The sequence below is a fragment of the Lepidochelys kempii genome, chromosome 6 (assembly GCF_965140265.1).
Source record: "Lepidochelys kempii isolate rLepKem1 chromosome 6, rLepKem1.hap2, whole genome shotgun sequence".
In the NCBI taxonomy this organism is placed as follows: Eukaryota; Metazoa; Chordata; order Testudines; family Cheloniidae; genus Lepidochelys; species Lepidochelys kempii.
The window spans coordinates 68,756,798-68,866,169 of record NC_133261.1 but is presented as its reverse complement, the minus strand read 5'-3'; the positions used below and the strand labels follow the sequence as shown (position 1 = coordinate 68,866,169).

Sequence of the window (109,372 nt, the reverse complement as noted above, 5' to 3'; positions counted from 1 at the left end):
CTCCTGATGCATCCCAAGACCGCGTTAGCTTTTTTCACGGCCACATCACATTGGCGGCTCATAGTCATCCTATGATCAACCAATACTCCAAGGTCCTTTTCCTCCTCCATTACTTCTAATTGATGTGTCCCTAGTTTATAACTAAAATTCTTGTTATTAATCCCTAAATGCATGACCTTACACTTCTCACTATTAAATTTCATCCTATTAGTATTACTCCAGTTTACAAGGTCACCCAGATCCTCCTGTAGGATATCCCTGTCCTTCTCTAAATTGGCAATACCGCCCAGCTTTGTATCATCCGCAAACTTCATTAGCACACTCCCACTTTTTGTGCCGAGGTCAGTAATAAAAAGATTAAATAAGATTGGTCCCAAAACCGATCCTTGAGGAACTCCACTGGTAACCTCCTTCCAGCCTGACAGTTCACCTTTCAGTAGGACCCGTTGTAGTCTCCCCTTTAACCAATTCCTTATCCACCTTTCAATTTTTCTATTGATCCCCATCTTATCCAATTTAACTAATAATTCCCCATGTGGCACGGTATCAAACGCCTTACTGAAATCTAGGTAAATTAGATCCACTGTGTTTCCTTTGTCTAAAAAATCTGTTACTTTCTCAAAGAAGGAGATCAGGTTGGTTTGGCACGATCTACCTTTTGTAAAACCATGTTGTATTTTGTCCCATTTACCATTGACTTCAATGTCCTTAACTACCTTCTCCTTCAAAATTTTTTCCAAGACCTTGCATACTACAGATGTCAAACTAACAGGCCTATAATTACCCAGATCACTTTTTTTCTCTTTCTTAAAAATAGGAACTATGTTAGCAATTCTCCAATCATACAGTACAACCCCTGAGTTTACAGATACATTAAAAATTCTTGCTAATGGGCTTGCAATTTCGGGTGCCAATTCCTTTAATATTCTTGGATGAAGATTATCTGGGCCCCCCAATTTAGTCCCATTAAGCTGTTTGAGTTTTGCTTCTACTTCAAATATGGTAATGTCTACCTCCATATCCTCATTCCCATTTGTCATGCTACCATTCTCCCTAAGATCCTCTTTAGTCTTATTAAAGACTGAGGCAAAGTAATCGTTTAGATATTGGGCCATGCCTAGATTATCCTTGACCTCCACTCCATCCTCAGTGTTTAGCGGTCCCACTTCTTCTTTCTTTGTTTTCTTCTTATTTATATGGCTATAGAACCTTTTACTATTGGTTTTAGTTCCCTTTGCAAGGTCATCAAGTGATCCACCTGTCGCCCATTCCCAGTTTCTGACAAACAGTTTGTGGTATTGTCCACAAACTTTAGGAGTGTACTCTCTGTGCCATATTATCTATATCATTGATGAAGATATTGAAGAGAACTGGACCCAGAACTGATCCCTGTACTTGATATGCCTTTCCAGCTTGACTGTGTAGCACTGATAAGTACTCTCTGGGAACAGTTTTCCAACCAGTTATGCACTCACCTTATAGTAGCTCCATTTAGGTTGTATTTCCCTAGTTTGTTTGTGAGGTCATGTGAAACAGTATCAAAAGCCTTACTAAAGTCAAGATATATCACATCTACTGCTTCCCCCCTATCCACAAGGCTTGTTACCCTGTCAAAGAAAGCTATTAGGTTGGTTTGACACAATTTGTTCTTTACAAATCCATGCTGACTGTTACTTATCACCTTATTATCTTCTGGTTGTCTGCAAATTGATTACTTAATTATTTGCTCCATTATCTTTCACAGTACTGAAGTTATGCTGACTAGTCTGTAATTCTCCGGGTTGTTCTTATTCTACTTTTTATATATTTACCCTTTTCCAGTCCTCTGGAAGCGCACCTATCTTCCATGACTTTTCAAAGATAATCGATAATGGCTCAGATATCTCCTCAGTCAGCTTCTTGAGTATTCTAGAATGTATTTCATCAGGCCTTAGCGACTTGAAGACATCTAACTTGTCTAAGTATTTTTTAACTTGTTCTTTCCCTATTTTAGCCTCTTATCCTACCTCATTTTCACTGGCATTATATGTCCAAGCGCTACTAAACTTTTTGGTGAAAATTGAAACAAAAAAGTAATTTAGCACTTCTACCATTTCCATATTTTCTGTTATTGTTTCCTGCCACCCATGAGTAATGGTCCTACCCTGTTCTTGGTCTTCCTCTTGCTTCTAATGTATTTGTAGAATTTGTTTTGTTATCTTTATGTCTCTAGTTAGTTTAATCTCGTTTTGTGCGTTGGCCTTTCTAATTTTTTCCTGCATGCTTGCGTTGTTTGTTTATATGCATCCTTTGTAATTTGACCTAGTTTCCACTTTTTGTAGGACTCCTTTTTGAGTTTCGGATAATTGAAGATCTCCTAGTTAAGCCAGGGTGATCTCTTGCCGGACATCCTATCTTTCCTACACAGTGGAATACTTTGCTCTTGTACCCTAAATGATTTCTCTTTGAAAAACTGCCAACTGTCTTGAACTCTTTTCTCCCTTAGACTTGCTTCCCATGGCATCTTACCTACCAACTCCCTGAGTTTGCTGAACTCTGCCTTCTTGAAATCCATTATCTTTATTGTGCTGTTTTCCCTCCTACCATTCCTTAGAATCATGAACTCTATCATTTTAAGAAAAGGAGTACTTTTGGCACCTTAGAGACTAACAAATTTATTTGAGCATAAGCTTTTGTGAGCTACAGCTCACTTCATTGGATGCAAACTCACGAAAGCTTATGCTCAAATAAATTTGTTAGTCTCTAAGGTGCCACAAGTACTCCTTTTCTTTTTGCGAATACAGACGAACAGGGCTGCTACTCTGAAATCTATCATTTTATGATCACTTTCACCCAAGCTGCCTTCCACTTTCAAATTCTCAAGCAGTTCCTCCCTCTTTGTCAAAATCAAATCTAGAAAAGTCTCTCCACCTTCTAGAGGACCTAATTATTTGCAAGAGCTCAAGATACTTGAGATGGTGGTGGAAAATGAGCTATAAGTTGCTTTCCCCCCCTCCCAGTCAGTCCTGGAAATGAAAAGAAGGCAAGGCGAACTGTCAGTTTTCTCCACCTCTTGACCTGCCATGAGTGATAGGGTCGGATCTGAACTGGTGCCAATTTCCACTCCAGTTTTGCTGCTAGAGTGGGAGAGGAGGCTTTTGTGTGTGTTACTGAGTCATCAGTGAGGATCCTGAAGGTATGTGCAATGCTCCACCTGCCATGGCATCATGCTTGTGCCCAAGACAGTGCATCAGCAGAAGAGGCTGTATCCTCCTGGCTCTGAGAGAGATGTGGGAGAAGCACCCAAGCCCCAGGGGCTTGTAAAAAGCCCAGCAGCAGCACACAGACTTCTGGGTGTAACTCCCACGTGAAAACTGTGGTAACCCAACCTGAGAAGCGGGGGGAGGGACTCTTTCAGTGAAAAGGAGTACTTGTGGCACCTTAGAGACTAACCAATTTATTTGAGCATAAGCTTTCGTGAGCTACAGCTCACTTCATCGGATGCATACTGTGGAAACTGCAGAAGACATTATATACACAGAGACCATGAAACAATACCTCCTCCCACCCCACTCTCCTGCTGGTAATAGCATATCTAAAGTGATCACTCTCCTTACAATGTGTATGATAATCAAGATATGCAAGGTAGCCTATTCCCCCTTGTTTTTTCCTACCCCCCACCCCGACTTTCTGGTAAAACTTGGATTTATGCTGGAAATGGCCCACCTTGATTATCATACACATTGTAAGGAGAGTGGTCAGTTTGGATGAGCTATTACCAGCAGGAGAGTGAGTTTGTGTGTGTATGGGGGTGGGGGGGGGGGTGAGAAAACCTGGATTTGTGCTGGAAATGGCCCACCTTGATTATCATGCACATTGTAGGGAGAGTGGTCACTTTGGATGAACTATTACCAGCAGGAGAGTGAGTTTGTGTGTGTATGGGGGTGGGGAGTGAGAAAACCTGGATTTGTGCTGGAAATGGCCCACCTTGATTATCATGCACATTGTAGGGAGAGTGGTCACTTTGGATAAGCTATTAACAGCAGGAGAGTGAGTGTGTGTGTGTGTGTGTTTTGGGGGGGGGGTGAGAAAACCTGGATCTGTGCTGGAAATGGCCCACCTTGATTATCATACACATTGTAAAGAGAGTGGTTACTTTGGATGGGCTATTACTAACAGGAGAGTGAGTTTGTGTGTGTATGGAGGGGGTGGGGTGGGGGGGCGGAGGGTGAGAAAACCTGGATTTGTGCTGGAGATGGCCCAACTTGATCATCATACACATTGTAAGGAGAGTGATCACTTTAGATAAGCTGTTACCAGCAGGAGAGTGGGGTGGGAGGAGGTATTGTTTCATGGTCTCTGTGTACATAATGTCTTCTGCAGTTTCCACAGTATGCATCCGATGAAGTGAGCTGTAGCTCACGAAAGCTCATGCTCAAATAAATTGGTTAGTCTCTAAGGTGCCACAAGTACTTCTTTTCTTTTTGCGAATACAGACTAACACGGCTGTTACTCTGAAATCTTTCAGTGAGTGATTACAAGAATAGGAGCAGGGAAATCACTAGTAGCATGAGAATAGGGTGGTGGCAAACCATCCCCCCTCAACAAAACGTCAGCACAGTCCCTACGATAAAGCTCCCCTCTCCCTAAGTCACCAATCCACACGCTCAGCCCTGCGCAAGTCACCCTCCCACCCCGGCTTCACCCCACCGCCCCCAGCCACCTTCTGTGGGCTGCGCGGAGCCGGCCTTGGAAACCACAACTCCCGGCCGCCTGTGCGCGCCGGCGGCGCCTCGTTCCGCAGTGCTCACCCTGGGACGTGCAGTCCGCCCGCGCCTCCCCAGGCATGAGGGCGCGGCGCGGCCGTACTACAACTCCCGGCGTGCCTCGGCGCCTTTCTCCGCTCTCACCTTCCTGTCTTCGCGGCGAGAAAATAAGCCTGAAGTTCCCTGCGATCAGCTGATCCCCCCTGACAAGAAGGGGAGACGGAGGCGAGGAGCTGGGGAACTGGCACAAGCACCCCGCGGGGGCAGCCAGCCTGCCTGGTGGGGCTAACACAGCCATCCCGGGGGCTACACCTCAACGTGGTGGGGGAGCAGGAGAGAGGCAGACTCCCCCCAGGCTGCTGAGAGGAGGAGGAGGAAGAGGCGGCCGAGATCTGACTCCTTAGTCACTAAGTACTGGAGGGAGGAAGAGGAGGAGGAGGAGGAAGGTGCCTGCTGTTTTGTAAACAATAGACAGGGTGGTGGAGTCCCCTTCGGGGGGCCTTCTTTGTTTCTAGGCGCAGTATACACCATCCCCTTCGCAAACCCGCCTGCCCGGTGATAGTGTTGCTGTTGTTTAACAGAAGGAATTACTGCTTTTTTTAAAAAACTGTTAAAATGACAAAATGTTGTTTAGTCTGGTTTAAGGTAGGTGAATGGTGAAAGCATGAGCAGGCAAGCAGCCGATACTAAGGTTATTTAGTAAATGTAGAATTGTTTCAAGAAATGTGAAGTGACTAAAGAAAACATTTGTTTTAGCTCCAGGCAGAGTCTGTATTTGGAGTGATCAAGACACAAGTGTAAACAGCGCATAGGTGCAGTTTAACTCTCCTTGGCACCTCTCCCCCTGCCCTATCATTGATGATATTTTTTAATAAGTTATTGCTTTAAACAAGTGTTTAAAATGACCAAGAAAAAAATTGTTGGTTGTTTTGATTTAAAGTTGGTTGATTTGATTTATATTGCTTTACAAATATAATCAATCAGCTTCAATTTTTAAAAAGTTGTTTGTTTTTTACATACATTTTAAATGACAGGTTAGCTGACTTTAGTCAAGATAGGCTTTGTGTATGGGGTGGCAACTGTAAACAAGTTTGGTCAGACAAAGACTAGTTGATCTGCAATGTACATGTAGCAGCTATTGGTTTTAGTAGCCTTATTTTGGAAATACTGTGTGTGTGAGGGATGCAAACAAACATCAGTGTGGTTATAATAACTTAGATTTTGTATCCAGAATCACAGGGCTGAGCATACAAGGAGAATTTCTTCTTTGGGAAAGCAGATCAGGAAAGTCCCTGGAGTGCTGTGAACTCTGAGGAAGGAGCTTAACTGTGGGGTGAGACTGGTGAATTTTCTAGGGAGCCAATGCTGGACACTGTGCATTTCTAAGGTTATCTACTTTCTTCATAAGATCATATGTTACTAATTAAAAGAAATCTTTTTTCCCCCCTCGGCTCTAGGTGTTCCAGGGAAACGTTTGAACCTGTCTGTTGAAATACCCCAGTCTGATTTCTCTACATCACTGAAACTACAGCTTCAAGTTAAGCAGAAAACCCTGTGTGTCAGCAATTGAAACAACCAACCTTGTTTAAGGTTATTTTAGAGAAAGAACACTTCATCTGCACTTTACTTATCATTAAACCTTTTGGGGGGGGTAGAGGGAAAGAGAGATTCAATGTTCAGGCGGGTACAAATCTTTACAGCAGCAGTCGTTACATTGTTTATAAAGTTAAGAATCCAAAGTCTTTTTTTGCAGCTTTTTGTCCTTGTGAAGACAGATTAATTTTACAACTGAAAGCTCTTGAAAACCTGTATATGTTTCCATTAAAAAAAACAAAAACCCTGGTCAGATAAATACAACTTCAAAAAGCTGAAGATGAGTGCTCACGCTCCAACAGCCGAGAAGGGACTGAACACAGCGCTCCTGTGTCAGGAAAGCTATGATTGCAGTGGGAACGATGAAGCAGTCTTTGAGTGCGATGAGTGTGGGACCCTGCAATGCCAGTGCTGTGAAAAAGAGTTGCACAAGCAGGAAAGGCTGCGAAACCATGAACGTACCCGTATAAGACCTGGCCACATCCCTTACTGCGACAACTGCAAGGGTGCCAATGGGAATATAATGCACAACAATGCCACAGGATCCAGGCAGAGGGCAGCAATGAGGTGCCAGATGTGCAAAACAAACCTATGCGTGGAGTGTCAGAAGAGGATGCATGCTGGGGGAAACAAAAGAAAACACCCAATTACCATGTACCATGGTAGCAAATCCCAAGAGGAAGAGGAGGAAGGGATGGATGAGGAGACCAAAAGAAGGAGGATGGCAGAAAAGGTTGCTAGTTTCCTCCTGGTGGATGAAACAGAAGAGATTCAGGTAAGAACTATTGTATCTTTTGAACAGACAAGATATTTTAGTTTCTGTGTTACCCACACTTCTTGATAGTTCTGTTAGACTAAAGAATTCTTCAAGTGGAGTCTAAGTAGTCAGACACTTGAATCATAAAACAGCAGTAATGATGAAATTTGGATAATCTGCTCTTGGTGCTAAATTAGCATCCTTGGCCAAAGTGGACTCCTCGTTTTTGCTGATAGTGCTCAGGAATTTTCTTACATACCTAGCATATGAAAATAGTTATCATCCAAGAAGGGAATCCTCTCCTGCTGAGGTTGTCAAAAGATAAGCCCTTTGCACAGCAGAAGTCTTCTCTGGGAGAGATCATGTGATAATGAGCAGAGCTGTGAGAAGAACTGGGTGGACTAATGGAGAACAGATCAAGATAAGCTCTTAGCTCAGAATGACCACTGCAGGAGACCCTATTTTACCATCACCCTGATTAGTGTATAATAAATACTACTACCAGGCATGAGGGGCAGCATGGGAGAAAGCACAAAGGTACTGTTTTGAAAATTATCAGAGAGGTAGCTGTGTTAGTCTGGATCTGTAAAAGCGGCAAAGAGTCCTGTGGCTCCTTATAGACTAGACTAACAGACATATTGGAGCATAAGCTTTCGTGGGTGAATACCCACTTCGTCGGATGCATGGGTATTCACCCACGAAAGCTTATGCTCCAATACGTCTCTTAGTCTACAGGACTCTTTGCCTGTTTTGAAAATGTAACCAGTGGATGGTGGAGGCTGGCATCAGAGGTGGGTGACGGACTGATTGGCAAGAGGAGTCAACATCATCTCTCACTATGTAGAAATACTCTGAAAGGCCTTGAAAGTGGCTTATATGTGATGCAATAGAGAAGTGAGAGCCAGTGGAAGGGTTCAAAGGCAGGGGGTGACCTAGACAGAGTGATGAGCTAGGAAAATGACCTATCCAGTAGCATTCAACATGGATAGGAGTGGGGCAAAACTGAGTTTGTTAAGGCTAAAGAAAAGGATGTTGCAGTCGTTGAGACATGAGATGAGAGTTTTAGTTGTACGGATGGTTACAAGAGGCCATATCTTTGAGATGTTCTGCAGAAAGAATCTGAAAGATTTAGATGTAGCCTGAATGTGAGGACTTAGAGAGAGGTCTGAGTCAAAAATCATTTCCAGGTTACAGGTCTGAGTGACCGGCAGGGTGGTGGGGGTATCCACAGGGATCAAGAAAGGAGGTAGTCTCCCTTCCCCACAAGCCCTTCCCACTAAGCGCTCTCTTTTAGCCACAGTGAGGTTGAGCTGACTGCTAGATATCCATGATGGCACGTAAGAGACAGGCTGAGATTTTATTTTTAACAGGTGCTCCCTGTAAACATCCTCAGAACTTGCTCATTATCTTCAAAACTCTCCTTTGTCATGAAACCTACAAAAAACTTAGCAATGGTTATGCTGCTGGTGTGCTGAGTCCACTGCTTATCATGCTGACCAATGCTGTCTTATTGTTTCTTCCCTATCTGTATCCATCTGTTGTATCTTGTCTTATACTTAGATTATAAGCCCCTTTGGGCAGGGACCATCTTTTTGTTCTGTGTTTATACAGCGGTTAGCACAATGGGGTTCTGGGCTCTAAGTACGGTTCCTAGGCACTATGGTACTACAAATAATAGGTTAGCTTTACTAAACTATTCATCTTACCTCTTATAGTAGCTTTGGCCTAAGAATCACAGAGAACTGATATAATGGGTGGTTCTTACCACAGAGTGTGAATTCAATCCTTTGGTGTAATCTCACCATCAGTAGCAGGTGGGATAATATCAGTTTGTCCAAGTCTATAATTATGTAATGTACACGCTTAGGTAGAGTAAGTAGCCTCCTGGGCTCCAGCTGATCATGGAGATGGATCATGCAAGTGCTGGAGGAACCAACTAGGGGCAGAGCTCTTCTTGACCTGCTGCTCACAAACCGGGAAGAATTAGTAGGGGAAGCAAAAGTGTATGGGAACCTGGGAGGCAGTGACCATGAGATGGTAGAGTTTAGGATCCTGACACAGGGAAGAAAGGAGAGCAGCAGAATATGGACCCTGGACTTCAGAAAAGCAGACTTTGACTACCTCAGGGAACTGATGGGCAGGATCCCCTGGGAGAATAACATGAGAGGGAAAGAAGTCCAGGAGAGCTGGCTGCATTTTAAAGAATCTTTATTGAGGTTACAGGGACAAACCATCCCGATGTGTAGAAAGAATAGTAAATATGGCAGGCAAGCAGCTTGGTTTAACAGTGAAATCCTTGCTGATCTTAAACACAAAAAGGAAGCTTACAAGAAGTGGAAGATTGGACAAATGACCAGGGAAGAGTATAAAAATATTGCTCGGGCATGCAGGAGTGAAATCAGGAAGGCCAAATCACACCTGGAGTTGCAGCTAGCAAGAGATGTTAAGAGTAACAAGAAGGGTTTCTTCAGGTATGTTGGCAACAAGAAGAAAGTCAAGGAAAGTGTGGGCCCCTTACTGAATGAGGGAGGCAACCTAGTGACAGAGGATGTGGAAAAAGCTAATGTACTCAATGCTTTTTGCCTCTGTCTTCATGAACAAGGTCAGCTCCCAGACTACTGCACTGGGCAGCATAGCATGGGGAGGAGGTGACCAGCCCTCTGTGGAGAAAGAAGTGGTTCGGGACTATTTAGAAAAGCTGGACGAGCACAAGTCCATGGGGCCGGATGCGCTGCATCCGAGAGTGCTAAAGGAATTGGCGGATGTGATTGCAGAGCCATTGGCCATTATCTTTGAAAATTCATGGCAATCGGGGGAAGTCCCGGATGACTGGAAAAAGGCTAATGTAGTGCCCATTTTTAAAAAAGGGAAGAAAGAGGATCTTGGGAACTACAGGCCAGTCAGCCTCACCTCAGTCCCTGGAAAAATCATGGAGCAGGTCCTCAAGGAATCAATTCTGAAGCACTTAGAGGAGAGGATAGTGATCAGGAACAGTCAGCATGGATTCACCAAGGGCAAGTCATGCCTGACTAATCTAATTGCCTTCTATGATGAGATAACTGGCTCTGTGGATGAGGGGAAAGCAGTGGACGTGTTTTTCCTTGACTTTAGCAAAGCTTTTGACATGGTCTCCCACAGTATTCTTGTCAGCAAGTTAAAGAAGTATGGGATGGATGAATGGACTATAAGGTGGATAGAAAGTTGGCGAGATTGTCGGGCTCAACGGGTAGTGATCAATGGCTCTATGTCTAGTTGGCAGCCGGTATCAAGTGGAGTGCCCCAAGGGTCGGTCCTGGGGCTGGTTTTGTTCAATATCTTCATAAATGATCTGGAGGACGGTGTGGATTGCACCCTCAGCAAGTTTGCAGATAACACTAAACTGGGAGGAGAGGAAGATACCCTGGAGGGTAGGGATAGGATACAGAGGGACCTAGACAAATTGGAGGATTGGGCCAAAAGAAATCTGATGAGGTTCAACAAGGACAAGTGCAGAGTCCGCACTTAGGACGGAAGAATCCCATGCATCGCTATGGACTAGGGATTGAATGGCTAGGCAGCAGTTCTGCAGAACAGGACCTAGGGGTTACAGTGGACGAGAAGCTAGATATGAGTCAACAGTGTGCCCTTGTTACCAAGAAGGCCAGTGGCATTTTGGGATATATAAGTAGGGGCATTGCCAGCAGATCGAGGGACGTGATCGTTCCCCTCTATTTAACTGGGAATTGGTCCTGCTTTGAGCAGGGGGTTGGACTAGATGACCTTCTGGGGTCCCTTCCAACCCTGATATTCTATGATTCTATGACACTGGTGAGGCCTCATCTGGAGTACTGTGTCCAGTTTTGGGCCCCACATTACAAGAAGGATGTGGAAAAATTGGAAAGAGTCCAGCAGAGGGCAATAAAAATGATTAGGGTACTGGAACACATGATTTATGAGGAGAGGCTGGGGGAACTGGGATTGTTTAGTCTGCGGAAGAGAAGAATGAGGGGGGATTTGATAGCTGCTTTCAACTACCTGAAAGGGGGTTCCAAAGAGGATGGATCTAGACTGTTCTCAGTGGTAGCAGATGACAGAACAAGGAGTAATGGTCTCAAGTTGCAGTGAGGGAGGTTTAGGTTGGATATTAGGAAAAACTTTTTCACTAGGAGGGTGGTGAAACACTGGAATGCATTACCTAGGGAGGTGGTGGAATCTCCTTCCTTAGAAGTTTTTAAGGTCAGGCTTGACAAAGCCCTGGCTGGGATGATTTAGTTGGGGATTGGTCCTGCTTTGAGCAGGGGGTTGGACTAGATGGCCTTGTGAGGTCCCTTCCAACCCTGATATTCTATGATTCTATGGTTGATCATGTGCATTCTGCCTTCTGTAGCATGAGGTGACTGACTTATGAACCTAGAGCAGTAGTCATAAGAGACAGCTAGGCCTCTTGTTTTCAGTCAAAGTGGGGCAAGGAAAAAAGCTTTGTTGCTAGAGTTTCTTAACAAAGAGAGGAAGAAAGCTTCCTGCAGCGAGTTACAAGGGCCTAGGTTCCTGGAAGCCACAATATTAAATGGAGAAAGGTTGGTCCACTTATTGTTGATTCTCTCAGCTGAAACTCCTACAGCAACCAACATCTCCCTCTCCAATGTAAGAATTTTACTTTCCTTGTTAACAGAGCAACCCTTTCCACCTCCTGAGTTCAGCCCCATGCTTGAGTTTCTCTGTAACCCCTGTAGTGAGAGACCTTTTGTCAACTGTTGCTCAAGGGTATGGAATTGAGCTTCTTCCTCTAAACACTGCACAGGATATATATACTGCTCCATGGAAACACTAAAGACAGTTTAGATGCCCTGGATGACTGCTGAACATAGAAGATGGAAAGGAAACTACATCCTGTACTTGACCCAAGGATGGCCCATTAAAGATGATCTGGTTGGTCATTTTATGCAACTGTTGGGCAATAGGTTGCTCTGCTGTTGGGGTCTACTGTTCCCTCTAATTTAAAAGTTACATGCACTATTGATGGAAAGCTGCTTTAAGGAGCATTGCTGAGCTGCTTCACTCCCTGAATAGTCCTGAAAATACTTTATTACTTGCTGGATTGAGCCAGGTCAGAGTCCAGAGGTGAAAGGATAGAAAGTCATGGGACACATTTTCCTAAAGAGGAAATCCTTAGCAATCAAAACAAACTAACAAAATGACTTCTGTCTTTGGAGAAGATCTCATCTCTGTGTTTTACTGCTTGCCTCTGTGTGTGGAGAAGCATTTGTGTGGCAAATGCTCCCAGTTTCTGTAACATCTTCCCCCTGCATCTGCTGATGTGGGAATATTTTGATGACGCTGTCAGCCTGAGCTTTTTCCCCAGGACTTTTCCCTGCTTTCCTGCAGCCTTAAGTGCCACAGTGGGGCCTTTGCAGCAGACTTCTAAAAGGAGGCAGAGTTGTGGCACCAATCAGATGCAGGGCTTGCACAGAGGTTCCCAACTCTTAGGGGTGGGGCCTCTTGTTTGTATGGTCTGAAACTGGGGCTTCCATGTCCCTGGCATCCGTTTCACCTGTTTCCCCCCCCCTCCCCTCCCCCCATTCGATTTAGGAAGCTTTTCTTTCCTATGTATCTTTGTGAATTTGTTTCTCCCCAGCTTCTATGAATGTCTCAGCTCTCAGTCCCTGTCATTCCCTCCCCAGCACTTCCTCATCTTTCTCCTACTCCTTTTCCAGTTCCCTCTCCCCCACTTGGTTGGCTTTCTGTTCTCCCAGTGCAAAGAATGGTAGCAACTGAAAAGTGTTGACAGATGCAGTGCTCCTACAAAAAGAAAAGGAGTACGTGTGGCACCTTAGAGACTAACCAATTTATTTGAGCATAAGCTTTCGTGAGCTACAGCTCAAGTGAGCTACAGCTGTAGTTGTAGCTCAGCTGTAGCTCACGAAAGCTCATGCTCAAATAAATTGGTTAGTCTCTAAGGTGCCACAAGTACTCCTTTTCTTTTTGCGAATACAGACTAACACGGCTGTTACTCTGAAACCTGCTCCTACAAAGCAGCTCTTCACTCTCTACCTCCCGGGTCTGTAAGCATTTTGGAGAACATTAGGATACTTTTTTCTTAGAAGTGCAAGAGGAGTCATACAAAACTCAGCAGAATACGTAACTCTGACAGTGGTCCCCAGCCTGACTCCTGGCTGATTTGAAAAATAATTCTTGGAATGCATTGTATCATCACTTTTCTCCCTATGGCTTGCTTGTTCTACCTTCCCCCTGAGCAACTGGCTTCTTCTTGCCTGCAGTGAGAGTGCAGGTTCCCTTTCCTGCTTCTTGCCGTTCACCACTGCATGTGTGGTCACACTTCTGCCCTCTTGCTGAACTAGGCACAGATCTGAAAATAGGGTGTAGGCTACTTAGTATTTGCTTGTCCCTTAGTCTCAGGATGGTTTTTCAAAACCTAGCTAAACTAGGATTATTGGCAGATATGCTGATGCCTTCCCGATGCTTACCAAAGGGCTCTTTGTAGGGTTCCAGTGGAAGCAGAAGACAGGCAGACAGAACAAGTAGAGGTTTGAAGAGAAGCCATGGGAGGCAGTCTGGTAATCTCCTGACCGCTTTTCTCCTCTCATGCAGTCTCTCTTGGCCTTTCCCACAGCTGTACTCCCCTGTTCCAGCCGGGGCCAGTCAGGGTATGTCTACACAGCAATGTAAACCTAGACCCCTTTGTGTCCACACAACAGTTGTGCTAACCTAGGGTCCCAGGACCCTGCAAGGCTGGAAAGTCTGAGCCTGTGTTAAGCTGGGATCTAAGGTCTGAGCTCTATTGCTTTCATATGTGCACACAGCTCCGGTTTGATTCGGGTCACAGATGTATCCCAGAGTTCCTTGGGCAATTTACTTAATCCTCTCTATGCTGACAATCTGTGGTACAGTCTCTTGCACTGTATTGCAAAATGAAACCACACATCTCTTTGCAAATGGCAGCAGCTTAGGTCAGCGTTAGCCCATTGTCTGCTGAGCACTGGTCTGGAAGTGCCTTATCAGAGAGCCTACAGGGTTTTCAGTGGAGACTGCAAAAAGCTTCTGATCGAAGAGAGCTGCTTTCTGGTCACAAGAGCACAGCCCGGGTGCCTCAGTGCATACAGCCCCTGGGAGGGCCTGGGAGCAAGGGCCAGAGAGCGGAGGGGGGACTAAGCAGCTGCCCTGCAGGAAGAAGGAGCAGCACCACTGGGGGAGGATGACCCCCAATACCTTGGCTGCTCCCCTTCCCTGCACATCCCCACTCTGCTCTTTGCCCCTGCCCCTGCTCTCCCTGGGGCTGCATGTGCAGAGGTGCCTGGGACACGTGCACTATCAGGGAGGCGAGTGGGAGTCAGCCCCAAAACCTCCCCGCAGCCTCCTGTTGCAGCTGCTCCGTTTCCTCCTCGCTGCTGAGCAGAGCTTGCCTGGAGCAGGGAGCAAAGCTGATGGGTGGGAGACAGCTCCCGGCTGCCAGAATGTTGGGGGTCACCCCTCCCACAGCTTTGAGTCAGGAACTCTGCTGCTCTCCCTGCCTGCAGGGCAGCTGCTGGTTCCCCACTCCACTCTGTGGCCTTTGCTCCTGGGCCTTCCTTGCCCGCCCTGGGGCTGCGTGTGAAGGGGCACACGGGCACTGTGAGGGTGGTGAGTTGGAGCCAGGCCCACAGGTTCTGGGGTGTAGTGGGGGCAGGGATAAAGGATCCTGGGAGAGTGCTGGAATACACTGTATCCCAAGCCCTAGGGATGCACTTCACTGCTCTAGAGCTGGCAGGGGCCAGGCTGAGGCGGGTGTGTGTGGTTTTTTTCCTCTGAAACCTACCTTTTATGTCAAACTTCAACACACACGCACACAAATAAATAAAAAAACAACCAACTAAAACCACCTTCATGGAACATCCCATTTTAAAAATTAAGAATGGCCAAGCTCCATTTGAATAGTCTGACAGCCCTGGAGCCTGATGGCCTAATTATCCTCAGGACAGGAGCACGTGGGCATTTTCCTGCCAGTGTGACTCAGCCTAGAGGTGAAGAGCCCAATTCTCATATTAGATGGGTTTCAGAGTAACAGCCGTGTTAGTCTGTATTCACGAAAAGAAAAGGAATACTTGTGGCACCTTAGAGACTAACCAATTTATTTGAGCATGAGCTTTCGTGAGCTACAGCTCACTTCATCGGATGCATACTGTGGAAAGTTTAGAAGATATTATTATATACACACAAAGCATGAAAAAATACCTCCTCCTACCCCACTCTTATCCTGGTAATAGCTTATCTAAAGTGATCACTCTCCTTACAATGTGTATGATAATCAAGGTGGGCCATTTCCAACACAAATCCAGGTTTTCTTCTACTGACAGCCACGAGAGGAGCTAATTATGCAGTCCATGAGCTCCATATGGATACCTGTGTCCCATCAATAGCACCCATCACGGTTAGGAAAAAGGGGGGCAGCAGAGTTTTCCCACGGTACAACACATTTGTAAGTCTGGTGTGTCGACATGGGAAGGGGTGTGCTAGATGCTCTGGGCTAGGGTTACTTTGATTCAGGTCTGTGCACTGCAGTGTGGATGCCAGAGCCCTTGATTTGAGCACGCGTCAGAAAATCATAGATTCATAGATACTAAGGTCAGAAGGGACCATTACGATCATCTAATCTGACCTCCTGCACAACGCGGGCCACAGAATCTCACCTACCCACTCCTGCGAAAAACCTCACCTATGTCTGAGCTACTGAAGTCCTCAAATCATGGTTTAAAGACTTCAAGGAGCAGAGAATCCTCCAGTCAGTGACCCGTACCCCATGCTACAGAAGAAGGCGAAAAACCTCCAGGGCCTCTTCCAATCTGCCCTGGAGGAAAATTCCTTCCCGACGCCAAATATGGCAATCAGCTAAACCCTGAGCATATGGGCAAGATTCACCAGCCAGATACTACAGAAAATTCTTTCCTGGGTAACTCAGATCCCACCCCATCTAACACCCCTTATCTTAGGGTTAAAATGCAGTGTGGGTCAGCTGACGTGAGTCCCACTAACCCTAGGCTTACATTGCTGTGTAGACGTACCCTCAGAGGCAGGTACAGGAGCAGCCCTTGGAGCTCAGTGCCTCCCACTGCTTTTTTCTCACTGTTGGCTGAGTAGCTTGGTGGTCATATGAAACTGGAACTGTCATATTCCTCCTAGTGAGATCTTGACTCCCTGCCTTCCCCCTCCCCCATCCTATTTCACACTTTCCCATTGGGCTCAAAGGGGATTAGATTAAGAGAGAGTTTATGATGCAGCATGTAGAAAATATTCTTTAAATACAACCCCATCAAAGGCCCTTGCATAAGATGTTTCTGCGCCACAATGAAGTTAAACTTTGTTAGTATGGAGGGAGTGTTGTCTAGTAATTAGAAAAGATGTCTAGGAGTCAGGATCACTGGATGCTATTCTTGGCTCTGTTACTGACTTACTGTCCATTGGGCAAATCACTTCAGTTGCCTGTGACTCCCTGTCTGTATTAGTAAAATGGGGGTGATAATACCTGTTTTCCTCACAGCACATTGGGAGGCCAAATTAATGTCTGAGAAGGACTCTGAATACTACGAGCAAAAAGAATGAGACACCTTGTGGCACCTTAGAGACTAACAAATTTATTTGGGCATAAGCTTTCATGGGCTAAAACCCACTTCATCGGATGCATGCAGTGGAAAATACAGTAGGAAGATATATATATATATATATATACACACACAGAGAATATGAAAAAATGGGTGTTGCCATACCAACTATAATGAGAGTAATCCGTTAAGGTGAGCTATTATCAGCAGGAGAAAAAAAAACTTTTTGTAGTGATAATCAGGATGGCCCATTTCCAACAGTTGACAAGAAGGTGTGAGTAACAGTAGGGGGGAAAATAAGCATGGGGAAATAGTTTTACTTTGTGTAATGACCCATCGACTCCCAGTCTTTATTCAAGCCTAATTTAATAGTATCCAGTTTGCAAATTAATTCCAATTCAGCAGTTTCTCATTGGAGTCTGTTTTTGAAGTTTTTTTGTTGTAGTATTGCGACTTTTAGATCTGTAATCGAGTGATTGGGGAGATTGAAGTGTTTTCGAACTAACCCAGGAACCTATCCTTGCAACAAAGCCTGTTGCCAACTCTGTCCACATATCTATTCATGGGGCACCATCATAGGATCTAATCACATCAGCCACGCTATCAGAGGCTCGCTCACCTGCACATCTACCAATGTGATATATGCCATCATGTGCCAGCAATGCCCCTCTGCCATGTACATTGGCCAAACTGGACAGTCTCTATGTAAAAGAATAAATGGATACAAATCAGATGTCAAGAATGATAACATTCAAAAACCAGTCGGAGAACCCTTCAACATGAAAGCTTATGCTCAAATAAATTTGTTAGTCTCTAAGGTGCCAGAAGTACTCCTCGTTCTTTTTGCTGATACAGAGTAACATGGCTACCACTCTGAAATCTGAATACTGTGAGTACAAAGTATTATTAACATTCCTGCTCCATTCTTGTCAGCTGTTCTGAAAAATAAATAATCTGGTTGGATTCCTCACAGAGCAGAGGAAGTATTCATTGTTCTCAGATTAGCACAAAAATAAAAAAGAGTACTCCACCTAGGGGATCAGTTACAAGGGGATCTATCTACCTTGCTTTCAGAAGTTGTTAGAAAGCTCGTTAGCTGTTTTGTACCACCCAGCTGCCCCTTATGGATGTAACCTCCCCGGTAATTGCTTGGTTCCCAATTACTATCCTGTCTCAGGGTAACGGGTCCTCTTTACAGTTTTTCCCCACAATATGCCTGGTGTGCCTCAAGACCTTTGAAATTGGATTCATAGTCTCCATTGCTTGCCCAAAGTTTGTAAAAAAGGTTTTGTCACTCCTGCCTTCTTGCCTTTCATGGGCAAGAGCCCAACAGTCTCATGTTCCATGCGTGGGCAGCCTGTACTTTTCAATAATAACGTTATGTTATTTTTTTAAATGCCCAGCTGCGCCAATCAGGATTACATTATGCTAGGAGCTGTACAAACACACATGAAGCTACTGCCTCCACCCTGAACAATTTTCATTCTAAGAATAAAGATGGTCCTGATTCTCTCCCATTCTCTCTTTACACCATTCCATAGGCAAAAAGAGGGTACAGTGGCCTCCCCTTAGGGAATACTCTCAGCGTAAAGGGGCTTCCCTGGTGGAACAGTCCTATGCAACTCCTTGCAGCCCCTAGCACAAGGGGAGAGTTAATGGTGGGAAGGGGCATGGCTGGAGTGAGCTGTGTGTTAAGGGGCTTATTCCTTCACCCATTTACTTCCCTGGTCCTTCTCACATGAACAGAGAGCAACAATACCCGAAGTCCAAAGGTGCAAACAATTCTATGTTTATTGGGGTGAAATTCCAGCAAGCATGATTCCAGTTTCCTTCCTTAGTATCCTCCTTCCCAGCTCTGACATCACAGAGCTTTACACCTGTGTCCCTGTTCCCATTCCTGCCCTTAGCAAAACATTATTCCAATTTCCTTACCCCCATTCCCTGTTCCTATTTCCCCAGTTAGCAAAACATGATTCCAGTTTCCTTACCCCCATTCCCTGTTCCCATCTCCCCCACCCGCATGCCCACACCCACCCACTCACTTCCTGATTGACTGCAGACTATATAGTAAAACTTGACTTCTGCTTTGCTATACCTTAACCAGTCATGTTCCTGAAATTTAACTAACCAATCCTAACGTTGTAACATGACTATGTACGCATTTATATCCCACCACCTTAATTAGTTTACACCCAGCAAAATTAATTATACAGCAGACAGAAACAATCACAGAACCAGACAGAGATTATACAGACAAACAATAGCAAAGTGGGAACTATAATGACAAAACAATACAGAAGTGAGGATTTCACATCCCAACTATTGATAAGTGAGTTCTTGCCAGACAGGATGCTATCAAACTAAGTTTCCTTTTACATTTTCTAGGCACTTCCCTTTCTCTGGAGGTGATAGGCACTATCAGGACGGGATTGTATCCTAACAGCCCAATAGCACCTTATTTCAATGTGACTAGTTTGGAATGTGAGGATGTGACCGTTCGCTTCCCAGCTTATGGCTGCATCTGTTGCTTAGCCAAAGGCCTTAGCCTAAGAACAGGGCCTCAGACTGTCACAGTAAGAGAAGGCCCTTACATTGGCAGGCAGTGATTTTGATTCTCTTTTGTACCTCTATAACTAGCCAAGTGGTAAGAATACACCTAAATTCTTAGACGATAGGCCTTTACAGACAGGCCTGAATATCTATATCCTAAGACTGTGCTTTGACTATTCTGGGCTGACAGTGGCCCATAGGCAGCTGTGGGGGCCACATATAGAATTCTAGAGGCACAAAGTTGATTTAAAGCCTCTTTTGTTCCCTTCCCTCCCCACTGCCTGGGCTCTCTCTCAGAATTAGGGCCTATGATGGTATAAGGCCTTGTTCCTGCAAACACTTGTGCCCATGGTTACCTATCTTTGTTAGTCCTATTGAAGTCTATGAGACTACTTAGGGTACTATAAAATTAAATGTGCAGAAGTGTTTTCAGTATCAGGGCGTAATTCACTATGAAAAATTAGATTTTAATTGTAAGTAAGGAATACTTGATTTTATAAATTAACTACTTTGCATAACCCTTTTGGAAAGACTTTTCACACTAGCAAAAATCTCATGACAAGAAAGAAGAAATATTAGATAAAGTGAGTAGGAAACCAAATCTACAGGTTACCTTTTAGACTAAACGCTCAGCTTTGATCCTTCTGGCCCACTTGTCACACTGCCTGCTAAGAATGGAATCTCTGGTCTCTGAGGCATTTGAAAGCTGGAAAGGAGTGGTGGAAACAGGGTTGAATTAAGGCAGTCTGAGTCCCTAGGCGCACCATAACATAGAGGCCCCACTGTGGCCCCATCCGCATTCCATGGTCCTGCATTCCACTTGGAGTTGCATGGCAGAGGGAGGGCTCCCTCCCCTTGTAGAGAATCCCTTTCTCCTGGAGTGACAACAGGGACTTTCCCCTGCTCCCCTCCACTGAGGGGCAGTGAGGACACCAACAGGAGTCCCCTCTGGAGGTGTAGGGGCAGGAGCATGGGGTCCCCCAGTAACTATCCCAACAGCTGAGGTGCATTGGGGTTGGTGGGTGGGCTTACTGTGCTTGTCTCATGGCACAGTTTCCTCCGTTGGGTGGTACTGGTGGGGCTTCCCAAAGCACTGAGATGCATGGAGTAGTTCACACCTCTCAGAGCCATTCTTTCAATTTGCAGAACCAGACAGATATCATTCCGTCTGTTATGCTCTGTTCATATTTTCAGACTTTAATTCACAACCATATGGCCTAGATTTTGGGGGGTTTTTTTCCCCAAGGAAAGCTGAGATTCTGATTTCATTGCCTGATTCCAGGAGCTGGCATTTTAGGCCTGGGTCTGTAGTGCTTCAGCCTTAATCCAGCCCTGGATGGAGCCCCATAGTTTGAATAATTTAAAACTGAAATGGCCAAAACATTAGTATCACAGCGAGCCATGTTGCCTTGGGAGAGATGGACTGGATTTCTTTGATTTCCAACTTCTATGATTTAAATGCTAACCCTTTCTGAGATTCGCTGCTTAAAAATTCCTGACTTCTGCATTTCAGAAGTTCAGTGCTGTCTGTTATGGAGGCACTGGTTGAGACCACACAATTAAAGTTGCAACTGCTGTTCCATTATAAAGCTTAATTTGACTCTTTCCCACTCTGACTTTAGTTGAAAGAGCCATTGGTCTGAATTTATGTAGGTATTACCAGTTTTAAAAATGATTTTTAGACGTGTAGAAATAGAATGTTTTGTATTGCATAACTTTAAAAAAAACCCAGTAATTTTCAGAATGAAAGAAGTCCTTTTGTGATTCATTTATTTTTGCTCTTTTTTTTCTAGACATTGATTTATTGCAGATATTTGAAAACTGATATATATGACACATATTTGAACATATCAGGAATCTTGTCATTTATTTTTCCATTGATTTCTGGGGGTTTTTTTGTTTTGTTTTTTAAATATACACTTTTAAGCGATGTAGTGGTTGTATGTTGGGGGATTTTGTGGTATATTGGTTGTCAAACAAGTCTGTTGAATGATACATATGATGATTTATAAGTTTGGCATCTAAAACTATAGATTGCCAACACTTTTAAGTTTTAGTCACCAGAAATGCTGGGCCAAAATGAACCCAGTCCAAGAGTAGGATTTAAAAAGCAACAGTCAATACAATTCAAACTAATAGAATTCCAAACTTCAGTTCAAGACTATCAATACAACACTACCTGAATATCATATGAAGCATTGTTGATTTTTTGAATTGTGTATGGCTTATGAACAGGAAGGCTTTGTACAACCTTTGCATGAATAAGAGTAAGACATAAAAGGTCCTATGCACAGTTCTGAGAGGAGAAAGTTCTGTGAAAAATGGATAAGACTAATTTAGATGTAGTAGTCATTGTGAGTGTTTTGTCTGTGGGTCAGAGTTGAGGTTGTTTGGGTGCCAGTCATTGAGAATGTTTTCATTTTATGGGTTTTGTACATGAATTTTAACATGTATTGTTAATGAATGAGATTGGTTTCAAGAAATTCATGGATAGGAGGTTCATCTTAGGAGTCTTGGGCTATCTTTTTACCTTCTCCCTGATCCCATCAGTTCATATGGCCCATAAATCTGTGAAAAGATATATGTTGACTTCAGTGGGCTTTGGATCAGGCCCTTTATTGGGTAAAGTTCAAAACAGTGTACTTAACTTCCAGACAAGTTAACCTCCAAGTTTTTTGACAGTCTATGTTTCGTGCCCTGAGGATGATCAAGAGAAGTTATGTTAATAGTTCTCTTGCCTTTTTGATGGCTTTGCTTTTATTATTGCTCAAGTCTCATGTTATTAGATTAGGTGTTATAAATTTCTGAGTATATAATTCCCTCTACAAGTGACAAGTGAGCCAAACATGAACCACATTAGCACTATGGATCTTTGTCCCAGTCTGATGGCTGATCCACACAGAAGGATAAGAGTCTACTGATCCTATCAGCTACAGAAGTGATCCCTTTAACTGTAGTGGTAGAGTTTCATGCTTTTAGTGCTGAAGGTTCCACATTCAAACCCATTAACAACCCACTCAGGGGATGTCATCAAAAGTGCATGTTAGAGAGGGGCTTTTATGTAAGTATATGACAATTATTAACACAAATGCAAATAATCATAAATATCTATACCGAAAATAAGACTAAACGTGGTTATAACCTGTGATATGGGGAATAAGATAAGATTTCTTTTTATTAGAGGTAGAAGAGTGTGTTTATCAGTTATGATCTCTAAGTATAATAAAGCTGTAAATTAATCTCCAATGGCAAAAGGGAAGAAAGAGCACTATGGGCAGGGGGACTAGGGCTAAGGAAAAGGCCACACTTTTTAGACAGGCTTGTGCAGTTCTTTCTCTGAAATCAGATGTTGCAGTGTCATTTATGGGTGTGGTTTTGTTCCCCCCGCCCCGTGTCCCCTGATATTGTCACTTTAGAGGTGTGGTGTTATGCAGCATGAGAAATTTACACAGCTGTGTTTGTGGTAGATGGGCTGCTACCACCTAGGCCTTAGCATCAACACCAGGAGATGCTGTTGCTCACCCTGGCAGATCTGTGCCTCTTTAGGACTTTCCCTCACCCCCCCAAAAAAGGGGAGCAAGCAAGCATTTGAGTTCTAGATCTTCATTGCTTTCAGTTGGGATGAAGCTTAACAATTGTCATTGGCTGGCATAAATGGACCAAATCTGGGAGGGGAAATTGGTGAGCCAGTTGCTGTGGCTGGATTTTACACAGTTGTGTTGTATTCTCTAGGGATGCCCAGGTGTATTCAGTGCATTGGAAAGAGGTGAAACAGTTCAGTGTTCAGGTCACTAGCATGGTGTAATTTTAGAAGAGTGTGTGCTGAACAGTAACATTGGAGCTATGCAGATTCATATCACATTAATGCCCCTGCCCAGTGCTTAATTTGTTAGGAAAGAGGTGCTGGGGCTCACTGCCCCTACCCAGTGAGGGCCTGGTCCAGGATCAGGCCCCTAATGAATTACAAACCTGTTGCTGGGAATTCTGTATGGAGCTGGCCTCCTCTTCCTCTCTCTATTGCCTTCATGCTGCCAACATTGCTGATCCTCCCCCAGACCCAGACATCCCAGACCAGACATCTTGACCCCATGTAACCAAAGACACTGAAATATCCCCACTTGGTTGCCCAGCCAATAGTTAAGCAATTGTTTTAACAAAGCTGTTGCCCATCTGGCCTCCAGAGAGTGCTGAGGCCGTAATAGTCAGGCACTATGGTTAGTGCTAGCTTCTGGGGCAGAGGGAGGGAGGGGTTAAGGACAGATTATTTTTTCTTTAAAGACTGGCGTCCTCGGAAAAGGGCTGGAGTAGGAAACCTAGCAGATGTTTTTAAAGAGCGAGGCTTCTGCATTGAGCCTTACAGAGGCAATTGTCTTAATCAGTCACAATATACTTGAGCATTTGAAGCTGTCCCTTAAACACACAGCTGTCAAAAACAGGCACACTCCTGCCCCCAGCTAAAACCCGGGTGTGCCTTCGTCCTTCCCACTGTGTCCCTGGAAAGCCTGATAACTCCATGTAAAGGCGTGGATGAGAAGGAGAGGCGCTTCTGGATGGTTTCCTTCCTTCCCTCATGTTGTGAGGCTGCCTGTAACTAACCTGGCCCCATACTCTATAATTTCTCCTTCTGAATGCTGTTCCAAGCCTTTCCCTCGAACACAGACTCTCTTTATTTTAATGTACAGTCTACATCTTGCTCACAGATTTCACCATAGCAGGGTGGGGCTTTAGAACCTGAATCAGTGATCTAAGAATAAACCTATTCAAAGAAATCCATTGACTGCCTCCTGACCTCTGTGGATCTTGTGTTCTGAGATGTTCCAACCATACTGGCCTGCAGGGGTGGGGAGTTTTGGGACACACTTGTGAGAGAAGTAGCATATGGGAAGAAATCTTTTCTATTCCTTTTCCTTGGAGATGACCCAGGCCTCCAGAAGTTAGTGGCCAGTAGAAGGGAAATCCGGCCCTTCGCTATTGAAGGGAACTCCATGGGAGGAGTGAAGGGGGGAATGAACTGAATTTAATCCCACTCAGTAAGTGTTTTTATTTTGCTCTTCTTGTGACACAAATTGTCTTGAGCAAACACCTATTGAAGGAAGGATGCCTTGTCCCTATGTGAACACACATGGTAAACTACAATAATCAGACCTTCAGCAGGACAAAAACTTTGAACTCTAAAGCACTGTTATTTTCCAATTAAAATTAGGATTTAAGGTGAGCCTGCCTTGTCTATCTGATCGTCTCTTTTATCTGAGCCCCATTGTTGTGCTATCTGAACAGAAGTGTCTCACAATCTGCCATTAAATAGTATGACAAGTCTCACTTATCCTAAGTAAAAGCCCCGGAAACCAGATGTATTGTATGCATTGAAGGTGATGTGTTTTTTGTTTTGTTTTGTTTTTCAAACTTTTGTGGCTTAAAAAAAAAAAAGGCCTAATCAAGTATATTACAAGATGGAATATCCTGTCTGTCTTGCAGTTTTGAAAAGCCTGCTTTAAAAATTGCTTTAATCCACTTCAGAAGTGTGGATCTAAATCTCTGGCTTTTTTTTTTTTTCCTTTCTACTCATCCCATAAGATGTATTGCTCCGGGGGGGTGAGAAATTGCTCTGGGGGGCTTGGAGAATTGGTGATAGGATATGGAGGAGCTGTCATTTGGCCACTGATGATGGAGGGCAAGAGCACCTACATGACTTAGAAGCCTGGGTCCCATTAAAAGTCAATGGGACTTAAGCTCCTACAACACTTTGGTGTTTTTGAAAATTTTGCCTGGGACTCCTATATGTTTGTAAGGTTTATAAAGGACCTAAATGGAAGTTGCTCGACCTCACGAAGCCTGTGAGCCCTGAAGCCAGCTCTGTTTTTAGTGTTGTCTTCTCTAGTTTCCCATCTATAATGTTGTAATTTTCTTATTTTGGAAGGTGATGAATGAAGAAGACTTTATTAAGAAACTGGACTGCAAGCCTGACCAACACTTGAAGGTGGTGTCCATCTTTGGGAACACTGGGGATGGCAAGTCACACACCCTTAACCACACTTTCTTCTATGGTCATGAGGTCTTTAAGACATCGCCAGCTCAAGAATCCTGCACGGTCGGTGTATGGGCAGCCTATGACCCAGTCTGCAAAGTGGTGGTGATTGACACAGAAGGTCTGCTTGGGGCCACAGTAAACGTGAGCCAGAGAACGCGGCTGCTTCTGAAGGTCCTGGCCATTTCTGACCTTGTCATCTACCGTACGCATGCTGACAGACTCCACAATGACCTCTTCAAATTCCTTGGGGATGCTTCAGAGGCCTACCTGAAACATTTCACTAAGGAGCTGAAGGCAACCACAGCCCGCTGTGGCTTGGATGTTCCTTTGTCCACTCTGGGTCCTGCAGTCATTATCTTCCATGAGACTGTGCACACCAAGCTATTGGGCTCCGGTGAGTAGAGAGAAAGAAACAGTGAATCAAAATATAGCTAAATGTTATTTGTTAATTGGACTGCCATGTGGAAGATCTGGGTGAAAGTCTGGTCTTGCTCATGTTTCAGGCTGGCAGAGGGTCTGCAGAGGCAGCATGCTATGCTCTGATGGTGGAGTGAGGGATTTAAGTCACAGGGTAGCAACCCAGTTAGCCAGTTAATGATCAACACTGATTAGTCCTGAAGGGAGACTTCTGTGATCCTCCTCAACATAGGACAGTGACTGTGGCATTGGACCATGAGGATGGGTAATAGAGCAAGGCAAGGTGAAAGTGGGGACCCTAACATTATAATAGGGATGTAGAGGACCCTGTCACAAAAATAAATAAAACAGATCATACTTACAGAACTAAATGGGTAAGAGGTATGAAATGGACTTGTTTATAAACCTGCACCCTTCCCTGGGCACTGGGATTTCTGGGGATTGGTACCATTCCTAGGCAGGCATTAATTCTAGGAAACAGACTGAGTGTGTGGTCGCCAATGGCTGGTGGGTTGTCCTGCTTCTTCCTATGGGAGTCGCTCAAAATATGCAATATTGCCAGTAGGTTTTCCTTCAATGCCTTACACGATGTCAGCACCACTATGTTGTCATTTCTCACCACTGTCTATTTCCTTCTTCAGCATTTTAACTTGGTTCATTGCATGCCAGACTAAGCATATTTAAGTCATAGTGCTTGTTTACACATCTATGAGTGAAATCCTAGCTCCATTGAAGTCAGTGGGCGTTTTGTGATTGACTTCAAAGGGACCAGGAGTTTACCTACTCTTTCAAAGTGTACACTAAAGCCTCTTTTGGCTTTGTCCACCCCTACCACGCTCTAATATGTTGTGGGGAGCCCTGATCAGTACACCTGGCTACATCAGTGCAGATGGGGTTTAGCTTCCTTCTGTTTGTGTACATCCAGAAGTGCCCTGCTGTGCAAGACCACAGCAACTCCCTGCAGGCCCACAACATTGTTGCTGGCTTCTTCAGGGTGGGTGTTTGCTGACCACAAGGCACTCAGCAAAATAGAAAAAACAAGGAACTCAGCCCAGCATCTCCCTACAGTTATTTTTCAGAATGTATTTTTAAGCAACAAAGTGGCTATACAAAAATGGCATCACCTTCTCACCTTGGTAGGTAAATGTAGAATAAATAAGGAAGCAGGATTTCACACAGCATGTAATTAGCTGCTGGAATTTACTGCCTCAGGAGGTCAGAGTCAAATGCTGTAGCTGGTTAATTTTATGACCAATAATGTCAGTTGTAGTTATATGCACAATGGCAGGGTAATAAAAACATATACTTCAGAGCATCAGCTGATCTCTGTGGAAGCCAGAAGGGAATCCACCTCCCTAACACACACTGTATGCAGCAACGCACAGTTGTCCAGCTTGACGGACAATGTTGGGATGTCTGAGTTGTGTTTTTTTAAAAGGGGTGGGGATTTGCCTTCTTATGAAGCATACACCATATGCCATTGCTGGAAGCATGTTCTAGGAGTTGGTAGACTGTTGGTCTGACCTGAAATTGCTAATTCTGTGTTGCTTGTTTTTTCTGGGTGAGAGTAGACCTAGACACTCCCTTTCCTGCCATAGGGTCTGCATGTAGAAAGAACATATAAGGAGTGGTGGGAATGAAGGCACTAACACTAAACCTTTCATGGTATGGCCTAGTGGCCCCGAGCCAGGAACTGCTGAGTTCTATCACACTTTAGCATAAAGTTTGTTTTTTTATGTCAGATATGTCAAATTGGCCTCTAATTTTGGGTGCCCAGTTTTAAGACCAGTAAGCCCAGATTTTCAGAGATACTGACCACCCACAGTTCCCACTGATTTCAGTTTTAGCTGTGCTAAGCTGCTCTCAACTTCGGTTGTAGGGGGCTAACACTGTATCCAAAACAGAGGCGACTTTTGAAAATGTTTCATTCTGCCCATGTGTCAAATGGGGAATACTTGTTTATCTGCATCACAGAAGAGTGGTGAGGAGTAGTTAGGAATGTGAGTATAGCACTTTGCATTGTTAAAGCACTTTCTGGTTGTTAAATAGTGTTATGCTAAACCAGCAGTTGTTAATACACCTGTTACTGCTTTTGAATGGGTTTAGATCACCCCTCTGAGGCACCTGAAAAACTCATCCAGGATCGCTTCCGGAAACTGAGCCGCTTTCCCGAAGCCTTCAGCTCAATCCACTACAAGGGAACGAGGACTTACAATCCCCCCACAGACTTCTCGGGACTTAGGAGAGCTGTGGAGTACCAGCTGGAGAACAATACCACCCGTTCCCCACGACAACCTGGGGTTATCTTCAAAGCACTGAAAGTAAGTCATTTGCTGAAATGATCACTTGATGATCACTTTAGATAAGCTATTACCAGCAGGACAGTGGGGTGGGAGGAGGTATTGTTTCATGGTCTCTGTGTATATATAAAGTCTGCTGCAGTTTCCACGGCGTGCATCCGATGAAGTGAGCTGTAGCTCACGAAAGCTCACGCTCAGATAAATTGGTTAGTCTCTAAGGTGCCACAAGTCCTCCTGTTCTTTGTGCTGAAGAGTGTGGCTCACCAGCGGTTGGGGAAGAGTCTCCGGGGGTTACTCATTCATGCCTGTCGCACCATTCCCAAGTATCATGTACCCTAATAAAGTTCACACAAAGCTCTAATGCAGAATTGCAGATATCCGGAGAAAAGGAAAGTCTTCCATGTATCTCGTATAGACGGTTGAATGGGCTGGGTGGATCTATCCTGGGGGAAGACAGCAGGACGGGGGGAAATAAAGAAGAACAGAGGGAGACCCGCTGAGGAATCAGACGGAAAGGTTAAAGGAGAACCAGAAAAGCAAAATCTCAAACCCACACCTGGGAGAAAGCTGATTGGGGGAGGAAAGCGTGATACACTTTATTGCAAGTGACAAACAGTTCATGGAGGATATTTATAAAGATGCTCATGGATCTGGCCAGGAGGAGGTTATCAGTAACTTTCTTAAGAGCAGCATCAGTACTGTAATAAGGGTAGAAACTGAATTCAGCTCGAAAAGAGATGACTAATGGGGATATGATAGAGGTCTATAAAATCATGAATGGTGTGGAGAAAGTGAATAAGGGAGTAGGTTTTTTTTATTCCTTCAAATAACATAAGAACCGGGGTCATCCAATGAAATTAATAGGCAGCAGGTTTAAAACAAATGAAAGGAAGTATTTCTTCATGCAACACACACAACCTATGAAACTTCTTGACAGGGAATGCTGTGAAGGCCACAACTATAGCGTGGTTCAAAAGAGAAAAGTTCATGGAGGATAGGTCCATCAGTGGCCATTAGCCAAGATAGTCAGGGATACAACCCCATGTTCTAGGTGTCCCTAGTCTCTGATTGTCAGAAGCTGGGAGTGGACAACAGGGGGTGGATCACTTGCTGATTGTCTGTTCTGTTCATTCCCTCTGGAGCACCTGGCATTGACCACTGTCAGAAGACAGGATACTGAGCTAGATGGACCATTGGTCTAACCCAGTTCCTAGGTTCTGATTGCCAGGGATCTGAGAGGTGAGGAAGTAAAGGCACTGGGTACAGACAGTATACTGAAGGAGCTGGGAGGCAAAGGGAAGGAGGGAGATGTGGCAGTATCTGGAGAAGCAAGTGAGATCAAGGGAGAGATTGTTAGGATTAGAGATACAGTAGCATACTTGAGGGCTGATGGAAAGGAGCTGGAGGGGTGGAAGAGAGGCTGAAGACCTCTCTAATATATCTATTATATTATCACCATAATATCAGTGGGCTTCCTAAGTATTTAAAAATAAGAATAACAATCACTCTCTCTCTGTAGGAGAAAGAGCATGATTATTTTCTATGTATGTATGCTTGTGATGAACTTGGTTCTCCCTCAAAAAGTTGAAGAAAAGAGTTTTTTGCATCTGGTTCTGAAAATGGTTATTCCTGTGTCCACTATTATTTCCTGAGGGAGGAAGTTCCCTGATCTGGATCTGGCTTCTGTGAAAGTTCTGTCCCCTGCACTCATATGCTGCCTCCTGTTGGTGGGCATTTTAATTGCTCCAGGGGAATGTAGCTGTCATGGGAGGTCATGGTTGGGAAGGGAAAGGTTAGTTGTCAGGTGGTTAGGGCCAGCCTCAGAGAGGGCTGTGAATATCAGAACACGTGACTTGAACTGGACTCTGTATTCAGTGGATAGTCACTGCAGATAGCGGAATGCTGGGATGATGTGTTCACAATGATCTGTGTTACTAAGCAGACTGACTGCTGTATTTTGAGCCAGTTGGAGCTTTTTCAGGGTATGTCGCTTTGTTTCTAGATATGAGTTGCAATAATCAACTCTGGAGGTCACCAATGTGGGAGTCACTGTCCAGGTTTGTATCCGATAGGGTGTAGAGCAGTCTATGAGCCACTAAAATGGGTATTTTTTGGCACCGTAGCTATGTGACCATCCAGTAGCTTCGAGGAGTCCAAAAGAACCCCAAGGCTGTGATCTGACTGAACAATCTGAGAGCAGATGTTCACAATTGAGGGAGTTGTTACCGCTATAACCCAGTCACCCAGTCTTGAGAGATCCTTTTGTAGCTCTTTGCAGTCTGCCTGTGCCTTAACTATCTTTAGTAATTTTGTATCAACTGCAAATTTTGCCACCTCACTGTTTACCCCTTTTTTCCAGATCATTTATGAATATGTTGAATAGGACTGGTCCCAGAACACACCTCTGGGGGACACCACTATTTACTTCTCTCCATTTTTAAAACTGACCATTTATACCTACCCTTTGTTTCCTATCTTTTAACCAGTTCTAATCCATGAGAGCACCTTCCCTCTTATCCCGTGGCAGCTTACTTTGCATAAGAGCCTTTGTCAAAGGCTTTCTGAAAATCTAAGTACACACTATCCACTGGATCCCCTTGGTCCACATGCTTGTTGACCCTCTCAAAGAATTCTAGTAGATTGGTGAGGCTTGATTTCCCTTTACTAAAACCATGTTAACTCTTCCTCAACAAATTGTGTTCATCTGTATGTCTGATAGTATTGTTCTTTACTACAGTTTCAACCAGTTTGCCCAGTATTGAAGTCAGGCTTCCAGGCCTGTAATTGCCGGGATCATCTCTGGAGCCCTTTTAAAAAATTGGCATCACATTAGCTATCCTCCAGTCACTTGGTACAGAAGCTGATTTAAATGATAGGTTACAGACTACAGTTAGTAGTTCTGCAATTTCACATTTGAGTTCCTTCAGAAGTCTTGGGTGAATACCATCTCGTCCTGGTGACTTATTGCTGTTTAATTTATCAGTTTGTTCCAAAACCTCCTCTAATGACACCTCAATCTGGGACAGTTCCTCAGATCTGTCACCTAAAAAGAATGGCTCAGGTTTGGGAATCTCCTTCACATCCTCAGCCGTGAAGACCTATGCAAAGAATTCATTTAGTTTCCCTGCAATGGCCTTATCATCCTTGAGTGCTCCTTTAGCACCTCGATTGTCCAGGGGCCCCACTGGTTGTTTAGCCGGCTTCCTACTTCTGATGTACTTAAAAAAAATTGCTATTACTTTTTGAGTCTTTGGCAGCCATCTAGCTTCAGTTGGAGAAGGACCTGAGATATTTTAATCCAGGGTGTTTGTTAACCCCTGCAGTTTCTGGATTTGAGCCAGGATTATTTGATGACTGCGTGAACCAAATGCCACAGAGAGGTCAGAGCAAGATCAATATGGGTGTACTTTCAATGTCTTATGGACATGAGGTGATCATACACCAGAAAAATAAGTGCTGTCTCTATGCCATGTTCTGGCCTGAAGCCTGATTGAGAGGAATCCAGAAGACTGGCGAGCTGACAGATGGTACCGGAGACTCTTTTTTGCTAGCTTCTTGATGAGTTTGCAATTCCATAAGCCAAGGGGATACCAGGATGGCAGCTGCCATATTGAAAGGAACAGGCTGGAGCAGGGTGGGCAAACTTTTTGGCCCGAGGGCCACATCAGGGTGTGAAACTGTATGGAGGGCCGGGTAGGGAAGGCTGTGCCTCCCCAAACAGCCTGGCCCCCACCCCCTATCTGACCCCTCCCACTTCCCACCACCTGATTGCCCCCCTCAGAACCCTCCCCATCCAATCCCCCCCGTTCCTTGTCCCCTGACTGCCCCCTCCCAGGACCCCCACTCCTAACCGCCCCCCGGGACCCCATCCCCTATCTAACCCCCCCGTTCCCTTTCCCCTGCCCCCCCCTCGAACCTCTGCCCTATCCAACTGCCCTCTGCTCCCTGTCCCCTGACTACCCCCCGGGACCCCCTGCCCCATATCCAACCCCCCAGCCCTGGTCCCCTTACCATGCTGCTCAGAGTGGCAGGTCTGGCAGCCGCGCCGCCCAGCTGGAGCCAGACACACTGCCACGCTGCCCTGCATGAGCACACAGCCCCGCTGCCCAGAGCGATGCTGACGTGGCAGCATGGCTGCACAGCAGGGGGGACAGTGAGGGGGCTAGCCTCCCAGGCCAGGAGCTCAGGGGCTGGGCAGGACAGTCCCACGGGCCGGATGTGGCCCATGGGCCGTAGTTTGCCCACCTCTGGGCTAGAGGGAGCTTAGGTAAGGAGGAACAATTTATCTTGCCCTTCCCACCCTGGAGTAGCATTACTAAACATTTAACAGAAGAACATAAAAATGGCCATACTGGGTCGGCACATTGGTCCATCTAGCCCAGTAACCTGTATTCCGACAGTGGCCAGTGCCAGATGCTTTTGAGAGAATGAACAGAACAGAGCAATCATTGATTGAGCCATTGCCTGTTGTCCAGTCCGAGCTTCTAGCATACAGAGTACAATGGATGATACCAAGATGGGAGGGGTTGCAAGTGCTTTGTAGGATAGGATTATAATTCAAAATGATCTGGACAAACTGGAGAAATGGTCTGAAGTAAACAGGATGAAATTCAATAAGGACAAATGCAAAGTATTCCACTTAGGAAGGAACAATCCATTGCACACATACAAAATGGGAAATGACTGCCTAGGAAGGAGTATTGCAGAAAGGGATCTGGGGGTCATAGTGGACCACAAGCTAAATATGAGTCAACAGTGTAACACTGATGCAAAAAAATGTGAACATCATTCTGAGATGTATTAGCAGGAGTGTGGTAAGCAAGACACGAGAAATAATTCTTCTGCTCTACTCTGCGCTGATTAGGCCTCAACTGGATTATTGTGTCTCATTCTGGGCGCCACATTTCAGGAAAGATGTGGACAAATTGGAGAAAGTCCAAAGAAGAGCAACAAAAATGATTAAAGGTCTAGAAAACATGACCTATGAAACAAGATTGAAAAAATTGGGTTTGTTTAGTCTGGAGAAGAGAAGACTGAGAGAGGACATGATAACAGTTTTCAAGTACATAAAAGGTTGTTACAAGGAGGAGGGAGAAGAATTGTTCTTCTTAACCTCCAAGGATAGGACAAGAAGCAATGGGCTTAAATTGCAGCAAGGGAAGTTTAGGTTGGACATTAGGAAAAACTTCCTAACTGTCAGGATGGTTAAGCACTGGAATAAATTGCCTAGGGAGGTTGTGGAATCTCCATCATTGGAGATTTTTAAGAATATGTTAGATAAACATCTGTCAGGGATGATCTAGATAATACCGAGTCCTGCCCTGAGTGCAAGGGACTGGACTAGATGACCTCTCAAGGTCCCTTCCAGTCCTATAAGTCTATGATTCTAGCAGGCAGAGGTTTAGGGACACCCAGAGCATGAGGTTGCATATCTGACCATCCTGGCTAATAGCCATTGATGGACCTATCCTCCATGATCTTATACAAAAAAATTTTTTAAGCCCAGTTATACTTTTGGCCTTCATAACATCCCTTGAAAGACTTGTTTTACCAAAGCAAATGGACAGATTAACAGTATGGTACTTGTCTTTTCCAAAATGCCTCACAAAGTAAAATATTTGAGGAGTTTTAATTATATTATTATTTTACTTTGTGCATAGTCACCCAAGGGACCATCAGGAATTGATTGCCTGGTAGAGACTGATATATACATAAAAGACAAACAATATTATATTAAAGAATGTGGTAACTCTTTAAAGTAGTAGCATGATATTTAGTTCATTTGTTCAGCTCTTCAGTATTATCATGACGGGCTCCAGGAAAACCTTATATAGATAGAGTTGCCTATTAGACGTGATGTTTAGTTCAGGCTTCATGGCAAACAAAGCCTGTAAAAATGAAACTTTTAAAATAACATTATTCTGCCTCTTTAAAGCATTAAATGTAGCTTTTTAAATACTTTATAATACAGGTATAAGAACTAGGGTTGGACCCTGAAGCTCATTGTTAGCAGCGGTAGGCACGTTATAAATGCCCAAGACAGACACAGTTCAACCATTTTGGTACAATGGAGAGATCTATGTTGTTACCAAGGTAACTGGTCTCCAGGCAGTCACCTAGACATAGATTTGCAGCAGATGTTTTCCTCAGTGTCCCTACAAGAGAAAGTATTTTCTTGCCTTTCTTCTCTAGATAAAGAAAGATCTGACCCTTGGGATCAGTGAAGATCAGGAACATAGCTCCACCGGGGCAGTGCATAGTTCTGAGTATCTAATGGGGAAGGGGTGTGGGCAGAGTCTGTTATTTTGCTTTGTTGGTTTTTTAGTAAAAGAAGAAAAGTGATTTCTTTTGAAGAGAAGAATATCAACCTCTTCACCATTCCTGCAGCATGTGTGCTGTGGTGGTTTGCTTTTCTCACGTATTTAAGGGCTAATGCCACATTTGGTTTATGGTGCTGCCAGTTCACATCCAGCCCACATCAGTAATCAAAAGGCTGACATTTGAGAGCCACTTAGTGGTTTGTGTGGAATGTGTTTGGTCACAGTCCAGGGGCTGGTCTACACTGGCAATGCTAAAACGCTAAAAAATGCTAGAGCACTTTAACATGGCTTGTGTGGTTGCGGAAAGAGAGCTTTCCCAGTGCTCTAAAAAAACCACCTCCATGAGGGACTTAGCTACCAGCGCTGTCTACACTGATGCTTTACAGCGCTGAAACTTGCTGCTCTCAGGGGGGTGTTTTTTCACACTCTGAGCGAGAAAGTTGCAGTGCTGTAAATTGCCAGTGTAGACAAGCCCCAGGTCCCAGTGGAGACGTCTCCATCACAGAAGCTACCATCACAACTGGCCCTAATTATCATGCTTGTTTGCAGTCTGAGCTCAAAAGCCAAGGACTGAATGGACCATGGAGAGCGAGCTCCCTTTTCATCTCGTATGTGGTCCCTGCAGAATAGGATTGAGGCACTTTGACAAAGCCCCAGGAGGGAAACTTTCACTATTTCACCATCACTAAAAGGTTCCCAATGTCCTTAATTAATGCTAGTTAATGTAAGTCACCTAGCTCAAACCTTGCATGGTGTGTTGAGTATGTAGGACCAAATGTTGTTTCCTTTGGTGTGGAATCCAAAACCCTTTTTATCCAGCTATTTACTCTGTGCAACCTTCTTCCTCCAACCCCTTCTGCCCTATCATAGAAGTTAGAGATGGAAAAAACCCTTGAGATCATCCATTCCATCTCCCTGACAAGTGCAAGATTGTTGATCTTGTTTGGTCTGTATTAGAGGGAAGGCAGGGGGGATTATAGTTTTCCTTTGTAGCTCATACCCGTATGGTTTCCTGGTCAGTGAACCATGATTTGTTAGCTACACAGCCTAGTTGGCCCTCTCCCAGAGAGGAACCCATGGAGTGTCCATGAGAAGCCTACCAGGATGTCCATGAAGATGTGTACCTTTCCAGAAGGCTGTCACTGGCCTGGTGAATCAATGTCCTTGTTGCTCTGAATTCCTCAGCAATTTCTCTCACTTGGTCTGACAGGCATTGAGCGACCGGTTCAGCGGTGAGATCCCCGATGACCAGATGGCTCACAGCTCCTTCTTTCCGGATGAGTATTTCACCTGTTCTACTCTATGCCTCAGCTGTGGGTAAGTAGGCAAGAAATACACCCTCATCCCTCTGGGAGACCGTACTGTCAAGATCTGCAGCATCAGAATGCACTGTCATAGTGAGGTCACAAGTACTCTGGAGAAGCATCATCATCATAGGTGGTGACATCAGTGTGATAACTCCTTAGTCTGAATACAGAAGTTGTATGTTTCCCCTGACACCAGAACCCATTTGAACTCCCTGAAAAGCAGTTCAAGGTGTGTGCTGTGGGGGGTGCTGTCTCTGTGTCCCAGCTAGGCAATAGGGTCTCCTTTCCATTTATCAGCAATACCCTACTTGAATTGCGGGACGAGGGTCAAAAAACTGTGGCTGAATTGCGGACAAGCCATGGAAAATTGAGGAAAAGTAATAATGGACCATATTATTTGCAGTAATAAAGCCCATTATTACTTTTTCCGTGATTTTCCATTGTCGGCCCTTGGGGCTGAGAGCGGCCACCCGGGGCTCCCGTATCAAAATTGCCGTCGAAACCTAATATTGTGGAATCCGCAATATCGCAAGTTAAGTATCAGTGTAATCTCTTTTTGCCCACATCGCTTCCGTAGTGTTCATAAACATGTTGTCTCAGAACTGGCAAGTCCCTCAAAGGGCAGACTGTGAAATGAGTGGTCTACAAGAATCCCTTGAAGTCAGAAATAATTGCCCTGTGAGACTTTCTGTCATATTCATGACATAAACATCACCAAAACATACATCCACCCAGTCTTGGACTGTGACCTATGGCCTGTGACTAGAAGCCACACCCACTGGGGCTGATGAGATTTTGCATACTAACCAGTCAGATGCCTCAGAACTTGAGTGCAAGTCCTGTCTAAGGAAAGCCCAGGTGGTGTGGGAAGTGGTGCTGGTAATTCAGTAGGTTGCAGTCATCCCTCTGAGTCTGTACTGAGCTGTATCAACATGGTGCTATGGAAGATTGTGCTGCTGGAAGTTCTGTCTATCAAATAAGATGTAAAACTAGGTTCCCTGTCTTTTGTGGTCATTAAAGATTCTCTAGCTCTTCTTTGTGAGAGGTGGGATGTTAGTTCTCATGTCTTGGCCAAATTCCGAACTTGGTTAGTTCCATCTAGATTCCCTCTGCAGCTTCTGTTGGATACAGTGTTTACTTCCTGTACTAAATTGCTATATAACGTTGCTGTGAAACCACTGCTTACTCCACTCCATGGTGGCTGCATTTCAATGGCTATACAAACATAAGATATTGAATAAAACCTAGTTTTAGTTCTGGCAACTTAGCTGACCTTATACCGAGATCTGTCCTGTATCAGTGACTCTCTAGCCTGCTCACTGTTTGCTTCTGAACTCCAGGTGTGGCTGTAAGAACAGCATGAACCATGCGAAAGAAGGAGTTCCTCATGAAGCCAAGAGCCGATGCAGATACTCCCACCAGTACGATAACAGAGTCTATACCTGCAAGGTAAGCAGAACCCTAGGGACAGGGTCCAGTACCTGGAGAGGGAGAAGTGTTACTCACATGTGCCTGTGGTCTTGCTCCTCTTTTCTGTTGAAGACTCGTGGCAACAAGATTCCTGTCGATCTTTAACAGTTCTTTGGTAATTGTTCTGTTTGCCGGCAGCCCAGTTGCACTGCTTGCGTGTTTTGCTGGCTGAATCGCCGAGGGCTGCACTGCTGCCATTTCCCAGGACAGGTTAAGCATTAGATGTTGCTCTTCAGTCTCCGTACAGTGAATGGATAAGCCTCTGAATTGCTCTCCTTATTTCCTTCCCTCCACCCCTAATGTTGATTTTTTTGGGGGGAGTGTATGTAACTCAGAGGTCACGTGGAGGAGCCTGGGGGTTACTTCACCCACAGCCATATTTTTATTGTTGATTAGACAAATGACATCATTTGGGTCATAATGCACAAAAATTCCGTTATCAATGATGGGGTCCATCATGTGGCCCCTTTAGCAAACCATCTCCACAAACACACACCAGGTAAGGCCTTTAAACCCACTCGTGACCAAACAGTCACATGGGACTCAGTGTCTGGGGTACCAAAACATGTGATTCTAATCAAACACTCCTGTTCCAGGCCTGTTACGAGCGTGGGAAGGAGGTCAATGTGGTGCCAAAAACATCTGCTTCCACTGATTCCCCTTGGATGGGCCTTGCCAAATATGCCTGGTCAGGGTGAGTACTTTCTGCTCTCCCTTTCCTTTCCTTTGCCAGCTCCTTTGGGCCTTCAGCCCCTTGCTAGGTAACCAGTTCTCCTTGTTCCTCACTGCAGGTATGTGATTGAGTGCCCCAACTGTGGAGTGGTGTACCGCAGTCGGCAGTACTGGTTTGGGAACCAAGATCCTGTGGACACAGTGGTGAGGACAGAAATTGAGCACGTCTGGCCAGGAGTAAGTCTTGTTGGGGTGCTTTGGAGATGTGGGTGGTTTCTTTCTTTCTTTCTTTTCTTTTTTTTTTTTTTTGCATAATGGCAGAAAAAATGGACTGACTCTCGCTATGGCAGCTGCCCCTGCTGCTTGAAGTATGGAGCCTCTTTGAGGATGGGCATCCTCAGAGCAAGAGGCAACCAAGTTTTGCCCAAGTGGACATTAAAAATTGGATTGGACAGATCACGATATTGCAGTGGTCCCCAAGAGATGAGTCAGAAAACCTAACAGGTCTTTCCCATCTCTGATTAATAAGTAAATGATTTCTACATTTTTATAGTGGGCTTTCATCCCAAAATGCTCCTTACACACATCCCCACTGAAATACAGCCACCTGCCGCACAGCATGCTGAACAACCGTGGGAATAAGGGACATATGAGCAAACCTCTTACTCTTACAGAAAGTGCCATGGGATATTCAATATCCACATGAGACAGGAGACAGGACAGGACCTTGTTTTTTAAGGTCCCACTGAAAGTCTTGCACACAGTAAATTGAACAGTGCTCAGCCTACCTTGGAAGGATAAAGAAGTGGGTTGACTTTATCAACATTTGGACTCCTAGTGTGAATGTTTAAACCATTAAAACATCCCCTCTCTCTAAAAAAGATGGGAGTGTGATTCTTCCAGGTGGTGTTCTCCATTTTAACAGCAGCAGTGGACGGGCATTTGCTCCAAGAAGCATCTGCTCAGGAGAAGTAAACGTTTCCTTCTCTGTTTTTCCATTTTCATGTAAATCCCCATTGTGTTATAGACAGATGGATTTCTGAAAGACAACAACAATGCAGCTCAGCGCCTGTTGGATGGGATGAATTTCATGGCACAGTCTGTGTCTGAGCTCAGCCTGGGACCCACAAAAGCTGTGACCTCTTGGCTGACGGACCAGATTGCCCCTGCCTACTGGAGACCCAACTCTCAAATCCTGGTATGTAGCAGCTGCCGTGCTTTCATGCTGTTGAGGGAAACTGCTCCCTTTGCTGAGCTGAACATAACCCTTCCTCCACACCTTCTCCAAAAAATAAAATGACAAAGTAACCAGTTAAAAAAAATCTGATAGATTTCAGGTGCCTCGTCTACTGTGGATTGCAAACTGCAGCTCACCCACCTCTGGCAGCTCTTCAGAGCCAATGGCAGGGACCCTTGCTATTCACGTTCTTGGCTTGGCCTGAGAAAGATCATGTCAGATGCCTTCTTCCCTGGATGTGCAATTTGTCCCCTTATTATTCCACTGACCCTTTCTGCTTCTTCAAGTTTGACCCATTCCCACCATCAACGCTGCTGATAAAAATGCTGGCTCCCACATACTTGCTCTTGAGTGTAAAGAATCAAAGTTGAAGTCCTGGCCTCCCATTTTTGCGTTCCCACTTTTGCAAGTGCAACCAATTTGTACAAAATATGAAGCTGGATATGAATACTTGGCCCTTACAATTCAATTAGAGAGAGACTTCCAACTCCTTTGAGAAAGCATATAAAAGGAATTGGGCAGATGACTAAACTGGAAATGACCATCTTATCTTTGTTTTCCAAAACCTTCAAGTGTTCACAGGTCAACTGCCCAGTGCTGTAGGCACCCAAGAAAGCATAGCTGTAACAATTCATGGCTGTAACCACAGGGTTCACGGTAATGCTGCTGGCCTAGCCACAGCATGCTTGTCTTCCCACGGGTCCCTTCTTTGGGTATGAAGTCATTGAGCCAGAAGGACAATGCTGGCACCACCCCAAGTGGAGTCTATGCCCAAGACACTTCAGAGAAAGACATCAAAAAGTCTCTGCAGTGCAAGTACAGATCAGTTAACTGTGAGACTTACAATACTTTCCCCACTCATGCAGGATCCAGTCACTTTCATAGGTGCCACGGTTCCTGCCGTCTCGTGATCCAGCTCTCGGACGCTTTTCTAATTGGAGATAATTAGGAAAATCAAACTGATAGTTTTTCTTTCTGGTTTGTCTTGTTCAGAATTGCAACAAGTGTGGCACGTCCTTTAAAGATAACGATACGAAACATCACTGCCGGGCCTGCGGGGAGGGCTTCTGCGATAGCTGCTCTTCCAAGACCCGCCCCGTCCCTGAGCGGGGCTGGGGACCGGCGCCAGTGAGAGTGTGTGACAACTGCCATGACAGCAGGGGCATCCGGTTAGGTAATGCTGACCTGACTGTGCTCGTTCTGGGAATGGAGAGAAATTCTCCACCTTCCTGTCAGCATTAACCATATGTTGTGTCTGAAATCTTACCACTGATTTTCTTTCAAAAGCCCCATTCTAGGGCAGATAGGGAAGATGGCTGATCCAACCTGCCAACTGATGCCCTTGTAATGGGTGTAGATGGTGCCATTCTTTTGGGTACACACCACCTCAGAGCAGGATTTGAAATCATGTTTGTGAATGCTTCTGGTGGGGAAAGCAGATGAACTCTGAGAGACCCTTTTTACTGCAAATACCATTCACAAGAAATTACTGAAAAATCTGATCTCTTGGAGGAATTATTTCTAAATTGGACTTTATCCCAATATCCCAGAAGGCAACATCTCCTGCTGGTGGGGAGATAGCATCCCTCTGCACTGGTCTTGAGTAGACTGTGTCTTGTCCACGTGGGTGGAGGAAAAGCGTAACAGTGAAGGTCATGCAAATTTCCCCAGGGAAGGCACGGAGGGTGTGAAATAAAGGCTGACTGGTGTTTGGCTACACTGGGATGCCAGAGAGCCCCAGGCCTATGCTATGGGTGCTGCACCTAACCAACCAAGTTACCTTGGTTTAACATTAGTTTCTCTGATAATACAAATTAACTGAGACTTGGCAGGAACTATGGCTTGCATTTTGAACCATAACTCTTCTATCATGCAGATGTGCCCGAGTCACAGACAGAGGAGGAAGGTGGGACACTGATCGCCAGGAAGGTCGGTGAGGCAGTGCAGAACACTCTTGGAGCTGTGGTGACTGCCATAGACATCCCACTAGGTGGGTGCTCTTTGCTTCCAATTGTTTTTCTATCTAAGAACATGTTGGTTGCGTATGTCAGAGCTGTTTGTTAAACTTCAGTGCTTGAAATGAGCTGGCATGGCACACTGACACTTCTTGTCTCAGGGGGCCAATGTAGCTCGAGGGTCCCCCTTCTGACTTCTGCTCCTGCTGGGCCGTGGGCCCTGCCAAGCTCTCTCCCTATGTTTCCTCTACTTTCTCAGCATTTTTTTTTCCAGTTTACGCCTCCTCACTTCTATTCTCTCCACAGTGCAGCATCACAGATCCTTGAGTTCTGAGTGTCACTTCTTCCTGATACGCCAGTAGGGTTATTGCAGTGATCTGCCAGACTGAGTTTCCTAGGCTGTACTTAAAAAATCGTGGCCAAACTATGAGACATTTTATCAGGTTTTTTAGCGGTTCTGAGTGCCAGCAGCTGCAGTTGACATAATTGGGATCTACGGGTGCTCGGCACTTCTGCAAATCAGGACCAAGACATTTAAACATCCAGTAACTGGGAGGATGGTTCCTAATGCTGAACTTAGTACAATGACAGTGTGTTGGTTGTTAGTGCACTGGGTACCAGCCCAGGTGCCGCAGCAGGTACCTGGGTTTAAATGTTGTTCCACAGCTGAACTGCTGTTTGTTCTGCTGACCAAACCCCCACAGGAGGTAGACAGCAGTAGAGGGTGATGAATTGCATTAACCACTCATCAGACCTTCTCTCCATTGCTCTGTCTGGAATTTAATCAGGCTGGCAGATCTTTTATTATCTAATAAAATGGAAGCAGGAATGAAGCTGCCAGATGTTGGTGTTACCACCATTGTACACGTACCTGAAAGAAGAAAAGGAGGACTTGTGGCACCTCGGAGACTAACCAATTTATTTGAGCATAAGCTTTTGTGAGCTACAGCTCACTTGAGCTGTAGCTCACAAAAGCTTATGCTCAAATAAATTGGTTAGTCTCCGAGGTGCCACAAGTCCTCCTTTTCTTTTTGCGGATACAGACTAACACGGCTGCTACTCTGATACCTGAAAGAGTGATGGTTAGATTGTTTTGACCACCCAGCTGAACCACAATGGACAGAAGATAAGGCAGAGAAAGCCAATGTTCTCTGAACGAGTCATGGCCGGAGGAGGTGTCCACCTCCACTTACCCTGGATGGCCTTCTGCAAAAAATGGCAAAAAAAAAATAGCAACGTGGGGCTGTGCTTTTTTCCCAGCCCAGAATCTCTGCCTTTCTTGGCATAATACTCTGATTGTGGGATTATTCCAGTCATTCAGAGAGATTTGATCACCCTGTTCTCTTGAGGAGCCAAGACTAGAGGTTAAGAATAATAGCTGCCCTACTTCCACATGTGAAGTACAAGAAGCCCATGACATTGTGGGCTGTATGGCCCCCCGAGATCTATTAGATCTACTTAACTTGATATGCCAGACTGAATAAGATTTAATGCAGGAATTTTCATGTTTAGGTCACTGGTCCAAATCTAGCCAAGGTCAGTAGTCACCAAGTGTAGTAAGCCACTGATACTATTTGGTGCCTGATGTGAAATGAACTGGAGTTCTCAGTCTGGTTACTAGTAAACAAGCATCCACATCATGTGCTATAAATTGGTATCCTGGATGGCAGTCTTAGCACAAAGGTCTAGGATTGAGAGAGACTTGGAGACTGATCTGCTATCTGGCCCCTGACTTGGTCAGGGTTGAATGTGGAGGGGAAGCTTCCAGTGCATGTTGTGCCTATTGGATTTCATTCTCTGGGGCTACCAAACCAGCTCTAACTAATTATTAATTATTATTATTATTATTTATTAAACAGTGGCGTAGTGGTGGTAGGGTCCCCATTAAAACAATGCCATTGAATTGTACAGGGGCACAATATGAAAGATTTGGAATAGCCTGAACTACTAGCAGATGCCTGCTAGAATGAAGTGTTCTGTGGGCAGATCTTAACAGTTTCCATAATGAGCTCCTTGAAAAGGCACAGACATGGCTGGTATCCTTGGGTCCTTCCCCTCCTCTGCCTTAGCAAAGAACAGGAGACATTCTAATTGCTGTGGTTCTTTCTCATCCTTTGTAGGGCTTGTGAAAGATGCTGCTAGACCTGCTTACTGGGTGCCGGATCATGAAATCCTGCACTGCCACAACTGCCAGAAGGAGTTCAACATCAAGCTCTCTAAACACCACTGTCGAGCCTGTGGCCAGGGATTCTGTGATGAATGTTCAAACGAGCGCCGAGCGGTCCCTTCCCGTGGATGGGATCATCCAGTGCGAGTCTGTTTTAACTGCAATAAGAAACCCGGTGATCTTTAACCCCAGCTTCCTGTCTGGGTCCTTCATGATTCCTTAGGTTCTCAGGGTTAGAAAAAAATAGTTGGTCTCCCTTTCACCTTTAGCAGCTAGAGTGCATGTTTCTGATCTCTGGTCTGCTCTCATGTTCTACCCATCTTGGAATGCTGGGACATGAGCTCAAGTGAGTAAACTGGACCTTCAGGTTTTAATTGTAAACTGATTGGGGAAGAGGGGAGCTCATGTAAATGAGCAACCCAAAATCCAGTGTATTTTATTCCAGTTTAAACATCTATATCTATATAATTTAGGATGTTAAGGATACCGGTGGCTAGTGAAGTTTTGAATATTTCTAGTTCAAATAAGAGACGCAGCTGGACCCTGCTGTATTGGGTTGAATTCGTAGCCACTGCAGTGCCTTCTAATTCTTCTCTTGGAGCATTTTGCTCATCACATGGTCCTAGTGTCAAGTTTGCTGCCAAGAGGGTCCAAGGCTCCCCAAACGTAGATGCGTGAATTGCAGCTGATAACGGGAGGGTCCCTGCCTCTGGAGGCTCCGCCTGCTGGCACTAAAGGGTTTGCAAAATCTGTTTGACTTGTGGTCACAGGTGCTGGTCTGGCAGGTCACGGGACTGCGGTGCAGGCGAGTGGAGGGGAACCTAGCACCGTGTCAGACACCAAGCTAGAGTTGTTGAAAGGAAAACAACTGATGTGGAAAATGCTAGGGTATCTGTGGTAGAAGCCATTTCCATGTCAGCACAAGATCACAAGGTAGCAGGGCCTCGTTCTTCTTGACCACATTCCCATGCGCTTGGATTTCTTTCAGGAGGACTTTAACTGCTTTATGAGGTTTGTCAGACACTAAGAGGCTTGTGACCAGAACGAGGCAAGTGCCAGTTTTCTGGAAGATTGCATGACCTGCAGTCTAGTGTTTGCTAGGCTTACTAAAGTTTTAAAGGGTCTCCAAATCCATGGTGCCACCAATGGTCTTTCAGATGGCTGCATAGAAACGGCACAGATTTGACTGTGATCTTTCTTATAAAAACAACAACAACCAACCAACCAAACCTACAGATCCAGCTGGAAAACAGGAATCTCTTCTCAGCTCCTATCAAGTGGCACTCACTGGACTTTACCCTTCCATAAAGGTCTGCATTGAACCACTGAATTTATCAGCAATGAGCAAACCACTGCGCTCAACTGATATGCTCCCTTTCTGTGGATTTTGGCTCTCATGACAAGAAATAAAGAGTCCATCATGAACTGAACTTTTGGCTTATGTAGACAAGGGATGCTCCCATGGAGGGGACTTGTCTCCAATTGTAGTGGCTGGAGTTTGACACGATACTCTGAAACTGATTTAGTCCTACCTGCTGGGTAGCTCAATGATTAACACCCTCTGTTAGGACTATATTATTAAATTAGCTGCTATAAAAGACTAGACCTTCTGAACAAGTGTGCTGGCTTTGGCCTTTTAACTAATAGTTCTTGCTTTCACCCCCAAAGGAACCTGTTTGCAAAGTGACTGCCCCAGGCATCTATTCCCAGACTTCACGCGGAAGCTGAAATGGAATGTGTGGGAGGAAACTTTCCCTGCTGGTTAAACTTCCAGAGACGAACTTGTATTTTGTAATCAAAGGCTGTCATAAGCTGATAGTCACCCGGAAGGGAGTGGGGGATAGGAGTGGGTAACAGTCCTGTCTTAGAAAAGACATTTTACAGCATAGCTCTGCACTTTGAGTTGTTTATTTTTGAATCGGTGATGGACAATACAATTAATATTTGTTGTTGGTTTGAAGGCCATGCCCTATGTGGCTTCCATGCATGTAGCTTCACTACCATGTTAATGCACAAAGAGAAACCATCCATGACATTCCTTGTATAAAATCTTCACTTCAGAATCTCTGTGTCATTGACTTGTCAGAATGTTGTCCTGCCACAGGCAGATGCCTCAGTCCATTTAAGACACAAAGTGATGTCTATGCATTTCTAGCACACACATTGTGGTGGTATCCAAGTGCTTCTTAGGACATGGAGTCCAATCCCAACTGACAGTTCTAGTGCTCTGGGGTGTTGGGACCATGCTGAGATCTTGTCAGCAAAGCAAGAGCCCTTTTGTTGTGCTTACCTGAAATGGGGTTGATGTCGGGGGAAATGTTGTAGCTGAGCATCAGTAAAATAAAGAAGAGGGCAACAGGTAACCCTAAATAAGGTAGCAACAGGAAAGGTAAGAGACTCGGCTAAGGCCATGTCTACACAGGAAAGTTGCTCTGGTTTAACTAACATCTCTTTTCAAACCAGTTTAAATTCCCGTGAGGACTCTTATTTCAGTTAACTGGCTTATTTCAGTTTAATTTAAAGCTGTTCCTAATCCATTTAAACTAATGTGAAATAAACCAGTTTTATACCAGAATAAGAGTGTCTACATGGGGGTTTGCATCAGTTTAACTAGATTGGGTTAAATTCACACCTTAGGTTATACTGGTGCAACTTTCCCAGATAGACAAGGGGCTTGGCTGCACTTGCGAGTTACAGTGCAATAAAGGAAACCCGGGCGCACTAGCTCACTACCCGTCCACACTGGCAAGGCACGTGGAGCGCTCTGACTCCGCGGCTACAGTGCTGCGGGTACTCCACCTTGGCGAGTGGAATAACGTTTGCTGCGCCCCCGCTGGAGCGTCGCAGCGCCAGTGTGAACGAGATGTAGCTTTACTGCGCCCTGATCAGCCTCCGGAAATGTCCCATAATCCTCTTGAGTCAAGTGGCCACTCTTGTCATTATTTTTGAATCGCTGCAGGAATGCGAATATGCCCTTTGAAAGCTCCGTTTCTGACAGCCGGCTGCTTATCTGCTCCGAGACAAAGCAACCATTACTGTGGAATGCTGTGGGGGGGGGTCTGTTCCTGTCAGAACTTAGAAGACAGCATGCTGACATGCTCTCAGGCCCCCCAAAACCCACTCTCTCTCCCTCCACATACACACAACACACTCCCTGTCACACTCCACCCCACCCCCCATTTGAAAAGCACGTTGCAGTCACTTACATGCTGGGATAGCTGACCACAATGCACTACTCCCAATGCCGCTGCAAGTGCCACAAATGTGGCCATGCCAGTGTGCTTGAAGCTGTCAGTGTGGATAGATTGTAGCACTTTCCCTACTGCCCTCTACGAAGGCTGGTTTAACTCAAAGCGCTCTACATCTGCAAGTGTAGCCATGCCCAAGGCCTAAGTTTTAATGTACTGTGCTTTGTTCTATGCTATATAGGAACTCCACACTTAACGTTGTAGTTATGTTGCTGAAAAATGCAACTTTAAGTGAAACTATGTTAAACGAATCCAATTTCCCCATAAGACTTAATGTAAATGAGGGGGTTAGGGTTCCAGGGAAATTTTTTTCACCAGACAAAAGACTATATTTTATATTTATATATATATACACACACACACAGTATAAGTTTTAAACAGTTTAATACTGGTACACAGCAATGATGATTGTGGAGCTTGGTTGAGGTGGAGAAGTCAGAGGGTGGGATATTTCCCAGGGAATGCCTTACTGCTAAATGATGAACTAGCAATTGGCTGAGCCCTCAAGGGTTAACTCTCACACTCTACAAGGCAGCAGGAAAGGAGGGAGGGCAGACAGAGACACACACCCTGTGTGTGTTTGAGAGATAGAGATGTGCATTTCCCCTTTAAGTATGAAGAGTGGGGTCAGAAGTACACTGCCTTGTTAATTAGATCAGCAAGCTGAGACCATCCCGCCCCTGCTCTATGGAAGATAGGGTAAGCAGGGTGCAGGGGGTCACCCTGACATTGGCCCCCCTCTTCTTCCCCTCCCCCCCACAGCAAGCAGGAGTCTCAGGGAGCAGCTCCAAGGCAGAGGGCAGGAGCAGCACATGGCAGTGGGGAGAGGGACAGCTGAACTTCTGGCAACTGATAGCTTGCTGGGCGGCTGCTGCACATGGAACTTTGGGGAGCAGGGAGCTGACAGGGGGTCTGCCGATCCACCCTGGTTCCAAGCCACCACCAGCTAGCTGCAACGGGCTGCTCTCCCCGCAAGCAGTGGACAAAGCAGGAGGCTGCCAAACGACTTTAGAAGGGAGCATTGCACAGCTTTAAATGAGCATGTTCCCTAATTGATCAGCAATGTAACCATGTTAACCTGGGTGACTTTAAGTGAGTTCCTGTAGTGCTCTAAGCTGTCTACTGTGGGCCCTCCCCTCTCCCTGTTCTGACAGCATCACGTATCAGGAGTGTGGGGAGAATAGAGCCTAGTCAGACTTTTTCTTTAGACCCTTCCCTGTTCCAAAAGGAGAGTCAAATTCAAGATCCTGCTCTCATGTTGGAATACAGTCCCCATGAGAAAGCCAGGGGTTCCTCGTGGGCTCAGCACTAGGTGCTGGTTGAGAGCCTTGTTCATCTCCTAGTGAAATCAATGGAAGGATTCATGTTGACTTAAATGGGCGTTGGATCAGGCACTTAAAGGAGATAAATATGCCTAGAATGTGCATATTAACTGAGCCCAGCAGGAGCTGGGATTACCAGATTTCTATGCTTGAGGCATTAGTGTTTCATAAGAAAATGGCTTTGAACAAGCTCCTCTCCCTTGAACTTGGACAATGCTCTGTATTTCTGCAGCAGCATAAACTAACTGGGAAAACAAGCTGAAAAATGAGTGTTACCTGCTTAATGCTTCAGAGTGTTAAGCAGGTAACATGGCAGCATCCAGGACAGGAAGTGGAAACCCCATTTTGAAGACATGGGTTTTTACTAGGAAAAGGACCCGAAAAACTCATTTTTGCTCATTATTGTTGCGGTTCAGTGATGAGACAGAACACAGCTTTATGCAAGCAAACAGGCTGGTCAGCGGAGATGGGCTGTTTTGCCCCCCCTGCCTTTCACCTACTTTTTTTATTATATATATTTTTTTAAGCATTACATACTGCTACACAAAGGAATGTATGACGTTGATTTATATGCTTAGTTATTATTTTTTATTTACTACAATTCTGGTTCTTAGGCCTTGAGCCCAGGCTAAAGAAACTTTCCACAGTTGCTGTCTAAACAATTAAGTTTTTAGGGTTCATATTTAGCCCTTGTCCTTGGATAGAGCAATGTGTGCATTGCTTCTAGGAAACAGTCAGGGTGTGCCCCGCCTGCTTCCAGGTGGAATAGCTAGACATTAACCCTTTATCTCCCCTTTTTTGTTTATTGAAGTTGGCCATTTTATGGTAGCCGCCAAGCACTTGATTTTTTTTTAATAACGAACACCGGGGTGTTCCAGGGACTGGTGGAGCTTTTTAATCGCTGTGCTTGCAAATGCTGCTGCACAAGTGAATTAAGTGCTTTTAGCTTTTTTAGAGGGAGGGGCTACTGGTCAATCCATACGGGCTTTAAAATACCAGAGGCTTGTGCTGCCTGGAGAGCACGGCGGCAATCCTCATTTGCATTTTTAACTGCCAATTTTAACAGGAGCTTGTGAGCTGCCTTAGTGTTATCCACCTGTTGGAGGATAGCCTTTTGCAATTTGTTGGTAAAATTCAAAAAGGACTTTAAGGCACCCTGACGGATACTGACAAAGCTTTTGGTAGGCTTGCCTGAATTCGGGACTTTTTTGAAAGCATGCTGGGCACAGGTGGAAATAATGGGGAAGACGGCTTGAGGGAGTTGAGACTGCATTTTAATAGTAGCAAACTGGCTTTCCCCTGCCAAATGCTCATAAATGATACTTTGCTCTTTATATACCTGGGCTTGGCGTTTTGCCATTTGCCGATACTCACTAAGCCAAATAACATACTGACTGGGTGACAACATTATGCGCAGCAGCGTTTTCCAATCCTCAGGGATTAGGGAGTACCCAGTACCCATCCCTTCAATGAGACCACTCACAAAGGTGCTAGTCAGGCTAAATTCACGAATTGCTTTTTTTACCTCTCTAACTACCGAGTATGGCAGAGTGGTCCAGGTGCCCACGGGGTTGCTCTGGTCATTATTCTGCTAGGTCACCGGGCAAACGGAGACCAGATCAGCCAGCTTCTCTGCTGTAAGATCTGATCGAGCTTTCGCTGCGTGAACCATTTGTTGCACCAGCGAAAGCTTCTGAGCAGATGCAGATGACTCTCCGGGGGGCCCCATGGGGGGAGGGTGATCACACACCGGCTCCGGTGGGGAAGGCCAGGGAGGCGGTGGTAATAGAGGCACTGGGGGCGAAGCAGGGGGAGGGATGGCTGCAGGAGCGGACGGGGGTGGCAGGATCGGCAGCTTCTTTGTTGGGGCTGGAGAGGGCCTTTCCGAGGCGACACGCTGTGTCGCATCGCCAGGAGGGGGGATGGCTGCAGGGGCGGACGGGGGCGGCGAGAGCACCAGCCTCGCGAGGGAGGGTCTGTCCGAGGCGACACGCTGTACCACGTCGCGGCAGAGGTGCCAGGCATGTAAAGCCTGCACGGGTGCCCGAGGCTCTTTGTGCAATGTTTGGCCCAATCGCTCCCAGTCCGCTAGCTTAAGGCTTCCAGCTTCAGGATACCACGGGCACTTGGCACGCACCTCCTGTAGCAGGAGAGTGAGTTCTCGAGCCGGGCAGTCATGCTGAGCCTTACGCAGCAAATACTGCAGCTCATTGCGGTGTTGCACTTGCAAAGCAGAGAGGGAGCTTCCCATACTTACCACAATGAAAAATACTCACCGGGATCCACAAAGTGGATGAGTGACACGTCTGAAACCCTTGCCGGGCGAGGTGAGTGCTGAGGGCCCCACGTTGGGCGCCAGTTGTTGCGGTTCAGTGATGAGACAGAACACAGCTTTATGCAAGCAAACAGGCTGGTCAGCGGAGATGGGCTGTTCTGCCCCCCCTGCCTTCCACCTACTCCTTTTATTATATTTCTTTTCCTAAGCATTACACACTGCTACACAAAGGAATGTATGACGTTGATTCATATGCTTAGTTACCATTCTTTATTTACTACAATTCTGGTTCTTAGGCCTTGAGCCCAGGCTAAAGAAACCTCCCACAGTTGCTGTCCAAACAATTAAGTTCTTAGGGTTCATATTTAGCCCTTGTCCTTGGATAGAGCAATGTGTGCATTGCTTCTAGGAAACAGTCAGGGTGTGCCCCGCCTGCTTCCAGGTGGAATAGCTAGACATTAACCCTTTACATTATTATTATTTATTTGTATTACCATAACAATTTAGGAGCCTTAGCCATGGACTAGAATCCCACTGGGCCAGGCACTGTAAAACAGACACTCCCACAGCATCTAAATGGAGTGACTCTTGCAAAAGTCCACCTCCAAGCATCAGTAGCCTTTCCTGAGCTCTGGAAAAGCCCAACCTGGAGGTTGCTTCATGATGTCAACCTGGGAGAGGTCTAGTAGTTGAATGAAGTTCACTTGGGAGATGGGGAAAACACTTATTATTGGAACTGAGGAATGAAACATCACTGGATTAAAAGCAAAACCTTATTTCCCTGTTAAATGAAAAATGCCATTCTCTTTCAGGATGTAAGCAGTGTCAGGATGAGCTCCACCCTGACATCTGATGGTGAGGTGTGGCAAGTTGTGGAAAAAAACTTCAGGGGCCGATCTCATTTGCATAGGCACACCCACCCCGCCTAGAATGAGACCATAGCTGCCCAAATGGTCACTTGGGCTGCTGTGGGATCCCCAGTGTCTCTGTTATTGGGGCAGGAAGAATAAATTGTTATTACCCTGATTATGGGAACTGTGCTTGGAACTGTACGTGGCCTTTTGTTATGATGGAGGGATTCACCATCAACTAAGTAGCACTTGCTAGGCAAGGGTCATGGGTTCCAAAACTGTGTGAATGGAGAGAGGCTGGGGACAAGTATTAATACTTGGTGGCATGGGCCCCTTGGTGAGGGCCTTACATGCTAATTGCACTTCCTCCTCTCTCCACTGTGGAATATCAGAGCTAATTTTGATTTCATTAGAAGTCTAGTTATAGGCTGCTGAGCTCACTTTGGGCTGACAGTGCACCAACACTGGGGCTCCCCTATTATAAGCTGAATTCACCTAAGAGCTGAAATCACTGAGTGTTGTGTTAAGTAGTGGGGGAGCCTGAAGATATATTATGGAGCAGTTTGCGGGACGGCTGGTGAAGCAGTTTGACTTCACCAGTTTGACACGGCGCAGTGTGTGGATGGCAGGAGCTGCTTGTGGGCTGTGGAGCTGAGCGAAGGAGTTCGTGGGGCGGCTGGCGGAGCGGAGCGCAGCTGAGCGAAGGAGTTTGTGGGGCAGCTGGCGGAGTGGAGCGCCGCTATGGAGCTATGGGGCGGTCAGCTTCAGATCACGTAAGGTGCCTCTTACCCCCGTCCCATTTCCACCCAGGTTGGGAGGTAAAGCTCCGCAGATAAACTTTCGAACTCTGGGGCTGCCCTGACCAGGGACAGAGACTTTTGGGGCATTGGACTTTTGGGACTTTGGGTGATTTGGGGTTGCTGGACTCAAGAACCAAAGGGAAAAGGGCATGCCCCAATTTGCCTGGGGTGGGTTTTTTTTGCTCATGGGTTGTGTTATGAATCCTGTTGGTGGTGTTTCCCCAACATAATGCCACATTGTTTCTCTCTGTTATTAAAAGACTTTTGCTACACTCAGACTATGTGCTTGCGAGAGGGGAAGTATTGCCTCTTGGAGGCGCCCAGCGGGGGTGGTATATATTTGTCCCAGGTCATTGGGTGGGGGCTCGAGCCGTTTTGCATTGTGTTATTGGAATGGATCCCCTAGATATTGAACCCGGCCCTTGTTGCTGCCAACTCTGACGGGCAGAAGGGTTACAAGTACATTTCGAACAGACTAGTTTGTGGGTTTTGTAGATTACTGATTAGTGAGTCACAGTTAAAATGTTGTAAATCAAGGTGGGAGTTTGGCCTTTGCACCAACTTTCACAGTTCACTGTAATGGTAATGTTTCAGTGGCTGCAGTGAACACTTGTCTTGGCAAGATTATTAATTTCAGTCTGTCCGAGATGTGACAAGATCATAGAATCATAGAATATCAGGGTTGGAAGGGACCTCAGGAGGTCATCTAGTCCAACCCCCTGCTCAAAGCAGGACCGATCCCCAATTAAATCATCCCAGCCAGGGCTTTGTCAAGCCTGACCTTAAAAACTTCTAAGGAAGGAGATTCTACCACCTCCCTAGGTAACACATTCCAGTGTTTCACCACCCTCCCAGTGAAAAAGTTTTTCCTAATATCCAACCTAAATCTCCCCCACTGCAACTTGAGACCATTACTCCTTGTCCTGTCCTCTTCTACCACTGAGAATAGTCTAGAACCATCCTCTCTGGAACCACCTCTCAGGTAGTTGAAAGCAGCTATCAAATCCCCCCTCGTTCTTCTCTTCTGCAGACTAAACAATCCCAGTTCCCTCAGCCTCTCCTCATAAGTCATGTGTTCCAGACCCCTAACCATTTTTGTTGTCCTTCGCTGGACTCTCTCCAATTTATCCACATCCTTCTTGTAGTGTGGGGCCCAAAACTGGACACAGTACTCCAGATGAGGCCTCACCAATGTCGAATAGAGGGGAACGATCACGTCCCTCGATCTGCTCGCTATGCCCCTACTTATACATCCCAAAATGCCATTGGCCTTCTTGGCAACAAGGGCACACTGCTGACTCATATCCAGCGTCTCATCCACTGTAACCCCTAGGTCCTTTTCCGCAGAACTGCTGCCTAGCCATTCGGTCCCTAGTCTGAAGCTGTGCATTGGGTTCTTCCGTCCTAAGTGCAGGACCCTGCACTTATCCTTATTGAACCTCATCAGATTTCTTTTGGCCCAATCCTCCAATTTTTCTAGGTCCCTCTGTATCCTATCCCTGCCCTCCAGCGTATCTACCACTCCTCCTAGTTTAGTATCATCCGCAAATTTGCTGAGAGTGCAATCCACACCATCCTCCAGATCATTTATGAAGATATTGAACAAAACTGGCCCCAGGACCGACCCCTGGGGCACTCCACTTGACACCGGCTGCCAACTAGACATGGAGCCATTGATCACTACCCATTGAGCCCGACAAGATAACAGACTGTTTTGATTTACAGAATGAAGTAGTCTGTGTTTGATAGTATTTTTTTGCCAGAAAAGTGATGGCAGATTCACAGTGGATCAAGAAACCTCTACATCTTTTCTACCAAATGTGGAAAAAAAATTGATTAAAATAAGAATCGTGAATTGACATGCAAATATGCCTGACAGTTTGCTCAAGTGTGAAAATAATTCTTTACACAAGGTGTACAGTAAGCAGCTCAGATTTCAGGAAGAGGAAACGTAGATGATTTTATTCTTTGCTCAGACTTGTTTACTTCAAATGAGCTGACTGTGTCAGTTACATGTAAAGTGGTGTAAGTTCCTCTGAATAGACGGATGGATTTTCCTCTCCAATTTTGAGCCAGACACAGTAGGAGGTTTATCTGTTACTATAAATTTGTTCACTTTCAGATGGCCCCACACTGTGGAAATCTTTGGGCCAAATTCAGAAGCAACAGAAGGTATATATATAGCACACGGTGACTATAGACTACTAGAACTTAGACAACCAGAGGGTGGAAGAGCAGGGTTGTGACAGGAAAAGCATCTAGCAGGAGGATATGAAAGAAAAGGAACTTCTGTCTTTGACCCTCCTGTTTTGTGCTTTTCCTGCTATAACCTCACCCTTCCGCTGTCCTTGTGGACTGTGAGTTATATTCTCTCCAGTTTACTCACTTGTAACTGACACCCCCTGATTTGTCACTCCTGCATTGGGTCTTTTGTCCGTGGTCTGGAAAACAAGACAATCCCTCCCCTGACCATAGTCTCAAAACTACTCTGTGCTTTTTTTTTATATTATTCCTTGATCCATAGCTCCGCCATGCCCCACAACAACTAGAAACCACCCATCTGCCTGCTACCGCATCCCCTAGAGCCCCAGCTGAAGCCCTGGGAGACTGACTAGTTCCCAAGATGTTATGAATGGGATTAACCTGAGTACTAACAGCATGAAAGCTTTTGGGTTTTCCACCTGGGATGGGGGTGGGGTGTGTGTGCGAAAACCTGGATTTGTGCTGGAAATGGCCCACCTTGATTATCATGCACATTGTAGGGACAGTAGTCACTTTGGATGAGCTATTACCAGCAGGATAGTGAGTTTGTGTGTGTGGTTTTTGGGAGGGGGGCGAGGGGGTGAGAGAACCTGGATTTGTGCAGGAAATGGCCCACCTTGATTATCATGCACATTGTGTAGAGAGTTGTCACCTTTGATGAGCTATTACCAGCAGGAGAGTGAGTTTGTGTGTGGAGGGGTGGAGGGTGAGAAAACCTGGATTTGTGCTGGAAATGGCCCAACTTGATGATCACTTTAGATAAGCTATCACCAGCAGGACAGTGGGGCGGGAGGAGGTATTGTTTCATGGTCTCTGTGTGTATATAAAGTCTGCTGCAGTTTCCACGGTATGCATCCGATGAAGTGAGCTGTAGCTCACGAAAGCTCATGCTCAAATAAATTGGTTAGTCTCTAAGGTGCCACAAGTACTCCTTTTCTTTTTAGAGAACTAACTGTGGCTCTTTTACATGTAGTTCCCTTACCTCTAGCCAGCCTGCTAGAGTTTAAGTGCTGGCCTCTCATTTTTGTCTATTGAACATCTTCCCTTTTTCATGTGTAATCGGACAACCTATGCTTTCAATGACTGTAACAGCAGCTAGTGTAGCTACATGCAAGTATCTGGAGTTAAGTCTCTGTCAGAAACAATTTGGCCCAGATCCTCAAAGATGCTTAGGTACCTTAATTCCTGTTGATTTCAATGGGAGTTAGGCACCTAAACACCTTTCAGGATCTGGATCTTTGGTAGCAATAGATTTGTCCTTTAATAGATTAAAAGGGATTGATTGGCTTTTCATTTTGATGGGGGGTGGGTCCCCTTTTCCTCTCACTGTTTTACTTTACAAAAAGTGAAAGTAAGGTGGGAGAATTAGATTTGAAAATTTTTCATTGAAAAAAAATTCATGAAAAATTACAGAAATAGGAGAAAATATATATCAAGGATGGCCAAACTTACTGACCATCTGAGCTGCATACAATAATCCTTGGAAGTTCAAGAGCCAGGCAGGCACACCTACCAGGGCTCAGGGCTTTAGCCTTTCAGTGGAGTGGTGTGGCTAGGGTCTTCTGCCCAGTGGGGAGGGGGATCTCGGGGCTTCAGCCCCACAGGAGGCACTTGCCAGGGTTTGGGACTTCAGCCCTGCTTCTCCTAAAGGCCCTAGACCCAGCAGGTGTGCCCCATAGGGCTAAAGCCCCAAGCCCAGGCAGGCACCTCCTGCAGGACTGAAGCCCCTAGTCCCACCACAGGGCAGAAGCCCTGAGCCCCCCTCCCCGAGAGTATGGTAGATGAAAAATGGGGTGGGGGGTGGAGCATGTGGCTCCCAAGCCGTGGTTTGGCCACCCATGATATATATAGTTTGTAATTTTCCACAAAAGTGGAAAGGTCCCTATCCTTTGCTAATCAGTTTGTGCAGGGCCACAGCCATTGCCACCCCAGTGCTACTGCTAAGGGCTTAAGAAATGAAGGTTGCTGAGTAGTTAGCACAAAGTTACAGCAGGTGGAGCTAAAAATGATTACAAGCATCAGTTTTCAAATGAAATCAAAAGGTAAAACAGCTGCCTGGCTTCAGGGAGGAAGCTGCCTGTGAACAGCACTATTGGGTAGAGCAGGGCAATGCCAATTGTATATTTTACATTTTTAAAAAAATACTAAAGAAAGGGGAGGGGTCTTGCTTGCCTGCTGTTGCCAAAATCAAATAGACTATTCATTTCAATCCATGTTACATTTTTCAGCAATAGCAAAACACTCAGATTTTATTACAGAACGAGAGGGTATCATACCATGCATATGAAAATTACAATCTTTCCCCCAAACATCTCTGCTTATTACAGAAAACTATCCTGACTCGTGTATTTTGTTAGTCACCGAGCATAAGCCACATAATGCATTTTGGGACTATTCAAGTTCTTCACAGTGGAAAGACTTCAGCGGAGAGATCTCAGCAATGCCAGAACATAGGAAAATTACTGTAGTCAAGCCTTGCAAATCAACAATTCATGTGACAGGAAGTTAATGTAAGTTAACAACATGGCAGCTGCCAAAGAGCAAGATCAGTTATTGTAACTAAGCAATGAAGTGTATTTAGTTTTCTGACTTTTACCATCTGTTGAAATGACCACTACCAGTGTGAACAATTCCCTTACAAAAATCCGAGTATATGCTGTAACAGTAACATCTCCAATGTAATAAATCATTTGATCACTGCATTGAATTACAGATTAAGTCACTAATTAATGTAGTTTATATATTGCATAAATAAAAATGTATCCGAAAGCTCTGCTGTTGCAAAGCTGGGCTTGTAGAATTCAGCTTCCTTTAGAAATCACAGTTTCACTGGAGTTAAATAAGTTCCCCCCCCCCCACTTTTAATTGTAGAAATTTCCTTTGGGAGGCTTAGGAACCTGATTTCTATTACTTCCACATGGGTGTTAAATTCTTCCATTTCTACTCTGGAAAGCAGTTCTAAAGCATCAGACTGGACTTCTTAATGGGAAGCAGTAGTACCTAAAGGGTGGCTGTCAGAAAAACATCACAACTGTTCATAGCTACAGTGATGATACAACAGTGACAGACAGCGTGCACAGCTGTGGTCTACTGCAGTGGCCCCCAAGCTTTCTTGTGGGAATAGCATATTGCTTCTCGGCGGCATTTTAGTGGCGGTGTGTCCTGCGAGTGCACAAAAAAGCCCCGGCAGGCACCATGGCGCCCATGGGCACCGCGCTGGGGACCCCGGTCTACTGGTTGGAACACAGTCAGGAGACCTGCGGTCTGTCAAACTCGGCCTCTGACTGACTTGCCCACACCTTGAAAACATCACTTAATCTCTCTGTAACGGGAGGATAATAATTTTGTGAAGTGCTTTCAAATCTATGGCTGGAAAAGGCAATCTAGAGGAAGTAAATTGTGCTGTTAGCAGATAGGTCTGGATCCTGCAAACACTGATGTAGGTGCTTAAGAGTAGGCACATTGAAGTCAATCTGACTACTCACACGCTTGAAGTGATGTACATACACAGGTGCTTGCAGGACTCAACCTGAAATGGCACCCACCCCTGCTAAACAAGAACACCATTTACTCAAAGGGCCATGTTATGAACTTTTGTTTTTAAAAATTCATTTTCATTAGCAAATCTTTAGTTAAACAGTGGTATTCAAACTAGCCCCTGCCATTGCTCTTACTTTGCAAGACCTACATGTGGAGCAATGAATGAATGTGAAAGGCCAGGAAGCTTAAACTGACGTTCGATTCATTCCTAGGGCACAAATACATTTTCAGCAGGAGATGAGGGCACTCAGCATTTTACAGGATTGGGCCTACGGTTCATAGTCACGAACATAATAGCAGAGCCACTGACGTAAATGAGAGTTTTGTCACTGGCTTTTGTGCAGCCAGGACTTTTCTCCATGGTTCTGCGGTTGTGGGCAGAGAATGAAGGAAAAGCAGGCAGGGAGAAATACTGCAGCAGTTGCACTCAGTAGGAGCAATACCCACCTTGTCATTCCTGTAACTTCTAGTTTTGGGGCTGCCATTTTTCAGTGTTCCCTGTGTGACTTGTGGAGCTCAATGCTAAAAGAGAAATCTCATTCAAGAGCAGAGAGAAGGGACTAATAAGAGGATCATATGCTGCTTTCAGTACCTCATGGCACACACACTAACATGTTTCATTAAGGTAACAAAGATGGACTCATTCTCTGCTGAAATGAAACTATAACCATAAGGAGAACAACTGGGTGTCTGTAAGGTTCTTTACTTCAGTAAGCCTAGAGGGGCTCTTCTCAGAACTTCTGCTCAATTCCTGTATCCATGCAGTCCCGACCCCCAACAGATGTCAGCTACAGTGCTGTCCGACCATGGCTTGCCCCTGGATTAGGCCCAACTTCTTCCCCTCACTCACTGGGAAACTCTGCTCTTGTTGCTTGGAGCATGTCCATATACTGGCATTGGATAGCAGCCAGCTGGGAAGGACCCCACCACAAAAGACGTTGAGTTGTGCTTTCTTTGGAGGGTAGAGGAAAGCAGGGAGCAAACAATTGCTGCTGGTCCTTTAACAGGGAGGGAGAAAGCAGCTGGAGCCACTGCTGTTTCTAAAGGAAGGGGAAGGAGCAGAGTGACCTTTTGGAACAGACAGAAGAATGAAGGGCCCAGCTATAGGAGGGGAAAGCAGAGGGGATAGCAGTAGCCACAGCCAGCAAAAAGTTAAGTGCAGGTGGTAGGTTTAATTGTGGCTAGGGAGAGAGGATAGACTTGACTGGAGAGAACCTTGATTTATTAATATTACCATAGCACCTAGGAGCCCCAGTCTTGCACCATATTGGGGTAGGTGCTGTACAAACACAAAACACAAAGACAGCCGCTGGCCCAAAGAGCTTACAATTTAAGTACAATACAAAAGATAATGCACAGATATAGACAGACAAGGGAACACAAGGATACAATGAGACATTGGCCACCATGATAGGCTGTGGTCTCAGCACATCAGCAGCCTAACTATTGGCAAGTTTTTTGCAGGCATCATGGCAAAGGAGGGTTTCTAAGACCAGCGTGAAGTAGTTTTGAGGACGTTTACAGGAAGCCGCTCCAGAGCGTGAGAGGCAGCAGGTAGAAAGCATGAAAGTGCATGTGTGAAAAGTGGGCAATGGAGATTGGCATGACACCGGTCCAATCAGAGGTGAGCACTAACGGCTCCATAGCAATGAGAGATGATTGGTAGGGGTAGGCATAGAAAATGAAGGGCCTTGAAAGTGAAGACAAGCCACTTGTTTGATGCAGTCTCAGAACCTATATAAAATAGAATGCAACAGGGAAGGAGGAGCCAGTGTAGAGATGCAAAGGGAGGGGTGACATGGTCAAAGCAACAGGCAAGGAAAAGTATCTTTGCAGCAGCATTCTGAACGGTAGTGAGAGGGGCAAGACTGCATTGGTCAAGCCAGAGAGAAGAATGTTTCAGTAATAATACACAATATGAAAGCCTGGACAAGAGTTTTATCTGTGTGAATGGATAGAAAAGGTTGTACCTGAGAGGAGATGTGTGGAAAGAATCTGCAGGATTTAGATGTAGGCTGGATATGAAGACCTAGAGAGGCTACCTACAGGCCAGAATGACAGGCAGGGTGATGGTGATATCCACGGGAATTGAGAAAGGGAGTAGTGGGAAGGGAAGATTTAGAGTTCTGTTTTAGCCATGTTGAGCTTGAGCTGATCACTAGACTTCCATTAGGCAAATGAAGAGTGTCACTTGAAGTTAAAAGTTTGTGGTTTTGGTAGCATGGCAGTGCAGGTATTTTTCATGAGGGCTAATAGGCTTAGTCCTTGGACAAACAGATGTTGGGGAAATTTTTAAGCTCTCTTTCTCAGTCTTCCTCATTACGAGTAGAGCCCTGCGCAGATATAAAATTTGAATTAGCATCCATCTGCGATCCACAAAAGTGGTCTGTGGATATCTGCGGATTTGCAGGGCTTTACAAATGAGTGAGTGAACAAGCATGCCTTCTGACTAGCAGAGACCGAACTTGAATGACTTCAGGTCCAGTCTGGGCATTTCCTGCTAGACCACAGTCCCTCTGCTGGGACATCAGGGCAGAGGAAGTAGATTATTTTGATATTGGAGTAGCAGGGCACTGGGACCTTTCCTTTCTAGCTGCCTTACCTACTGGCTGCTTCAAGACCCAGCTACTGCTGCTCAAAAGAGGTTATTCTAGTGCCCTTAGCCACTGCCTGCACTCTTGGTCACATCTTGTTCCCCTGCACCCCAACCCTTCTTTTGCACCCCCATCACAAGCTTAATTAGAAGCCTTAGCTAGAGGACTTTGGCAGGGGGTGGGGATGAATGTGTGTGCAGGGGCTCATCATGAATGCTTAGCTCATGGAAACAGCAGCCACAGCAACTGAGTTTCTTGCAATTTAATGGGCTTTGCCTGAAGGGGAGTGAAGAAAGCACTAGGAAAAAAAACAAGATGCCTTCCTGCCACACTCGTTTTAGCTGGGGTTCCCACATCAATGGTACACAAATATTACAGAATCCGTATCCTATCCAGGATGAGGATCTTGACTAGAGCTGGGAGAACAGTAGGGAAGGGGGTTCTAAATGTACTGCTTTAAATTCAAGAATGAATTTTGATTCAATGGAATTCATAACCCCGTTTGTTTTGCTTTCTATGAATGTTCAAGTAGCTCAGGGGATACTAGCAGAAATGCCTGTACAAAAGACATTTTTAACTTCAAATACTCCAAACACCAATTCTCAATTGAACAGCAGATGGTAACAGTCACCATTTGTACCAAGTTGTACTGGATATGGAAATCACTTATCCAGTCCAACTGAAAAACAGAAACAAACAATCTAAATGACTTAAGGATATAACCAAACAAAGCATGAATTGAAAACTGCAAATATTCTCAACAAACAGCTACAAGCAGGCCAAGAATTAGTAACTGGAGGAATTAGCCTAGTTGTTTGTTCTGTAAAGTTAATTTGAGAATTTTTCAGTCCATATGCAAAACATTACGAACAGGGAAGACCTCTATGTATATTATTCACTGGCATTTGTCCAGACACAATACTCCCACTAAGTGACTTTTTTTCCAGTAAAGGAAGCATTCTCCTTAATGTTTCACTGTTCTAGCAGGGACAGAGTTTTGCGTTTCAGCAATAAGTGGTGGTGTGGATAAGAAATCTGAAGACAAAGATCCAATGGCATAGAAAAAAGAGGGGACAGCATGCTGTGTTGGGAGAATGCAGAGAGCATCAGAGAAAGGAGTAGAAAGAGGGGGGCTCAGAGAGGCAAAGTGGCTAGGTCTAGAAAGACACTACACAAAATATCAGTGAGTATGGAGCCCTGTGGGATGAAGAGAACTCCGTATATTAAATACATTCACTGTAATCTCTGAGGTTGCTTGTGTTCCTGGAAGCCTGACTGTTCCAGTTTTAACCAAATTTCTGTCAGGTATTAGACAGCAACCTTACTTCCTGGTCTGTCTGGGGTGCTCTCCTCCCATTCGCTTTTCATTTATCTCCCTTATTGGAGAGACAGTAGAATAGTTAGCTTTTTCTATGCAACTTTTGCCAATGAGTTTCAGCTACTGGCTGAAAGTCAGATCCCACAAATGATCCTTCCTTCCAAACTCACAGCTGAATTCTATATGAGCAGTTCATCACTTTTATTTACAACTGCCTGGTAGTTTTAGAGCCGATACAGTAGAAATTTGCTGAACCTGCTGAGCAAAGTTCAAAACTCCACACACAGAGCAGGCACACAACTTGAGTCAGTGCAACGGTGACAATAAGAGGCCACACTTAACAGCTGTCTCTTGAGACACCCAGGGGGGCTGGAAGATCTGTATCCCTGGTCTAGGGACAACATGGATTATCTGAGTTGTAGGAGAAGTGGTAGAGATCCTGCTTGACTGCCATGAGCAGGCCAGGAACTCCTCGGCTGCCTCCGAGTCTCGAAGAGAACACCACACTGGGGATGGAGTCCCTGGACGATGGGTGTGGAGAGGGAATCATTCTGAGCAGATGGGCATCTTGGAGACCCCAAATTCTTGTGTAGCAATCCTGACCAACTGGGGAGGAAAAAAGCACTACAAATCAGGACAAGGAAATGCTTCCACACAAATGATCATTACCAGCTTTGAAAAATTCTGATCCCAGAAGAGAAAAAAGGTATTTAACACACTAACAAAAGAACCATTGCCCATCTCCATCCATGCAGGGAAAAAACCCTGAGCTCCTCCAAAAAGGAAGAACATCACTCAAATATTTTACTCTACATAGGGTGGGATGGATAAAAATAACTGTAGGCAAGAGCTCAAACAAAATCAGGCAACACAGAGCTTAGTACGTCACTATCCAAAGCAGTATCCCAATTGCTAGGTTCTTTATTATCCGTCATAATGAGAAAAAAAAGAAGCTCTTACCATAATTGTGCTGCTTACAGAGAATTCAAGAAAATGAGAACAAATTCAGGAATATCTTGGTGTTTCTATACCCCCTGTAAAGGGGTCCCCTTCACTGCAACAGCACCTCCTGGTGGCCAGGCATAGTGTATCAGCTGTCATTTGGTGTGGCACCCCCTAACGACATGCGCTCTGTCACGACAGTGGTGCGTCTTCCCATAACCCAGCCCTCTGGCCAGGTCACAATATTTATGTCTGCCCCTTTTGGGGTAACAGAGTACAACCAAACTGTAGTCCAATTACCTTATTGTAGTCTGTCTCTAGGCTCTGTTGTCCTTAAACCCCTTACTGCAGGTGGTTTCACCCTACCTTTCTCGGTGGCTAGTAGGGGAACCCAGGCCCTCCCTCTGCTATGGGCTCAAACCCAGAGACCTTGTAAGATGGCAGCCAAGGCATACTCTCTCAGACTCTTTGCTGCCTCCCTAGACTGCTCCCTACCTCTTCTATCCCCCCACAGAGTGACTGCTGGCTCTCTCCCTGAATCCCCTTTCTGCCACAAACTTCCTAGCATTATAATCACAACCCAGCCCTTCCTCAGTGGGGCTTCATTATCAATTAAGCCTGGCTCTCTCTCTTGCAGGTGCTGACAAGCATCTTAACTGACTTCTCAGGCCCACATTAATCCTTTCAGAACCTATGTGGGGGTACACATCCCATCACATGCCCCTTCATCCTACTGTTTCCTTCGGATATCAAAGAAAAGACCCAATATACTCCTGTTATTTAATATGACTTAGCAGGATGTCTATCCTTCCATGTAAAATAGTTACCCTTTTTATGGCCTCATGAAGAGGTTTAGCACTGTTTTCCTTTACTTCTAAATCGAACACTTGCCACTTTCTCTCCCATTTTGTCTTCCAATGTCTTTCCTAACTTCTGAATGAGAAATCCTACTGGCTGGAGCATATCTTTTGAAACCCTCATCCATCCTCATAATTAAAATGCATCCAAATAATTTTTGTTTTGAGTTATGCAGTTGTGGTTTATTATTCTGTTCCCAAAGCCAGAAAGGAATGAATGCCCACGTAATTTCCAATAGCCTGTCTCTACAAATGCCCCACATACCTGGGTGTAGAGAACCAAACATACATGCACTACAGAAAAGCTGACACACCTGCTGTGACAAGGCCTTCCTTCTCATTTATTTGCAGAGGGAGAGTAGCATATTCGTTATGATGGCCCTCGTACTGTTTCACACACTTCACTGCTCTCAGATCCCATAGCTTTATCTGCAAGTGGAAATGGTAATAGAAGAGAGGACATTTTAGTGAAGCGGGGCAATTTTTGACAGTTTTTGCTGGTGATAGGGAGAGAAAGGAGTAGACACCCAAAGTTTTACAAACTTCCAAGTGAATTCCTTCAGTTTTGGAATTACCACCTAGCTACAAGTGGACACCATTATTTGAAGCACTGGTTTAGGATACTGCCTGTGAGAAACCACTTATAAAAAGGCTCGTTCCATTTGTTTTACTGCAGGCAACTTGTCTAGTGGATTGAGCAAAGGACTGAGTTTTAATTTTGCTCTGCCACAGAATAGTTGGGTGGCCTTGGGGAAGTCACTCCACCCCACATCTTGGGTCAGGGAATCCCAGTAGAATTCCAAGTTCTTGAGTGAGCGTGTTGTGGCTATTCCAGTTGTGGAAGTAGATAAAGGGAATTTGCATGCAGGCCTCTATATTGAGCAGGAGTCAGGCTAACTCTAGCTTTAATAATGCGAGATTTGTAGAAGCGAGGATAGTGCAAAGTGAGTGGAAAACAACTGTGAAAGAGGCTGTTGTGACCTTGTATTAGATAAGACTAGAATGCAGACTATAAGAGAAATGGTAAGAAAAATAAGAGATCATGAAGGAATATGTATAAACAATCTGCAGTTGTTGCTTATTATTGTCTGTAATAAAGGTATAAATACTTGCTCTAATTGTTTATCTGGGAGAGACCTGCGTAGGTGGGGGAAACCCTCTGTCCTAGTGCACTCTCTCCCTCTGTGCAATTGCTTGAGGTAATAAAGTGTATCTGATTTGCTGCACCCAACCTGAGAGTGAGAACTGTTTTTCTCCGTGCTTATGCACCAGTTGGAGAAGACAAAGGCCATGTCTAAACTAGCAAGCTTATAGCAGCACAGCTGTTTCGGTGCAGCTGAGCTGCTGTACAATCACTCATGTAGCTGCTCTATGCCGATGGAAGAGAGCTCTCCCGTGGACATAATTAAACCACTTCAATGAGCGGTGGTAGCTATGTCGGCAAGAGAGTGTCTCCCACTGACGTAGCGCTGACCACACCAGCGCTTCTGTCAGTGTAACATATATTGCTCAGAGGGGTGTTTTTTTCACACCTCAGAGTGACAAAGGTTATACCAACAAAAGTGCTAGTGTAGACATAGCCAAACTCCAAGTATCTCAGAAACACGAGTAAAGAGCGGAGAATACACACATCTGCAAACCGTTCACAACTTCCTTCTGACCAATCAGTGAGCTGGAAAGCTTTGAGAGATTGAGTAGAGGACAAAGAAGAACTAACACACTTCCTAAAGACAGTGGCATCCTCTTTCAGGTCTGGGGTGGGACTTTGGCAATGGCCAATAGAACATATGAAACACTATCTAGTTTTCCATAAAAAGAAACTCTACCTTTCCAGCCATGTCCGCTGCCATAAGATAGTACTCAGCTTGGAGAAGGCGAACAGATGTGACTGCTGAGTCATGGAAAAGACGGACAGCTTTCCAGCTGTGACCCCTCCGGCTGCGCTGACGAATGTCAATGCTGAAAACCTCCCCTGAACGGCAGCCATTGTACAGCACTGGAGTCTAGACGAACCAGAACATGCAGGGCGATGAGTCTTGTAACATTTAACAGTATCAAACAGGTTTCTCTAGTCAGTTGTTGTGGCCACTTTCGTAGGAAGGGTTCAAGTAATAAGATACCCCTTTACTGTAGTGCCAGAATAATATCACCGTACATGGAGGATGACAAGAACCAGAATTGCATAGTCACGTTGTAAAACATTGCAACCAACTTAGGACTTTCATTCTGCTTTCAAATATTTAGCAGTAAAAAAGCAATGGAAACTTGGTCTTGTGGTTAGATCGGGGAAGGGGAGTTGAGTCTCTTAAGTTCTAGTTCCACCTTTGCAACTAACTTTGACTGAGCAAGTCATTTAACCTCTCTGTCCTTACTTTCCCCATCTGTAAAATGGGAACAATACTGATACTTAGTGTGTGTGAAGTGCTTTAAGATGCATTATGACTGCAAAGCCTTATTATAATTCCTTGCATTTGTTGTTTCACTTTCTTTTTAATCCTTTTCTATTTAGCAAAATTGATTCCCCCCCATCCCACCCCACATTTCCAATGGAGCTTGAAATCAGCGTAGCTTATTTTTGTTGCTTTTCCATGGGCAGCCACATCATCAAGTGTCAACTTCATTACTGAGCAGCTACTGAATCCACCACAAAAAGGAGTCACAGTGAGTATAGGGCTGCTGGTTCCACAAAATCAGCAATGCGTAACATATCCCTAAGAAATCAAAGACCCATGTCCCTTTCTACCTGGGTGGCAAACTGTTGTGCCAGTACATCACTGCTTGTTCCAAATGTCTGCCGGTGACCAGTCATTGCATTGGTCACAAGGACTCGCCGCATCAGACCTAAGAAAGACAAAACAAACACATGGCCATCATTTGGGCAATACAGCTTGGAGGCAATGATGATGCAAATCTTTCCTCTTGAGAAGTAGTACAAATACACTCCTGCTTACCTGTGCTGAAGCAGTTATCAGCCTGGGGGTTCAGGCACCAAGCACAAGACCAGGCAGTGGAGATCTTGAAGCTGCACAGCATTCCAGGCTGATCTCCTACAGGTGGCAACAGGGACGAGAACAAACTGTGAAGCCCTCAGGCACCACAAGGAGATGTGGGAGGAAGCTTCAAGTTAACTATGCCCCTAGAAAATTTCACCAGGCCGCTGTACCTCTTACAACTTTCAGGGTTTCTGCTTCCAGTGCACTAAACCACCCAATTACAGGCGTGCTGCTACCCACCCTGTTCTTCTGGAAACAAAAGGTTGCTCCACCAGATGCTTGAGTGATTGCCGAAGAACACTGCCATTAGAACTACTCTGTAGTCAAAGGCAGGACTCTGGGGGAAGGGAGGGAAGACTGAAAGAAATAGCTACATAATGCACCCACATTCTCAAGGTTTATAAAAACTGGGTATACATAGTGCTTTAATACAACTGCATTGGAACAAGGACACCATTTCGCCTTCCCCAAGAGCCAAAGCCTATCTACGCCCCTGCCTCTCCCCTTGATGGAGAATTCATAAGGATTTTCAGAAAGTAGCACGTTGGGCACTGAAATTATGTTTATGTGGGGGGAAGGAATGGAGGAGAAGTGAGGAAGGGTCTTGTTTGGACAAAGCTTTGAACATGCTACACTGGCCCCCCATCTGCTGAATGAGCAAAGTTTAACTATATAGCAACAAGCGAGATTTGTACTGTGTTCCCTCAACTCCCAACCCAGTTCAAAACCAACCCACTGACAGTTCCTAAGTTTTCAGTTTTTATTCACTTCACACAAGTATGTTAAGACCAAGCCCTCAGCTTGGGGTTAGAGATGCCACTGTAGGTGTCTTATGTATCTGAAGGCAGTGATTTCCAAAATTAGCTTAGAACAGTGGTCCACAAACTGTGGGGCATGACCCCTCTAAGGGGGCACAGTGGGGCCAGCCCCCACAGGAGGCAGGGAGGGAGCACTAACCAGCCCCACTCTGCCCCCTGCTTGGCTCTGGCCCTGCCCTCTACCGCAGCTGCAGCCCCGTTCCTGGCCACAGCTCCAGCCTCAGCCCCCGACCATGGCTCCTGACCACAGTTCAGGGTGTGTGTCTGTGCATGGAGAGGTTCCATTACGGGTAAGGACGGGGCACAATGGAAAAAGTTTGGGGACCACTGCCCTAGAACTACTTTTGTCATACTGGTAAAGTATCCTGCAGTCTTCAAACAGCAACCCTTCCTGTTAGCATTAACTCTTTGACTGTTTTTAAAAAGCCTCTGGAAGTAACTCCTGTATTTTCATCCCATCAAGGTGCTTTACATGTTTGTATTCATCAGACACTTCTTTGGTGTAAATTTAACAGTGGCCAAACTTGCACAGGACACAAAAATTAGAGATGTACCAAAATTACACAATGACACTACAAAGAGACCTGGAGAAAGCAGCATAGTGAGGACTTAAGTCAACTAAGGGAGATTCCACCCTTATGAAAAGGAACAGCACAAATACAACATAGGGGAATGTAGCCAAACCCATCAAATTAAAGCCAATTTATTTTAACCATCTCTCTTTAATATTCATATGTTTTCATGTGATTGAACACTATACACAGTGCCTGTCATGGGCTGGGAGATCAGTACTGGGAGAGGAGCAGAGGGACTTACAAGAGGACTGCCATCTCAAATAGTCCCATCAATAAACGTATGTGAACAATTACTGTGGGCAAAGGTCATACCTGGGAGAACAACTGTTCACTGGTTCACTCCATTTGAAAGGACCAGATAGTTTGAGTGAGCACCTTTTGGGCTATCTATCTATCCAGGTTCTATGCATTAAGGGAGGCCAAATAACTTACATAGGGAAAATTCCAAATAAATATTTACTTTATAGGTGAGTACATTTTCTGCCAAGTACCATACAGTTAATATCTGATGCCATAAGCTATCCTTGTTAACTAGTTCCTAAAGTTATTACTATCCAAATCAGTTCTTGGGCTTCACTACACAGTGTTAATATTCATTCTTGTGATGCTTACAAAACCACTCGAAGTATTAGAGAATGAAAATACAGAAGTCATCCCTCATTTAGGCCCTGTTCAGACTACAACTTCTAACCAGAACAGAAAGGTATTCTACCTGGGTTAGAGTTGCTGAATAAGGATGCTGGAAGCAGACTGGCACAGCCTGGAGTTTCTGCAATCCCCATGAGGCACAACTTGCTGGAGGCTGTTAAAGAAAAGCAAGATTTCTCCCAGAAGTGGCACATGTTGCATAAAATTACTCGGGGGGGGGGGGGGAGGGGGAGGAGAGAGAGAGATGCCTCTGAAACACTGGTACACATAATATCCTGTCCTTCAACAGTGCCTCTTAGATTAACTTTAAAGTGATTTACAGTCACTAATGAATTAAGCCTCATCACACCCTTCTCTCATAGGACTTAGAGAACAAGATCTGCAATTCTATGATTCTAGTTTTAATATTTAACGTTACCCAACAGGGAAGGAGAGTGGGAGGAATAATAAAATCTTTCCTGGTCTTTCCAGTCATAAAATAATATCATCGCCTTCTAGAACTTTGGAGAGTGAAGACATAAAAAATAACCTTTTACCAACTACTTTGGGTCTGTCTTCCCCAGTGCATACATTTTTTTAAAATTGGGTTGTATCACATTGCCCTCTGGAGGTAGTAACAGGTATGAGCAGGATTTAAACTTATTTTTCCAGATCAGTGTGATGAAATTATGATCAGATAGATGGGGGAGAGCGAAAACTCCAGGCCTGCTGCAGTGCAGGTCTGAAACATGACTCTGAAAAGTCCTCTTCCTCTCCCTGTAGTATGACCATGACACTCTGCTCCCTCGCTCTATCCACTGGCTTCTTGCCATTGTCTGAATCATTTTTTTGAACTCTTTGTTCTCCCTTTCAAGGGTCTTCAGAATCCAACACTTGCCTACATCTCCCCTTGTTTGCTAATACTCCAGCATACACCCTTTGTCTGCCAACAATCTCACCTCCATGCTCCTTTCACATTCTCCCATTTGTGCCCCTGCACCTTCCACGCAAGCCTCCGTCAGTACAGATGCACATCTTTTGTGTAAGCATTCTGCCACTAACCTCTAATCAGACATTCCCCATTGCCAATCCCAAACCTGACACCCTGATGGGTTCACAAAAGAAAAAGAACACTTTTCCTACCCCAGCCCATTATTTTGTCATTTCTGCTATTTCCTCTCTATACCCAAAAGTGATTTGATGTAATTTATTCATTGTGTTAACTCTGAAGGTTAGGTTGTAAGATACTTGTCTTTTGCCTTACTATATATCTGAATGCTGCCATGTGTACTTATGACTTAACAGCATACTTTCTTTCAACTTTAGGGCTTCTCTGGTTATTTTCCAGTGAACCATTAAGCCCTTTTGAGACCAGTACTTGGGATTTCTTGTTGATAAGTGGCTGTCAGTCAACCCGTGGAACTCTTTGCCAGAGGATGTTGTGAAGGCCAAGACTATAACAGGGTTCAAAACAGAACTAGATAGTTCCTGGAAGATAGGTCCACCAATGTCTATTAGCCAGGATGGGCAGGGATGGTGTCCCAAGCCTCTGTTTGCCAGAGGCTGGGAATGGGCGACAGGGGACAGATCACTTGATGATTACCTGTTCTGTTCATTCCCTCTGAAACACCTGGCATTGGCCACTGTCGGAAGACAGGATACTGGGCTAGATGGACCTTTGGTCTGACCCAGTGTGGCCGTTCTTATGTTCTGTTTTGTGAAGCAATTTGTTGTCTTGTGGAAGCAAGCCTGAAGCTTTATTTATTTATTTATTTATTTATTTTAAAAAAGGATATAAAACGTGAGAATCTTGATGAGTCAGCGATGCCCAGCACACAGAATTCACCTACAAACAAAAGCAAGACAGACCAATACTTGCCGTCTCCTGTTTAATTCAGAAAAGTGAATTTTCAAACATTCCACATAAGTCTGAAAAACTGAGCACACCCCCTTAGTATACTGGAGAATGCCAAGAACATCCTGGAAAAAAACTAGTGATGACTAGCCCAATAAAGAGAGACAGGCATTTCAGCCTCTTGCTAACACTTGCATGAAGTAGAAAAAGGTCAGTACCCAAAAAAAGCCTCCCCAAACCTGGATGGGTCCATTCAACACATCTCTTAACTAAGACAGGTCTTCTCCATGGAACTGGGCACCTACAGGTTGTCGTATTTTGTCCTAAAAGTTCTTCCCATTCAAAGAGAGGCATGGGGTTTTTTTTGTTTTGTTTTTTTGTTTTTTTTCTTTCTTAAGAAGAAACAGAGCAAACAAATCAGCAGTAGAATTAATCCCTCAAGGCCTCTCTTTTCAAGTGATGCCAAGAGTAATTCTGTGGTAATATACTGCTCATGAAAGGTACTGGACTGACTGCTTTGTAACACCATTCTCCAAAAGCAATTCAGGAGTATCAGAGCTCAGGTCTCTGTGGATTCTACATTTACTCAATCCCCTTATTGCTGGATTCTTCCATTCTCTCTTCCTTCCCCCTGCCCTGCCCTTCCCTCCCCCCTTCCTCATTTCCACTCACACATCCCATGTTACAACATTTTGAGAGTTCCAGAACAGAAGGAAATCCTTCTGGATGAGGAGCCAGTGGAAGAATGGTACCTTGCGGTTTGTGAAGTAGAGGTTGTCATACATCTCCACGGTGAGAGAGTCCTTCCCTAAGCCACTGAGGTTGATGATACCATATTTACACCCTCCATGCTCTACATCATTCACAGTGAATATCCGCTCACAAGTTGTGTCTGCCTGCAAAAGAAGTGCATCACTGTGGGCAATTAAACTAGACCTGGCTTTAGGTTGTCTGCTTGGGTCCCCAATGAGAAATCTATTAACTGTGCTTTCCCACCACCACCTGATTGCAGTTCAGCACCACAGACACTGCATGTGTGTGGCCATCTGCATTCTAGAGAAATTCACTAGAAAAACATTTAAGATATACCATTTTCCACTTCAACACCTGACAATAATGAATGCTGTCTCTTATTGGCTGAGTTCTGGGATGGCACTGTGGACAGATCTTGCTGTCATGTGGAACCATAATCAGTAAGTACAGGCTCCAGCATATAAATGGGGCTCCGCATAAAGAATTTTCATTCAGTGTAAACGTAGACTTTTCTGTCATTTGAAAGCCTCCTTCCCCTACTGGATCAGATTGGTGTCCTTGCAATCAAAGTGCTGGTCTTGAGTTCCAGATTTTTCTCTCATTTAAACCAGTGGAAATTTTCAGTACCCCCACTGGCTTCAACAGCTTTCACTTACATGGACCAGATCAGCAGAGAGCTTCCAAGGCAGCCTCTGTAAGATGTCTGCCCCTAAAAGCTGCTTCACACCACAGCACCAGTCATAGCAGGAGCCATGGAGTAGGGGTAAGTTCAGGGCTTCTCAGCCTGCTTCTCCTCACTCCCATCTACATAGCCAGAACTCAGTGTGGGTGAGCTTCCCAGGTAGCCTCTGCTATCAGAAGTTCTCCCCCAACCCACAAAAACCCCCTTCAGATCCAGAGACTCGTGATGTCGCTCTTAACATCTACACAGACTTTTTGGACTATAAAATCTGCTCTATTCACAGACTTAACTCTTTCACCCCCATTCACTCCATCAATCTCATTCTTTTCCCTTTCTCCTCCCTCCCTTGTTATACTCCATTACCCACCAACCTCTCCTCCTCTCTCATCAGCAGAGCTTGACAATTATCTTCATGACCTTTCCTCCCACCCTTCACCTGGCTCTGTCTTTGCAGACTGTAAGCTCTTCAGGCTAGGTGTTAAGAAAGCACCCAGCACATTTTGGGCACTACTACAATATAAATAATATGTAATTGAGAGCAATATTTGACACAAGGATTTATTCATTCCACCAAAAGAGTGGAAAACAGTCAGTGCAGACTGCTTAAAGGAGAATGGTCACAAGGAAAAGACACCATATTCATACTTAGCTAGTCCCAGAGCTCCCCAAGTCTGGAATACCTTCTGTATGGGAGGAGAAACTGCCAATACAATCTGCTACAAAGAAAAGCACTTCCCAGTGTATATAACCTATATGTTGGGTCATTACAAATCCCAGAGCTCACAAGAAAATAACTATAGCCAAGTGCTCTCTAGCCTTAAAAATTGAAGTGCCCATAACATACCACTATTAGTTTAAAATTGTTGGTTCCAGTAACTGAGGAATCTGGGCTCCGAATCTCTACCTTCCTCCTTTGCATGCAGTTCACCTTTAATTCGTGGACCAATCTATAAACGAAAACATGTTTAACTATGCGGATATTTAATGCCAATGAAAGGAATTCTGGGTAAAAGGCATTGAGATGCTTCTTTATCTCAGCAGGTTAGGCAACAGGTAAACAGCCCAGGGAGCTGGCGGGTTGCAGCCCCACCAACGTATAGCACGAGCAACCTTCAGATCCCAAGACTCATGAGGCCACCAATAAATAATCTTTGGGGCCCCCCATCTGTATGTACACCAGCCTTGTCACGCCACTGCAATTTCCCAATCAGCTTCAACAGCAGAAGACAGGTTGCTGGCATCTGCTGACACACTGTCTACAGTAGCACTCTCACTTGGACGATTGAAGCCACATAAGTTAAGGAAAAGAGAAATTTCCTGTAGACTAGGTCTGTTAAAGTGTATTTACATAAGGGAAAACTCCACAATATGCTTATAAAGTGCAGGAGAGTATATGTTAAGGATGGGAAATTTCACACTCAAACTATTCAAAACCTGATGATCAGAAAATATTTTCTTGCATCTGAATTCTTGTCATTTTAGGGAAGACTTGCTGAGCCATTCTGTAGGCACGTGCAGTATAAAATGTAATGGAAAAGCTACACAGAAAAACAACAGGATGTCTTGAGAAAAAGGCAGTGTAGACTTTTGTGTCTATTACTGATGCTTCTCCAGCTCTGTCCCTTACTGGAACAACAAGGTACGCTACGAGATTAATGACAAAGAAACGTTAGCAGTAGGACTTTATAGGGTGAAAAAGGGATTTGAAATTATCTTACCTGCAATAATTGGTGGAGCTGAGTAACCCTAACTGCCTCTTGCGTAAGACAAGTGATGAGTTCAATCCAGCTCTGGATGTTTTCTATTAAAAAAGAACAAATGAAAGCGTGCAGTTATGTGTTGCACAGGATCAAAAGCAGCCCATGGTCCCTTCATGTCTGGGATATTTGGGGAACAATTTATCCCTAAGCCCTTGTATTTACAAGCTGTTTTTCAAAGAAGAACAAAGCACTTCCCATTTTTTTTTTTTTTTTTTAAAAGTCAAAATATGCATTCTGAGGTAGAAAACAAATTAGAAAAGTCTCTGGCTGCTTCCAAACACAAAACTAACTGAATGCCCTTCAGTTTACTGAATTCCTCATAGTATTAAGCAAAAATTGGATAACTATGTGACTATCTCATCTTGAGGTTCGAAATCCATGAACCATTTTCACTACAAAATAATGCCTCAAGTTCTTATTTTAAATCAAAAACTCTGAAATACAATATGGCCACCTACTGCTGCCATAGAAACTTTAGCTTTGGCATTTCCTTTTTTATTTTAACTGTGCAACCTTAATGTTGCAATAACCGAGCTTTTCCATTTGTCATTTTACAGTTGGGCTTTCAGTGCTCATGAAATACTTTCAGTGCTCATGAAAGCAAAAGACTGAACAGTAGACAGAGCTGGAGCAAGGCAAAGCATACCAGGTTTTTACAATCCATTTTGTAGTCTGAACATAGACTGAAAGTCACTTTTTAATCAAATAGGTAGCTGGGGCCTGACTTTCAGTGGTGCTGAGCACCCACAGCTCCCATTGAGATTAATAGGACCTGCAAGTGCACAGCGCCTGTGAAAACTAGCCCACTGATGTAGTCACTTTTTTAATGGAGGCATCGGTAGGCACAGCGAAGAAAGCATATCCTGGCCCCAAATGATAGTATTTACTCTCTCTCAGAGAATTCATTTGTTCTGAAAACTTAAAAATGAATCAGTTAAAGAATTAAAATTAAACTAAAAATGGGCTCTTTAAGAAGTTTCGCACCTTGTGTCAGATTTTTTTTTTTTTGCCCCATGATCTCAGTAACAGGACACCATTGAAACATCAAACTTCCCATAATTTACTAAAATCTTGTCCCCAAGCTACATCTGAATAAGTGTTAAGGATTAATCATCATTTTTCTTGTTATTCTTCATAGAAGTTTTTTTCAGCAGATGCTAAAGGACACAATGTTCTACTATAAAGAATTCTACAACAACTGAAAAAAATGACTATTAATCCTTTAAAAAAAAAAATGCACAGGCATGAGGTTTTAGTGAGTTTTATCAGTGAACTGTCTGAAGACTCTGTGACAGGGAAGAATTAAGGTTTTAAGCTTAACCTTAACTGTGAATTTCCTGACTTTATCATACTTGGTTTTGAGATAATTACCTCTTCCCTGTACTGTATTTTACCCTAAATTACTCATTATGTAGTCTCAACCATAACTCCATCTTAACATAGCTTTTGTTGGGGGTATGGACAAATGTTTGAACATTTGACCTTGAACAGCAAGCATTAGAGGCGATTATACCAAAGTTGAAACTGGAGGGTTTTATAACCTGTAGCCCATCCTGGTGTCTTGGGTCACAGCACAGTAAAGTTTAAATGACATTTCAGAGACAGGACCCACCTTCTTTTGCTTTTCCTCCTCTTCTAACAGCTTCAGTCTCTTGCACTCCATCTCCTTGTACTGGAGGCTCTCTTTGGTGAGAGGGTTGTAGTTATTATGCCCAGGGAGCAGTCGGAAATAGCGGTTCTTTTCAGGGTCATAGTAAAATCCTGGTAGTTCTATAAAGAGTATTTACCAAACAAAATCAGATTGAGAACAAACTTTTTCTATTGTCCTTTGACCTCACCCAATTCCAGAGTAGCAGCCAAGAGACCGTCACTTTGGGGATTCCAAGTCAAAAAGAACATGGAAACTTCTGCTTCCAGACTGGCAGGTCACAAATGGGGAGAGGTATTGATTACATTAATGGCCACCTCAGCAAAAGCCAGACCATGCTCCTACTATCTGCAGAAGAAATGTCATTACAGGGATATGGAGAGGGAGACCAGCAGTAATGGAGATTAAATTCAGCAAATAGAAATGGGGAAACACAGGGAAAGGTGCTCCAGAACAAAGACACGGCCATTCTTCTTGAACATAAATGAGTCACACTGCTGACAAAAAAATTTTTTTTAGGATATCCCAAACACCAAGAACAATGGACAACTGATCATTGACCAAACATAAAAGCAGCAATCCCCTTCCCCAATTACACTTCCCAAATCAAACGCTTAGATACCTACAATCCACGAGACATTTCAATTGTGGACTGGGCTGGCTCACTCAGGGTACGTCTACACAGCAAAGAAAAACCCGCAGCTGGCCCGTGCCAGCCGACTTGGGCTCACGGGGCTTTGGCTGTAGGGCTGTTTCATTGCTGTGTAGACTTCTGGGCTCAGATTGGAGCCCGAGCTCTGGGATCCTCCCATTGTACAGGGAGGTGTTGTATTGTTGTATTTTCTTTGTCTATTTAACATAACTCTTTCAATAACGTAACTTTTAGAAGATCTCTGCCAAAGATGGCTATAGATATTAGAGAGGCGAAGTAAACTATGACAGGATCGTCTGTCTTCATGCACCCAATATTTAGGTGCTGATTTTTGGCCCCTGAACACAATGGTCCCTTACCAGGCACTGGAGAGCTATGACATACTTCCGAAGAGGATCCACTGTTGCTGGTGTCTGCATTCAGTGAGTTCCATGGTTCCTCTTGTTCACACCTAACAATAATGCACTGTTATGTTCAGCTTGCAAAACTGTCTTGAAAATTTATTAGCCCAGACGCAAGATCTCCTCACACACCTTTTCTATGAAGATTATTCTAATGAAAAAGCTATTTTGCTTTGCTAAAAACAATGATTTTCTAGGCTTTTTTAGTACAACTGCCCTGAATTTTCTTGTCAATTTTTGTGATTTGCTCTCTTCCTGCCTCCATATTGTTATGTAAAAGATCCACACAAATAACAGGGGAAAACACTGTCTCTACAGTGAAACTGACACCATGGGTGAAACCCTGGTCCTGCTGAAGTCAGTGTGAGTTCTGTCTTCAATGGGGCCAGGATTTCACCCAAAGTGTTTTGAAATGCACAAAGTAAACAAACTGAAGAGATCAGAGAAAATTACTTCTTTATTTCAATTACAGTGAGCTTAGCTATTTCTTGCAACAACAGTAGGTATAAGACTTTAAAAACAGAAGTAAGCTATTTTAAGTTGAGGAGGTCCATACTTTAGGTTGAATTTCCCTGGGTTATTTTCTTAAGATTCTATTTAAAATTATATGCATAATGTGTTACTAATTCTCAGTGTTTCTGTTCATACTAAGCTCTGTAATGGATCTTATATCCTGTCATTCTGAAAGCAGTAGGTCAAGTTGGTTTAGAGGCTGCACGATTTAGTGTTCCGAGAACAGGATTAGGAGCAAGGAACTTCTTAGTTCTAATCCTGGCTCCACGCACTGGCTTTCTGTGTGGGATTGAACTAGTTACTTAAAGGACAACAATTAACATACAAAAAATCACTTCAATCTGAAAGCCTTTTTTAAACCTGTTTCCTCCATGTAGTCGGAGTGAGGGTCCAAATCCTGCAAACACTTAAACATATGTATAACTTTCCATGTGAGTAGTCCCAATAAAATCAATGGTCCACAATGTTTTCAGAATTAAAGCCTTAGTCAGTTTTCCCTACTATTTGTGTGAGTATCTCATAGCAACAGGGGAGAGAAAAAAATTTAATGCCACAAAAAATTATCAGAAAGACTCACAAAGGCAGGTGTAATATGTAAACTACTTTTTATTGTAAAAAATGGGCTAGATCTCAAGATAACAGAATCCCTATAAACTTTATCTCAGTTTCCCAATCTGTAAAAAATGAGAAATAATATGTACCTATTTTACAGTAAACATTAACAAAACAAATTAATACAAAAAACAAAAACAAACAAAAAAACCCCCAAACCTTCCTTCCCCCAAACTACCTTTGTGAAAGGTCTTAAAATCTACAGCTAAAGTATTAAACTGTGTACACTTGCCTTTCAGTAAAGCTACAGTGGTTGTGTCTTCTGTAGTGGTTGGGATGGTAGGTTTGTCTGCGACTGCTCCACCCCTCCTTTTCTTTACTTCTCCAATTGTTTCTCTTCATGCCCGTCACTAAAACACACAGATACATATACAATCAGAATTTCCATTCCAATTGTCTGGAAGGGTTCAACACACAGGGTATTCTCTTAATACATCATTTTCCTCATATTTCAAATTTGTCTTGACCCACTGCTGGTCAAAACAAAAGAGACAGTGAAGTGAAGGAAAAAACTTATTTTAGGATGAACACAGAGAGAATACAAAGGCCACATACTTGTAATATAAGTAGAGAAAGAACAACAGCTTGAATAATTTAAAAATGAGATTGGACTAAATACTGGAGACAATATAGTATGCAATAATACCTATTTGGCACATAGGAGAGCAATATAATGACGTAATATATGTTTTCCTCTAATTTCTATGTATGTTTATGTATGAATGCCCAGGTACCTAGAATTTTTGTGGCCCAAATTCAAGCCTGGTGTAAAAAACTGTAAATCAATGGAAATACGCTTGCTAACATCAGGGCTGAATTTGGCTCTACGGAGACAATATGATGGCAGCAATAATATTCTTCCCTGCCAAAGTAAAAACTGCGGTGAGTTAAGTGCAATGCTTTAGATTATAACATCACACACTTTTTTGGGTGTCAAGTCTCTTTCTGTAAGCAATTAAGGTATCGGATTGATGGGAGAAAAAATATCAGTTTTACAAAAACGACTTATTTGCCTGAGTTTTAGTTAATTTTTGGATGACCTATTTGTCAAGCTTGGGTTGTACTGAATATTTTTTTAAATTTAAATTCTGGTTATCTACACGAATATAATACCTGTTTTGTTTTTGAGTATTTTACTCTTGCAGCACGATGACAGAGATGACATTTACATCACAGTAACAATACACATAACACCCAGCAATTCAAAATCAGGAGCGGTGTCCCATTATGCTAGGTGATGCATGGACACCTACAACAAAATGGTCACTACAGGGTTTCATGAACAACTCCCCCCACCGCCCCATGCCCAATAACATGAGTCAGGCTACAGTGCTTGCTGGATTTCCTGAACACAGAGCAGCCAGGTGACGGGCTGTGCTTTTTTATCTGCTCTTCACCAACCTGCTTCTGAGAATCTCCCTCCTGTACCTTCATGCTGAGGACCAGGTCCCTGCTGACCTGAGACTCCCCCCACCCCCGCCAGTAGCCCCAGAGGAGTCAGGGCCCTGACCACGTGCCCCCTGCCCGGGGTCCCCACCCACGGCCCCAGGGCTCGCTGCCCGGCGGAATCATGCAGGAGCGAGGCCCGCACGGGGTGGGGGGAGCCCGGCTCCCGCCCGTCAGAAACCCACCTCTTTGGGCCTACCGCTCCCGGTCGCCACACTTGAAAACGGCCCCGCCTCCTGGACTCGGTCCCGCCTCCTTGCCGCTCCCAGCCCGCTCACTGGTTCAACTGTCTCTTGTTGTAGGCTTCTGATTGGTTCTTAACAGTATCTATCATATGACATACCGTTCGCCCTGCCAGGAGAGCACAGGGTCAGGCCTCAGATGATCACTCGCTGAGGCGTGGCGGCGGCGGCGGGGGGGGGTCGTGTCCTGTCACGTGACGGTCTGACGGTAGAAGAACGCCGCCGCGGGCTGCATCGGGCTGGTGTACGCGGGAACGGGTTGGGGATTCTGGGCTGCGCGTGCGTAGTTGTAATGGTTGGGGGAGGTGCCGGTGACATCGCCTGTGACTGCTTGTCGCGCCGCCGGCCCGACTAGCGGCTCCACCGCAGCCGGGGCCGGGTCTCCGGGGCCCGCTCGTTTGTCTGCTCTCGGCGGAGGTGGCCCGGCCGCACCGGCTGTGCGGTTAGGGCCGGTTTTGTGGGTACCTGCCCCTGGGTAACTGATTCCCCGGCTCGTTTCCCCCGGGCCGCTCAAGAGATGCGGCAGCCGCTGAGGTGGCGATGAGAAGTTCCAGCCGCTCCTCGCCCTCCGCCCGGATTGGACTAGCCCGAGGTCCCTGGCTCCCAGCCGGTCAGGAGTCTGAGCTCCTGCCGCTTGTCCCCGACCCACCACTCCCCGGAGGTTCGGGTCAGGGTTTGGATGTGGGCTTGCTACGGGGTATTAATGGCCTCCTGTAGGCACGCGCATACCGCTGTTTTGTAGGTTTGCTAGCTTAAGTTCAAAGGAGAAACTGAATTAGTAGAACAACCTCACTTCTACAGTGTTTTTTGTTTACACTGAACATTCCTGCTTCTGGGACTGGGAGCCACAATAGCAAATATTTATGAGCAGTATAATGTGCATAAATCGTTTAACATGCGTTTAGTGTTTTTATAAGTACAATGTTATGTAATAAACAACACGTGATACCTAGGTATTGGTGTGGTTTGCCTATTTTATAAGGAAAGAGAGCAGCTCAAAATATGTAAGAAGACCTAGCAACTAAGCATATAAAAGCCATCTGAGAGATGCAACTTCTTACTAAAAAGAAAAGGAGTACTTACAGCACCTTAGAGACTAACACATTTATTTGAGCATAAGCTTTTGTGGGCTACTTCATCAGATGCATGTAGCCCACGAAAGTTTATGCTCAAATAAATTGGTTAGTCTCTAAGGTGCTGTAAGTACTCCTTTTCTTTTTGCAGATACAGACTAAGATGGCTGCTACTCTGAAACAAATTCTACTGTAATTCCATTGGCAAGAACCTACCCAGTGTGTCATGTACATTACGACTGTTAGATTATCTTGTTTACCAGCAGTTAATCTTGCTGTTAGAGATCAACAGTAAGTCCCTCCTCTTAGGCCCCAGAGAACTCAGCAGTTCCCACAGCCTCAAGCTACGATTTGTTCCACAAGGACTCCCTCAAAACCTATACACTGTATATAGTTTATTAATGTTAAAAGTTATGTTAGTCTTTTATTGTAAGTCAGGTTTGTGCCTCAAATTCCTTTTCATCTGGTAGTTTATTCAACTGCATGAGGAATTTAAATTGGGGCTTTAGGGGGAGAATTGAGTTCTATTCAATGCTCTTCTGCTGACTTGCTGTGTTACCTTGTGCCAGTCACTTACACTCAATGTCCGTTTTGACCTTGTGAAATGCGGACAGTAATATCCACTTTACAGGGGTGTTGTGAGGTCAAATTCACTTTGAGAGCCTTGATCCTTCTATCCTTGGATAGAAATGCAGAATATTGTTCACTGAAGCACTCTAGGAGGTTCCAGTAACATTTTGGTATAAATACACCTGAAGTGAGGCTAGTGTTCTCTGATGGAATTGGGGAAAGTTTTACGAAAGAAAAGACAGGTAAGTACAGGGAAAGAAATGGGTGTTTTCTCACTGAAACCCAGCTTCTACTGAGAGATTTGGAAGTGACACCTGACACCATGGAGACACAAAAGTTCACATGTACTCCTCCAGCACCAGTAAGGCAAGCTACAGGTGTTATTTTAAAAAATGAGCAATCCTCCTATACAAAGGAATTGAGGACCCTGAGCAAAAACCAGAGGTTTGGAAACTATGCAAGCTGTCATGGCTTCAATGCCCTCTGAAATTCCTTGTCTAAAATACATGAGAGCAGTAAGTACAAGTAAGTAGATTAAAGGAAAACCCACTTTGAAATGTAAATGTAATTAAATGTCACATTCTCTCTCCCCAAAATTAATTAAAAACTTAGAACCTCATTTTCTTTAACAATTTAACATGGATAGGAAGGAAACCTCACCTTTCTGTCAAGACAGATTGTTCCAGGAGGGTCATTTTCTAGTCCTTTCTTGCGTTCCTGAATAAAATAGAAGAATTGCAAATAAAGTCTGGGCGGGACAGCTGGAGGACCATAACATAGTAATTGGAGGTGAAAAGGTGGCAAGGGTACAGGACAGTCCTGGGCAGCAAAAGGCAGGTAGAAGCGGGGCAGGACAGGAGGTAAGGAAAGAGGGGTCAAGAGGCAACCATAAGCAGCAGGAGGTTAGGACAATGGTGGGTAGGGAATAGGGGAAGGTTCTAGAGGCAGGTTGCAAAGATAAATGGCCAGCAGATGGCAGGAAGCATAGGGACTGGATTGAGAAGGGGTGGTCAGCCTGAGGCCCTTGGGACTCCTAAGAATTGGCCTTGAGAACGAGTGTGTTAGTAATAAAATATATTTTTCTTCATAACTGAAAATGTGTTCCCTGCAAACTATTTTTCAGGAAGGGATGAGTGAAGAGCAAAGCAGCCTCTGAGCTCCTGCTCCTTTAAGAACAGAGAAAGCAGAGGGTTGGAGCCATGTAACCTTCTCAAGATTGGGAGGGGATTGGGGGCCAACCAACCATACAGCAGCTGATACAGAAGGCGCTGGGGCATCCAGGAGAGAGAATGAGTGGTGGCAAGAACCCTACAAAAACACGTAGAGTGCCTGTCATAAATATAAAGGGACGGGTAAACCTCTTTAAAATCCCTCCTGGCCAGAGGAAAAACCCTTTCACCTGTAAAAGGTTAAGAAGCTAGGATAACCTCGCTGGCACCTCACCAAAACGACCAATGAGGAGACAAGATACTTTCAAAAGCTGCAACAAGAAAAGGAGTATTTGTGGCACCTTAGAGACTAACCAATTTATTTGAGCATAAGCTTTTGTGAGCTACAGCTCACTTCATCGGATGCATCTGAAACCTTTCAAAAGCTGGGGGGAGGGAGAAACAAAGCCTCTCTCTCTGTCTGTGTGATGCTTTTGCCCAGGACAGAACAGGAATGGAGTCTTAGAACTTAGTAAGTAATCTAGCTAGATATGCGTTAGATTCTGATTCCTTTAAATGGCTGAGAAAATAAAATAAGCTGTGCTGAATGGAATGTAGATTCCTGTTTTTGTGTCTTTTTGTAACTTAAGGTTTTGCCTAGAGGGATTCTCTATGTTTTGAATCTAATTACCCTGTAAGGTATTTACCATCCTGATTTTACAGAGGTGATTCTTTTTACTTTTTCTTCTATTAAAATTTTTCTTTTAAGAATCTGATTGCTTTTTCATTGTTCTTAAGATCCAAGGGTTTGGGTCTGTGTTCACCTATGCAAATTAGTGAGGATTTTTATCAAGCCTTCCCTAGGAAAGGGGGTATAAGGGTTGGGAGGATTTGGGGGGGAAAGATGTTTCCAAATGGACTCTTTCCCAATAATATACTGGTTAGACGTTTGGTGGTGGCAGCGATAAAGTCCAAGGGCAAAAGGTAAAATAGTTTGTACTTTGGGGAAGTTTTAACCTAAGCTAGTAAAAGTACGCTTAGGAAGTTTTCATGCAGGTCCCCACATCTGTACCCTAGAGTTCAGAGTGGGGAAGGAACCTTGACAGTGCCCCTACTGTAATAGATCTTAGAAAGATTGTGGGGCCTTAGTCACTGACTTTAATTGATTTGCGGGGATTTTAGGGGTGGGGTGGATTTCCTGAGAAGCATGGCGGTTGGGGAGAGAAGAAGGGAGAGATTTGGGTGCTAGGTTATGTTTTTGGGATTGCTGGGATCGTGTTAAAGGAGGGAGGCTGAGTTCTTTAGGGCTGGTTGGAGGGAGGCAAGGGTGGGTGTTCCTGGGAAAGAAATAGTTTACTTCAGGAATTGTGAGTGAAGGTGATGGTTTCACAGGGGATGGATGGGGAAAGAAGGCAGAGCTGGGCATGTTTCTGTAGGATTGTGTGATTGGATGTGTATTCCGCACAGGTCCTGAGGGGGTTAATGTGGGTCTGAGAGGTCAATTAACATACCTGGGGGGTGGGGGGAGACAGCCAGGATTAATTGGTAATCCCCGGTGGGGAGCTGGATGGTAAGTATAGAGTCTGGAAGTTGGCTGTGGAAAGAGAATCTAGTCGCCCTCTGTGGGATAGAAGAGGTAGGAAGTGGTCTGGGAGTCAGTAAGGAGTCTGAAGAAGTAGACCTTAGCCGCTAACTATAGGGTGTCTGGGCTGGAACACAGACTGGAGGGAGGGCCTAGGTCTCCTACCAGCTACTGTGGCAGGTGGGGTGAAGTCTCCTGGATAAGGGGTGTAAGGACCACAAATCCCAGCGATAGAGGGAAGAGCTGCTATGAAGTTATTGGACTGTAGCTGGGTTGGGCTCTCTGTGTCCTGGAAGGGATGGACTCTAAAGTGTGACCTTGCTGGAAGCCCAAGTTGCAGGAAGAGAGACCACTGCAGAATGGAGTGGCTATTAGTGGGGAGACATCATATGGGGAGACAGCTGCTATGCCATGTCTGGCCATATGGAAGTGCTCCTGCAGTCAGTGAGCCCTTTTATAGAATCCCATTTTATATATATTTTATAGAATATCAGGGTTGGAAGGGACAAAAGCAGGGCTCTTAAAAAAAGTTATCCACTGCTTCACTCTCCAGACCCAGCTTCAACTGCTTAAAATCTAGTTTGGCACGGGGAACATGAGTGGGGAGTTGCTGTTATAGATTGCTCAATTTCTAAAGAATTTAAGGCAGAGTGAGAAGGGGGGTGGGGAGAATGGCAACTTTAAACTGTCCATCCCCTCCTACCTGTGGCTCTTTGAAATTTTGAAATAATCCTTTTGGTACGTGGCTCGAGGTGGTTGGACAACACAGGGTTATTGGAAGGTGAGCAACGGAGGGACAGATCAGCAAGAGGGCACTAGTAGGAAACAGACAGTTGAGAGCTAGGGTGTTGGATCATATTAAAGAAGTTCTGTATTAAAATCACAAATGAGTTTGATTCCCCAGAGTTCAAATTCCAGGGTATTACTAATTAAGAGGTCTCTTGGTTTTTGGTACTGTTTCTCTCCCTCTATGTGTGAAACTTGCAAGCTGCTAACTGTGTTAGTACATTCTAAGACAGAGTCTGTTCTCAAAGCAGTTCACAGAGAGAGAGACTCAAAACAATACTCTAACAACAGAAACAGCACCCAGAGACTCCCCACCCTTTTGTTGTATTAACAATTGTCATTAAAATAGAGATAGAGGATGTATGTGGATGGATGCTTGGTGTGGATAATAACTGAATGATCAGGGAGGTGCCAGCCTAAGAATCCAGTGTCCATCGGCTGAAGAAGGCGTCAAGTGGAAATAACCAGACGACCCCCCCCCCCCGGAGGGCAGACTGGAATCCACCCAACAGCCTCAAGGATGGGAGAACCAAAGAACAAGATAACATCTTGGAGCCATCAGGAATGTGCCGTCTGCTGATTGATTCAGCAACAGCATGATGAAGCAATTCCCATAGACTGGCATAGGAAGAAATTCCTATAAAAATAGACTCTAAAAAGTGAGAACTTTGGGGTCTGATTCTGCAAACCAACTTCCAGGAGCATCAGATGAGCATCTGACAAGGCCCTGCTCCCTCCTCATGTCCAGGCCACCTGGCCAGTGGCTTGGCATGAGCAACTCTAAGGCTGGTAACTATGATAACAACCTTGCAGAACCTGTGTGTGTGTGTGTGTGTGTGTGTGTGAATGAATGAATGAATGAATGAATGAATGAATGAGAGAATAAATTTGAGATTGAATGGAATGTTATAACTATAACTAACTGCTTACTATGATTCTTTCTGTATTCACAATAAATGTGGTATTTTGCCTTTTTCCCTTTAATAAGATCCTGCTGGTTTTTATTTTATTGGTACAACAAGGGCACTGGCAGGCAGGTGGGCAAGGAGAGGCAATCCTCAGGGGGGTAAGGTGTCAGGAAGAGCCAAGGATGGCAATCAGTCAGCAGGGTGCTAAGGTAGCAGCAGCAGAATAACAGGAGGAAGGAAATGTAACTGGTGGCTTCTTCATATAGTCTCTTGCTTAAAACAACAAAAAAAACCTTTCTTAACCTGTAGTTGTTTGTTTCTGCACAACTGGCTTTTTTGCCTTCCTCTCTTCATCCAGGGTGTGGAGGTTCCAAACTGAATGTTAGAAAACAGGAATGGTCAGGTAAGGTCTCCACCTGGGCCTCTCCAAAATATTGTCAGGGTTACAATAAAACACAAACCCCTCACTTAAGAAAACTGGGAAATGCTAAGTTAGGATCCCCCTTGCAAAAGGCCAAAACTAGATTTTTGCCGTTCCCAAAACTCAAACGTTGGGGAAACCAGGAAATCCACTTACTTGTTCTGTCGAATGTTTTGTCCCCATTTTTCTTACTTAGCCTTCACAGGCTTGTTAAACAAGGGAAAATGTGCTGCTCGGGAAGTGCGTGTGGCATGAGAGTGGTTCTAAGGGGCTGTTCTTCCAGGATTCAACCCTTGGTTCGGTGACTTGTGCTTTAACTTTTAAGTACCTAGCACTAAAAGTGACTCAGAGCAAGGCCTGTGGGGATGCAGATGGTTGGAAAATTCCCAAGAGGCTGTGATAGGTTATCTGTTTTTTGTGGGGTTTTTTTTTTGACAGTCAGCTGCCACCACTCTCCAGCCGCCCAGCTCTGAAGGCAACAGCTCAGAAGTAAGGGTGGCATCATGGGCAGTGGATGGAGCCCCCCACTGGGGAGGCTAGCCCCAGCTCCGCTCCTTCTGCCTGCCCCTTTCCCCAGAGCAGGAGCTCCAAGTCTGCCCCCCTCCTTGGCCGGAGGATTGCCGAGCTGGCCGGAGCCCCGAGACAGCCCCTCAGCTGCCCAGAGGAGCCCCCAGCCAGCCGCAGCCCCAAGCTCCCCTGCCCAGAGTCCTGGGCCAGCTGCAGCCACACTGCGTTTCCCCTCCCCAGACTCCAAGCCGCCTGGAGAAAAGCATGCATCCCTTTTCTCCCAAAGACGCTTTTGTTATGCCCCACGCAGGTTCCGGGACGGCTGAGGTGAGTACATCCTCAGCCACCCTGGAAACTGCATGGGGCATAATAAATCAAAAATTTCCCCCCAAAATCCTACAACCGGGGGTCCGGAGGCTGCGGAAGCCTCCCCTGGCCTATTATACCCACCACCCATGGGTGGAATGATATGATATTGCCACCCTTACTTCTGCACTGCTGCTGGCACGGTGCTGCCTTCAGAGCTGAGTGCCCAGCCAACAGCCGCTGCTCTCCAGCTGCCCAGCTCGGAAGGCAGCACATAAATAAGGGTGGCAATACCGCCACCCTCCTAAAATAACCTTGCAACCCCTTCCCCCGGCACACCTTCTTGTGTCAGGACCCCCAATTTGAGAAACGTTTGTCTCCCCATGAAATCTGTATAGTATAAGGTAAAAGCACACACACCAGATTTCACAGGGGGAGACCAGATTTCATGGTCTGTGACATGTTTTTCATGGCCATGAATTTGGTAGGGCCCTAGTTATTGAATTCTGGTTTATATCCTCCTGCATTAGCTTGTGAAGGCAGGAATTGCCACAAAACATCAATAGCTGGATTATGATAGCATACACTAACAATCATGATCCTCCACTTGTTGCATTCACGTGGCATCTGAGAACTTGTACTTCCAGTACATAGGTTTCTGCCTGTCAAGTTAGAGGTGTAGCTTCCCTAGACATGCCAGGGAATCAGTCTATAAACTCTGGTTTCAGAGTAGCAGCCGTGTTAGTCTGTATTCGCAAAAAGAAAAAGAGTACTTGTGGCACCTTAGAGACTAACCAATTTATTTGAGCATAAGCTTTCGTGCATCCGATGAAGTGAGCTGTAGCTCACGAAAGCTTATGCTCAAATAAATTGGTTAGTCTCTAAGGTGCCACAAGTACTCCTTTTCTTTCTATAAACACTGGAACAGACCTGATTCCATCCAGTGGAGGGCAGTAGTGCACTTACAAAAACACACTGCAAGATCTGCAGTGTGTTTCTTTTGGAGTATTCTTGTAACCAGCATTGTGCCCGTATTGCAATTCTATAATAATCAATTTTAATATTTTAATGTGTATTTATTTGTATTTAAGTCCCAGATGATGTTGTCGATGCTTAGAGAAGATCTACTGAAGGTGTTTGAAGAAGCCTGCTCTGTATCCTGCAATATCAACTTCATCTCCACTGAAGGAAGGAGGTTCCCAAATATACCAAAAAGATGGAGAGTAACATGAACTTTCACAGTAAAGTCTTTTACGTGTTATAACAGTTTGTAAAATAAGACGTGGTGTATGCAATGGTGCTGACTGTGTTAATGCAACATTACAGTGCTGCTCCACTCTGAGAAGTGATTCCTTGATAATTGCATTGTGGGTTCTATACATATTGGCTCTCAATATTTTTCATATCAAATGTGTTTAATAATGTGTGTGTATGTATAATATAATATATAGTTTTAATCTACTAGCCTTAGTAATTCACAATTCAAATTGGACTCAGTCAGCCTAGCTTCTTTCCTTGACATTCATTGAAAGCACTGAAAGATGGTCCGTAAGTAAAACTTTGCCCTCTGCTGCCCCTTTGCAGTCCTACTGTGTGTGAGATTAGTCAGGTGTAAATGATTTGGGCTTAATACACTGTTCTGCTGAGGATGCATAAAGAGAAATGGAATCAAGCTCATTGGTTGATTCTGCAGAGCTAGCAGGAGTAAAAAGTAGTAAAAATTTTAGTTTAGAGTAAAACTTTCAAAAACATTTAAGTCCCATTTTGAAAAGTAACATTCGCATTTAGAAGCCCATTGAAAGTCAATGGGACTTAGATTCTTAAGTGCCTTAGTCACTTCTGAAAATGGGACTAAGGCCTTGTCTACACTGCCACTTTACAGTGCTGCAACTCTCTCGCTCAGGGGTGTGAAAAAACTCTCCCCCCCACCCCGAGCCCTGCAAGTTTCAGCGCTGTAAAGTGGCAGTGTAGACAGTGCACCAGCGCTGGGAGCCATGCTCCCAGCACTGGTAGCTACTCCCCTCGTGGAGGTGGTTTTTTTACAGCGCTGGGAGAGCTCTCTCCCAGCGCTGGTGCCGCAGCTACACAACCACGTTAAAGCACTGCCATGTCAGAGCTTTAACGTTGCTAGTGAAGACATACCCTTAGTTTCCAAAGTGACTTAGGTGCTTTGAAAATGGCTTGTATTTAGTTTTAAGGATGCTGATGTCAATGATCATTCTTATATCTTGTTCCATAGTCTTAGTCCAAATCCAGTGAAAATTCTGTCTCCTCCCGAACCTGCCCTATGGATTGATAGTATCACTGCTCTGGTGGAAGGAAGCTGTTGTGGAAGGTCATGGAAGCCGAAGTGATCCCATGGATAGCTGAGAATGTCAGGACAGAGAATTTGAGTTGGACTCTGTATTCAGTGGGGAGCTAATACAGAGTGAAATACTGGGATGATGTGCTCATGGAGAGGCTATAGGGAAACACCCTCACCACAAAAAAGTGTGCCATGATCTGCAGATGGTTGGTATCTTGTTATAAGTAATATCCTTTGAGGAAAAGACTTTGCTGGATGTCACTATTTTTTTTTCTCTCTCTCCCCTCCCCCCACCCCCTTCCTGCTGAGTCATTGCATCAGTTTACAGATTCTTAATGCAGTGTTTGCTGGAAGGTTATCCTGAACTGCAACATATTCATGAAAGGCGTGATGAAAAGTGGAAAGAACTGGCCAGTATCCCAGAGGAAACATTTTGCCCTAGATGTAATATTATTGTCAGCTACTTCAGCCCCTTCTTAGTCTCCCTCAGGTGTGAAGTTGAACCTTCATGCATCTGGAAAATATTTCCCTTCTACTGAGCAATACCAGAGGGCAGGGCCTTGGAGGTTGATTTTCTGTTGGAGTAGCAATCAATGGCATGGAGTCTGGTTATCTTCGTAGGCAACTTGTTTACTTACAAAATATACAACATTCTTTGAACAGAGGGGGTCGCATATGGTATGTAGGCAAGATCCCTCTTTCAGGACTCTTAGCCCCAAACCAGTGCTTGCTTCCCAGGAAACAACTCTGTATCAAGAATTAACTCTAATTAGAGATATGAATACAGAGTATGAACTCTGTTGCTATTTGTAACAGCTCCTCCCCAAAGAAAATGTATGACAAAACTGACAATAATATAGCGTTTCTTCAGACCCTGTACCCTGTTCCCAGGTGAAGAAAACAAATTTGTAAGATTATGTGGAAGAGTGATATCTAGTTACTCCTGCCATAACAATATCTAATGTTGGACACAGGACAGCCTCCCCTTCTGTTGGCTGGAGATTTATGTTGTTGAATCTCCTGTATCTGAGTGCTCTGTGTCTGAAGAAAAAGGGAGGTGCAAGGTTTTATGAAGTATGCAGGCCACTGTTTTGACAACTGGACCTACATATTTATCCAAATTATGAGCTCAACTGTAAAAACTATGTAAAAGTTCATAAGATCTTACAATAACCTATAACAACAAATGTTGATGGGAAAAGGTCTGATAGGGAGACAGAATAACTAGATTAGTCTAAACAAAAAAGACCAAGTTGATATGATTCAAGGACTGTGTTGAGATTCTACTTGCTAAAAGCAAGAAATGTGGAGCCAGAAGTTAATGAGCTTATACTGGGCTTAATTGTTGAACAAAATAATGAGGGATGGGCTATTCCACCCATCACCCCCTTTTTAGTTCCTTAAAATAAATGTTTTTGTGGGGAAAGAACAAAAAGAACAGAGTGAAAGAACAGATGGAGACTACTGGAGTGAGCTTCACCATCTTGGCTGCCACCCGCATTGTCTCCTGGGCCCCCCTCTTCTTTGCCTTTGTACTGCGGGATGTCCTGACCTGAGAGAGGGACCCAGATGACATCACCACCCTGCTGGCCCCAGCTCAATCCCAAACACCACCAGGGATGAGCAGTTATTATTACCTTTAATACTAAAAGACTGTCAGATAAGGGGGCTTTTCCTTCTAAGATTGGACTTTAGCAGCAGCAATGACTCCAGCCCATTTCAACTAATTTCTCTCTTCCTCAAAAGGACCATTATTGCCATCTTTAATGCAATCTAGAAGACTGTCAAACAGGGAGTTTTTCCTTCTAAAAAACTGTCTGCAGCTAAAGATAAAGGGAACAAGGGCTGCTGTTTAAAATCAAAGCCCTATTTAACACTTTACATTTCGAATGCTTAGGCTGTTTTTCATTTTCCTCTGTATCTTTCAGAAAGGTTAAATGATGTTTAATGGTGTATTTGCCATGGTGCTAAGCAGGCTGAGGTCTCTGTATGCCAGTCCCCAGTCTTTGTTTCCAGTTTGATGTTGGACAGTGACTGGGTTATGTTAACACCTTTAGCTCAGTTATTCCATCTAAATTTATACAACATAACTCTCAAATTTTCTCCTGTTAGAACAAAAAAGTCTGGTTGTGGGAGCTTTCCAGTCACTTAAAATACCTTGAGTGTTTTTCATTTGAGGCCTTTCAGGAGTACTATGCTGAAGGAAAAGGGGTCAGAGCAGAGAGGGTTAATGTGGGAAAGTAGGTGGTTCTTTATCAACAATATCAACATATGAAGAGGCTACATGTGGGTGTTTTGGCTTATTTGTTGGGGTGTGGGAGAATGTAAGAGGGAATTAAAACAAACAATGTCAGGCTCCAGTGGCCAGAGTGTGCCCATGAGGATGAGATTGCAAGGTTGGGTTCTGTGTCTATGAAACTGTAAAACTTACTTAAAAAATTGTACATGGGATGTGCCCTGCCCAGCTCCCTCTTGCCTATCAAAAGCTGTGAAATAATCAGGTTGGGGGGAGAAAGACTCAGGTCTACACTACAAATGTATATTGGCACAGCTGTGCCGCTGTAGCACGTCTGGTGAAGATGGTTTAAACTGATGGGAGAGACTCTCCCATTAGCTTAATAAGTCCACCTCCACAAGGGGTGGTAACTATGTTGGCTGGAGAAGCTCTCCCACCAACATAACGCTGTCTACACAGTGTGTTAAGGTCAGTATAGTGATATTGAAGTAAGTATATAGTGTAGACCAAGCCTCAGACTTATTTGGAAGCAGTAGACTGTTTTGGAAGGAACTAGTAGATGAATCAAACTTGTAAACTAACAAATCTCTACAAAGAATGTATATGTTGCCCCTATTCTTAGTAAAGTCTAGTGAGAAGGTCTTCAGGAGTAGAAAAGAGACTGAAACTGGATGCCTATGTTATGGAGCTGAGAGACAGTTCTAGTCTTTCATATTTAAAATACTGGTAGCTACATAACTTCCTGGTATATAGGTTCCAAAAAACTTTGACTTTGGACTTGATTGGATGGAAATTAAAGGAATAGGTAAAAGCTATTAAAAATGACTTAGAGTTGGTTGAGTTATCTTTCCCCACAAGAAAGTACTTTCTAATTAGGAACTGGAAATCTATCCAAGTCCCCAGGAAAGAACGGCTAAGGTAACTGGCTGTAGGATCTAAATGGCATACTCTGTGCTATGACCTTGTGGGGGATCAGGAAGGATGACAGATGGAGAACACTGTATGAAATGGCTGAGAGCTTCCAGAGGCTACCAGACCATGGGGTATAAAATGGATTAATTACCTGACAAGATGTAATTGATTTTTCTTCCTAGGTAACAACTGAGTGTAAATTGACTAATAGCCATGTACTCATTTTCTCTATAAAACGTACCTGATTTTATAAAGGACACAGAACAAGATAAAGGAGAGGGGGAAAGTATAATGCAATTGTGTCAACTGGTGGAGCATCCTCACCCTGAATACTGAATTAAGGTTTTGTTACCTCTGGTCAAAATGACACACGAGAAAGAGAAAATAAACTAGCGATTCAGTGCAATATACTGTTCATGTGTGTAGTTGGGGGCAAGGAGAACTTTCATATGAGGAGAAATTAAGAAAATTGTATTTTATTTGGGGATAAAAGATCATACTAGAATATGACAGAGGTATATAGAATAGTTCCCATCATGCAAGAGCAAGGAGGCTCAACAAAACTGAGATGATAAATGGATGTTATTGTTTATGTACTGCAGCACTCTAGATGCTCTGTGTCAAACAAATGACTGCTTTGTTCCTGAGCTGAAGAGCTGACCATTTAAGACCCTCATTCTGCAATTGGATCCATGTGGGCAAACCTTTATGCCTGGCTGGAGCCTCATTGTGTTCACTGGCACTTGGCATGGGCATGGGGATCCATCCATGCAGGATCAAGGCCAATCCTATAAAATGCTGACTAGACCTGGCTTTAAAAATGTTTGTTTAAATTTGGGATTTTTTTTCTTTTGGTGGAAATCTGAAAACAAACAAAAAAGCTTCAGCCAAAATGGGAAATGCTGCTGTGATGCTTCATGGGAGCCGCAGTCTGGATAGTTCATGCTCCCATTCTCCTCTGTAGGCTGCACATCAGGAGAGACATAGTCCATCTGGTCAGCATGGCTCATAGAAGAGAATGAGGACACCAGGAAACTGAATTTTCATGAGGCATGGCAACAGCATTTCCAGAAGTGTGCACAAATGATGAAGTGACCTGGTATGACGTTTTTCATTATTTACTTTTGGGCTGTTATGCAACCTGTGTGTGGGTCTCTTCCCCCCCACCCCCCATGTCCCCAAAACAGATCATTTTTGAAAATTCAAAATGAAATAAGAAAAAAAATCAACTTTTGAGCTCTTCTTTTTCTTTTTTCTTTTCTCATCCTGAATAGAACTCAGAACCCACACAGACTGGTCAGTGTGCCTCACGGAACAGGTTTCTGAAGGTGGAGAGTGGGCTCTAGAATTTTCATTGGGAAGCTCTCCAATGCATGAGGGTACCATGAAAGGGGGAACGAAGTAAGGAGCAGATAGAGACAGGTGTGTCTAGCTTCTTAATTGTTAGACTAGTTTTCTGTGTACTGCTCCTTTAAATTTCTAGTTATCTGCCTGGGCAGTTGCCATGTTGTGACTTAGAATTGCCGCAACATAGAACAACAGAGATGGACACTGGTTTCTCTTATGGAGCCTTTACTCTTGTTCTTTCTTGGTTTTTGTTTTGGTATGAAAGATTCATTCACTCTCAGTATATGATCTGAAAAACAACAGACAAAAAAGACAGAGGGAAGTCTGGAAAATGGGAAGTAGAAGCTTGTGTGGGAGCCAGTGAGATCAGAGGTATGCTGAAGGTGGGGGCAGTATTATGAAGAACTTTCAAAGTCTGAGAAGCATGTAAGCTGCATAGAATTCTACAGGAAGCCAGCGGAGAAAATCAAAAAGATGTGGTCAGAGGAAGCTTATTTAGATTTATAATTATTAAAGAGTGCCTATCTGAGGCTCTGGGCTCCCTAATACTTATACAATATAATGAAAACCTAGCAACCCTGAAATCATTCAACCAGGAACTCAGCCAGCCCCCTGTAGAAACTCCTTTTATTTGCTTCCCATGATGATAAATGGGTGGAAAGGAAACATTTTTTTTAATTCAACAGATCTTTTGGAGCTATATTATCATGGGGCACTATTGATGCAAATAATTGTAGACCTCAGTCCACCAGATCACCTAAGCACATGCATAATTTTAATGATGTGAGTAACCCCACTTATCTCAATGCAGCTACTCTGGTCTCTTAATGTTATTTCATGCTTACATTCTGTGATGGATCAGGGCTTTAGCCCCCAAGACTAGCTATTCGTATTTGGATAGCAATGGCATCTACTGCTATGCTAGTTGGAGTGAAATATGTATGGCTATCACTGCTTCACAGCAAAAGCAGACCACCAGATGGAGTCAGGAAGAAATGTTTCCACCATGGTATAATAATGCACAATTAAGCTTTTATGCTTTCTTCTGAAGCCTCAGGATTTGCTCACTTTAGGAGACAAGATGCCAGGCTAGATGGACCATTTTGCTCCTCTATGGTGACTTGTATTTGTGACCATATATGGTTATTTGACTAATGGCATCTGAATATATATTTCAATGTGCAGACACAGATCCCATAATTCAGAAAGCTGCTCTAGTGAGTAAACATCAAGTGAAGGATTAATCTTTATTTGTGAGGAATCCATTCTAGCAAGAAATTAAACTCCTTCATCCAAAGGAGGGGGGTTATTATTGGTGTGGTGTGGAGAAGAATCTGCTTTGTTTATTGGTAGGTTTTATAGTCCTATCTTAGGCTTTTAAGCAACAGCCTAGTATACTCTTTTCACATGATTGTTTTCCTCTCTGCAGTCTGTGTCAGCTAGTGGCCAGGTCCAGCCCTGCTTAGCTTTTAAAATTAAATGAATAAGCCCAACTACAGTTGAACCAGTTTTCCCCTGTATCTTCACGCAAGTGCTGCCCAGAGGGTGGGGCAAAAGGGCAAATCCATGGAACAATATGATTATTGGATGAAACATATCCACTGTGTACAACCCAAATGTACATATATGAATTCAAAAGACAATATAATGCTGAAAATGGGGAAAATGCTTATAATATTGTGACAGACTCCATGTAAACATGAGAAGTCTTGCTGCAGCATTGAAGGCACTCCAGCTTAAATAAACTCATATTGAGTTTTATTAAGTGGGTGGGCTACAATTGTAAATATAAATAACTCACACACAGGGAATAAGACTAAAGAGGGTTTATATTTTGGTAGAAATAAGCAAAGGTACAAAATGATTTGTCTCCCTGACCAGTCTGTCAGTGGACTTCTCAGTTCCAGTCGTAGCAGATGGAAAATTCAACAAGCTGCAGACATTTAGTAGCATTGTATGTTGCAGATATGGTGGAGTGCAAGAATCACAAGCAGTGAAACCACTAGTGAAGAGACCAAGGGAATTCCACAAACTTTGGTGGAACTGAAGGAAGAACTCAGCTTGCCTGCAGACTTATGCAACAAAGTGGACTATTCATTTAAACAGTTAACATTTTTAAAAATCATTTTACTGGACACTTTCTGGTTTAAGACCCTACAAGCCATTGTTGAAAGGCGTTTACTTCAAGACTCTGAGCTTACACTTGATGATGAATCAAGGCTGGTGAAATCACTTCTAAGTGCACTGGAGGGCCTTTGAGAATCTTGGCCTCTGTTTTTTGACAAGTCAAAATTTGTAGCAGCTGGTCTGGGCCTTGAGCAAGATTTCAGAAAGAAAAGAGGAAAACATTCCATGATGAAGACAGGACCACTGCATGTGGCCAGGAAAATCAAGAAACTGAGTTCAAAGTTGATGTTTTTTACGTTGCTCTAGATGTGCTTATATGCAAAATTACAAGAAGATCTGAAACAACTGAAAAAATCAGCAGCATATCTTCACTTATTTGGAGCCTGACAACAAATGATGCCAAGTACAGTATCTCAAAAGTTCAAACTATCAAAATGCTACCCAATAGATTTGATGGAAGATGATTCTGTTGAAGAAACTCACCTTTTAAAATAAGCTGAGAGAGTGACTATTTGAAAAAGTGATTTTAATTAAGTTGTTAAACAAGACTTACTACAAAGGACTGCAGAATATTTCCCCACAGATCTGCATTGCTCTAAGGATTTTTGTCTCTATGCTGATTTTGGTTTCCCAAGAGGAGTGATCCTTTAGCAAATTAGCCTTGCTGCTGCTGCTTTTTTTTTTTTTTTTTTAAAAGCCTCCAATCTACCATGGGTAAATAGTGTGTATTGGCCTTCGTGATGCTGTCGATAGAGTACGATCTTGCAAGGAGCCTAAATTATAACTCATTTGATGCTCTCTTTTTGTTTTTGTAAAGATAACGTGGTGTGATTTCTTTTGTGATAATAAATCAGCTTTAAAGTTTTCAATAGCATTCTTTTTATATTCTTTCATCTCCAGGGTGACTTTTCTGGAAAGGGGGCAGAGGTAGCCTCTGTTAAGCTCTCCTACAGTGCCTCAAGAACCTGAGTACCAAACTCAGGGCAGACTGTTAAGAGGCAGGGCACAGACCCCAAAGTAGCTGTGAGGTGTAGACTTAGATTTCACCAACCAATTATCAAGTGTAAACTCGTCAAGAACTACAACAGTCTTAATGTGGAGTCATAGATAGACCAGAGTACCCAAGGGGACTATCTTGCCACCCAGGTAGGCTTGCCTTTGTGACAGATGATCCCTTATACCAAAAATCACAACAGTATTCAGGTTACTCCCAGTACCAAAGGACCAGTCACTTACCTTAGGTCAATTACACCTTAGATTTCACACCAAAGACAATGGCTGTGGCCAATCCTGTAATAAACTATCTAAAGATTTTATTAACTCAGAAAAGGAAATGCGTTATTTATAACATTAAAGCAGGTAAACATATATATGAACAAATGAGTTTCTATCTAAGTAATAGAAGCTTCTCTGATAAGCAAGCTCTATATGTCCTTTAGGGCTAAGGCAGGCCAAGCACTGGGGATCTTTTGCTTATGCTTAGTAATTCTTGCCCCTTAAAGCCCAAGTAGCATAAAAGATATAGTTCCTCCTTGTTAGGGCTTTTTATTTCTCTCTGCCCTGCCCCCTTCTGCTTCCAGTTGCCAATTCAGCTGTTGGGAGGAATTCAGTTGCATATCTCTTCTTCATGGAGGGTGACGTGAGGAGGGGACACAATCTGTCTTCTGATGTTCCACAATGGTTCATCTGGTGTTAATGGGCCTTCTTTTGTTGGTATAGAGAATAACTCTTGTTGGAAACTAGAATTTCACACTTGTTAATGCTTCTCTCATGTCTGATTTATAGTTACAGAGCAAACACTTAAATATTACCTTAAAACATGGGATACAGGTATAAGTGAGATGATGAAATGCTTGTAAATTGCTGCATGCCTTAAAGTCTAAACACATTTTTATAACTATTTATAACTGATGCCTATTTTAACAGTACTAACACACAGGTGAGCCAGACTGGCTCTAGCTATGTATTTGTCAGTGTTCAAGAGTTTTGGCATGAGCTGGCCCCTGATCTGCCAGTGTCACAGCCTCAGTTTCAGATTTTGCTCCACGCCCCCAGAAACCTCTGTGCAGCCACGCCTTCAGGGATCCAGCTATTGGCACTTTAATTGAGGCTTCCTGTGACTTCCATTATGTATAAGTGAATTGCAGGAAGAATACATTTGAAATATCATTCTTGTCGTTTGGGATACCATTAATTTAAAAATGTTTAGCCCAATGGTCAGGTGACAAGTAGGTTAGAGGGTTATTGTTTTGAACAGTGCCACTACTCACCTAGAGATAAAAGACAAACTCTTTTCAGTGGGTACCGGGGGCACTTGTAAGCTAGCTACGATGATCTGTAGTTCTGAAAGAGAATGCTAGCTCTTTCTTCTGTAAAGTCATGTGGAATCCCATGTAGATGAAACTAATCAGATAACTGTTTTCCAGGTAAAAGGGAAATTTATGCCCTGTACCTAACTGTCATATAGCATGCAGCAGTAGCTAGCCACTCCATTCTTAAGTTTGCAGCTAATTTTGTCTTTGAAAGCAAATTAACTTAATTTCATAACCAGATTTCTTCACTTAAGATCAGATATAGTCCATTCTAAATCTGAAGCTTTAGAACAAATGAGTTGCCCAAGTGTGTTTTTTAAATCCCAAACCCACTCAGAGAACAATCTTTGAGTAAAAAATAAGTTTTGGGTTTTTTTGCATTCATGGAAGCTCCTTAACTTAAAGAACTGAGACTTTAGACTTTATTGATCATGTTTGCACTATATTAGTATTCCTGCATCACTGATTAGACTCCATGTCCTCTCCCAGCATGGACTGGGTTTAGTTTAAAATCTGGAAGCACTGTTTTCTGGGCAGTTCCTAAGCTGTTCCAGAGCCCTAGTCTGGACCATAGTGGGGATGTCCTCAGAACAGCATCTTGTGTTAACTCCAGGCTTCTGAATCAGTGTTATTAAGAGTTTTGCATGCACAACTGCCATTTTGGCTTGACACCAAGTATAAAAAAAGTTCAGCCAAAGTAATCTGTGACTGAAAAAGAGGACTTTAAAATAAAATAACCATTATAATCCTAACTATTGACTTGCTACTGTAGTTCAGCTTTACATGTAGAGAAGATACCTTTCTCTATATTAAAAATGGCTTTTATGGAGCATGTCTGTACCAATACATGTAAGTATTGCTAATCTGGATGCAGGACTGGTTTCAGAGGTAACGTTAAACATGTCTTGGATGGTTAGCCGCAACAAATCCTGGATCTTGGCAGGGGGTTAGACTAGATGACCCTTGCGGTCCCTTCTAAGCCTATGATTCTATGGTGTGCTCTTCAATAAGAGAAGCAGTTAAAGACGTGCATTGAAGAAAACCATTGAGGGTCTTTGAAATCTTTACCCATTCTAAGACCAGTTGGGGCTATCAGGGCAGCAGTGACCCCACCAGTTTAAGAAAAATAACTCTCCTGAATCTGTGGATCTTCCCAAGAGCAGGGATTGAATTGGGCCAGTGCAGGGTGGCTTGGTGAGCTGGTAGTTTTTTCTGGAGGCTGGTATTTTATGTTCAAAAATTTAAACTCTCTCTCTCTTTGTGTGTGTGTTAAAGTTAAGGTTTTAGCCCTTTGGGTTGTGAAGAAAAGCTTCAACATGAGCCAGACTTAAACAGAGAAGAGATGTCTGCAGACAGCATGAAACAGGAGCACCAAGAGTACAAATTGGTATACCATTAATTTATAAAAATTATTAATATATTAAGTTCCTAATAATTTTTAGGGGACAAACCCCAACCAAGAAAATCCCTTTGTAATAGAATCACTGCTGGGCTTGTGGTCACTGCTGGGACCCTGCTTGGGTGGGTGCATAAGACAAAGGATTTTATTTGGCTATCACCCCTCTCAGGGATACTACCTGCAGCAGTCTGTCCCAGCAACAAGAAGGCAAATTGACACAATTGTCCGGCATCAAGCCTCTCTTCCATGAGGGTGGCTCTGGCAGATAGCAGTCTCTCCAGTCATTCTTGATCCCAGCCAGGCTTCTCTCGTGAAGTGAGAGCTTGAGGTCTCCCACCCACCCAGCATCCATCTGTGCTGGGCTCTCCTCCTGGTAACCCCTCCCACAAGCCTGACACCTATTGCAGGTGTAGTAGAGTTGGGCTGATTTTGCTCACAGCAGCTCATTAAGCCCTGCTCTTGGACCACTTTAGCCTAGTACTTTTAAAGGAGGTGATAGTTGGGGACTAGCAAAGCTGATAGCACCCTTTTAACTCTCAAGTGTCCCTGTGTAGTGCTTAGGGTTGTAGTCCTATTCATTCAGCAAGCATTAGCAAAGAGCTGCATTTCTGCTGTACCATGCTGTGCATATTTAATAATTCACTACAGGTCAGGAGCAGAGCTAGAACCCACACTTCAGCATGAAAAGCACAGGCCTCTACCTCTTTAGCTAAACTCCTTCAGCTGTAAGTAGCAAGCTCTTATTCTCTTTGGGGCCAACCACTAGGAGACATGTTCACACATCCTTAGGCTATTTGTTACACATACAACTGCTAATTCTGCCTCCTCTGATACCAGTAGCAGAGCTTGGTGTAATTTAACACTGGGTACATCTACAGTGCACAAAACCACCCAAAGCCCCAAAATCTGCAAGTGAGTCTCAGAACCCTGGTCAATTGACCTGGGCTTCCATAACGTGGCTGAAAATAAGCGTAGACGTTCCTGCTTGGGCCAGAGTCCAGGCTGTGAGTCTCACTCTCAGATTTTTGGGTGTTTTTTTTGGCAGTGTATACGTATCCAGGGTTAAATTACAATGTCAAGCTCGGCTCCTGGCTTCAGAGGAGGCAGTATCTGAAGCATCTTTTGCATAAAATCAAGAGCAAGAGTTGACTTCATGGAGTGTCTGGCATTTCTCCCTTCTTGGGGTAAAAACCCTGCTAGCAGTAGGGTTTGTGTTTTCATTTTTTAGATTTTATTAATTTTTCTTCTTCTTGTTCTAGGTAGACTTGTTTCAGGGGATTGGCTTGTGATGGAGTATACAAATCCCACGCTGGCCACACAGTGCAAGTCTGTCTACCCAGGCTGGATCATGATTTAAATCAAGTGGAGAGCCTTGATTTTAAATCATTGATTTTAATCAACTTTTCCATTTGTACTTTTATTTTCTAAAGAGAGGTGCATTCTCATTGATTGATTGTAACCATTAAAACATGTTGACTTGCAACTAAATAGAGCCTTTACACAAAATTTGGTACATCTTTTTGCTACCTAGGAGGGTATGCTATAAACATATACATTTATTTAAGCAATTATATACCTTAATATGGTCAGAGTCTTATTAATTGTACATTTTTAGTGTGTTGTTTTGCTTATTTAGTAGATAATAGATAATTTTTGCTCATGATTTATGTCAAGATGCATTAGGATGGTAACTGGAATTTACCACAAAACAGCATATTAATTTATTTTTATTAAACAAAACAAGTCCTTAATACAGTACATAATCTATTGTGCCATAATTGTAAAGCTTGACCTCACAAATTAGATATTTTTTTCTCTGATTCTTTCTTTATATAGAAAAGCAGCCTTTAACTCTTTTTTTTTATATAGTGGCTCATGGATTCAGCATATTTATTTTATTTAAATGTTTTAAGAGATTATAATAAGTTTAGGCCTTACCATATTTTGTGTTAAACTCATTTAAAATGAAATCTGAGTTTATTTTTAACAGAAAAACTTATCATAATTTAAATAATAAAAAATCCAATTTAAATACAATTCAACTTTTTTGACAACCCTGTCCCCCCTCCCCCAAGTTTTATCCATCCTGCTCCCAGATGGAATATAGAAATACCTGAAGAGGCCACAGACTGAAGCCCTTTCTGTACCCACTTGAAGATAAATTGTGTCCTCTTCACTCACCCAGCAAGTCCCATTGAAGTAAATGGGTGAACAGATTTTGGCTCAGATTTCTGTTCTGTTCAGGTTCTCATTGCCCTTATCACATAGAATCTCATCACTGTAGAGTGAAAGTTCCTTCAAAATTCTTTCTTCCCATGTGTCTCAACTCTGAATGAGAGGGGCCACTTTTAAGGATGAGTTGACAGTTCAATCACCAATGCCTATTTAGACCTCAGGGCCTTTCTTGAAACAGCCACCAAGAATGTAAATTAGAACAAATGGGATAGTGGTTTCTATTTTGCTGAAAACTTGTCCACTGGGAACTGGAATGAGACTGTCAAATTCATTCGTTCAAGTGTTTCTCTTGGAAATTAAATGCTGTAGCATAGATCCTTGTACTTCAAACAAATTAACAAAGTAGGGTGCACATGGTTCAATAGAAACATCAAATTTTGCTGGTGTGCACCTTTGTTTGTGTAAGATCTACAATAAATATAATTTGCCTGTTTCAGTTTTTTAGAATAATTCGGTCCACTTTGCTCAGCTGGCGGAACCTAACCCCCAATGTCAGAAAGACTGCTTGGTGTATGGAAGGCGGTCACAGCTACAAGCCCCCCTCCTCCCGCTGTTTTGCCAGCCATAATAACATGTACAAAGGGACAGGGCTGGCCAGAGATTGGGGAGGCAAGGGCATCAGGGAGATACACTAATGGAGGGCCTGAAAGAACTGGAAAGACAGCTCCTGTTGACTTCAGTAAGATTTGCGTCAAGCTCTGCCTCTCAAAAGGGAGTTTAAAACTGGTCTCCTTTGACTGAAGCAATGATAGTGCTCCAAGGGTTGGGATGCAAATTGCACTTTCCTACTCCTGCAGGGATAAATCAAGCCCACTGAATTAAAAAAGAAACACAAATGAAATAAGAAAATATAATAGACTATGTAACTTTTAAAGTATTCTGGGCCAAATTTGAAATGGAGCTATATACATGTAAATGAGGGCAGAATTAGGCCCTCTGTGTTATTTTTGGCTATAACAACTTGATAGTGTCCTTTTAATGTCCCCGTTCTCCATGATGTTGCTGGGCAAATTATAGGGTTTCACTTTTCTGGCCTTTGCATCACATTTCATCCCAAGCCACCATACCACTTGCTTGCCTATAGAAGACTATTCTTTACATGTTTTACTCACATCTCTTTGCTCATTGACAGTGATCTGGATCAGTTATTGCAGCTGGCTTTTTGTCAAGCTATTCCACTCTGCCCCCCTACCCATCTGTTACTGGAGTCAATGTATATAGGTGGGGGGGAAAGAGTGGGAATTTGGTCTGTATTAGCTGTGACAACAGTAATGGCCTACCAGATTTCCAAAACTCTCAGGTGAGTAATAGCAGCTACGTTAATGCCTGACGCGAATGACTGAGAACTTGGTTCAGTTTCTATACCCTGATACAAGGACCATCCCTGGAACTATGAACGCTTAAGCAGAAACCAGCCAAATGTAAAGAATATTTGTCTATAGACATTTGGGCTGTTAAACGATTTCTGTGCAACTTCGGGGATGATTGCTTTGACTGTATATTTTATAACCTCTGTCTTTTGAGATGGGAAGTAATGGAGTATGAACATATTTTGATGTCTGAAAAAAAATATTCACTCCACTTGATATTATGGATAGATAGTTTTACCATAAGTTAAGTCTTTACCATAGTTAAAGCTGAAATATGCCTTCCATTATCAACTTGATTTTAACCCACCCTCTAACTTTTCGAAACCAAAACCAAACTCCCCGACACTTGGAATGTCATAACTGGAAAATGGTTTGATCTAGAAACTCCAGACTTGTTTTAATTTTTCATGACTAGTACTGATGCCTTTGACTAGGTTTTTGGGAAGTGGGATGTACAAACTTGCTGCGCACTTATGAAGAGTGTTTTAAATACTGCAAGCTGGCTTGTTTGAAATTTAAGAAACTCCCTATCAGACAAATAAATGCCCCTTATATTCTGCATCAGTTATAATGTATGTTTAATAAATCCTACATAATAAATCCCACATGAACCAAGGCATCTACAATTGACCTATCCTTAAAGATCATCTGATGCTTCATGGAAAATTGTAACTACTATTTTTATATATAAACTATTCTACCTATTATATAATGTTTTCTGTCCTCCTCCTCCCTGTGTTTTTCATGACTAAGAACTTGGGCATGAAAACAATACTTTATGCTTAAGTGTTTCTCTGATCCTGTTGCTTATTCCTCAAGTGAAGTGTCATCATAATCGTCTCTCAAATCCAAATTGCTGCAGTACAAATGACTAAAACGTCACAAATAGAATTATGACTTCAGCTGGGGAGAAAACAGCAGGAGCAGATAAACCATTAAAAGTGAAAGACTTGCTTTCAAGCAAATGTCTCTATTGTAGTAAACCAGAGTGGGAAGAAAAACTAATAGTGAAGTTGATGTAGAATTAGTTCTAAATGTTTTTCAAGACTTTCCTGGTAGGGTATCAACTGCCTTTTAATGTTTTTTATCCTACCAGTGGAACCACTGATGCTTCTGGATGCAGTGATAAGGTAGTCCCAAGGTTACCAACCTGGCTTCAAAGATTAAATGACATTCTGTGTGTATGTACAATATATATTACATAAAAAAGTTAAAACGTTGAGGTTGCAAAGTCAAGTGCTCAGAAGTTAGGAAATGCCAGAGTTAAGGTTGCCTGTGCAATCTTAATTCAGCCTCCTTGTGAATATGCTTTATGATAGTCTTTGATTACATGATCACATGTTATGAAAAGTGCTATATAAAAGCTAGGTATTATTTTTCCCTCTTTCATGCTGCCTGGACACTAGCAGGGTGTACACTGAGAGCACAGGAGTGACAGTTGCCCTGCTCTCAGTTCTGGTATCTGGCACCACATTGATCCTTTGCTGTTGGGAACAGAGAGAGGACAGAAAGTCCTACTCATCCACATAGGCCCTAGGACCATGCCCATTGCAGATGGACTCTTTGGATGTGTTAGTTGCCAGACTCTACCAAGTCTGTGCAAACAGAGATTTTTTTCAAAGGCTTATAACTTAGCCAAATGTGGTGCTTTGTTTCTGACCCCAGGGCAACCCCTCTGCTAAATTTCAAGCCCTTGCTCCAAAGCATGAAGGAATTGGAGCTTCTCAACAAAACGGTTGTAAAATTTATTTTAATGAGGGGAATACAACCTATTTTTTCCCTATCTTGTTTTTGGAAATGGCTGAACCATTTTTGCCAAAACTTTCAAAAAAGACAAAAACAAAAAATTCACCCCAGGCAGACGCCTTACATGGGAAATGAACTGTAGCCTGAATGGCTGAAGTTTGGCAAAGCTCTAAGCAAAGTAAAATAGGATTTTATAGGTGTCAGGCAGCACCTGTGCCACCTATAATCCCTGTGTGTGTTTGTATCTTACATATATAAAAATACACACAAACACAGGAATCCCTTCATCCACTGTTGTCTTTCCTGAGCTGAAGTATGACAGCTTCAGTTTACACGAGTTAGAGGAAGTGAAAAATACTGTATCTAACTGAAATTGCAGGGGGAATTTTAGGCAGTCAACATTTTGTACGAAGCCTCATATGAAAGGTGGCACAGTGCCCCCTTAACACTAACTGCTTACTCTATGGGGAAAAGTACTATCCACAACAGCTCTTCACTGAGAAGTGAATCCAGTCAGGTGGACTGACAGATACTTATCTTAACTTGTACCTCCCGCATAACAGAGGAGGCTTGTGAGGGCCGGTGTAGTGTTGGAAACTGCACCGGCTCATGAGGTGCTCTCTGGTAACAAGAAAAGGAGAACTTGTGGCACCTTAGGGACTAACAAATTTATTTGAGCATAAGCTTTCGTGAGCTACAGCTCACTTCATCAGATGCATGCAGTGGAAAATATAGTGGGCAGATTTTATATACACAGATAACTTGAAACAATGGGTGTTACCATACAGACTGTAAAAAGAGTGACCAGGAAAGGTGAGCTATTACCAGCAGGAGAGTGGGGGGGACCTTTTGTAGTGATAATCAAGGTGGGCCATTTCCAGCACTTTACAAGAACAGTAGGAGAGGAAATAAACAAGGAGAAATAGTTTTACTTTGTGTAATGACACATCTGCTCCCAGTCTTTATTCGAGCCTAAGTTAATTGTATCCAGTTTGCAAATTAATTCCAATTCAGCAGTCTCTTATTGGAGTCTGTTTTTGAAGTTTTTTTGTTGAAGAATTGCCACTTTTAGATCTGTAATCGAGTGACCAAAGAGATTGAAGTGTTCTCCGACTGGTTTTTGAATGTTACAATTCTTGACGTCTGATTTGTGTCCATTTATTCTTTTACGTAGAGACTGTCCAGTTTGGCCAAACGCCTTCCGTTTCCTAAAAAGAAAAGGAGTACTAGTGGCACCTTAGGGTTGTCTACACTACGAAATTAGGTCAAATTTATAGAAGTTGTTTTTTTAGAAATCAGTTTTATATATTTGAGTGTGTGTGTCCTCACAGAAAATGCTCTAAGTGCATTAAGTGCATTAACTCGGCGGAGTGCTTCCACAGTATCGAGGCTAGAGTCAACTTCTGGAGCGTTGCTCTGTGGGTAGCTATCCCACAGTTCCCGCAGTCTCCGCTGCCCATTGGAATTCTGGGTTGAGATCCCAATGCCTGATGGGGCTAAAACATTGTTGCGGGTGGTTCTGGGTACATATCGTCAGGCCCCCGTTCCCTCCCTCCCTCCGTGAAAGCAAGGGCAGACAATCGTTTCGTGCCTTTTTTCCTGAGTTACCTGTGCAGATGCCATACCACGGCAAGCATGGAGCCCGCTCAGCTCACTGTCACCGTATGTCTCCTGGGTGCTGGCAGACGCGGTACTGCATTGCTACACAGCAGCAGCAACCCATTGCCTTGTGGCAGCAGACGGTGCAATAGGACTGGTAGCCGTCATCGTCATGTCCGAGGTGCTCCTGGTCATCTGTGTGAGGTCGATCAGGAGCGCCTGGGCAGACATGGGTGTAGGGACTAAATTTGGAGTGACTTGATCAAGTCATTCTCTTTAGTCCTGCAGTCAGTCCTATTGAACCATCTTATGGTGAGCAGGCAGGTGTTACGGATTGCAAGCAGTCCTATTGCATCATCTTCTGCCGGGCAGGCAAGAGATGAGGATGGCTAGCAGTCCTATTGTACCATCTTCTGCCGAGCCGCCATGAGATGTGGATGGCATGCAGTCCTTCTGCACCATCTACTGCCAGCCAAAGATGTAAAAGACAGATGGAGTATCAAAACAAGAAATAGACCAGATTTGTTTTGTACTCATTTGCAACCCCCCCCCGGGGACTCATTCCTCTAGGTCACACTGCAGTCACTCACAGAGAAGGTGCAGCGAGGTAAATCTAGCCATGTATCAATCAGAGGCCAGACTAACCTCCTTGTTCCAATAAGAACAATAATTTAGGTGCACCATTTCTTATTGGAACCCTCTGTGAAGTCCTGCCTGAAATACTCCTTGATGTAAAACCACCCCCTTTGTTGATTTTAGCTCCCTGTAAGCCAACCCTGCAAGCCATGTCGTCAGTCGCCCCTCCCTGCGTCAGAGCAACAGCAAACAATCGTGCATCTGAGTTGAGAGTGCTGTCCAGAGCAGTCACAATGGAGCACTCTGGGATAGCTCCCGGAGGCCAATACCGTCGAATTGTGTTCGCAGTACCCCAAATTCGACCCGGGGCAAGGCCGATTTAAGCGCTAATCCACTTGTCAGGAGTGGAGTAAGGAAATCGATTTTAAGAGCCTTCAAATCTTTAAGTTGAAATAAAGGGCTTCATCGTGTGGACAGGTTCAGGTTTAAATCGATTTAAACCTGCACCCGTCCACACAATGAAGCCCTTTATTTCGACTTAAAGGGCTCTTAAAATCGATTTCCTTACTCCACCCCTGACAAGTGGATTAGCGCTTAAATCGACGTTCCCAGCTCGAATTTGGGGTACTGTGGACACAATTCGATGGTATTGGCCTCCGGGAGCTATCCCAGAGTGCTCCATTCTGACCGCTCTGGACAGCACTCTCAACTCAGATGCACTGGCCAGGTAGACAGGAAAAGAACCGCGAACTTTTGAATCTCATTTCCTGTTTGGCCAGCGTGGCAAGCTGCAGGTGACCATGCAGAGCTCATCAGCACAGGTGACCATGATGGAGTCCCAGAATCGCAAAAGAGCTCCAGCATGGACCGAACGGGAGGTACGGGATCTGATCGCTGTTTGGGGAGAGGAATCCGTGCTATCAGAACTCCGTTCCAGTTTTCGAAATGCCAAAACCTTTGTGAAAATTTCCCAGGGCATGAAGGACAGAGGCCATAACAGGGACCCGAAGCAGTGCCGCGTGAAACTGAAGGAGCTGAGGCAAGCCTACCAGAAAACCAGAGAGGCGAACAGCCGCTCTGGGTCAGAGCCCCAAACATGCCGCTTCTATGATGAGCTGCATGCCATTTTAGGGGGTTCAGCCACCACTACCCCAGCCGTGTTGTTTGACTCCTTCAATGGAGATGGAGGCAATACGGAAGCAGGTTTTGGGGACGAAGAAGATGAGGAGGAGGAGGAGGTTGTAGATAGCTCACAGCAAGCAAGCGGAGAAACCGGTTTTCCCGACAGCCAGGAACTGTTTCTCACCCTAGACCTGGAGCCAGTACCCCCCGAACCCACCCAAGGCTGCCTCCTGGACCCAGCAGGTGGAGAAGGGACCTCTGGTGAGTGTACCTTTTAAAATGCTATACATGGTTTAAAAGCAAGCATGTGAAAGGATTACTTTGCCCTGGCATTTGCGGTTCTCCTAGATGTAGTCCTAAAGCCTTTGCAAAAGGTTTCTGGGGAGGGCAGCCTTATTTCGTCCTTCATGGTAGGACACTTTTATCACTCCAGGCCAGTAACACATACTCGGGAATCACTGTAGAACAAAGCATTGCAGTGTATGTTTGCTGGCATTCAACCAAAATCCGTTCTTTCTCTCTCTGTGTTATCCTCAGGAGAGTGAGATATAATTCATGGTCACCTGGTTGAAATAGGGTGCTTTTCTTCAGGGACACATTCCTGCTGTGCTGTTTGCCTGTGGCTGAACAGAAATGTTCCCCGCTGTTAGCCACGGGGAGGGGGGAGGGTTGAGGGGGTAGTCACGCGGTGGGAGGAGGCAAAATGCGACCTTGTAACGAAAGCACATGTGCTATGTATGTAATGTTAACAGCAAGGTTTACCCTGAAAGAGTGTAGCGACTGTTTTATAAAATGTGTCTTTTTAAATACCGCTGTCCCTTTTTTTTTCTCCACCAGCTGGATGTGTTTCAATGATCACAGGATCTTCTCCTTCCCAGAGGCTAGTGAAGCTTAGAAAGAAAAAAAAACGCACTCGAGATGAAATGTTCTCCGAGCTAATGCTGTCCTCCCACACTGACAGAGCACAGACGAATGCGTGGAGGCAAATAATGTCAGAGTGCAGGAAAGCACAAAATGACCGGGAGGAGAGGTGGAGGGCTGAAGAGAGTAAGTGGCGGGCAGAAGACAGGGCTGAAGCTCAAATGTGGCGGCAGCGTGATGAGAGAAGGCAGGATTCAATGCTGAGGCTGCTGCAGGACCAAACCAGAATGCTCCAGTGTATGGTTGAGCTGCAGCAAAGGCAGCTGGAGCACAGACTGCCACTGCTGCCCCTCTGTAACCAACCGCCCTCCTCCCCAAGTTCCATAGCCTCCACACCCAGACGCCCAAGAACGCGGTGGGGGGGCCTCCGGCCAACCAGCGACTCCACAACAGAGGATTGCCCCAAAAAAAAGAAGGCTGTCATTCAATAAATTTTAAAGTTGTAAACTTTTAAAGTGCTGTGCTTAAAGTGCTGTGTGGCATTTTCCTTCCCTCCTCCACCACCCCTCCTGGGATACCTTGGTAGTCATCCCCCTATTTGTGTGATGAATGAATAACGAATGCATGACTGTGAAGCAGCAATGACTTTATTGCCTCTGCAAGCGGTGATTAAAGGGAGGAGGGGAGGGTGGTTAGCTTACAGGGAAGTAGAGTGAACCAAGGGGCGGGGGGTTTCATCAAGGAGAAACAAACAGAACTTTCACACTGTAGCCTGGCCAGTCATGAAACTGGTTTTCAAAGCTTCTCTGATGCGTACCGCGCCCTCCTGAGCTCTTCTAACCGCCCTGGTGTCTGGCTGCGCGTAACCAGCAGCCAAGTGATTTGCCTCAATCTCCCACCCCGCCATAAACGTCTCCCCCTTACTCTCACAGATATTGTGGAGCACACAGCAAGCAGTAATAACAGTGGGAATATTGGTTTCGCTGAGGTCTAAGCGAGTCAGTAAACTGCGCCAGCGCGCCTTTAAACGTCCAAATGCACATTCTACCACCATTCTGCACTTGCTCAGCCTGTAGTTGAACAGCTCCTGACTACTGTCCAGGCTGCCTGTGTACGGCTTCATGAGCCATGGCATTAAGGGGTAGGCTGGGTCCCCAAGGATACATATAGGCATTTCAACATCCCCAACAGTTATTTTCTGGTCTGGGAAGAAAGTCCCTTCCTGCAGCTTTTGAAACAGACCAGAGT

At 44.2% G+C, this 109,372-nt stretch overlaps 2 protein-coding genes and 1 long non-coding RNA gene across 8 annotated transcripts; 2 read left to right on the top strand and 1 right to left on the bottom strand.

Moving 5' to 3' along the window:
- Positions 1-4,864: 4,864 nt before the first annotated feature.
- On the top strand, positions 4,865-45,153 carry ZFYVE1 (zinc finger FYVE-type containing 1). Of its 4 annotated transcripts, XM_073348527.1 has the most exons (13): positions 4,865-5,191; positions 5,977-6,078; positions 6,203-7,113; positions 25,135-25,639; positions 27,769-27,983; positions 35,493-35,599; positions 36,930-37,038; positions 37,656-37,753; positions 37,851-37,968; positions 38,759-38,929; positions 39,962-40,142; positions 40,845-40,958; positions 43,044-45,153. In XM_073348527.1, exons 3-13 carry the CDS (start codon positions 6,619-6,621, stop codon positions 43,274-43,276), a joined length of 2,346 nt encoding a protein of 781 aa, XP_073204628.1. In that variant the 5' UTR covers positions 4,865-5,191; positions 5,977-6,078; positions 6,203-6,618; the 3' UTR covers positions 43,277-45,153. The 4 variants fall into 4 exon arrangements, with proteins under 4 accessions (XP_073204628.1, XP_073204629.1, XP_073204627.1 ...); XM_073348528.1 differs by lacking the exon at positions 5,977-6,078; XM_073348526.1 differs by having other exon boundaries at positions 4,865-6,078.
- Positions 45,154-58,593: 13,440 nt separating this feature from the next.
- DCAF4 (DDB1 and CUL4 associated factor 4) lies at positions 58,594-78,866 on the bottom strand. 3 transcript variants are annotated; one of them, XM_073348524.1, is made up of 14 exons: positions 78,778-78,866; positions 77,221-77,338; positions 75,822-75,913; positions 74,775-74,932; positions 73,121-73,203; positions 72,247-72,349; positions 70,720-70,863; positions 69,909-69,958; positions 68,198-68,277; positions 66,051-66,146; positions 65,843-65,940; positions 64,926-65,102; positions 63,414-63,528; positions 58,594-61,906 (listed from the first exon to the last, which is right to left on the bottom strand). In XM_073348524.1, exons 2-14 carry the CDS (start codon positions 77,328-77,330, stop codon positions 61,692-61,694), a joined length of 1,521 nt encoding a protein of 506 aa, XP_073204625.1. In that variant the 5' UTR covers positions 77,331-77,338; positions 78,778-78,866; the 3' UTR covers positions 58,594-61,691. The 3 variants fall into 3 exon arrangements, with proteins under 3 accessions (XP_073204625.1, XP_073204624.1, XP_073204626.1); XM_073348523.1 differs by lacking the exon at positions 78,778-78,866 and adding an exon at positions 78,620-78,706; XM_073348525.1 differs by lacking the exon at positions 78,778-78,866 and adding an exon at positions 78,390-78,607.
- Positions 78,809-93,569, top strand: LOC140912991 (uncharacterized). Its single transcript, XR_012159433.1, has 5 exons — positions 78,809-78,920; positions 87,069-87,218; positions 88,217-88,488; positions 92,705-92,852; positions 93,043-93,569. It is a non-coding gene; the product is annotated as an uncharacterized lncRNA (long non-coding RNA).
- The last annotated feature ends 15,803 nt before the right edge of the window (positions 93,570-109,372 follow it).

Bases quoted from the DNA above. Each gene is read 5' to 3' on its own strand.
- ZFYVE1 (XM_073348528.1), top strand. From the start codon at position 6,619: ATGAGTGCTCACGCTCCAACAGCCGAGAAGGGACTGAACACAGCGCTC. The intron at 7,114-25,134 runs GTAAGAACTATT...TTATTTTGGAAG, and splicing joins ATGAAACAGAAGAGATTCAG to GTGATGAATGAAGAAGACTT. The intron at 40,959-43,043 runs GTGGGTGCTCTT...CATCCTTTGTAG, and splicing joins TGCCATAGACATCCCACTAG to GGCTTGTGAAAGATGCTGCT.
- DCAF4 (XM_073348524.1), bottom strand. From the start codon at position 77,330: ATGAAGAGAAACAATTGGAGAAGTAAAGAAAAGGAGGGGTGGAGCAGT. The intron at 75,914-77,220 runs GCAAGTGTACAC...CATTATTGTTAG, and splicing joins CACTGTAGCTTTACTGAAAG to GTGTGAACAAGAGGAACCAT. The intron at 65,941-66,050 runs GTAAGCAGGAGT...TGTCTTTCTTAG, and splicing joins TGATAACTGCTTCAGCACAG to GTCTGATGCGGCGAGTCCTT.